Source organism: Arachis hypogaea, chromosome 5, assembly GCF_003086295.3.
Source record: "Arachis hypogaea cultivar Tifrunner chromosome 5, arahy.Tifrunner.gnm2.J5K5, whole genome shotgun sequence".
Classification (NCBI taxonomy): domain Eukaryota; kingdom Viridiplantae; phylum Streptophyta; class Magnoliopsida; order Fabales; family Fabaceae; genus Arachis; species Arachis hypogaea.
The window spans coordinates 90,273,531-90,417,709 of NC_092040.1; the positions used below are offsets into that span (position 1 = coordinate 90,273,531).

General features: G+C 32.5%; 11 protein-coding genes and 1 long non-coding RNA gene across 17 annotated transcripts; 10 read left to right on the plus strand and 2 right to left on the minus strand.

Moving 5' to 3' along the window:
• The first annotated feature begins 15,092 nt into the window (after positions 1 to 15,092).
• Positions 15,093 to 18,357, plus strand: LOC112801822 (disease resistance protein RPV1). Of its 2 annotated transcripts, none has more exons than XM_029298413.2 (4): positions 15,093 to 15,664; positions 16,121 to 16,726; positions 16,831 to 17,404; positions 17,543 to 18,357. In XM_029298413.2, exons 1-4 carry the CDS (start codon positions 15,180 to 15,182, stop codon positions 17,966 to 17,968), a joined length of 2,091 nt encoding a protein of 696 aa, XP_029154246.1. In that variant the 5' UTR covers positions 15,093 to 15,179; the 3' UTR covers positions 17,969 to 18,357. The 2 variants fall into 2 exon arrangements, with proteins under 2 accessions (XP_029154246.1, XP_029154247.1); XM_029298414.2 differs by having other exon boundaries at positions 15,128 to 15,664; positions 16,087 to 16,726.
• A 2,171-nt stretch (positions 18,358 to 20,528) lies between these two features.
• On the plus strand, positions 20,529 to 21,942 carry LOC112801824 (uncharacterized). Its single transcript, XM_029298415.2, has 2 exons — positions 20,529 to 20,603; positions 21,118 to 21,942. The coding sequence occupies exon 2, from the start codon at positions 21,131 to 21,133 to the stop codon at positions 21,803 to 21,805; it is 675 nt and encodes a 224-aa protein (XP_029154248.1). The 5' UTR covers positions 20,529 to 20,603; positions 21,118 to 21,130; the 3' UTR covers positions 21,806 to 21,942.
• A 2,891-nt stretch (positions 21,943 to 24,833) lies between these two features.
• On the plus strand, positions 24,834 to 30,423 carry LOC112803714 (disease resistance protein RPS4B). The gene is made up of 6 exons (XM_025847191.3): positions 24,834 to 25,537; positions 25,818 to 26,919; positions 27,032 to 27,304; positions 27,397 to 28,200; positions 28,289 to 29,075; positions 29,264 to 30,423. Exons 1-6 carry the CDS (start codon positions 25,050 to 25,052, stop codon positions 30,085 to 30,087), a joined length of 4,278 nt encoding a protein of 1,425 aa, XP_025702976.1. The 5' UTR covers positions 24,834 to 25,049; the 3' UTR covers positions 30,088 to 30,423.
• A 5,160-nt stretch (positions 30,424 to 35,583) lies between these two features.
• On the plus strand, positions 35,584 to 38,178 carry LOC140184717 (uncharacterized). The gene is made up of 3 exons (XM_072237427.1): positions 35,584 to 35,859; positions 36,020 to 36,097; positions 36,189 to 38,178. The coding sequence occupies exons 1-3, from the start codon at positions 35,758 to 35,760 to the stop codon at positions 37,935 to 37,937; spliced, it is 1,929 nt and encodes a 642-aa protein (XP_072093528.1). The 5' UTR covers positions 35,584 to 35,757; the 3' UTR covers positions 37,938 to 38,178.
• Positions 38,179 to 40,656: 2,478 nt separating this feature from the next.
• Positions 40,657 to 44,099, plus strand: LOC112801828 (uncharacterized). 2 transcript variants are annotated; one of them, XM_025844769.3, is made up of 4 exons: positions 40,657 to 40,920; positions 41,974 to 41,999; positions 42,115 to 42,409; positions 42,829 to 44,099. In XM_025844769.3, the coding sequence occupies exons 3-4, from the start codon at positions 42,121 to 42,123 to the stop codon at positions 43,827 to 43,829; spliced, it is 1,290 nt and encodes a 429-aa protein (XP_025700554.1). In that variant the 5' UTR covers positions 40,657 to 40,920; positions 41,974 to 41,999; positions 42,115 to 42,120; the 3' UTR covers positions 43,830 to 44,099. The 2 variants fall into 2 exon arrangements, with proteins under 2 accessions (XP_025700554.1, XP_025700555.1); XM_025844770.3 differs by lacking the exon at positions 41,974 to 41,999 and having other exon boundaries at positions 40,666 to 40,920.
• Positions 44,100 to 51,489: 7,390 nt separating this feature from the next.
• On the plus strand, positions 51,490 to 57,394 carry LOC112801829 (TMV resistance protein N). Of its 2 annotated transcripts, XM_072237426.1 has the most exons (8): positions 51,568 to 52,157; positions 52,302 to 53,400; positions 53,572 to 53,847; positions 53,941 to 54,843; positions 54,922 to 55,387; positions 55,469 to 55,726; positions 56,168 to 56,319; positions 56,404 to 57,394. In XM_072237426.1, exons 1-8 carry the CDS (start codon positions 51,694 to 51,696, stop codon positions 57,253 to 57,255), a joined length of 4,470 nt encoding a protein of 1,489 aa, XP_072093527.1. In that variant the 5' UTR covers positions 51,568 to 51,693; the 3' UTR covers positions 57,256 to 57,394. The 2 variants fall into 2 exon arrangements, with proteins under 2 accessions (XP_025700556.1, XP_072093527.1); XM_025844771.3 differs by having other exon boundaries at positions 51,490 to 52,157; positions 54,922 to 55,726.
• A 534-nt stretch (positions 57,395 to 57,928) lies between these two features.
• On the plus strand, positions 57,929 to 61,984 carry LOC112803715 (TMV resistance protein N-like). Its single transcript, XM_025847193.1, has 5 exons — positions 57,929 to 58,404; positions 59,151 to 60,246; positions 60,337 to 60,606; positions 60,726 to 61,400; positions 61,490 to 61,984. The coding sequence occupies exons 1-5, from the start codon at positions 57,929 to 57,931 to the stop codon at positions 61,982 to 61,984; spliced, it is 3,012 nt and encodes a 1,003-aa protein (XP_025702978.1).
• A 5,087-nt stretch (positions 61,985 to 67,071) lies between these two features.
• Positions 67,072 to 68,906, plus strand: LOC112801831 (uncharacterized). The gene is made up of 3 exons (XR_003202115.3): positions 67,072 to 67,208; positions 67,320 to 67,408; positions 68,588 to 68,906. It is a non-coding gene; the product is annotated as an uncharacterized lncRNA (long non-coding RNA).
• Positions 68,907 to 71,240: 2,334 nt separating this feature from the next.
• On the plus strand, positions 71,241 to 85,467 carry LOC112801830 (disease resistance protein Roq1). Of its 2 annotated transcripts, XM_072237428.1 has the most exons (7): positions 71,241 to 71,377; positions 71,489 to 71,577; positions 81,119 to 81,913; positions 82,434 to 83,529; positions 83,629 to 83,904; positions 84,010 to 84,684; positions 84,775 to 85,467. In XM_072237428.1, the coding sequence occupies exons 3-6, from the start codon at positions 81,438 to 81,440 to the stop codon at positions 84,646 to 84,648; spliced, it is 2,487 nt and encodes an 828-aa protein (XP_072093529.1). In that variant the 5' UTR covers positions 71,241 to 71,377; positions 71,489 to 71,577; positions 81,119 to 81,437; the 3' UTR covers positions 84,649 to 84,684; positions 84,775 to 85,467. The 2 variants fall into 2 exon arrangements, with proteins under 2 accessions (XP_072093529.1, XP_025700559.1); XM_025844774.3 differs by lacking the exons at positions 71,241 to 71,377; positions 71,489 to 71,577 and adding an exon at positions 80,699 to 80,867.
• Positions 85,468 to 87,411: 1,944 nt separating this feature from the next.
• LOC112801833 (kunitz-type elastase inhibitor BrEI) lies at positions 87,412 to 88,288 on the plus strand. Its single transcript, XM_025844777.3, has one exon. It carries the CDS (start codon positions 87,412 to 87,414, stop codon positions 88,042 to 88,044), a length of 633 nt encoding a protein of 210 aa, XP_025700562.1. The 3' UTR covers positions 88,045 to 88,288.
• A 1,066-nt stretch (positions 88,289 to 89,354) lies between these two features.
• On the minus strand, positions 89,355 to 93,224 carry LOC112801832 (cyanogenic beta-glucosidase). Of its 2 annotated transcripts, XM_025844775.3 has the most exons (13): positions 92,933 to 93,224; positions 92,793 to 92,862; positions 92,345 to 92,403; positions 92,168 to 92,243; positions 91,978 to 92,055; positions 91,771 to 91,858; positions 91,437 to 91,692; positions 91,209 to 91,324; positions 90,636 to 90,853; positions 90,374 to 90,405; positions 90,176 to 90,278; positions 89,959 to 90,067; positions 89,355 to 89,829 (listed from the first exon to the last, which is right to left on the minus strand). In XM_025844775.3, exons 1-13 carry the CDS (start codon positions 93,101 to 93,103, stop codon positions 89,634 to 89,636), a joined length of 1,572 nt encoding a protein of 523 aa, XP_025700560.1. In that variant the 5' UTR covers positions 93,104 to 93,224; the 3' UTR covers positions 89,355 to 89,633. The 2 variants fall into 2 exon arrangements, with proteins under 2 accessions (XP_025700560.1, XP_025700561.1); XM_025844776.3 differs by lacking the exons at positions 90,176 to 90,278; positions 90,374 to 90,405.
• Positions 93,225 to 107,819: 14,595 nt separating this feature from the next.
• On the minus strand, positions 107,820 to 110,671 carry LOC112801834 (beta-glucosidase 12-like). The gene is made up of 11 exons (XM_025844778.2): positions 110,564 to 110,671; positions 110,392 to 110,467; positions 110,198 to 110,275; positions 109,998 to 110,085; positions 109,528 to 109,783; positions 109,300 to 109,415; positions 108,755 to 108,972; positions 108,492 to 108,523; positions 108,321 to 108,423; positions 108,109 to 108,217; positions 107,820 to 108,015 (listed from the first exon to the last, which is right to left on the minus strand). Exons 1-11 carry the CDS (start codon positions 110,663 to 110,665, stop codon positions 107,820 to 107,822), a joined length of 1,374 nt encoding a protein of 457 aa, XP_025700563.2. The 5' UTR covers positions 110,666 to 110,671.
• Between the last annotated feature and the right edge of the window lie 33,508 nt (positions 110,672 to 144,179).

Genomic DNA, 144,179 nt, shown 5'->3' on the forward strand with positions numbered 1-144,179 from the left:
CAAGTGTTAGTTGAGATAATATAGGTGTCGTAGTTTGACTTCTTGTTGTTGCTAATTTTGAAAGAATATATGCTCTATCATTTTGTTCACGAAATTTGTGGGATATATTGAATTTTTGAAAACTTTTGACAAGGTTATTGACAATGGTGTAGTATTTTTCTAATAGTGGATCTTTTACCTAGAAGTTACCTGTTACCTGTTGTACAACAAGGAGGGAATCGAATTTGACGTTTTGTTGTGTTATGCCCATTGTGTGGGCCAATCGCAGTCCTGCTATTAGAGCTTCATACTCTGCTTGGTTATTGCTTACGTGAAAAGTAAGTTGTAGGGATTGCTCTAATAATGTTCCTTGTTCGTCCTCAAGTAGTATTCCCGATCCGGAACCCTTACTGTTTGAAGCTCCGTCGACGTATAGTGTCCATGTGTTGTCTCTAGGACCTTGTTCTTCTAAAGTAAGTTTTGCGATAAAGTCGGCCAGTGCTTGTGATTTGATGGCTCCTCGGGACTGGTATTGGATGTCACATTCTGACAACTTGATCGACCATTTGATTAATCTTCCTGCCAGTTCAGGTTTCATCAGTACTTGTCTTAAAGGTTGTTCGGTTCTGACCATAATGGTATGGCTTTGAAAATAGTGTCGCAAGCGTCTGGCTGTTGTGATAAGAGCCAGAGCAAGTTTTTCTAGTTTTGGGTATCGGACCTCGGCATCTTGAAGGGATTTGCTGACGAAGTATACCGGGTGTTGTTGCTTTCCTATTTCTGTTACTAAGGCAGAACTGATAGCATGATCAGTAACGGGTAAATAGAGATAAAGTGGTTTACCAACCTCTGGTGTTTGAAGTATTGGTGGTTCTGATAGTATGGTTTTGAGTTTAGTGAAGGCCTCTTCGCAGTCTTTGGTCCATTCGAACCTTTGTTGTTTTCTCAGAGTCTTGAAGAAATGGTGTGATCGGTAAGCTAAGCGAGGTAAAAATCTGGCCAATGCTGCAAGTCGGCCAGTTAGCTGTTGGACTTCTTTGACCGTCTTCAGGCTTCTCATGTTTAGGATTGCTTGACATTTCTCGGGGTTGGCTTCAATACCTCGGCAAGTTAGCATGAAGCCGAGGAATTTTCCGCTCTGAACTCTGAAAGCGCATTTTTCTGGATTGAGCTTCATGTTCTATTTTCGAAGTTGCTGGAATATTTCTTTCAAATCGTTGACGTGGTTTGTTGTATGTGCCGATTTTGCCACCATGTCGTCAACATAGACTTCTATGTTTCGGCCAATTTAGTAGCACATGCATTTTTGATAAGTAGCACATGCATTTTTTAGTCCAAACGGCATAACCTTATAGTAGAAATTGCCATTGCCAGTGATAAAAGCAGTCTTATCCTGGTCAGTTGAATGCATTAGTATTTGGTTATAACCAGAATAAGCATCCGTGAAGCTTAAACATTGAAAACCAGAGGAACTGTCAATTAATTTATCAATGCATGAGAGGGGGTATGCGTCCTTCGGACACTGCTTGTTAAGCTCTGCGTAGTCCACACACATTCTCCACTTACCGTTGTTTTTCTTTACCATCACCATGTTGGCCAGCTAAGTGGAATACCTTAGCTCTTTGATAAAACCAGCATTGAGGAGTTTTTGGGTTTCCTCCAGGGAGGCTGCCCTCTTGTCTGTACCGAGGTGTCTTTTCTTCTGAGCTATAGATCGGATTGATGGGTTGATAGCTGGCTTGTGACAGATGATGTTTGGGTCTATCCCTGGCATGTCTGCTGGGGTCCACGCGAAAAGGTCTGCGTTGTTCCTTAACAGCTCGGCTAGTTGGTCCTGCTCGTCATTTTTGAGTGCATTACCGAGGTATGTATATTTTCCTTCCTCGGTCGTCAGGTGAACCTTAGTAAGGTCGTCTGTTGGCATCGGTCTTTCTTGATAGTTAGTTCTAGGGTCGAAGTCGGCCAGGGGAGGTAGTTGTTCTAAATTATATACGGTTTGGACGTACTACTGTTCGAGCTGTTTTGATTGTTCGTTCTTCAGGCTAGCATTATAACACTGCTTGGCTTCCTTCTGACCTCCGTGGATGGTTATGACTTTGTTGTCCTGCGAGAGAAAATTAACACACAAATGCACAGTAGAAACAATGGCATTGAATGCATTTAAGGAAGGTCTGCCTAGAATGATATTGTAAGGACTTTTGCAATCGATGACGAGGTACTGTATGTCTATGGTTTTACTATCAGGATAATTTCCAAAAGTAGTTTGTAACCATATGTATCCTCAGATGGAAACTCGCTCACCTGAGAAACCTACCAGTTCTTCAGATGAGGGTTGGAGGGTCTTGTCGCTCAATTTCATCTTTTGGAACGTTGAATAAAATAATACGTCTACGCTGCTCCCTGGATCCATCAGGATCTTCTTTACTAGTGGCTTTCCGACCTGTGCTGTGATGACAACGGGGTCATCCAGGTTGCGGTCGGCTGCCTTGTAGTCTTTAGGGATGAACGAGATCTCTGGTTTGTCTCTGTTGATGGATTGGGATGAGGTTGACTCTGTCATAGTCATCAAAGCTCGGTATGACCTTTTCCTTGCCGATTTTGTAAATTCGCCACCTGCAAAACCACCGAAAATGTAATTTATTATTCTGTGAGGTGGATTGATATCATTGTCTACCTTTTTCTCTTTATCTCGGGAATTGTCAGTCGTTTTGGTCTGTTGGCCGTGGTCCTCCGTGTTCTGTTTTCGTTCACGGCTATCGATACACTACAAAAAAAAGGCCTATGGTCACAGTAAAAAACCGTGACCATAGCTAGTAAAAAGGGTGACCATAGATCTATGGTCACGATTTTGGACCTATGGTCACGGTTTTTTACCGTGGCCTATTCTCTCGTGGCCATAGGTTTATGGTCACGGTTTTTATGGTCATGGTTTCAATTTTCAAAGTCTGACACTTTAGGTCACGTTTTTTTACCGTGACCATAGGTTAATCTATGGTTACGGTAAAAAACCGTGACCATAGGCTTATCTATGGTCACGGTTTTCACCGTGACCATAGCCTCTATGGTCACTCCTCCTTAAAATCGTGACCATAGATAAGGCCATGGTCACGGTTTTCACCGTGGCCATAGCCTCTATGGTCACCCCTCCTTAAAACCGTGACCATAGCCCTATTTATGGTCACGGTTTTCACCGTGGCTATAGACTCTATGGTCACCCAACCTAAAACCGTGACCATAGCCTATCTATGGTCACGGTTTTTCACAGTGGCCATAGCCTCTATAATCACCCCTCCTTAAAACCGTGACCATAGCCCCATCTATGGTCACGGTTTTTCACCATGACCATAGACTCTGTGGTCACCCTCCTTAAAACCGTGATCATAGCCTATCTATGGTCACGGTTTTTTACTGTGGCCATAGCCTCTATGGTCACCCCCTTTAAAACCGTGACCATAGCCCTATCTATGGTCACGGTTTTTCACTGTGGCCATAGCCTCTATGGTCACCCCTCCTTAAAACCGTGACCATAGCCCTATCTATGATCACGGTTTTTCACCGTGGCCATAGCCTCTATGGTCACGATTTTTTAAAATGGTGACTATAGCCTGTTGTTGTTTATGAGATTTAATTTTTTTAAATTATAATCACATCTCAAAATGATAATAATCACAAAATAAATCTTAAAATAAGAAATTCATGAAATCTAAATCATAAAAGTTTCATTATAAGATAGATATGTTTAATCTTTAGTCTAAACAACACAAATCCAAATAGAGTGAAAATTTTCCAATTACATGTAATACCTCAAAAAGTACATAACACATCAAAATATTACATTTACATAACTAAGGTCATTGTAAAACCCATCCCATGTGATATTTGTATGGAACATATTTTCTTCATCACATCATGTTTTCCTGCACGTAAAAGAAATAAACATTTTAGATATCTTGTAAAAATGGTTTTGATGATGCAATACATATGCAGCAAAAGAAGGGAAACATTCATCCACAGCAACACTCAAGAATTATTCAAAACCATCATTCACTTCAAACAACAGCTATTGCAAGATTGCAGCAGTAGTGATAGCTTAGACTCAGTAGCCAACAAAGTTATCAAATAATTCAGAATTTGTTCATTTTAGCAGTAGCCAACACAAGAATAAGGCAGCAATAATACTATGCACCAGCATCATATAAACCAATTTAGCACAAAAGTAAAACAATGAAACAGCAACATAGGATCAATAACAGTTTAAACCTAATCAACAACACCAAGCAAACTAATTTAGCACAGGGTAGATCAATGAAGCAGTAGCAAAAAACTAAATTAGAACAGGGCAAGTCATTACCAACATAGGAAAACCAATTTTAGATAGAATAAATATTAGAGTTCAAACCTAAATCCACTACAAAATCAATTGACTACCTATCCACCTAATTCAACTAAGCTAACCTAATCAAACAGCAACCTAATTTCGTTTTAGATTTAATTTCTGTTGTGGTATCATGTTTCTTTTAATTTTGTGGCTATAAGAACAATGAATTTCCAAATTTTATCTGCATAAGTCAATCATGATGACATATTATATAGTTGAAAGTAATCAGCCAATTAAATAATATATATGACATGTGACATTCAATATAATCAAATTGACTATGAAGGTATCACAATCAAAACCAATGCAGATTAAACTAGAACTCTGCTCTTTTCACCTTTGAAATGCTCTCAAGGACTTCCAATGGAGAAATGTATCCCATCACTGTCACCCTTTTGCTCTCTACATCTATACTGAATGATGTTATTCCTGAGACAAAACATTAAAAACATGGAATCACAATTCCTTTCACCTTCACTGTAGAATAAATAAATACTATAGTCCAAGAAAAAAACTAATTCCACTCAACTTTAATAAATTTCATCACTTGCAAAATTAACTTAAAAAAGAAAAAAAACTTTTTTTTCATTCTTCATTTTTTCTCTTTTTCCAAATCAGCTCCATTTTTGGCAAGTTTCCACAGCACAAGCAGAAGCATCATCAAAGTCCAAGATCAAAAGGCAATTCAGATTACATATTACAGGAGGCAATTCAATTCAATTCAATTACAAATTACTAAACCAACACTCTTCAATCCAATTTCTGAATCCAAACTAAACGGAAAATACATCAGCAACAATAACTAAATTGGCAACAACAATTTTTTTCGTCAGCTCAAGAGAGTTCAATTAGGCAGAAAAAGTCCATCCAATCAAATCAAACCTTAAAGCAAATACCAAAATATCTACTTTTAAACAGCCAACATACAGCAGCAATAGCACTCACAGTCAGACATTCACAAAATCATTCATTTTCGAAGGAGGATAAGTTATTTTCTACAACCACAAACCATAAGAGTATATATTCCGTTTTCAAGTCATCACAAATGATTTTGATTAAGTCAAATATAAGCAAAGTACACAGAAAAAATGGAATCATTCATTTTCGAAGGAGGATAAGTTATTTTCTACTTAGAGAGAGAGATTTTACAAGAATAAATAAAAGATTTGAATTAAGATGTTAGTTAGTTTAATTAGAAAAGTGGTGCAGTATTGAAAAAGAAAAATGCAAGTCACAAGCAGCTTAAGTATTAAAAATACAATGCTACTAGTTAATCTAACAATGAAGTGATCTGGCATTGAGAGAGTGAGCAAGCTAAGACATTAAATAAGAAAAGATAAAAGAAGTAATTAAGATGAAAATGGATGTAAGTGCTAACAAGATAGGAGATCAAAATCAGTTACTGGATACTACCTTTTTACATTTTAGAAAACTTCTATTTTTTATTTTATTTTAAATCCTTAAACAAACTTACGGCAATAACCAGTTACTAATTAAAAAGGGTATTAGTGGAGGCAAACTTCCACTAATCAAGTTTAGAGGATCACATAATAATAATAATAATAAAAATGCTTTCTTTGCCTACTATTATTACAAATAATGGATATCAAATAATAATCATTCAACGAGAGATTAACACCTTCTGGTGTACTCAATCTTCCTTGGTAACTATCACAACAAGCAGTGTTTAGAAATCATTCACTTCAAACAGCAGGGCAGATCAATGAAGCAGCAGCAGGAAATTAAATTAGAACAGGGCAAGTCATTATCAGCACAGAAAAACCAATTTCAGATAGAATAAATACCAGAGTTCAAACCTAAATCCACTACAAAATCAATTGATTACCTAACCACCTAATTCAACTAAGCTAACCCATAGGAAAACAACAGCGTTTATATGGAGGGATGCTTAAAATAATAAAAAATGAATTTAGGAAAATAAACCGTGACCATAGACTACCTTAGGCCATCCCTAATAATCGTGACCATAGTATCTATGGTCACCTCCAAAAACCGTGACCATAGATATTTTTAGGTCACTTTCTAAAACCGTGACCATAGACCCTTTTAGGTTACTCTTTTGAAAAACTGTGACCATAGACTCTTTTTGGTCACTGTAAAAAATCGTAACCATAGATCCTTTTAGGTCACTTCTAAAACCGTGACCATAGACCTTTTTAGGCCACCCACCAAAACTGTGATCATAGACCACTTTAGGTCACCCCCCAAAACCGTGACCATAGACCCCTTTAGGTCACCATTTTTTTGAAAAACCGTGACCATAGACCCTTTTTGGTCATCGAAAAAAACTGTGGCCATAGACCCTTTTAGGTCACCCCTAAAACTGTGATCATAGACCCTTTTAGGCCACCCCATAAACCGTGACCATAGACCACTTTAGGTCACCCCCCAAAACTGTGACCATAAGTACCCTATGGTCACCCTTTTTGTGAAAACCGTGACCATAGACCCTTTTTGTTCACGGTAAAAAACCGTGACCATAGACCTCTTTAGATCACCCTCCAAAACCGACCTTTTTAGGCCACATTTTTTTAGAAAACCGTGACCATAGGTACCATATGGTCACCCTTTCTGTAAAAACCGTGACCATAGCTTTTTTTTGTCACGGTAAAAAACCATGACCATAGAGGGTCTATGGTCACGGTTTTTTAACGTGACAAAAAAAACCGTGGTCATAGTCCCAAAATGTTGTAGTGATATATTTGTCCAATAGTCCTTGGCGGGCTAGCTTCTTAAGGACATCCTTTGCTATTACACAGTCATCTGTAGTGTGTCCATACTTCTGGTGAAAAGCGTAGTATTTGGATTTATCTACATATCGTTGGTCCTGATATGTATCAGTCCTATTTGGAGGTTTGATGAGTTTCAAGTGTAAAATATCTTTTATGATGTCTTTCCTTTTTGTATTGAGGGGAGTGTAGCTGTCGAACTTGGGCGTCAGTCTGAATGACCTCTGGTCTGTTCTACTACTCGAATGTTTGTTCCGTCTTTCGCCCTCTCTATTTGAGGTAGGTTTTCCGCTCTTTGCAGTGCTCAAAATATTTTGATTTCGATCGGGGTTGTTGCTTTTTCTCGAAATTCAACCAGAGTCTTCGGTTTTGCTATGACCATGGACTCTTGGAACTTTTCCGGGTGAAGATCACTTTTTAGGGCGTGAAGGTGGACTTCAGGGTTGGGTATTTCATTGGTTGCTTCCGCAAACCTGGTCATGTAGTCTTTCACGATTTCATTTTGCCCTTGTTTGATAGTGCTCAGGTAGTCAGAGTTGTAGACGTATATCTTGGATGCGGCAAAATGATTGACGAACTGGTCGGCCAGCTCATCAAAATTGGAGATGGAACCTTCAGGGAGGTTGGAGAACTAAATCAAGGCGGCTCCATCGAGAAAGGTTGGGAAGGTGCAGAATAAAATTGGGTCGGATTCTTTGTTCATGAACATCATGGCGTGAAATTTAGTGACATGGACATTTGGGTCTCCTATTCCTTGGTAGGGCTTTAGGGTCAATGGCAGGGTGAAGTTCTTGGGCATTTCGAAGCTCATGACTTCCTTTGTGAAGGGGTTGGTTCTTTTGGTAGTTGTTTTCGGGGGATTAGGTATAGTGTGTTTTGTCTCCGATGTATGCTCATCGTTGTTGTCTTTGTTTTCAACATTCTTGTGTTTTCCTCCTTTGCTATGGTCGTGCTGCTTCTGGCTCAGGAATTCAGCCATTCTCTGGTTCTCGGCCTTGAGGGCCTCATTGATTGCCAGGAGTTCGGCCTGGTTAGTACTCGAGAGAGTATGATTGTGCTCGTCCGCCATGTGACGTGGCCTGCAAAGAAAAGTGGGAAAATGTACAGAATAAAGAGTTGTGGGGTTAGAAAAAAAAATCAACGACGCCACGGTGGGCGTCAAATGTTCCTGTGCGTGTTTGGACGCTCTGAGGTATAGTTCGTCTTGCTCTTAGTCAGATCAGTTTTCCCTGGAGCAGAAGAGTGGAACGTCATTTACTTGTTGAAGAGGCAGCGTTGGACACCTGCAAATAGACTCCAACACTTAAGTAATAAGAGTGTGAAGTAATTTAGAGTAAAAATAAATGTGTTGCGTACCTTTAGCTTAATGGCTTATTAGTATATATATTGAGTTGTTGTTGTGAGATTTATTATTCGTATCAAGTTTGTTATTTATATCTCTGTTGCTAGTTTGACGGAGTCTGTGTTAGTTGTTATCCGAATTGGTTGGGATAGTGATAATTTGATTGGAGAGGTTGTTGAAAAAAATGTCTCTATCAGTTATACTAAGTTATGAGATTATTGCGATTGTGGTGGGTCAAGATTTGAGTAACAGATGATATATTATATTAATTCGATGTCTTTTTCTGGATTACATTAAAAATGGGTCTAGTGGAATAGGGACAATGAATGTTGATTAAGTGAAATTTACGAATATAAAGCAAATTCTTGGATATATTTTGAAATGAGACAAATATGAGAGAAAAAAAAAAGAACACTTAATTAAAAATGGTTGTAATAATTGTGTGCTTTAATTTTGTCTTATTATTAGCTGTATTTTATTCCTTGGATTTGTCTTTGTACAGCTAGTTACCATACACCATTAATAAGTTGTCAAATTGGTAGAATGTTGTTGTTAGTGTTGAATATGCAAACTGGTCTAACATTATTGAAGACAAAAGAAGTTACACATCTTCGTTTATTTTGCCAGTCCAATATCAATTTTAGAAGATTAAAATATTATTTGTTATTTATTCGGATACTATTTTGTTAAAAATTAAAGTTTTAAAGTATTGACAATTTTTATATTATATAATTTAAAAATATTGACAAGTTTTTATATTATGTATAGTTTTAGCTCCGTTATAACATTTGTGAATCCGTAGATACTTCTCAGTTCTCATGTTTTAGTTTCAAGTATAATACTTCAATTTTGGAAAATATTAAAAAATACAGTACGTATTGCTCATTATTACCCCCCTTCAAATCTTCGATTACGTTGCTCTCAAGTCTCATTTATCTTGAGTTGACTAATTTAAGGTTGAATACTTAAACTTTGACTCTACAAGGAAAGCGTTAAACTAATTAATGATGGGCTTGAGTCAAAAGCGCCAGAGGCACAAAGATGCATCCGTATATTCTTGTTTCGTTGAAAAGCCGAGTTTAATAAAAGCGAAAGAGAAATAAAAGTATATTGTGTCGTAGTTTAGGTAACTAACTTAATTAAATTTTTTTGATAAAATAACTTAAATAATAAATAATTCTGTTAGAAGTAATTTATAAATAAATTATTTTGTATTTGAATTTTTAATTTTAAAAGTGTTTATTTTATAGAAATATAATAAAAAGTAGAAATATTATGAGAGAAGTTATTTTTTTTAACTTTTCTATAAATTTTTAAATAGTTTCTTAAAAAGTTACAATATAATTTTAAAAATTATATCAAATATTAATATTACTACTTTTCATAAGTGAAAAATTAAAAAAAATTACTTCTAAAATTTTTCAAACAGGCCCTCAATGGGACACTTTGCCACCTTATTGACTGATTTCTACTTAATCTTATGGTTGATATAATAATTTTGGAAAATTCCATTATTTCTGTGGTATATTTACCGGTGCGGCTAATTTTTTATATTAAAATATTATTAGTGATTTGAGTAATGTTATATAATTAATAAATATTATTATTTTTATTAGTAATAATTTATATTTATATTTATAAAAATTATATAAATAAAAAATATATAATTTGTATTTATATATATTTATTAAAATTTTACACATATAAATTAATACAGTTTATATTTATATTTTTCTAAGTTTGTACATATAAATTAATAAAAATTTATTTGTTAAAGATAATTTAGTGTTTATTTAAATAATAATAAAAAATACTAAAAATTACTTATACCCAAAAAATTCATTTTTATTAATATTATGATATTTTTATGTAATTCGATAATATGAAAAGTATGTAAAATAAGAATAAATCATAAGTAATGATTTTAAATAAGACAAAACATTAAATAAATAATCAGAAATGTGAATTACGATTTGAATATTTTAATTTAAAAGAATTGTAATTCATAAAATTATGAATCACAAATATTTTTGTTATACAATAAATTGGTGTTCATAATTTGTATTATATATTACACTTATAAAATACATTCATTTAAACTCATATTAGTATATTACACAATTTCATCCATCACTTGAAAAATAATTAGCGTTATTGGGACTTAGTTCATTAATTATTTCTTGTATTTTAAAATAATTATCGTTTTAATTTTTTAGTATATTAAAAAATAATATAATTATATATAGAATAAACATCATGAATACATTAAAATTTTAATATATTAAAAATAAAACGATAATTATATTAAAACGGATAGAATATATAATAGTTGACTGTGTTTCATTAAAAAAGAATAAAAAAAACTCTAAGTTTAATTTTTATGTTACTTTATTCAACCAGGTGCTGATGATGTAGTTAAAACTATTTAACTTTTACAATTATTATTTCAAAAAAATAACTACTGCTCCTATTCATTGATGTTACATAAAATAAACCTCAAGTATAAAACTTTGAACTATTTCAAAATATTTAACAATAACTTATATAGAATTTGTGGCAACTTTTTGTTGTAAAATGAGCAGTTTAAAATTTTATTATTCCCACATTACGTACTTTCTTTCAATGAGTTTTGAAAAGTTCTCTTATCTTAAATATTATTTTCCTGTTTAACCCGATAGCCAAATTTTTTTCTCTGAGGTACCAAGTTTGTATTTTATCAATTTTTACGTGAGAAAACAAATCTATTTTTCTCTCTACACATTTGGTGGGAGACAATACCCATTAACATAAAGGGAAAAAAGGTGTTTATCCCTTTAATCTAACCTTTTTACTTTGTAGTTTTCAGATCCAATAAACTAAGGTGATCTCACTCCTAAACCCTCTTTCATATTGACAAATGTTCATCTTCACCTACTATTATTATTATTACTATTAGGGTTAAATACTGAAATCGTCCCTAAAATTTGGGGTGAAAATCAAAATCGTTTCTGATCTTTTTTGTTATTAAATTATCATCAACGTTACAAAATATTATAAAATCATTTTTTCCACTTTAATTTTATTTTTTTTATCATCTTACCCTTCATTATTAATAAAAATAATTAAAAATAATATTAAAAAATTAAAACAAACTCCCCTCCCCTCCCCCCCCTTCTCAACCCTCACCCTCCCCATCCTCCCTTCCGTAACTCCCTCACCCCACTCTCTCACTCACCCTCTCGTAACCCCCTCAACCCACTCCCTCACCCCTCACTCCCCACTCCCCACTCCCGTAACTACCTCACCCCCTCACCTTCCCGTAACTCCCTCACCCCACTCCCCCTCACTCCACTCCCGTCACCCCATTCTCGTCACCTTTTGTCCATAACTTCAGCATCATCTTCATCATCCCTAGGCAACTCTCTTCCTCTCCCTCTTTTTTTTCTCATGGCCATCACCACTGCCTCCATAACTATCACATTTTTATTTTCTGTAAATCACTATCACCCACCCACAAACTAAATTCAATAACAGCAACAACAAATTAACCAATAAATTCAGCAACATTAACACATTTTTAGTAACAACAATATCAAAATGAACAACATCAACAACAACATCCACAAAATAAATCAACAAAAATTTTAAATTTAACAACAATTCAGCAATCATCAATTGCAACTTTAGATCCAAATTCAACAGCAACAGAAATTAAAAAAATTTTAAAAAAAATATATTTATCAATTTATGTTCTTCAAAAATAAAAAATATAAAAAGTGGCGAGCTCCATGGTAGCAAAACAGAGAATCAGAGAATCAGAACAGGAAGAAGAATAAATCTGAATCTGGAAGGAGACGCGATGCGGCAAGAAGGCAGAACAGGGAGGCGAAATACTGCAGGAGGCAGAACGGAGGCGTGGCGCTACGAGAGGAAGAACGCATGCCGGCGGTGCGAGAGAAAGAACGCGACGAAAAAAGAGTCGGCGCCGAAGAAGGTGGAGAAGGAGGTGGGGGCGGAGATGATACGGTGGCAGAAGGAGATAGAAGAAGAATTGGAGTTGTGGTTGGGAAGGAGGGTTTCGAAGAGGGGTAGGAAGAAGGAGATGAAAGGGAAGAGAAGGAGAAATACGGAGACAGTGTGGGGGTGGGGGGGGAGGTGTTGGGGTTTTTTTAATTTTATTTTTATTAATTTTAAGGGTAATATAATCAAGAGAGTGAAATTAAAGTAAAAAAAAAAAAACGATTTTATAACGTTTTGTAACGTTGAAGATAATTTTAATAACAAAAAAAGGTCGGAGACGATTTTAATTTTCACCCCAGATTTTAGGGATGATTTCAGTACTTAATCCTTATTATTTTTCAGATATCAAATGGCATTTTACTTTTTTAAAAAGTCAAACAGACATTAGAGAAAAATAAAAAAGATTGGAGCAGATGAAGCCATCATCATCATGAAGCATCAAGGGCCGGAAATCCATCTTGGAGAGCAAGCCAATGATGAAGCGCTCGGATTGATGAAGAGTGATGACCAAGGAAGAACTAGAGGTACTTGCATGTTGGATTTTGCATGAGTTACCTCTTCTCTCTCTGTGGCCGAACCGGTTCTGTTTTGAAGGAAAGGAAGTTAAGCTTGGTTTGTTTCAACTGTGAAGGCTTCTCTTCTCTATAAAAGGAGTGAACAGTCACGGTTTGATTCAAGGGAGAAAGTTTGAGAGTGCAAGGCACATGATTCTCATAGCTATCTAAGCTTACAGATTTTCTTCTCCTTCAATATATTCTATTTTGTAATTTTTCTGTTTAATTTTATCATGTCTTGAGTCTCATGGAAAAAGGCAAACAGTGAGGTTTGTATGAAAAAGCCATAGAGTGGAAAAAGGAAGAGAGTGCAAAATTAAAAGAAAAAGTCATAGATGTCTTAGAGTGCCTTTGTTCATCTATGTTGTATTTCATGATTCTGTGGGAATCCCCTTGTAAGTTGGGTTAGCATTTTACAGTTTGTAATCTGGATGATTATAGTAAAATTCCATCATTGTTGTGATGGAGACTGGATGTAGGCTGCATTGCACTTAGCAGCTGAACCAAGATATATCTGGGTGTAATCTTCTTTCTCTACTACTCCATTTCTGTTTCTGCTGTACAGGAGTTAAAATAAAAAATATCTCGTGCCAAGTGACGAGACAAAAACAAAAAGTCTCGTGGCTAGGGACGAGACAAAAACAGAAAAGTTTCCTCAAAGATCAGAAAGTGTATTAAAAGAAAAAAGGGGCTAAGATTCAACCTCCTTCTCTTAGCCATTGAAACCATCACAGGTTTTCACAACAAAGACACAGTTGCTAAGAGCCTAAGAGAAAAAGAGGAAGTGTTTGACAGTGTAAAAATTGAAAGGGCTAATTTGCAGAACCACGTGCAAGTCATTGGAGGGCGTTAGCATTATTCAGGTTCATGTTAACTAAAATAGGGTGGTTATTAAAGTGTATTTGTAGAAGCATATCCTGTACTATATTTACGATTATTGAGTTTCAGTGACACGTGTATTTTTCATTTCTTGTTCACTGGACTGAAACAAGCCAAGATGTTGTTTTCCCTACACTATTAGCTAAATATTTTCCCCAATGTAGTTGAGCTCTTGGAAAATCTTCATGATTTGCACGACTATGCAGAGGAGTTAGAACTAGATAGTGAAACTAACAATCAGTACATGGAAGAGGAACAACATTCAGCTTCCATCAATCACAAATAGTTACATGAATTTACCAATTGAGTGACATATTCTGGATCATTTTGTTGTCGCAATTTGTACCAAAATATCATGAATCACATAAAAATTGGCAATAAAGATAGTGACGGTAATAATCTCCAACTAAAACTTGATGTAGAGAAAGAGAAAAATCAGTGTCATAAAATATGAGTTGCAAAAGAAGTAAATCAAATAAAATATCTATTAAAAATTAAAAGAAGAATAAGTGAAGAGAGGAAAAGATAGAAGGGTAGAGCCAACTAAGAGTAAGTTATTTTTATGTAAGAATGTACTAAGTACTAACTATTACGTTAGATTATTAGAATGTATCACCTATCTAAACCGCGTGGAAGGGCCTACCTTCTATGGACAATATATTTGACCTGTAGTTTATAGGATACCTATATAAGTTTCCATGTCAAACTTGTGTTCCATGTAATTATGTTGAAACTAATTAGGAATGAAAAATGACAAGAAGATAATAGTAAGATTGACTAACTGTTACTGAATTTGCCATAAAAAAAAATCATAAAGATTTAATTGACACATTTTCCCTTTTAAAGATCACACTAAATTGCATTTGAAATTTTAGTGACTAAGTTGAACCTTTATTAAAACATTTAGTTTCTTATGCAGAGACACATGGTTGGAGTTGGAGTTAATTACATATGAGAAGAGTGCATCAAGCACCATATTTTCTGCTCTCTAGAACATGAATAAAAAATACATCATCCGTACAAGGAAAACCACCACGAAGGTGAGGAGTAGTGTGATTTGTGAAGTGTAAGAACCTCTGATTCTTTATATATATTTTCTGCCGCTAAGTTGGACTAAGCACAAATATTGTATATTAAAAGATTCCAAGTTGCATGATGACTAAACAAGAAACAAGAAGGTAGCTTCCCTAAACCAATTGTTTTACATGGTGCATTATAAAACGAACCTTATTTTAAAAATGATTCCATTGATTTGAGACCCAGACACCGAAAACCAAACTCACATTAAAACAGCTCCAATGGCTACTCTGCAAGAATCTGGCAACTCTTCTTCTACCTTGAAGGAATGGGAATTCGATGTGTTCCTCAGCTTCAGAGGCCCTGAAACTCGCTACGGTTTCACCGGCTATCTCCACAAAGCTCTCTGTGAGAAAGGAATCCGCACCTTCATGGATCTTGAGGATCTTATCAGTGGCAACAAAATCCAGCAAACATTTGCTCGGGCAATTGAAAGCTCCAGGATTGCCATCGTTGTGTTCTCAGAGCATTATGCTGACACTTCTTTCTTGTTGAGGGAACTTGTGAAGCTACTGGAGTGCTCTCAACGTTATGGCCAATTTGTTCTTCCGATTTTCTATTTGGTGGATCCCGGTGACGTGCGGCATCAGAGAGGTAGCTATGAGAAAGCAATGGCGGTGCACGAGGAGCGGTTCAAGGATAAAGCACCAATATGGAGAGCCGCTCTTCGTGACGCAGCCAACTTATCCGGCTTGCATTACAAAGGGTAACTTCATTATTATTTTCTTACTTGGCATTGTTATACAGTAAATGCTAATTTAGTTCTTGAAATTGTTTCTTGATTTAGCACTAAATAGGACAAGGATACGATTTTATATTTTTTGGTCATTGAATCTAATATCGGTGAAAATTTAGGTGCAGTTAACTTAGTTTAACTTAATGTGAAGTTGATAGTTGAGAGATGGTCGATAATAAATTAGTTATCATCGTGAGAGTAGATATAGCTCGTTAAATAATTTCACAAGTTTGACTAACTTATCATCGATTAGCTCTCAACTATCGATTTCATATGTACTTGAGTTTTCACCTCTAACATCACATCATGAAACTATTTCACTTAATAGTTAAAGTGATTAGGTAGAATAACATGGTTAGTTTCTATCTAATAATGGGCATCTTGTGCATTAGCCTGGTTGAGCACAAGTGCTCTTATATTGTGCAGGGATGAATTTGAGTATGAATTTATTGAAAAGATCACTAAACAGGTGTTATCAATTATTAAAGAGGACATGTTACCTGTTGTTGCTGATTACCCAGTCAGACCAGAGTCCCAAGTGCAAGCTTCCTTTGATTCAGCATCATCTTTTTCTGTCTCAAGGCAATACCAATACCATGTGTTTCTCAGCTTCAGAGGCTGTGATACTCGCTATCGTTTCACTGGCAGTCTCTTTAAAGCTCTCCGTGACAACAAAATTCACACCTTCATGGATGATGTAGGCCTTCACAGAGGGAATGATATATCAAGAACACTCATTGAGGCAATTAAAGGCTCCAGGATTGCCATCATTGTGTTCTCTGAGAACTATGCTGATTCTACTTACTGCTTAGATGAACTTGTCAAGATCTTGGAGTGCCATGAGTCTGATGACCAGTTTGTTTTGCCAGTTTTCTATGAGGTAGATACCAATGACGTGCGACGACAGACAGGTAGTTATGGGGAAGCAATGGCTAAACACGAGGAAAAGTTCAAGGATGACAAATCAAAAGTCGAAAAATGGAAGCGTGCTTTGCATGAAGCAGCTAACTTTACTGGCTTTTGTTTCAAAGGGTACCTCACCATATTTTCTTTCATTGTTCTTTTATTTGTCCAGTTACTAAAATTTAAAATAGAAAATATTGGCATGACATACAGTTGTCTTATATATTGGGCAGAAAAAAATATGAACATGAGTTTATTGCGAAGATTGTTGGAGTGGTGTCAAAGGAGATTAAACGTGTTGCTTTACCTGTTGCTGACTATCCAATTGGACTAGAGTCTCAAGTGTCGAAAGTAAAATCGCTTATATTCTCTGATGGCTATGATGGTGTCCACATGATAGGGATTCATGGAAATGGTGGATCAGGAAAAACAACAATAGCTCATGCAATTTATCATTTGATTGCTAATGGTTTTGAAAGTATATGTTTTCTGGAAAATGTGAGAGAAAATTCATATAAGCATGGTTTAGTACATCTTCAAGATATACTTCTTTCCAACATATTCGAAAGGAAGAATCTCAAATCAACAAGCGTTGAACAAGGAATTTCAAATATAAAGCACTGGCTCCAACAAAAGAAGATCCTTTTGATTCTAGATGATGTTGACAAGATAGAGCAGTTACAAGCTCTTGCTGGAAAACCTGATTGGTTCGGCCGTGGAACTAGAGTCATCATTACGACACGAGACAAAGATTTGCTAGTATGCCATGGCATTCAAAGAATATATCAGCTGGAGAATTCAAATCCGGTAAATGTTCTTGAATTAGTTGGAAAGCTTTTAAAACTATCCATTTTAGTCCAAGTAATTTGAATGTCTTGTATAGTAAATAGTTCTTGTGGAGTTATGTTAATCATATTACTTACCATCTCTTTTTTCTCCTTGCAGGAGTCAAATATCACTGCATCTGCAAGAAAAGACAACACAGAACAAGTGGTTGAAAAAATCATCGGTGGCCAAGTCAATGGTTCATTAGAGCCTCTATTTTCAGAAGATACTAATGTTGATAGAAGCAAACAAGTGTCGGTTATTCAAGCTCAATCAAATGCACAAGTCATATGTCAGTTTAATGAAAACCAAGCAGAGTTTTGTCATACATGTTCTCTAGAAAGAATAGAAAGTGCCAACATCACTTTGAAAGTGAAGGAGGAACTTGAAGTTAAAGACTTGTCTTTGTGTGCTAAGTTGGCATCTTTGGAGGAAAAGAAAAGAGAACTTGAAGAGCAAATTCGTGCAGTAAAAGCTGAGATTTCAGATTCTACAGCAGAGAGACAGTTGCTAAGAGAAAAAGAGTTGGCAATGGAAAAAAGCTGAAAGGTGAAAGAGATGATTTGAGGAACCAAGTGCCAAGGTTGAAAGTCGAGCAAGAATGGGAAAAGGTGAGAAGCTAGTATTGAAGCATAGTGATCATGGCTTGGAGAAAAAGTCATTGGAGATTTTTGGCAATATTAAGGTTTATGTTAATCAAAATAGGGTGGTCATCAAAGAGTTTTACAACTACTTTAATTTCACTGTAGTGTATTTTTAGGAGCATATCATGCATTATACATGTTGAGTGGCACTGTGGTGTATGTATGTTTCATTTCTCTTTCAGACAAAAAAAAAAAGAATGTTTCATTTCTTATTCTTTGGACTCTGACATTTCTTTCTTCAAATGAATGATTGGTCTAATGATCACATATGTGATATATGACCTTCTATTATGTGTACTTGCGATCAGTTTTACTTAGACTTTTTCTAATATGGGGAATTTTTAGGTGGTTGTCTCTTGTTTATTGTCTTATAAACACTACTTTGGATTGTTTGGTTAAAGAAAAACGGTATTTTTTTTCGGGGACTGCTAGGGGACAATGGTTATCTTGAACAATATGAAGAACCATCAATCACAGATAAGTACACTACACCCTAATTTAATACTATTCATTAAATTTATTTTTTTAACCCTATTAATTCACATTATTCATACATTATTCAAGAATGTTATTAGTTACCTATATTTTTCCTTTTTTTTTAATTAATCATGTGTTGATAAAAAATATTACAATATACTGTTATAGAAAAATACTGAAAATTTTAACTTATTTTCTTAATTTTTTTAATTTCTAATATACATATTTAAATTTTTACTCATTTTTAATTATTAAAAAGATAATTAAGAAGATGAATTGAGATTTTCAACTATATTCTTCACTTATGTATTTTTGTACATACCAATTTAGAGTTATATTTTAAATATGAATTGATGATATAGAGTTTAGTCTATGATGCACGGACACTGACACTGACACGGACATGGGACACGGGACACGACACACCGACACGCGAATTTTAAAATCTTATATGATACGGAAACACGTATACATATAAAATATAAAGTATTTTTTAGATAAACCGTAATAATATTTTAATATTTTATTGATATTAAAATATAAATTAATTTTTTAAATTACTTTTAATGTTTTATTTTAATTATATTAAGTATTTAAAATATTTTTTGTTTTAATAAATAATAATGTATACTATATTTAAATTTATTTTAAGAATATATATTCAGAATAAGATCGGACACGCTGACACGTGATGGTATTTAGGTGTGTCCAAGTGTGTCCGGAGAAGAATTTTTTATTTTTTATTGAGACACGGTTTTGACACAGCAGACACGCGTGTCGGATGAGTGTCAGTGAGTGTCGTGTTATCCGACACGCAGACACGGCAACTCAGCAAAGTGTCTGTGCTTCGTAGAGTTTAGTCAATCTGTATACTTTTATATTTAAAAGGATTATTTTAATAATTTTAAGTTCAAAAATGAAAGTACATATGATCTAAAGTTCAAGAAATAAAGTACAATTAATTCTGAAAATTAATAATTTTTTACTTTTTTTTTAAAGTTAGAAATGAAATTCAAACCCGAAAATTTTTAGGTAAAGATGAGAAGACTATGTCATCTGAGTTATAATTAGTTGGCTTTGGAAATTAATAGTTATAAATAAAATAACTAATCAAAATTATTTACAACAATAATTAGTTTTAAAGGAATACATATTTGTGGTTGATATTTGATATTTAAAATATTTATAGTTGTAAAAATATTGACAATATATAGAATATTGATTTTTTGTTTGAAATTTTGATATTGCTTGTTAACACCATAAAAATACTGGAATTTTTTATATTTAATGTATTTCTTTTTTTTTTTGGGTCTTGGATATTCAATTTTAATGTTTTTTTTTTTGGACACTAATTTCAATGTATTTGACTAAACATATTCTAGTCCCCAAAAACACATATTCTATCTAACTGGGCACTTAGATATTGGGCTTTCTTGTTGGTCTTGAGTCAGAAGCCCCTTGATTCTCACCTCTTTGAACTATGAGGGCTTCGTGGGCCCAATGCTTCCACAGTTATACTTTTGAGTCATAACCTTTTTTTTTTGGTATTTATATTAGTTTATATAAGGCATTTTCAAAATTTTTGACAAATTTTAAAATTTTTTGTTTAGATATTTTGTCATTTTAATTTTTAAAATTATTTTTGTTAGCATCTAACCTCTTTATTGTATATTTGTACTCTTTGGATAGACTTAAAATCAGCTTTTAAAAACATTATAAGAAAAGTTTTGCCACTTGACGGATTTTAGAATACTTTCATTTCTTTATACTTTAAAAAGTAAAATTAATTATCAAATTAATTATCTGTGTAAAATATATATTAAAAGATACATTAAAAATATGTATATATATAAATAAATTGATTTAATAATTATTTTTTAATACACATAAATTTTTTTTTTTTTTTTTTAGGAAAACACTCACAAAATTGCTGTGCTTTACAGTACAGTATAAAACCGTTCACTTTTTTTCAGTACCATACCCTTAAGATTGTGCTCTGTCAATTGGCCAGAAATTTTCTCTAACAAACAAAGCTATAATTCTTCCTTGTTAGCACCTAAGTAAGCCATCTCAGTATCTCACCATCTATTTCGATTTTTCAAAAGGAGGTTGATCTTTTGATTTTCAGGTTTCTTCCTTTCACAAGATTTTTGCATCTTACTTGCTTGATAAAATTCCCTGTTATTGGAAGTTTCTTTGTTTTATACTATAGCTTCATATTCTAATTTTATAATGAGACATTTTGCTTATTTTTGTTTCTATCTCTGAACAAAATTGTATCATGATGCCGTTGTATTTTTGTCATGAGATAATTGCCAAACAATGTTGAAGGGTATATACGATCAACCATGCTTGTTACATGTACATAAAAAATTAGCTACTTGTATAGAATGTTGAAATACAAAATACATATTGAAAAACGAGTTAAATATTACATGTGTTTATACACAATTACACGGTGGCTGATTTTTCATATGCACATAGCATTTTTAACACAATTTACCCATAATTACTCATGCATGTAGTGAATGATAAAAGCATTTTCCTAATATGTGCATTCAATTTCTTAAAAAGGATTGCTCTGAATATGGTTGAGAGTGCCAAGAATGAAGAAAACAATGCTTCCATTGAAGCAGAAAACGCTCCTTTGTTACATCTACATGAATATCTCAGAACTAGGCCAAGTGAAAAAACCCTGAAAGCTTGGAAGATTCTAAGAGACCTTGTGAGGAGAAACTTCTCTATTGTGTATCACCCTGCACGTCATGGACTGATGAGAGATGCTTTAAAACACCTCCTCAATTTGCCACCGGAAGAAGGAGTATCTTTGAGAACAATGTCAATATTACAGCAACTTTCAAAAAGTTTTGCTCAGTGGAGTTTGGACTATGACAATGTCATTCTAAAAATCAAGTCACCGGACGAGAAAGCAAAAGAGGATCTCATTAGAGAGGTCAAGGAAATAGTGACGGATGAGAAGGCTCTGTGCACTAAGTTGGCCACTTTGGAGCAAAAGAAGAGAGAGCTTGAAGAGCAAATCAATGCAGTAAAAGATGAGAGGGACACCCTTGCTAAGAGAAAGCGAGTAGTGCTTAAGAGTGGAAAAGTGCTAAGTGAAAGGGATGGTTTGAAGAATCAAGTGCCAAGGTTGAAAGCTGAGAAAGAATTGACAAAGGTAACAGAAGCTAATATTGAAGCTGAATGGTCAAAGCTTGGAAAACAAGTCCTTGAAAGCACAAGTTTTGTTGAAGATTGGATCTAGCCATACAGCCAGGAACATGGAAATATTGCACCTTTGTGTTAGCCAATGAAGCAATACTTGTCTTCTTTTTAGGGGTAAGATAACCTTAGGAGTCATTTTAGAGACACCATTGCATTGAAACTTGAAAGCAAAGAATATTTCTCCATTTGATAATATATTTTTTTAAAGAAATATATAAGAATGAAAATATCAGTACTCATGGTCAATAAAGCCTGTGAGTTTCAGCTTTCAATATTATTAGTCCATATATTATGTATCATGTATGATGTAACTGAAAATAGAATATTACTTGTGATGTAAAAAGCTAAATGCGCGACTATTAGAGTTCCTTCATACAAGAAAACAAAAAATATAAATAAAATGACCTTGAATAAATCTGCTTTTATTAGCACTATAACCATCTAGCATCATGTCAGGCTTTGCTCTTAATAAACCTGACTTGTCATGTAGTTAATTGGTTTGAGTTTGGTTTGCATTTTGCTATAGACTTTCTTTAAAGTACTAAATTTAACTTGTTATTTAATCTGATATGGCTTGAAACTTGTTAAAGATCTGATAATTTTTTTTTACAAAAATAAAAATATTTATATGTAATATATCATATTTAATATTTATAAAAAAATTTAAACTTAAAAAATATGTAAAATATACAAAAGTATTTATATATTTAATTAGTAAACTTACGTCTGACTTATTAGCATATTAAGATTTTTATAAGAGCTCATTTGTGCCTATTTTATAATAGGTCAAGTCAAATCAGACTAAACACGGCCAAACTTCAAGCCCTTGACACACGTGACATTTTTCCACCCCTAACCACAAACTCCCTGAAACCTCTAACAAAATTTTAAAGTTTAAATTAATTGCTGTGCGTTACAGTGTAGCATAAAAACCCTTCACTTTCCTTCACTAAGATATTCTAAAGATTGTACTCGATGCACTGGCCAAAAATTTTCGGAACAAACAAAGCTATTGTTCTTCTTTGTTAGCAGGTAAGGTAAGCCATCTCACCCTCTACTTCTATTTTTTAAAAGGCAGTTAATCTTTTCAGGTTTCTTCCTTTCACAAGTTTTGCATGTTAATTGCTAGATAAAATACCCTGGAAGTTTCCTTGTTTTATACTCTAGCTTGATATTCTAATTTTATGCTTCTGAATTTTGATCCTCTTGAATCGCTAGAAATATCATCAGGTAACATGCCATTTTATTATCTCGATACATGCATTACTTGCTTATTTAATCATTTGGTTTTTCAATAACAATGAAGATGCTTATAATCCTACTATGACTAGTGACATACATGTAATTGTAATTGATGTTAAAACCACTAAGGCTATGTTTGGCCATGGGAAACACTATCATCTACGTTTTTCTAGCTTGAAACACTTTTCTCTTTTGTATTTGTGTCCTGTTTCAACATAAGTATTTGAGGACAATATCTAGAGTGACAAGATGAAAGAGTTTTGCTTATTTTGTAAGTTTTAATATAGTTTCTACTTGAAATTCATGATTCTCACAAATAGAAAGAGGTAGAGTTACTAACCTTGATGGATGGGTAAGTGTTAATATGGAGAATTCAATCATGTCTTTGCATTTTTGTCCTGAGATAATTACTCATGCTTATAGTCAACGATAAAGGCATTTTCCTAATATGTGCATTCAATTTCTTGAAAAGGATTGGACTGAATATGGTTGGGACTGCCAAGAAGGAAGATATGGAAGCATTTTATGCTTCCATTGAAGCAGAAACCACTCCTTTGTCACATCTGCGTGAACCTCCTAGAACTAGGCCAAGTAAAAAAACCCTGAAAGCATGGCAGCTTCTGCGAGACCTTGTGAGTAAAAAATTCTCTCTTTTGCATCACCCTGCAACTCATGGACTGATGAGAGACACTCTCAAACACCTGCTCAATTTGCGACGGGGTGAAAGAGTTTCTTCAAGAACAATGGCAATATTACAGCAACTTTCAAAAAGTTTTGATCACTGGAGTTTGGACTATGACAATGCCAACAATAAAATCAAGTCAGTGGACAAAAGCATTTCGAAAGCAGAGAAAGCAAACCAGGGTCTCGAAGCTAATGTAAGAAAATTCAAGGAAATAGTGACGGATGAGAAGGCTTTGTGCACTAAGTTGGCCACTTTGGAGCAAAAGAAGAGAGAGCTTGAAGATCAAATCAAAACAATGAAAGCTGAGATTGCAGAATTTACTAAGAGGAGGGACAAAGTTGCTAAGAGAAAGAGAGAAGTGTTTGAGAATGGAAAAGTGCTGAGAAGTAAATGCGATGGTTTGAGGAATAAGCTGCCAAGGTTGAAAGCTGGGACAGAATGGGCATTTGTAACAGAAACTAATATTGAAGCTGAATGGTCAAAGCTTGCAAAACGAGTCCTTCAAAGCACAAGTTTTGTTGAAGATTGGATCTAGCCATCTAGGAACAAGGAAATATTACAGCTTTATGTTAGTTAATGAAGCAACACTTGTCTGCTTTTTAGGGGTAAGTTAATCTTAGGAATCATTTAGAGTCAGTCAATTTACACCATCACTGCATTGAAGGCAAAGGAAAGGATCATAGTTTTGTATATTCCTCCATTTTGGGTTTAAACTTTAAATATATTTCTCCATTTGATAGCATATTGTTTTAAAGAAATATACAAGCAGTTCTCATAGTCCATATATTATGCATTATGTAGTAATTAATTTTTTATAGTGTCTTATGTATTAATTAATTAAATTCGCACCTGAAATGGATATATAGATGGTCACCTCTTTAAAGTTTTATTCCAAACACAATGGTGGAACGATGTGATGTAACTGAAAATAGAATATTACTTGTGATGTGAAAGCTAAATAATACATGAATATTTGAGTTTCTTCATACAAGAAAACAAATAAAATAAATGGAACATTGGAATAGCCGAAGAGCTGTTCCTTTTAGGCCACAAATTCAAACAATGGCTTAGTGAGTGGTCCTACTATTTGTTTATTCGTTGACTAAAGATATATAACGCGTTAGGCATGTGACCATGCTTTAAGTCTCTATCCACAACTTTGGTTCCTCAACAAAGTCAATAGTAACTTGAGAGCTTCAACATCTGATGATAATTATCATTGTTGAAGTCTGTTCAGTTAATCAATTCATAGCCTATTGTTGCTTGTTTCTACTGTTACTTTCCGGTTGTTGATAGATAATTTATCATTTCTTTTTTCTTTTGCAATAAGCATCACTTTTGGTTCTAACTTGTGGCCATGATGCTGTATGGAGGGACTTCATCCTATGGCCGTGGATGGTCCTATGATGTATTCTTGAGTTTCAGGGGTGAAGACACAAGGAGGAGTTTCACAGGCTCACTTTACCACAGTTTACACAAAAAGGGTATCAATGTTTTCATAGATGATGATAAGCTTAGGAGAGGGGAAGAGATTTCCCCAGCTCTTCTTAGAGCTATTGAAGAGTCAAGGATTTCCATCATTGTGTTCTCTCAAAACTATGCATCTTCCAAATGGTGTCTTGATGAGCTTGTTAAGATTCTTGAGTGCATGAAAACAAGGGGGCAATTGGTTTTTCCGGTTTTCTTCAATGTCGATGCTTCCATGGTGCGGTATCAGAAAGACAGTTTCGGCAGAGCAATGTCTGCCCATGAAGTCAGATACAAGGGTAATGAGGAGAAGTTGCAGAAATGGAAGCAGGCCTTGTTTGAAGCAGCTAATTTGTCTGGTTGGAGCTTTAAAAACGGGTATGTAAACTATGTTTCTTCCCCAGTTTTTCCTTTCTCTGAATGCATTTGCTTTTTGCCATATCATGAATCAATGAATTCTGGACCAAACTCACTAATGTTTTGATTTACCAATTTTATCCAAGTGACAATTATTAGTGGATGAACAAAATAACATGTTTTGAAGGAAGTAAATTTGTCTAAAATGGTACATGCTTAGCTTTCAATTTAATATCGTGGTGAACAAAATAAAACGTGAGACATTTACTATGTAGTTATAGGGGAACTTGTGACTTGGCAGGTATGAGTATGAGCTTATTGAAAAGATTGCTGAGGAGGTCTCAAAGAAAATCAATCAAACCCCTTTGCACATAGCTGAATACCCTGTTGGACTAGAAACTCGAATATCAGAGGTGAAAACTCTGCTGCAAATTGGACCTGGTGAAGATATTCGTGTGATTGGAATCTATGGACTTGGAGGTATAGGTAAAACAACGATTGCACGAGCTTTGTACAACTTTATTGCAGATCAGTTTGAAGCTGCAAGTTTCCTTGCGGACATAAGAGAAAGTTCAAATCAACGTCAAGGTTTAGTACAACTTCAAGAATCACTTCTGTTTGATATAGTTGGGGACAAGAACATTAAGTTGGGAAATATTTATAAAGGAATTCCTATTATAAAGAAAAGATTATGCTGCAAGAAAGTTCTTTTGATTCTTGATGATGTTGACAAATTGGAGCAGCTACAAGCATTAGCTGGAGGACGAGATTGGTTCGGTTTTGGCAGTGTAATAATTATAACAACAAGAGATAAGCATTTGCTAGCTGCTCATCAGGTTGATAAAACATATGAAGTAAAGAAACTAAATCATGGAGAAGCTTTTGAGCTGTTCATTTGGAATGCTTTCAAAAGAAAAGAACCTGAGGCAGGTTATATGGAGATTTCAAACCGTGTTGTGCTCCATGCCGAGGGGCTTCCGCTGGCACTGAAAGTAATGGGCTCAAATTTGATTGGAAAATCTGTGGATGAGTGGACATCTGCACTAGAAAAATATGAAAAGATTCCTAATAAAGAGGTTCAAAATGTACTTAGAGTAACCTATGATAATCTTGAGGAGAATGAGAAAGAAATTTTTCTGGATATAGCATGTTTCTTCAAAGGGGAGACAATGGAATATGTTGAAAAGACACTAAAAGCATGTGGTTTCCATCCGAAATTCGGTATTGGTGTACTTATTGATAGATCTTTAGTAAGTATTGATGAGTACAACAGATTGAGAATGCATGATCTGATTCAAGACATGGGTAGAGAGATTGTAAGAGAAGATTCGCCTTTGGAGCCCGGTAAGCGAAGTAGAATATGGTATCATGAAGATGTTATTGAAATACTTACTGAAAGCACGGTAAGGGCCATCTATGTGATGTTATTCATATTCTTTTGTTTGAAAGAATTTACTAACATAATTCTCAGATTCATTATTCTAAAACTAGCTTACTTGTGCTTTGATACAAAAGGGGACTTACAAAATTCAAGGCATGATGGTGGACCTTCCAGATCAATACATGGTACACTTGAAGAATGATTCCTTCAAAAAAATGAAAAATCTTAAAATTCTCATAGTTCGAAATGGACAATTTTTTGGAAGCCCTCAAGATCTTCCAAACAATTTAAGGCTGCTTGATTGGATGGAGTATCCTTCATCATCTTTCCCATCTAGTTTCCTTCCAAAGAAACTTGCTGTGCTCAACTTGTCGCGCAGCCGTTTCGCAATGCAAGAGCCATTCAAGGTGAGGTTTCTTCACTCGAGTTTTCCTATGTTTCTTTCTCTCTGAGCATAGAACTTGAAGTTGCATTCTAATTTATTTATTTCGCTTTGCAGCATTTGGACACACTGACATCTTTGGATTTGAGTTACTGCGAAGTTTTAACAAAACTACCTGACTTTTCCGGAGTCCCAAATTTAACAGAACTAAATCTTGATTACTGTACAAATTTGGCAGAGGTTCATGACTCTGTTGGATTCCTTGAGAAGCTTGTTGAGTTGAGGGCCTATGGATGCACCAAGCTTAAGGTTTTTCCATCTTCGATCAAGATGACATCACTGCAAAGTCTTATCCTTAATTGGTGCTCAAGTCTCCAAAGTTTCCCATCTATTTTGGGAAAAATGGACAATCTCATGTCCATTTCTATAGAAGGAACTGGTATTGAACAATTGCCTCCTTCCATTGGAAACCTTGTTGGGCTTCAAGAATTTAGCATGACATCTTGCTTGAGTCTCAAGGAACTGCCAGAAAGCTTTGATATGTTGCAAAATCTTAGGAACCTTGATATCGAAGGATGTCCCCAATTTCGAAGCTTCTTGATGAAATTGAGAGAATCAGGAAAGTCTAGTCCTACCTTTGATAATGTGAAGTCTCTTAATCTCGAGAACTGTGGCCTTAGAGATGAAGATCTTCCCACAATTTTCTATTGTTTCCCAAAACTATCTTTATTAGTCCTTTCAGGAAACTATTTTGTAACTCTTCCAAGTTGCATTCAAGAAATTCAAAGCTTGGAACTACTTCACTTGGACAGCTGCAACCTACTCCAAGAAATCCCTAGCATTCCTCCCAATATACAATACATTAATGCAAGAAATTGCACATCATTGAGTCCAAGGTCATCAAACTTATTATTGAGCCAGGTTTGCCACTTTATTAAATCTTTTACATTTTCTTTTCTGTTGTCACCCATTTACACTTTCTTTTGTGTTTTTTCCCCCTCTGTTGTAGGAAATCTTTGAGGCATGTGAGTTACAGGTTATGGTGCCTGGAAGAAGAGTTCCAGAATGGTTTGATTACTGTGCCAAAGGAGAATATCTGACGTTTTGGGCACACCAAAAATTTCCTGTGCTTATTTTTTGCTTTGTTATTGAAGTAGAGGGTGGTGCAACAGAGGATACTTTAAATTGTGAAGTCCAGTTCTCTATAAATGGTGAAGACATTTATGAAATGGAAATGCCACAATGCTTCTCAAAAATGGTCACAGATCATGTGTGGATATATGACTTACGAACGCATCCAACCATCCAGTGGCACAGTCTTGATTCATATCTAGTAGATGACTGGAATCAGCTTGAGATTTCATGTGAGAAAATAAGTGGATCATCAAATATGAGTGTGAGCTGGCGTGGAGTTCATATATGCAAACAAGAAGTTAACATGGAGAATATACTATTCACAGACCCTGAACTTGATTTAGATTCAAACACATACTCTGAGGAGATCGAGGCTGATTCGAATGCTACCAGTGAAGAAAGCACAAAATCAGTACAAGATTTCTCCAATAATTTGAATGATAACTGCTGTGATTTTGAAAACACGGAAAGTTGTGACACGATCAGTAGACAAGAAGAGGAATGGGGGGAAAGAAGTAAAGGAAAAGAAAATAGTGAAACTGCATCCCACAATGACATTGATCAGAGTGACAAGAAGATTTTAATGCATATGCAACCATTGGAAAGTGTTACTGAAGATCCAATTGCTCCTGTGTGTCTTGAGGTCATTGATACTGTCAAAGGTAAGCCTGAATTCATCACAAATATGCAATGTGTGAATAAGTAATGATATTTTCGTATGTCTTGGGAAGCTTGCCTTTTAGAGATATGAAAACTAGTTCAGATTTGCATTAGATTTATATACCAATAATCTACCATAACTCCTATCCATTGATTGTTTTACCAATTCCTTTTTAACTTTCTCATGCAGTAGTAGATTATGGATCAAATACAATAGTTGTTGATCATTCAGAAAAAGTTCAACCGAGATCCCAAGTCAAAAGTTTGGTAGAGATACCAACTGTAGATGATGTAGAAATGGAAGCATTTTATGCATCTCTAGAAGCTGAGACTTCTGTTCTTCATCTCTCCAACAACACCATTGATGTTTCCAAATTTGCCAACAGAGTGCCAAGTGAAGCGACACAAAATGCATTAAAGACACTACAAGACTTTCTCACTAGAGACTTTTCTCTTCTTTTGGGCCCGGATGAGTACAATGCCATGAAAGCTACCTTAGAGTACCTCACAAATTTACCTCCAGGAGATGGGATTTCATTGGAATTAAGATCATTGGTTATAGAAGTTTCAAGGCACTTCAACCATTGGAGTTTGGATTACACCAATGAGAGCAAGAAAATAGAGGCTGCCACAGCTAAGCTGTTGAAAGTTGATGAACTAGAAGAGGGTCTTGAAGCTAACAAGGCGCATTTTAGAGAAGTCGTGTGCTTAGAAAATGAGTTGAGAAATGAGTTGGAATATTTGGAGGAGAGAAAGAAGGAGCTTGAAGAACAAATACATGCCATTAAAGCTAGCATATCTGCTTCTGAATCAGCAAGGAAGATGGTTACTTATAGAAAGAGAGAAATCTTTGGGGAAGCAAAGATATTAAAAAACCAAAGGGATGAATTGAAGGAGCAAGTGTCATGGTTGAAAGATGAGAAGGAATTGGCAAGGAAAATTCAGACAAATATCAGAGCTGAATGGTCAAAGCTTGGAGAAAAATTTAACAGAAAGTTAAAGTCTGAACTCTGATTTCACATACAAGTTGGATGTTTTGATAGGACACTTCACACTATTATCTGTCTATAAACTAAATATAATAAATTATTTATTGACTAGATCAAATCAAAATCAGATTTCTAATTTTTTTTATAAATCTTTTATTAAATAGAATTAATTATAATTTTTTTTTTAGTTTAGCTTAATTTTAGAGATTTTTTTATTAGAAATTTTTTCTTTTATTTTAGATTAGTATTTTTTCTTTCTTTCCTATTTTCTAGTTATTTCTATCTATCTATTTGTAATATATAAAAGTAGATGGATAAATTTATCTACATTACTTTTAAGACATATTTCTTCTCCTACTAATGCTATATTAGCAACATTGCTTACTTAGCAAAATTTGAGAATCAACTACTCAATTTTTGCCAATCAACTATTATTTCTAAATCAACAAAAAAAAATATACAAAAAAAAAACTAAAAAACATTAAATTCATATTCCTATATTTATTATATCTTACCGTTATAAACAATACAATAAATTTATAACTCTAATAATTAATTTCTATAAATAACTCATTAAGTGTAATAAACATCCATATTAAAAATGTCATAATAATATTATTAATTATAATAAATTTTACGTTACAAATATTCAAATTCCATGTTATTTGAGTCTCTTATCACTATTCCTTCAAATAACATCAAATTTAGTACAAAAAATTTATTCCCGACCTACACAACATCTCAAGCTTACTCAATGGAACATCATTTTTTGGACAATATCACCAAACAAACAGACAATTGGTTTATCAAAGTTTGCGTAGTTCGTCTATATAAAATATTAACACCAAATGAAGATGAGCCTCTTTGCTTAAAAATGATTATATTAGATGAAAATGAGACAACTACATTTGTGGCACATGTAAAACACCACAATATCTAACAATAAGGTAACTCTATATACTTTTCATAATCTCATCTATTAAATTATTAATTACTAATCCAATACTTATTTTAGATCAAAGTGCTACAACAATTTTTGTATTATTTGATGGCAAAGAAAAAAAAATTATTCTGCACAACTGCTTCAAATCTAATGACACTCCAGAAAAGTAATGATATTGAAGCACCACCCTAATTAAAAAATTTGTGCAACCTCACACTTATATTTGAAGTCAAAGTAAATGATGTTAATCTTAAAGAAGGTTGTCAACAATACACTGTTACCAAAATATTTGTTCCAATAAAAAATACTGAACCTCAACACTCATTACAACAAATAAAACAGGTAATACTAAAAAAATCACTAATTTAAGACATCATTTTTATTTATAATTTAAATTATTCATTGATTATAGGAACCAACTTTGCCAACACTAATATCATCATACGGAGATCACATACCCATTAAGAGAAGACATATATGCAAAGATGGAATAAACAACATAATAGAAAGTGCATACAACTCAATAATTCATAAAGAACATGCTTCACAAAAACCTACGACAGAAAGAAGAAAGCAACAACTCTAACAACAACCAATAAAGAAAAAGGAGGACGAGCGCCATATAAGAAGACTAAGTCCATCAATTAAAACAAATGCAAAAATCAAATCGCCAAATAAAAATGTCACTTTGTATAACTCTAACATTCAAATCTTTTGTACTACAAATTATTTTAAATAAAATACCTTTCAAGTTTAACTTTAGTTTACACATATTTAATTTAATTCTACAAAATATAGCAATTTTTAATATTTAGTATATACTATCATTAATTTACTGCCTCACACGATGCGGGTCTCATTCTAGTTTCTGTAATTCCTACAAAGAGGATGATTTTCTGTACATTTGATAGAATAATATATTCAAATACTTTAACTTGGTATCAGAGCAGGATCTCTGTACTGTGCCTCTGATTTATAGCTATGGCTGACAGCTCAGTCATTAATCCTGAACAGAAGAAGAACATCACTCCTACTCCATCAGATTTAAAATCTGAGCAACGGATACTAGTTAGTGGTGACTCCCATTTAGTTCAGATCACCTCATTTCGACTCAATGGGTCAAACTACATTAGGTGGTCTCAATCAGTTCAGATGTATATGCGAGGAAGAGGAAAGATTGGATATCTCACTGGTGAGTGAAACCAGCCTAACGTCATTGACCCACAATATAATGTGTAGGATACCGAAATTTCCATGGTGATGGCATGGCTGGTGAACTTAACGGAGGAGGATATTAGTAGTAACTACATGTACTATACCATTGCCAAAGAATTGTGGGATAGTGTCAAGAAGATGTACTCTGATCTTGGGAATAAATTCCAGATTTAGAAACTTACTCTAAAAGCTAGAGAAATTCAACAAGGGAGTGACCATGTCACCAAATATTTCCATACATTGAAGCGGGTGTGATAGGATCTTGACCACTTCAATAACTATAAGTGGAATTCAGCCGCTGATGCCAAACACCACCAACAAACGGTGGAAGAAGAGAGGATATTTTAGTTTCTTGTAGGCCTCAACGTGGAGCTAGATGAAGTTCGTGGCAGAATTATTAGAAGAGCAATCCTACCCTCAATTGGAGAAATATTTGCTGAAGTTAAAAAAGAGAAAACTCGTAGAGTTGTGATGATGGGAAAAAGTAAGACTGAACAGGCTTCTTTAGAGTCTAATGCATTCTTAGTGGTACCTGTTGCACTTAAAAGTTCATCAAATCAGAAGCACACTTCCAATCTTTGGCGTGACCACTGCAATAAACCTCGTCACACCCGAAAAATCTGCTAAAAGATTCATGGAAAACCAACACATCTTAAAGACAGCAAATCTGGTCCCAAGATACATTCTACCACAATTGCTCATAAGGCTGAAAAATTATCATTGAGTAAGGAACATGTTGAGCAGTTCATAAGGCTGTTAAATTTGAGTTTTGTGTCTAGTACTTCTAGTGGTTCTTTAACTCAAACAGGTAATTTTAGAATTCGTATGCCTCTTAACTACACCTCAAATTTGAATGCACCATGGATTGTCAATTCAAGTGCATCTGACCATATGACCAGCCTCTCTCCTTTATTTAAAACTTATTCTCCTTGCTTTGAAAATGAGAAAATTAGAGTTGCTGATGGTAGTTTTTCATCTGTTGCTAGAAAAGGTAGAATTAATTTGTCCAAAAATATTAACTTAAGAAATGTCCTACATGTACCAAAATTTTCTTGTAATCTTCTCTCTATTAGTAAAATCTGCAAGGATTCCAATTGTGCTGTGACATTTTTTGACACTCATAGTATTTTTCAAGATCGGATCTCGGGAAGATGATTGGCAGTGATAAGATGATGGATGGACTTTATCATTTTGAGGATATTTTGGAGGATAAAATAGCTCAAGGATTTAGTGGTATAAGTTCTATATTTATAAAAGATCAAATAATGCTCTGACATAAAAGATTAGGACACCCTAGTTTTTCATATCTCAAATATTTGTTTCCAAGTTTATTTAAGAATATTGGTTCTTCCTTACTTAAATGTGAAAGTTGTATTCGTTCAAGAGTCGTAGAGTTCCTTATTACTCTCAGTCTTATCATGCATCTAAACCTTTTCACTTAATTCATAGTGATGTATGGGGTCCATCAAAAATAACAACTCAATTAAAAAAAATTATTTATAATTTTTATTGATGACCATACACGACTATGTTAGATTTATATATTTTTTTATATTTAAAAATTTAAATATTTATAAATTTGAATAATTATGTTAATATAGCAGTAGGATTTTAAGCAAATATAGTACAACTTTAAAATAAGCTAAATTCTAAATTATTTAGCTTAACTTTTTTCAACGAAAATTATTTGGTTAAATTTTTAAAATATATTAGTAAGTATTATATTATTTACAAGTATTTTTACATATTTCATATAAATTCATAGTGTTACTTGTTTCATCCTCATTTTCTATCCAGATATTTACTTAAAACTGATTTCAAATATTTATGAACTTACTTAGATTTTATAGCATTTTTATTATAGTGAAATTATATATATGTTTACAAATAAAAAAGAGATTAAAAAAAAAATTTACCAATAAACTATAACTTAAATATCATAATTTTCTCATATTCACTTTTAGAGATTACGGGTTCAAATCTCACTCTTAATTTTAAGAAATTTTTTTCTTTTTTAATTAACATTCAAATTTTATTGCGATTATTAAAATTTCAATATGACATATTGCTTCAATTGGGTTGATACTTGATACTATTTCTTTTTTGTTTGGAAAAGTACTTCATGAACTATTTAGAATTGGAGAAAATTAAATTAGGTTAGAAGTGTCAGTAGAATTTTAAGCAAATATAGCACAACGTTAAAATAAGCTAAATTCTAAATTATTTAGCTTAACTTTTTTCAACGAAAATTATTTGGTTAAATTTTTAAAATACATTAGTAAGTATTATATTATTTACAAATACTTGTTTCATTTTCATTTTCTATTTAAATATTTACTTAAAACTGATTTCAAATATCTATGAACTTACTTAGATTTTATAGCATTTTTATTATAATGAAATTATATATATGTTTACAAATAAAAAGGAAATTAAAAAAATATTTACCAACAAATTATAACTCAAATGTCATAGTCTTTTCATATTTACTTTTAGAGATTGCAGATTTGCGTCTCACTCCTAATTTTAAAAAAATTTTTTAATGAACTATTTAGAATTGGAGAAAATTAAATTAGGATAGAAGTGAAATTATATATATGTTTACAAATAAAAAAGAAATTAAAAAAAATATTTACCAACAAATTATAACTCAAATGTCATAGTCTTTTCATAAGTGTCTGTAAGATTTTACCACACGCCCTCTTTTGAAGACCAGAACTTGAATTTGGCGCCTTAGACCACTAGGCCATCCTGACACATGTTTCTAAATAATAATAATAATAATAATAATAATAATAATAATAATAATAATATTATTATTATTATTATTATTATTATTATTATTATTATTATTATTATTATTATTATTGTTGTTGTTGTTGTTTGATTAAAAATCAAAGTACACAAGTAATGTTAGAGATGTTAATTAACATGAAATATTATAGTTTAGATGAATAAGCTTTGTCGAATTTCAATTTATATCTATAAAATATTATGTGCTTAGTTTTGAAGTTAGTCGAATTAAATCCTTTTTTATTATGATAATGTAAAAATAATTATTATTATAATAGTATAACACTACTTTTTATTATTATTATTATTGTTATTATTATTATTATGGGATATTGTTTTTCACTATCATAATTATCCTAAAAGATAAATAATACAATATAATTAATAGAGAATGTAAAATATTATTTATTTTTTATATAAAATATGTTTATCAATTAGTTATTTAGTTAGATATAAGATGTACTAAAAAAATAAAAAAAAATTATTCGTATGTTTTTTTTTTCTCAAACAAGCAAAGACAAAAATCAAAATATCAAATATGATTACCATCTCACATTTATAGAGAGAAGGGGATATAACTGTAATTGGTCTGTTAGAGGTTACTTCTTACTCATAACTCCTCTCATGATAACTTACTCTCAACATACCTTGTTATGCTTCTTCCTCAATTCTTATTCAATCTTCCCTCTTTCAAGTTTGGTGCTTTGATAGTTATGTGATTGTAGGAAGAATACAGAGTGATAGATGGAATTTGAGGAAGCTCATAAAAATCTTCGTGCCATAAGACTTTTGTATAGTCTTCTTCATAATAATACTATACAATTACAACATCAATTTTCAGATGATGTAAGTGCTTTTTTTTCCTCTAGTCTTTTGTATGTCATAGTTATACGGTAGCATTGCTTTTTTTTTTTTTTTTAAATTGTGGTTTCTTATTCATCACTTTCAATTGTCATAAAAGTTGATATTCTTCTGTACTAATTTCATTGTTATTTTATTTTTGCAGTTGATTGAGAGAGCTCGTGGTTTGTTAAAGAGTTTGCTAGATGTTGCTGTTGTAGGTGTTTTTCAGACACATTTAAAGGTGAAGTTAAGATAGACTGCATCACAAACTGCACCATGACAGGATGATTTTGTTAGTTTAATTTTGTTTTCTTCATGCTTATTTTTTTCAGATAATAACAACACAACCAAATGTCTCAGAAACATCACTCGATCAAGGAAAAGATGTGACACCACATAAGGAGGAAGACTTACAGAAGAAGTTGATATCTGAGATAGAAGAAAAAGGTAGCATCTCTAATAATGGAGGAGAAAATAATCCAACACAAATTAGCTTATGTGAGAAAATTGATTTGGTTAGTGTAACAACAACTATGCCTATTGAGTATAGCAAAGAGAGTACTGGTGAAGACCATCATAATAATGGTGATAAGTCCAATGAAGACAAGAATATACCACTGCTGAGTACAATTGATGAGCTTCAATACAATTCTAGTGATACCGGACATATTGAATCCTCAAATCAGAAGGACTTTTGTGATGATTTGCTTAGTGTAATGAAAAGAATTGAATCTCGTATGTTTGCTTTGCAACTTTGCTCAAATCTTGTAAGTTCCACAAAGAACAATGCAGATAAGCAAAATTTGGTCCAGGTAACAAATCTAGATAGGCCTCATGTTGATGCTGTATCTCCAAAGAGCAATGGCACACCAAAGCAAATTAGAGAAGAGGAATCAAGAAGTCAGGGTAAGATTCAACCTCCAACACAAAAATTGCCCATGACAAATAGAGTTACCTCATTGAATCAAAATGATGTTACTAAGAAGCCATCAACTGGCCACAGAAATGGGGAAAATATAGCAAGAAACAATCCAATGGCTCGGTCAGAAGCTGATCAAAATCATGAGAAAAAGAGTCTTGATCATTCTTATAGACATCTGCCAGTGAAATCCACAGCTTCCAGCATTACAAGGAAACAACCACAACCACATCAGATGGTGATAAGACCAACACTACTGGATCAAAGGTACAGTGGAATTAAGGTATTCTCCCATAAAAATAGAGAAGGGTCTGCATTACACAGAAAAGGATCCTATAAGGAAAGGGATGAACCACAAGACAAGGATGATGATGAAGTTGAAGAGTCTAGTTCAAATAACTATCAATCTTCTTCTAGCTGGACCTCACAAGAAGTAAGTGCCAATGGTAGTGGTGGTAACAGTTCTGAGGACCACTCCTTGCAAGGTGAGATAGAAGTTTCCACATCAGGAACTATGGTTGATGCATCATATGAATATAGTTCAGAGGAGTGTGATAATAATTCTTATACATCTAATGATAATTATAATTATAACTCTTTGAATAGCTCTGATAGCCTCAAGTCTGATAGATACTACAACAAAATAAAACCTGAGAAAAAAGTTGGAGGACTAAGGAGGCTGAAGAACAAGTTGGGACTAATCTTTCACCACCACCACCATCATCATCACTATCACCATGATAATGATGATAATTATGATGATGATGGAAGCATTGACTCAAAGAGGAGGCAAAGACACTCTATGTGGAGTAACTTGCAGAATGTCTTCCACCATAAGAACAAGCATCATGGGATGATAACGAATGGAAGCGATGAGAAGCCAAGGAGAGGAAGTGCTGTTGCAAGAGTGACTCACAAGGACCAGGTTGGACAGTTTCACAGGCTTGTGGAAGGGCTCATGGGACACATGCGGCATGCAAAGAAGCCGAAGAAACCTCACAAGGTTGCTGTGAAAGGTTCAAGGAATGCCCCACATGGACATAGAAAGAAGAATCCAAATTGGTGGAAAATGCTACAACAACACCGGGGAGTGAAGGTGAAGAATAGAGGTAGAGTTAGAAAAGAGTTCATAGGCCAAAAATCACCAAAGAAGCTTACTTAGTGTGAGTTTGTATGCACATTTGGATTTTATTTTAGTGTATATAGAATTTGAATATGGTGATACAAAATTTTGTTTTAGTGTATGTGTATGCACTCATGGGATGGTTGTTGAAAGCGGTTTCTGTCCCTTTTACTGGTTTCTTGAATTGAAGTTGGTCTTGTTATAATGTATGTGCAATGTAGTTCTGTATTTTGGCTACTAATGTTTTGGTAATTGAAGATTTGTAGTGGTTGGTTCTTGCTCTTGCTCTCTCACCTATGGTGCAATTTGTGTGATATGGAAAACACTATTACATGTATTATATGGTTAAGACTTGAAGACCTTGAAAATTCATTTCATTTTTATTTGTTCTAATACTAGTAATTGTAATCATTTATAAATTCATACTTAAGTACTATGAATATTATTTAAAGAGAAGTGCTAGAGCAGCAAGTTTTATAATTTGTAGCTATTAATTAGTTATTATTAATATTTTTAATGGTGTGAGATTACATCTAATAGTATAAATTTTTTTTGGTAATAAAAAGGGGCCTAAGTCTAAGGAAAGAAAAACATTAGCTAAGGTCTTGAATTACATCAAGAGTACGAGAGAATACAATCTTCTGAATATCTTTTTGTAACAGTGTTTCTAAATTTTTGGGAGCTATGCTGGCCAAATTTTAATAAAATTGATCGCCTCTTATTCAAATAATGTTTATATTGCAAATATGACTCAATTAAAAAAGAAAAAAACTTTATAAAGATATAATATTTTAACTAAAATTGACTCATTTAATAATTTAGGCCTACAAACTATTTAAACATACTATACTATTAGATTAAAAAAAAGTTTAAAATCCCGTAAAATTTGTTTTTGGCTAATATTTTTTACTACTAATATTTTGGTAATTGAAGATTTGTAGTGGTTGGTTCTTTCTCTTGCTCTCTCACCTATGGTGCAATTTGTGTGATATGGAAAACACTATTACATGTATTATATGGTCAAGACTTAAAGACCTTTGAAAATTCATTTCATTTTTGTTTGTTCTAATACTAGTAATTGTAATCATTTATAAATTTATATTTAAGTACTATGAATATTATTTAAAGAGAAGTGCTAGAGCAGCAAGTTTTATAATTTGTAGCTATTAATTAGTTATTATTAATATTTTTAATGGTATGAGATTACATCTAATAGTATAATTTTTTTTTTGGTAATAAAAAGGGGCTTAAGCCTAAGGAAAGAAAAGCATTACTTAAGGTCTTGAATTACATCAAGAGTACGAGAGAGTACAATCTTCTAAATATCTTCTTGTAACAGTATTTCTAAATTTTTGGGAGCTATGCTGGCCAAATTTTAATAAAACTGCTCGCCTCTTATTCAAATAATGTTTATATTGCAAATACGACTCAATTAAAAAAGAAAAAAACTTTATAAAGATATAATATTTTAACTAAAATTGACTCATTTAATAATTTAGGCCTACAAACTATTTAAACATACTATACTACTAGATTAAAAAAAGTTTAAAATCCCGTAAAATTTGTTTTTGGCTAATATTTTTGGCTACTAATATTTTGGTAATTGAAGATTTATAGTGGTTGGTTCTTTCTCTTGCTCTCTCACCTATGGTGCAATTTGTGTGATATGGAAAACACTATTACATGTATTATATGGTTAAGACTTAAAGACCTTGAAAATTCATTTCATTTTTGTTTGTTCTAATACTAGTAATTGTAATCATTTATAAATTCATATTTAAGTACTATGAATATTATTTAAAGAGAAGTGCTAGAGCAGCAAGTTTTATAATTTATAGCTATTTTAATAGTTATTATTAATATTTTTAATGGTGTGAGATTACATCTAATAGTATAAATTTTTTTGGTAATAAAAAGGGGCCTAAGCCCAAGGAAAGAAAAGCATTAGCTAAGGTCTTGAATTACATCAAGAGTACGAGAGAGTACAATCTTCTGAATATTTTCTTATAACAGTGTTTCTAAATTTTTGGGAGCTATGCTGGCCAAATTTTAATAAAACTGCTCGCCTTTTATTCAAATAATGTTTATATTGCAAATATGACTCAATTAAAAAAAAACTTTATAAAGATATAATATTTTAACTAAAATTGACTCATTTAATAATTTAGGCCTACAAACTATTTAAACATACTATACTACTAGATTAAAAAAAAGTTTAAAATTCCGTAAAATTTGTTTTTAGCTAATATTTTTAGTTATTAATTCAATTATTTTAATTAAACAATCTAATAATATATTTTTAACTCACACTTTTAAATATTATTAATTAATTATTGACTAAAAATAATAAATTATGTTGGTCCTTTAATATTTTTATAATTGATTATATGAAGATTAACTAATTTTAATTTATTTATTATTATGTTTGTAAAAAAAGTTAAGTGAATTGTCAATGTAATTTTTTTTACATTGACATACATATTCATTGAATTTTGTAATTTATTCTGATTTTTGTATCTCAAATTTTTAGTTTTTTTTTAACACAAATTGAATGTCCGATTTTTATATTTCTACAAATCAGTCTAATTTTTACTTTTTTATATTTCTACAAATTAGTCTAATTTTTACTTTTCTAATTAAACGATTTCACATTTAAAAATAATACCAAGCAGTTCATATTTTAAAAAAATATCATTGTCACTCCAATATAAAAAACAAAAAAATATTTTTTTGGGTAAAATCCTTTAATTTCAACCTCAGGCTTCTCAGACTAGCCCAGCCGTGATAGGCTTAACTGCTTAAGTCCTTAACTCCTTAAGGCTTATCATACATTCAGGCCCATGAGAAAGCCCAAATCATTGTATTGCAGTGCTAGGCCCGGGCTTAAGCCCGAAGGCTACATAGTCCTGCTCCCCCATCCACCTTCATCTTTGACAAATCGCTGTCTCCTTTCAGCTGCTGAGGACATCGACGCCGGCAAAAGAGCTTCAACTCACTGCGTAGGAAAAACACCAAAACCCAGGTAGCACACTTCTTTTTAATTCTCAATAACAAATTTTTTTGTCGTTTCATTAGGGTTCTGTGCATGCAAATCCGTAACCCTGTTAATTGTTATTCCTTCTCAATTTTAATACATGGTTAGGAATTTTGATATGCGTTCATTTTATTCTGTGCGGGCTTCGTATTTTATTTTATTTTTTTATGTATAATTCTGAATTTAAATTCGCACAATATGTAACATAGGTCTTGTGGTGATTTTTTTTTTTTTTTGATGGTTGAGATCTGAGTACTTGTGAAAATTGAATGTCGTGGTAATCAATTTGGTATAATGTTAGTATGCTACAATTTGGTAGGGAATTTGAGGATTGGGGAGTGGAGAGATAAAAAAGAAAATTTCGAAGTTTGAAACCTTTTCAAAGGGTATGCTAATGTTAAGGTGTGAAAAGATGGAAAAGGAATATCTATGAGAAACGATTTATATGTAACAGTATGACTTAGATGGTTGATAGACCAAAACGGTGAACTTCAAGTCAATGTTTTAGGTCATCTTTTGTAATGAAGCAGGATGTGAAGTTTTGATTGCAATGTACATTTTTATCTTAAACAGGTGAATTACAGACAAATATCTCAACTAGGTTTAATAGTAGCATGCGGATTTTTGTTGGTGTGTGTACTATATTGAGAAAATGTGTTTGGTGGTTCATGGTCTTTAGCATAAGTTTTCTACCTGAGATCTCTCTCCATCTTTTTTTTTTGTCAAATATTTTTTTGTGAAGTTTAAACTCTATTATGTATACTGATAGAACTTTTGCTGGAAGTTGAACATTCTGTAATGAGAGCACACAGCACATTATATCATGCTATCTTATTTTCAATAGTTGTGTTGTAATTGGTTTCCTGCTGTCCCTTTGGCGTTGGATTGCATATCTTACTGTTGCACTTGTAAATTGTAACTTTAGGATTCTAGCTTATGTTAGCATATGCTTTCACTCTTTGAGGATTTGTAGTGTGGGAGTTTTATGACTTTTTACCTTTGAGGATTGAGTTCGTTAACATTTGACCTTTTTGGATTCAGGAAACTGTTTTGTCTCCTATTAAAAGGTATCGTAATAGATTCTCTCTTTTCAATTGGTACAATATACAAGATCATGTGGTTTGGACATAACACATAGTGTTATTTTTGCGTTGCTAAGTGTGCTGGTTATTCATATTGCAGGATACAATGACAAATGAGAATACAAGCAGTGTTGAGATAGATTATGAATATGAAGATTATAATAGTTCAAAGCGCCCAAAAATGACATCCAAAGTATGGGAAGATATGCAGCGAATCCAAACAACTGATGGAAGTAAAGCTCTGTGCAAGCATTGTGGAAAGATGTTGCAAGCTAATTGTGGGACTTCTCATTTGAAACGTCACTTAATGATATGCCCGAAGCGTCCAAAAACTGCTGATCATACTGAAGATTCAATGCCTACAGTTTGTTTCAGAGGCAGTGGCAGTGCCAAAGGTAAGCAGTATTTTTTCTGACCAAACATTTCCTATTTGTTATAGGCTCCAAGAATTTTGAATTCCCTACAGTTGAATCTCTTATACTTGATATGATTTAAGTTGCTAATAAAAACACATTACATGTCAGTTGGGAAGTTAATGCAACACAGTAGCCATTTTAGAGTACGAGATTAGTTGTTCCCTTTGCTCGTTCCATTCATCTGAAATTTTAATATTTTGATAAAGAGAAAATCTATGCTACATCTATGGTGGTAAGTGGTAAGTTGACACAGCTCATTTACTGTGTCTGTGTTGATTACATTTACATTTCATCCAACTGAATTGTGGGGCTCTGTGACTTTGCCATTTGTACAAAGAAAACCCTGTTTGATTACATTTCATCATCATTCACGTCTAATTGTTTTTTTCCTTGGGTAGATTCTGGATTAAACACACTGCTTATGGTTCGTCCATTAAAGGTTGAACCCGAATCCCAAGTCACAATTTATTCACAGAATCCAAATATTAGGGTACCAACTGCCATTCCATCTATAGAAAACACCCCCAGTTCCATACGAGAACTACATGAGAAAAACAGTTCCAATTTGTTGCTGCCTGGCATTGAATCCCCCCAGAATGAAGAGGAACTTGTACTGAACGATGTAGAAATGAAAGCATTTTATGCTTCTCTTGATGCTGAGACCTCAGTTACATCACCTTCCCAAGATATCTCAGCCGTTACCGAATCATCGAACAGCACACCATGTGAAGAGACCAAGAATGCATTGCAAACACTGCAAGACCTTCTCTCCAAAGACTTCTCTGCACTAGTGCATCCTGGACAGTGTGGTACCTTCAAATCTACTATAGATTACCTTTCCAAGTTGTCTTCTGACGATGGAGTCTCATCAGAAATAAAGTTGTTGATATTAGAAGTTTCAAGAGAATTCACCAGGTGGAGTTGTGACTACAATGATGCTAGTAGGAAAATAGAGTCTGCCAGTGCCAACATCTTGAAAGCAGATAAACTAGAAGAGAGTCTTGAAGTGAACAAGAATCAGTTCAAGGAAGTCTTGTCGTTGGAAAATGAGTTAAGCAACCAGATCGCGAGCTTGGAGCAGAAGAAGAAAGAGCTAGAAGAGCAAATAAGTGCCATTAAGGCTAACTTATCTGTTTTTCAATCAGCAAAGAACACAGCTATTAAGAGGAAAAGGGAAGTCTTTGAAGAAGCAAAGACACTCAAAGCACAAAGAGATGAGTTGAGGGACCAAGTGCCTCACTTGAGAGATGAATGTGAAGAGGCCAAGAAAATACAAGCAAATTTAAGAGCTGAATGGACAAAGCTTGGAGAAAAATTTAGCAAAGGCTTAACTGGGGTAAATTGTGAGGACTCGGATGGTATGGCTATTCAGATATGTCAACCAGAAAATCAAATTTAAAAATCTGATTTTGATTTTATTTCATATAGATAGCTACCTTCATACCAACTCAATGATGACCTATAAATTGCTCTGATACTTGTTAGAACTCCAGGAGGAGAAAGCTAGTGACTTTAATTTCATGAGGATAATGGTTATGATCGTTCAATGTTTAGTTGTTTACACTGTCAAATTATGATAGATAACGGGTGTGAGCCACTTCACCGATTTCAGTTTTTTAAGTTCATTGCTTTTACTCTACTTTATAATACAAAGTCAACGTTTATTCAATCTTTTAGTGATAGAGAATATTAACCTGTCACTCGCATTCTTATTGGGGGAAAAACTTTTTTACTTTTTATAATTGGACATTTATTAAACCGAAGACACTAGACGACCTTATATATTTTTCCCCTTAAATCGTTATTCGTTAAATAGTTGTATTGTTAACAGTCAAAAACCCTCAAAAAACGGTGATTTATATTTAATAATTAATATAGAGTAATATTTCTATATTTTTATAAAAATTAATTTCTATTCCAAACATTCATGATTATTTTTTATTAACAATCATTTTTCAACATTATGATCTCAATAGAAGAATTGGTCAAAGTTAGTTTGGATTTTGGACTACCCAACTAAATTATATCTTATTCTTAACAAGATTGAATCCAAAACATAACGGTATTATATATATTATAAAAGTAACAGTATTTTAAATAACTAGAATTAGGCGCAAACATTAAATTAATGATAGTATATAATAAATATTAAAAATGACTATATTTTGTAGAATTAAATTAAATATGTGTAAATTTTAGAAATGATTTTGTAAGCAAAAAAATGTTAAGGACAGAAAAAAATTTCAGTCCCTACTTTAAGAACCAAAATCGTACTTAACTCTTAAATTTAAAAGGTGTTTTGTCAAAAATAATTTGTAGTATAAAAGATTTGGATTTTGGAGTTGTACAAAGTGACATTTTTATTTGATGGTTTGATTTTTGTATTTGTTTTGGTTGATGGAGTTAGTTTTCTTATGTGAGATTGGTCCTCCTTTTTCTTTATTGAGTTGTATGCACTTTCTATTGTGTTATTTGTTCTATTTTTGCATGTATGTTCTTCTTCCGAATATGTGTCTTGAATTTATATGATTTTCTTTCTCTTTAATCTTTTGATGTGCATGCAGTTTTTCAATCTACAATAAAAAAAAAACAAAAATGTGTAAATTTTTTTTAAATAAGTTATTTTTAATAAGAATAATTGAGATAGTATAAAATGAAATTACATGTTAATATTTTTTTTGATCCACTTTGTTTCAAGTGATGCAAATTCAAAATAGTATTAGAAAATGTTCAATTTAAAAATATAATAGATATGTTTGTTTTGTATCTTTTCATCTAATATAATCATTTCTAAATAAAGAAACTCTTCTTCATTTGTGGACAGTGACGGATCCAGAAAATTTTGACAATGGAGGCAAAATATATATAATATAATAAAAATATTATATATACATAAAAATTAACTATCAAAATATTCATTAATTATTATATATATATATATATATATATATATATATATATATATATATATATATATAAAGGTGAATTCTATCCAACCTCCTCTAAAATAACATGTAAGTTACCCTTTATGATGTGTCACACTTTAATTGGTTATTATCTTAACTATAGTTAGGTTATTTTGTAATTTATTATTTTAGATGGGTAATTGTATAATTTTTTAAAATATTAAAATTCTACCCCGTTAATTGAAACACGTTCTCACGTAATTTCTTTCCCCATCATTCCTTAACGGGTCATTGAATTTTCATGACTCGTAACCTTTTCGTTCTTCCCAGTATAGCCAGCGCCCACTTCATTTCTATCTCTTGTCCTCTCACTCAATCCCTTTTTTTGGCCATGACCCATGAATCACTCCTTACCAACATCAACATCATTAATGGTTAGTTTAGTTATTAAATTTTTTTATTAAAAAAATATATATTTATTTAATTACATGATAGAATATATATTCATATGTAAAATATAATATAATAAAATAATCTATTCAAAATACTTAAAAGTATATTTAAAATCATAAACATATAAATATAATAATAAAATTTGTACTCTAATAAAGTAAACATATTTTTTATCATACATAAATTATTTAAAAAATAAATATATTATTAAAATTAATAATACAAATTTAAAATAATAAAATCCAATTTTTTTACTGTATTTTTTATAATATTTTTATTTTTTTAATTTACAATTTATTAGTACTTTATTATTTAATTAATGATTAAACAAATTATTTTTATAAAAAATTATTTTTTATATTATCTTAGAGAAGAGACCAATATAATAGTTTAAAAAATAACGTAAAATTAAAATTTTAAATAAAAATATTTAATATTAAAATTTTTAAATACAAAAATAATTTGTATAAATATTTAAAAGATAAATATAAATATATTTATAAAATAAATAAAACAGATAAAATGGGAGTACTCATGAGAAATAAATAATTATTTTTGTCTTCTTTATTTATTTTAAACATATATTTTATATTTATATCTTGAATATTTATACAATTTGTTTTTGTATTTAAAAATTTTAATATTAACTATTTTTTTTTTAAAATATTATTTTTACATTAATTTTTAAACTGTTATATTAGTCTCTTCTTTAAGATTATACAAGAAATAATTTTTCATGAAAATAATTTGTTTAATCATTAATTAAATAATAAAATATTAATAAATTAAAAATTAAAAGAATAAAAATATTATAAAAAATACTTGTAAGAAAGTTGAATTTTATCATTTTAAATTTTTATTATTAATTTTAATAATTTATATTTTTTAAATAATTTATGTATGATAAAAGATATATTTACTTGTTTAGAGTACAAATTTTATTTTTATATTTGTATATTCCTGATTTTAATTATACTTTAAGTATTCTGAACAGATTTATTTTATTATATTATATTTTACATATGAATATATATTTCATATATTATTTTTAATGAAAAAAATTTAATAACCGAACTAACCATTAATTATGTTGGTAAGAAGTGATCTATGACAAAAAAAAGGATTGAGTGAGAGGACAGGAAATAGCAATGAAGTCGCCGCTGGCTATACTGGGAAGAACGGAAAAGTTACAAGCCATGGGAATTCAACGACTCATTAAAGAATGATGCACTGTAGAAAGAGATTGCGTGCAACTAGGATAGAATTTTAATATTTTAAGAAATTATACAATTACTCATCTAAAATAATAAATTACAAAATAACCTAACTATAGTTAAGATAATAACCAATTAAAGTGTGACACATCATGAAAGGTAACTTACATGTTATTTTAGAGGGGGTTGGGTAGAATTCACCATAAATAAATATATGTATTATTTAATTTATTTTTAATGTGTATTTTTTATTTTAATATATATAGATGGTTATTTTCTATATACATATAATATGATTAGTCTTTAAAATATTTAATTTACAAATTAAAATATTAAAATAATAATTTAAATAATAACACATAATTTAAAATTTTATTATCTAGGTTTTATATTTTTAAAAAATTGAGTAATCTTTTTCTTAACAATATAATCAAAATATCTCTCTTTTTATATAAAATAATACTACACATTTAAGTATTTTTTTTGTTAAATAAGTCCAACCAAATTAATCTAAGATAACAAAAATCAATTATGACTAGCATTATTCTAATCTTATTGTTTAACTTGCTTAGACTTAGTTAATAAAAAGACTTGAATGTGTAGTATTACTCTTTTATATATATATATATAGTAAATGCTTATTTAGAAATTTACTTCTCATACAATTAGAAGCCAACTCTTATTAAAATTTATAGTTAAAAAAGTTCTTTCAATTAATGCAGTTGTTACAAAAAATATTAAAACTAATATAAAAAAATTAATAATACTCTTTTAAGTTGATTTCTAAAAAAAAAAACATAAATTTCATTTAAATTGATAATTGATCATTCTAATGACATCTAATATGAAATTTTTAAATTGATTATTAAGTATAAAAAATTGAATAAAAAATTATTGTGGAGTCAAATTTAATAATTTAGTGGGGACAAATAAATATTATTATCATATACTACTAAAAAAAATTTCAAATTGTAGTGGGGGCGGTTGCCCCCACAACCAAACACATAGATCCGTCCCTATTTGTGGATATTAATGTTTTTCATAGACGAACTATGCGAACTTTGATAAACCAATTGTCTGTTTGTTTGGTGATATTATCCAAAGAAAGATGCTCCATTGAGTAAGTTTGAGATATTGTGTAGTGCGTAAATAAATTTTTTCTGCTAAATTTGATGTTATTTGAAGAAATAATGATAAGAGACTAAACTTATATAAATAGTTCAAATAGTATGAAATTTGAATATTTGTAACGTAAAATTTATTATAATTAATAGATTATTATGACATTTGTAATATGAATGTTTATTACATCTAATGAGTTATTTATAGAAATTAATAAATTATTTATTGGGGTTATAAAGTTATTGTGTTGTTTATAACGGTAAAATATAATAAATATAGAGACATGGAATTTTGTAAGTTACAAATTTGGTTAGATACTATTAATTTCTAATTATTGTCATTGGTAATTTTGGAACCTAATTTGTATATATTTATATTACTTGTATATTTTTTTGTATATATATATATTTTTTTTGTTGATTTGGAAATAATAGTTGATTTGGCAAAAATTAAGTGGTTGATTCCAAAGTTTTGCCAAATAAGCGATATTGCTAATATGATATTAGTAGAAAGAAAAAAATATCTTAAGAGTAACGTGGGTAAACTTATTCATTTACTTTTATATATTAAAAATAGATTGTTACATCTTTTCCTATTTCATTCACTTAAAACAATGTAATAAAATATTTTAATTGAATTTATATACCGAAGAATTTATTTGAAATTTTTAATATTTCATGACATTTAGTTATCCTAAAATCATGTACTATAATATTACCATAATCTTTAATTTTATTTTATATTATAACATTAATTTATTCTTCCTAGTTCAAAAAATATTTTAGTTTAAAATTTTAGTATATTAATATTATAATATATTTGGATATAAATTGTATATAGAATTTTAGATTAAATTTTAAAAATACCAAAATGAAAAATGAAAAATATTTTTTCTAATCCTTCGAAAAAATGATTTAGCCAATAGCCACAAATAAAGGAATTAAATGGAATGGAATTAAAATTTAAATTTAATACTTAAATGGAATGGAATTAATAAACATCGAGAGGTTGGTGACTTCGGTAAAAAAGAAAACGAATCATTTAGTTGTGGTTTGTTAAGATTCTATAATTGAATTTTATATACCTAAACTTTTTATTTAAAGAGGTTTCGTTAACAAAAAATATTTCATCAACCAATTCTAACTCTCTTCTAGTTTTTGTTCATCTCATCATTCTATTCCTCTCAATGCATTGTTTCACCTTTCAACACAATCTAGAAGACTAGAACCAAGTAAATAATCTCTTTATCATTTCTTTCTTTCTTTCCTTTTTATTTTTTCAACAAACATATAATATTGTATACAAATGAGTTTTGGCGTATGAAGTTTGTGAGCATGCTCGGAGATTTGGTGTATTTTTCTGCTTTTGTTAAAAGTATATAAATGTGGAATATTATAAGAAGTTGAGGAAAGGAGAAATCAAAGTTAAGGAAGTTATGTTAGGGATGCCCCTGGTATACGAAATTCATAAAATTATTATCACATTTCAGTCTCAAACCAACCGACATCAAAATATTTTGAATAATTAGCTTAGGGATGCCCCTGCTTTTGTTATGGGTTCTTCTTCTTGAAAAATATTTTTTGAATAATTGGCTCCCCTAGATTTTAACTATAGCTTGAGTTGTAATAATAAAAATAATAGAAGAGTTATAACTCCTTTTCAAAATATTTAATTTAAATCTGTAAAATTACTTTGTTGCTTTATACAATACGTATTAATATATTTGTTTTGTAACTTTATTTACAGAAGAGAGAATACACTCTGAATTGAGTAAGTGCCAAGCAAAATAGCTGAAAGATGAATCGCCCCAGAGAGTGAAAACCCGGTCTAATAGCTAGCCCAACTTCCTTGTATCTGAAAACGATGACAGGATGTTAAGGGAGACTTTTTGGATAATTGACTTCCACGAATAAACTGTTAAAGAGGTTGGGATCGTTCCCACCTTTAAAAGAGTGATTTTGTTCTGTCAATACAATACAGTTCCACAATTTGAAGACCTTGTATCTTCTCGGCCCTTGCGCTTGGATTCAGACAAAACCTATTCAACCATTACTCATACAGTACTACACACTCTCCCAGGCCATCAGAAAAACTCACTGTTATTCACTAATTCAACCTTTCTCTTCTTCTCTGTGGTTCACATTCTTGATCAATTTCTATCACCTCAATTTACACACTATAAGGTTGTCCTTCATTGCAAAATTATAATATCATCTTTGAATATTTAAATTTAAGTATTGAGGATGTTGGAAAACTATGTTCTTTTATAAACTATTCAGTGAATTATTTTTGAAATTTTCTTTTTAGTTAATGTTTAATTTGACGTTGTACTGTATTTGTAGGCAAAACATGCTGGTTCGTTGGGTTCCACCATCCGAAGGGGCCATCAAACTCAATGTGGATGGAAGTTCAAGAGGAAATCCAGGAAGAGCAGGATGTGGCGGCTTGCTTAGAGATCAAGATGGCAACTGTATCGCCGGATTTCTCAGCTATATTGGCTTTGCTGGCAGTGTCGAAGCGGAACTAATAGCCATCCGCCATGGTTTGTGGTTGGCATGGCAATCTGGGTACAGAAAGGTGGAATGTGAAAGTGATTGCATGGTGGCTCTCAAGATTATTCATGACAATGCCGAAGACTTTCCAGAATTGGCAGACATTGTTGAAGAAATTCATCAGTTGATGCTTCTTGAGTGGGACGTCACTATCTATCATATCATGAGGGAAGGAAATTCGTGTGCTGATTTTTTGGCAAAGATGGGTTCTTCTTCAAATTCTACGTTTTCTCTTATGATCAACCCTCCGCCGGAACTCACTGCCCTTCTTCTTGCCGACTCCAAGAGTGTTCTTTATTCTAGAGTTTAGTTTTATGAGGTTATAATAATTGTTGAGCTCTTTTTTATTATTCCTTAAATTATGCATGATTGATGTACTCTTTTTCCTCTATTGGATTTTTTTCCCAAGCTCCAGGGGTTTGGTCCATAGGGGTTTTTTAAGGAGGCATAACCTGCATAGGCCGAGAATCCATATAGTCTATATCAATCTCGGTGGAACAATGTATTATTCAGATGTAACATATTCAATTTCAATGAAATTACAAAATTTCTGGAGAAATTATTGAATTCTATATTAATTATTGATAATTGTTAAATTCTGTTCATATGCACTAATATAATATTTATTGACACATTGATCAAATCATACACATATAGATACATAGATCATATATTAGTTTTAAACAACACCATCCTAGATCCTCCAATTCAGAGTTATTTTAATACATAATTCTTTTGAGAAATTATTGTTATAGCGAAGTCAAACTTAGTGGGAAGAAACTATAATGTGCTCATACCAGCTGTAGCAAACTGTGGATTCTATTCTACTGCCATGGACTTTAAAATAACGCATTCACATTTGACTATCATCATTGACTTCGATGGAACCAAAAATCAGTTTATAAGGGACCAGACAAGGACTTCATCCAAACATTTTCTTGGGTTGTTCAATCTCTCTGTATTTTGTGTCCCTAAACAATCTCCAAAGCAGCCAAAGGTTTCATATGTGAGCTAAGATGACACACCAAGGATGGTTTTACCATGTTTTCTTGAGCTTCCGAGGCGAAGACACCCGAAAAACTTTCGCTGGCAACCTCTACAGCGCTCTTGATCAAAGGGGAATCAACACTTTCATAGACAATGAAGCTCTAAGAGTTGGAGAAGAGATATCACCATCTCTTCTCAAGGCAATAGAAGAGTCCAGGATCTCCATCATTATATTCTCCAAGAACTATGCTTCCTCCAGATGGTGCCTTGACGAACTTGTGAAGATCCTTGAGTGTAGGAAAGAAAAGGGACAGATGGTTTGTGCAGTTTTCTACAGTGTGAGTCCAGCAGATGTGAGGCACCAGAAAGGAAGCTACGGAGAAGCTTTTGTTAAGCATGAGGAAAGATTCAAACATGACATGGAGAGGGTGCGAAAATGGAGGTCTGCTTTGTCTGAAGCAGCAAACTTGTCTGGCTGGCATTTCACTAATGGGTATTTTCCCCTGCACTTTCTTTTTTTATTAACAAAAACCATAGATATGAAATATAACTAGTACACTTGAATATAAATTTATGATTTGTTGCCTGCAGAACTATTCATTTCATTTTGCTTATAAGATGTTCCATTATCTTCCAGGTATGAATATAAATTTATCCAAACAATAGTGGATGAAGTATCCCAAAAGTTGAATCGCATTCCACTAAATGTAGCTAGACACCCTGTTGGACTCCAAGCTCGTGTATCGGAAGTGTACTCACTGTTAGAACCTGGATCTGATGATGTTAGAATGGTTGGCATTTATGGGATTGGTGGAATTGGTAAAACAACTATTGTCAAAGCTGTTTATAACACACTATGTGATCAATTTCGATATGCGAGTTTTCTTGCGAATGTCAGAGAAAATACAAGCCATAGGTCTGGCTTAGTCAAACTACAAGAAAGGCTTCTTTATGAGATACTTGGAGAGAAAGCAACAAAGTTGGGAAATGTTGACATAGGAATCAATATCATAAAAGACAGGTTGTGCAGAAAAAGAGTTCTTCTTGTAATCGATAATGTGGATGATGTGGATCAACTACAAGCATTAGCTGGAGGATTGGATTGGTTTGGTCCTGGAAGTAGGATTATCATAACTACAAGAGATAAGCATTTGTTAACTGCTCATCAAGTTGATTTGACTTATGAGGTGAAGAAATTAAACCACCATGAAGCTCTTCAACTATTCAGTTGGAACGCCTTTAAACGAAGTGAGCCTGATGCAAGTTATTTCCACATTGCGAATCGTGCAGTAGCTTATGCAGAGGGTCTTCCACTAGCATTAACAGTATTAGGCTCTGATATGTGTGGTCGAAGCATTCGTCAATGGGAATCTGCGTTGGATAAATACAAGAGAAGTCCTAATAGGAAAGTTCAGAATATACTTAGAATAAGCTTTGATGGGTTGGATGAAAATGAAAAGGAAATTTTCCTCTATATAGCCTGTTTCTTCAAAGGACAGATAATGGAATATGTAGTAAAAGCATTGCGTGCTTGTGATCTGCACCCAGCAATTGGTATTGCAGTACTTGTTGATAAGTCCCTCATAACACTGGATGAAAAATTTGTATTGTCTATGCATGATCTTGTCCAAGACATGGGTAGGGAAATTGTTAGGCAAGAATCTCCACTAGATCCTGCAAATCGCAGCCGATTATGGTACTATGAGGATGTGCTTCAAGTACTGACTGAAGGGATGGTAAGATTTATATCTCTCTGGCTGCTAACTTCTGTTTCGTTCCTTTTTTCCCCCCTTATAATGTGACAATGAAACAGAAACCTTTCTATCATTTAAAAATATAAAATACATATTGATTTTTAACCAGATTCTTACACGCTTGACTCTTTGTTCACATGGAAATTTGTTAAGGGAAGTGAAAAGATTCAAGGTATAATGCTAGACCTACCAGAAAAGCAAGAGGTGCAGCTAAGTGATCAAGACTTCAGGAAGTTGAAAAACCTTAGAATGCTAATAATTCGTAATGCTGAATTTTCTGGAGGCCATGTACATCTACCAAGAAATCTAAGGCTGCTTGACTGGAAGGAGTACCCTTCACCATCTTTACCATCTGATTTCCTTCCTGAGAAAATTGTAATGCTGGAACTGCGGCACAGTCATCTATATACACTGGAAAAGTCATTCAAGGTACAAAGATTGTTTATATTTGTTCTTTTCCTATTCCTGTTTATATGTTTCTTTTATATTTCCTAAGCAGTGACAACTTTTTCTGTTTCGCAGAAGTATGCATATCTGACTTCTCTGAATTTCAGCTCCTGTGAGTCCCTTTCGAAAATACCTGATGTTTCTGGGATCCCAAATTTGGAGCAATTGATTCTCGAAGATTGTACAAGTTTGGTTGATATTCATGAATCTGTTGGATCACTTGATAAACTTGTTTATTTAGGTGTTGAAAGGTGCACTGAACTGAAGAACTTACCAAGTGTCCTAAAGTTGCCATCTTTAGGATGCATTGTTCTTAATGGTTGTTCTCAACTTGAGAAGTTTCCAGAATTGTTGGGAGAAATGGAAAATTTGAAATTTATTGAGGTGGAAGAGACTGCAATACAAGAATTGCCTTCTTGTATAATCAATTTCAGTAGCCTTGAGGTTTTAGTGCTGAAATGTTGCTCAAATCTAAAGGAACTTCCTATAAACATTGATATGTTGCCAAATCTTCAGTTACTTGATATTTCTGGCTGTCCACAACTTCAACTATTTACAAAGAAGCTTAGGAGGTTCAGCACACAGAATTGCTCAACTATGCCGGCAGAATCCGACAAGGGTTCGCCAAATCTAGAGCTACTACCATCACCACCATGTCTAGATCCGATCTCTCCTAGCATCCATTCGTCGTATGGCTTCCCTTTGTTGGAAAACCTTGAACTAAGTGACTGCAATCTATCAGATGAAGACCTACATATCCTTAGTTGCTTTTCCAACCTCGCATCCTTAGACATTTCTAGAAACCATTTTCTAACCCTTCCCAAATGCTTCAATAGACTTTGTAGCTTGCAGGAGCTTTACATGGCTAACTGCATGAAACTTCAACATATTTCTGGGATTCCTCCCAATTTAGAACACATAGATGCTACTAGTTGCACCCGTTTGGAATCACAATCATTGGAGTTCTTATTAAGCCAGGTAGAACTCTAGCTCTTTTAAATCCATTTCTTTCTGTTTATTTGGGAGAAATTTGAAGTCAGGGTTCATCTGTTACAGGGTTTCTCTAAGGCATTCAAATTTGAGGTTATAGCACCAAGGCCAAAGATGAAAATGCCATTCAACTACCAGAGTGAAGGAGGATCTATCTCATTTTGGATTGGCCAGAAATTCCCAAGAATTGCTCTGTGTTTAATTTTTGGACTAGGAAATAAAATTACTGGCTTTTTCTCCTGTGAAGTCCAGCTATCTATCAATGGACAGAAAGCATCCAATAGAGTAGAGAGGTTCCTTTCGGTGATTGGTGATCTCACATGGCTATATCATCAAGATGTAATGGATTTCAATACTTATTTACTGCATGAACAAAATTATGTTGAAGTTACTTGTGAAATCATAGATGCAAGCAAAGATGCAGAAGTGACTGTGTACTATTGTGGAGTTCATGAGTATAAGGATGATGAGGATGTCAAGACACAAAATTTGATGTTGCACTCAAGTTCAAATTCTAGTGATATCAGGGAAGGTAATGTTAATGATCCCTTGGATAACACAGGAAGTGATTGCTGTTCATTGGCTAGAAATTTGAGGCTTTATGAAATACCAGATAAACAGTGGAAACGACATCCAGCTTCAATAAATGCTGAAGCGCTTGAAGGTGATGGATGCATGGCAAAGGAAAATGGAAAAGCTACTGGTATAATATCAGCTGATGTAGTGCATCAAAGCAAGGAGTTGCCATTGTTGCAACTGAAGCAATATGATGATGTGGTTTGGGATCCAATGCTATTAGAATGTCAGTTGAATAGTATGAATGAGAATCCACTCCTCTCTCATCATGATTACCACACATCAAAAAGCAAAGGTAAGAGTGAAAAAAAAAGTACCCAGAATTCTGCAAACCTTGAAATCTTGATGTTAAATAACCTAATGACAAAATATTTTAACGTGAAAACAATATAAACTGCTGACAATGAATATTTCCTAGATATCACTATGAAGTATGAACGTGTGAACTTGTGCTTAACTGAGAATAATTGTATGATAGGTGGAATTTGCATCAGAAAACATCTAACCTAAATATTCATATAATTAGCTTCTTAAGTATATAGAAATATATATCCTAGGATTATGAAAACCATATTTTAGATTACAACATCAGCAATCATGGACAGGAATCAATGATAAAGAAAATAAACTAATGACCATAAGCCTTGTAAAAGAAGGATTAAAATTTTTTATTTCTTTGTAGTTTCATTTAAATTAGACTACTTGTGTAAGCAGCTTACTAATTCTTTTGTTACAGAAGTTGGACCTATGATGGTTAGGGCTCTAGATTCTCCCAAAGAAATGAAAGAAAATGCCTTTGACAATGTCAATAAGGAGGATTTGGTATCTCAAAAGAAGGTAGGATTGAAAATGGATAATGTCCTGAAGGAGCCAAAGGAAGAACCTGAGGTAAAACTTGCTTTATTTCTTCTTTAACATTCTTAATGCATCCACATTTTGGTATATTGTAAAATTGACCAGTCTACTACTCAGGTTCCCATTGTTACCAGAAAAATGGAACGAGAGCTGCGATATGAAACCAAGAGCAATAAGCTTGATGTGTTTCCAATGGCACACAATACAAGTCAATTTGACTTCAATGACAATATGGAAGAATTTTATGCTACCCTCCGTGCTGAGACCTTTGCTCTATCATCTTTAACTTCAAGAAATGGCAGAGATGATTTCAAATTAGCTTATCCTGAAATTAGTGAAGAAACTGAGAAAGCTTTGGAAACACTCAAGGAATTCCTCTCCAAACAATTTCATCAACTTTTGTCTTTGGGGTCATTTTCCTCCATGAAAGCTGCCTTAGAAAGTCTCTCCACTTTGTCTACAGATGCTGATGTCTCTTTGTGTTTAAAATCTCTTTTACTACAACTTTCAACAGATTTTGATCAGTGGAGTTGTGATTACATTGATGCAAGTATGAAACTTGAGTCATCAACTGCAGGTCTTTCAAACTTAGATACATTGGAAGATGGTTTGATAGCTAACAAGAACCAGTTCAGTGAATTTTCATCCATAGAAATTGATCTTTGCAGCCAGTTGGTTTATTTAGAACAAAGAAAGAAAGAGCTTGAACAGCAATTGGAAGCCATTAAATACAGTATCTCCATCTCTGAAGTGACTAGGGACACTGCCCTTAGTAAGAAAAGAGAAACTTTTGAGGAAGGAAAAATGTTGAAAGCTCAAAGAGATCAATTGAGGAAGCAAAGGCCACGTTTGAGATCAGAGCAAGAATCAGCAAAAGCTACCAAAGCAAACATTGAGGATGAGTGGTCAAAGATTAGAGAGAAATTTGATGGAATCTTGAACATTTTTGGGTCAAAATATTGTAACTAGATACTAAAATATACATACAGTTAAGTTTGCATTAAAGTTACTTGCTAGACCAGTTTATGTTCAACATTCTGAAACAGGTGTAATTTTAATTAGTGCAGCTCAAATATTTGGAATGAAGTGCATTTAACATGTGAGATAATTAATGTTCTAACGGCTTAGGCTGCTTGGCATGGATAATGAAAGTTCCCATCATATACCAACCTTTCTTTCTAGGCTTTGGATTTTGTAGCCCTCTCAAAAATAATTATGAGATGCATTTTGTGATTATTTTTCTAATGAGTGAAATTGCATAGAACTATCCTACATAAATGCCAAATGGATGTCATTGTAAATATATGAATATGCTTTGATATTTTCGAAACATGGCTTTGAAGATTACAATATCCCATGAAAATCCAAGTCATAACAAGCCAAAACCCATCAAAGTAGGAAAATAATTATTTGAATGAAGAAAACTACAAGATGCAGTTGTAGGAAAGCCAAAACCCAAATCCAAAGCCTTCTTTCTATCTCTGTCTATCTTATATGGCATGTATAGTGTCTTGAACCTCTTTAAAAAGGCCTGCACCATATTCACCTGTGTATCACTCTGCAGTTCATATAATATATCTCTCAAGAGACTATTTGTGCTGTGTTGAAAACAAGAAAAATTCTAAATCCTAAGACTGATGAAATGGCTTTGAGTTTTGAATCCTACAAGTGGAAGTATGATGTGTTCTTGAGCTTCAGAGGGGTTGACACACGTAGGAGTTTCACAAGCCATCTCTACCATGCTCTATGCCAAAAGGGAGTTAATACCTTCATAGACTACAAGGGGCTTGAAAAGGGAGAGCAGATTTCACATTCAATTCTCAGAGCTATTGAAGGCTCTAGGATCTCGGTCGTCATATTCTCCGAAAACTATGCATCTTCCATTTCTTGCTTGGATGAACTCGTTAAGATCCTTGAGTGCAAGGATTCCAAGGGGCAGCTGGTTTTTCCAGTCTTTTATAATGTGAATCCATTTCAACTAAGAGGTCAACATGGAAGTTTCGCAGAATATTTAGCAAAACATGAAGAGAAGTTCAGGGATGATATCAACAAAGTGAAAAGGTGGAGAGCAGCTCTATATCAAGCTTCCACTTTGTATGGGTGGCATCTAGGAGATGGGTATGTGTCCTACTAAAGAGGCCAAGAGGATCATTCCTTTGGTACTCCTTTTTTTATGTATAATTAGTCTAGGATCTTTAGAATTTCGTTAAACTTCAATTACTTTCATATAGTTAAAAAAAAATTTTAATTGCACTAAGTACAAACTTTTGTCAACTAGGTAACAGCTTAAAAATTTTGTGATTAAGCTCAATATTGTATAACAATTGTTTACACATTAAACTATAAAGAGCTAATTGAAAACTGAGTGAAGTTATAGGAGTTCAAAAGTAATTTAACCCTCCTGCTATCATCTATATTTTTTAGTTAAGTAAAACTTATTGGCCACTAGATGTAGTGGGTGAAATTAGGAATCAATTTTTATAATCACATTTTACTACATGGAAATGCATTTGAACTAGAAAAACGAACAGACACACAAAGATGTTTTCTTTGACTTTGTTAATCATACAATAGTGAAGTGATGCTAATTCTCCTTATATGTTAATAATTGCTAAAGGATTCATTCTCAAGTTTCCATCAAATTTTACAAATTCTCATACAATGACAGCATGCCTAATGAACATATATGCTTTTAAATCTTTAATCACAGAAAAGAATGATTTGGCTTATTAGGAGAACCAAGACACATCCTCTTAAGTTATTGATTAGAATACTCCAGCATGTGTTCATAAATGAGTATAGATTCCATTTTAGAGTTATCATTTTGTAGATAGTAAGAAATTTCTTTCATTAACAAATGGCAGTCAGGAATCAAAGTTTGTGCAGAGAATTGTTGAAGAGATCATGAATAAACTGAACCGCATACCTTTCAATGTTGCTAAGCATCCTGTTGGGCTGGATTCTCTGACTGAAGATATCAAATCACTCTTAGAAGTTGGATCAGGTGGTGTTCGGGCTATAGGAATTCATGGAATTGGTGGAATAGGAAAAACAACACTTGTTAAGGCTGTTTACAACCATATTTCTCATCTGTTTGAGGGTAGTGCCTTCATTGCAAATGTTAGAGAAATTTCAAGCCAAAGGCATGGCTTAGTACAACTACAAGAAGCTCTTCTCTCGGAGATTTTAAGCCGCAGAGATTTCAAAGTTGGCAATACAGATAGAGGGATTAATCTGATAAAGAACAGGCTCTGTTGCAAAAAGGTTCTCATAGTTGTTGATGATTCTGATTCATTGGAGCAGCTAGAATCATTGGTTGGAGACTGCAGTTGGTTTGGATCAGGAAGTAGGATTGTCATAACAACTAGAGATGAGCATTTGCTAATTTCTCACAATGTTGAAACTAACTACAAGGTGAAGGAATTAAGCCATGAATATGCTCTTGAACTCTTTAGTTGGTTTGCTTTCAAAAAGCCAAGTCCTCCATCAAATTATGAGGGGTTGTCCTCCCAAATATTAAACTATGCCAAGGGCTTGCCGTTGGCACTAACAGTTTTGGGGGCCTACCTGTGTGGTAGAGGGAGAGCCGAGTGGATAAGTGCGCTAGCTAAACTGAAAAAAACTCCAAATAAACAAATCTATGCAGTACTTAAAATCAGCTTTGATGGGTTAGAAGAGGATGAAAAGACCATTTTTCTGGATATTGCATGTTTCTTCAAGGGAGAGGACAAAGAATATGTGAAAATGATACTTGATGCTTGTGACCTGCACTCGGATACTGGCTTTGGAGTTCTAATGGATAAGTCTCTCATCACTATGCAACTGAACAAGCTTTGGATGCATGATCTGCTACAGGAAATGGGTAAAGAAATTGTACGCCAAGAATCTCCCCAAGAGCCTGGAAAACGTAGTAGGCTATGGTTTCATGAAGATGTACTTTATGTATTAAACCAGAACACGGTATATTTATCTTCTTTAACATTTGTGTTAAATAGCAGACTTCACTACATTAACGTCCATTGTTTGTTGTCATGTTATGTCTCCCACCAGGGAACTAACAACATTGAAGGCATAAAGCTTGACTTACCAGAACCGGATAAAATAAATGGTAAAGCCTTTGCAAAGATGAAAAGACTTAGAATTCTTGTGATCAACAATGCACTTGTTACTGATGAAATTCAGTATCTCTCTGATGAGCTACGACTAATCGATTGGCCGGGATACCCATCTTCAACTCTACCACCAAATTTCCATCCAAGGAGATTGGTTTCTTTAAACATGAGTCATAGCCACATCAAACATTTGTGGAAGGGAGCAAAGGTATAGAATTAACCGTTTCAATTGTTCTTTGAAGCATTTCAAGATTGTGTCATTTCTATGTAGCTAATCATCTATTTTTTTTCCTTTGTCACTTTACTGATGATGTTTGTTTTCCTCAGATATTCAGAGACTTGAAACTTGTGTCTTTTAGCTGCTGTGAACACCTCACTGAAATTCCAGACATGTCAATGGTCCCGAACCTTGAAAGTCTCAGCATAGACAATTGTAAAAGTCTAATTAGGGTACATGAGTCTGTAGGAACTCTTAATAAGCTTGTTACTTTAAACCTTATGTTCTGCTCCAATCTCAATACCCTTCCAAGTCGTTTCAAGTTAAAGTCTCTTCGCAATCTTCTCCTTACCGGCTGCTCAAAGCTAAGAAAGTTTCCTGAGATTGTTGAGAATATGGAACATCTTGAAGAAATCCTTCTCCAAGGAACAGCTATAAAAGAACTACCTCAATCAATTGAATACCTAGTTGGGCTAAAATCCTTATTCCTAGATTCTTGCCAGAACCTTGAGCATCTCCCCAGTAGCCTTCAGAAATTGCAATACCTTACTACTCTTAATCTTAGTTACTGCTCTAAGCTTCAGGAGCTTCCAAAACTTCCACCAAATACAAAATATTTAGACATAAGTGATTGTAGATCTTTGGAAAGTTTTACAATGTTGTCCAGCCCATCAAATGTTATTGCTGAGGATCTCTCAAGTTTTCAACAAATGAGCTTCATTAACTGCCATAAATTGATTAATGAACAGGTCCAATTCCACTTAACAAATCTCTTCTACAATGAGGTTGGTGCTTAATGCTCACTGTATTTATATCTTGTGTGTATTCTTCCTACAAAAGATCATGGCATAATCGTTTCTTGTTTCCGCTTTAGGGACCTGATAGTGATACTTATCTGGTATTTGTTAATGGTGATTTTGTGCTTCCCGGCAGCAAGATCCCGGATTGGTTTCATCATCAGAGTACTAATGGATCAATTAATCTTGAGATGGCTTCAATTTTGTATGGTAAGCCAGCGAAGTTGTTTCTTAGTGCAGTTATTGAGTTGGAGAAAGGCGCTTTCACAACCAGCATGTTTGCATGTGCTTATGAAATTTTCATCAACGATACAAAAGTATTTGAGCAAAAAAGAGCTTTTGAAGCACTGGACTCAAGTCATGTGTGGTTGAGTAGGATGAAATGCAGTCATCTGATGTGGCACCTCAACAATGTTCGTTATTGGAATCACTTACGGATTTCATTTCGGATATCTGAAGTATCATCAAAGGCAAAAGTAAGAGCAGTCTTGAAGAATTGTGGTTTCCATATATGCTGCAATCAAGAAGGGTATCTGATTGATCCCACAGCAATAAGAAATTCCATAGGATAAACCGTAGGCTACACATACCACATGACAGATTTATGTATGTTACGAATAGAAGATTAACACAATGGAAACAAAATAAGAATCAAGTCTCAGGAATACTCAAATTTGCAGAAGATCTAATTAGTTGATTATATTTACTAATACCCATAGAGTAGGGTGATGCAATTGGGTTGTCAGATGTAATGGTTAGTGACTTAGTGTTCACCGTTCAATATTCATGTCCTTGATATGTGTGCTGATTAGGGAAGTATAGAAGAGTGGGGAAGTGCATTGCCAGGCTGATAAATCTTAGTATTAGCAGTTGCTAGCACTTTGTAGTCTAGGATTTAATAATTAACTAGAGTAATAAAACCAGTGTGTTGCACGAAATAAATAAAGTTTTAAGAATAATTATTAACTACGTAAAAATAATGAGGAGTCCTTAGTTAAAACAAACACCTTTTTTTAGATAATTTTTTAACTTATTTTATAATGTCCATAATGTATTTGAAGTAACAAATAGAATAGAGACTTCTGATATCACTGAAATTAACTTCAGTCTAGGTTGCTTCTGCTTTTTTCATTCACTAAGTTATGTATATACAAGTAGTATGGATTTAGAATTAATTACAGCAACTACTTCCTACAAAACAATAGTATACTACCTGTAATAATATCCACTAATTCTAACAAACATCAAAGTTAGATAACCAGTTCAGCAAATTTTTATCCATAGATGAGTTGCACAGCCAATTGGCTTATTTGCAACAAAGAAAGAAAGAGCTACAAGAGCAAATCAAAGTTACCAAATATAGTATCTCCATATATTAAGTGGCTTAGGAGTTAGGACCCTGCCCTTAGTAAGAAAAGAGAAACTTTTGAGGAATAAAAAATACCGAAAGCTCAAAGAGACCATAGCAAGAATCGGAAAAAGCTAGTAAGCTACCAAATCAAACATTGGGGATGAGTGATCAAAGATGAGAGAGAAAGAGAGAAAGAGAGAGAGAGAGAGAGATTTGATGGAATATTGGCACACTTTTGTGTCAAAATATTGTAACTATACAGCCATATACATGTATATAGCTACAATACGTATATACAATCTATCTATTTATTTTTAATATATAAAAGTAGATGGATAATGCCACGATATTTTTAAGACATGTTTCTCCTCTTACTAATGCCATGTCAGCAATGATAGTTTCAGTGGCTAAGAGAAGGGGGGTTGAATCTTAGCTCCTTTTTGCTTGATTACACTTTCTAGTCTTGGAGGAGATTTTTCTGTTTTTGTCTCGTCCCTCGAGACTTTTTATTTTTGTCTCGTCACTTGGCACGAGATATTTTTTGTTTTAGCTCCTGTGCAGTAGAAACAGAAATGGAGTAGTAGAGAAAGAAGATTACACCCAGATATATCCTGGTTCAGCTGCTAAGTGCAATGCAGCCTACATCCAGTCTTCATCACAACTATGATGGAATTTCACTATAATCATTCTGATTACAAACTGTAAAGTGCTAACCCAACTTACAAGGGAATTCCCACAGAATCATGAAACACAACATAGATGAACAAAGGAACTCTAAGACATCTATGGCTTTTTTTTCATTTAATTTTGCACTCTCTGCCTTTTTCCGCTCTATGGCTTTTTCATACAAACCTTACTGTTTGCTTTTTTCCATGAGACTCAAGACATGACAAAATTAAACAGAAAAATTACAAAACAGAATACATTGAAGGAGAAGAAAATCTGTAAGCTTAGGTAGCTATGAGACTTATGTGCCTTGCACTCTCAAACTTTCTCCTTACTTCAAACCGTGACTGTTCACCCTTTTATAGAGAGGAGAAGCCTTCACAGTTGAAAACCAAAGCCAAGCTTAACTTCTTTTCCTTCAAGAAACAGAACTGGTTCGGCCACAGAGAGAAAAGAGGTAACTCATGCAAAATCCAACATGCAAATACCTCTAGTTCTTCCTTGGTCATCATTCTTTATCAATCCGAGCGCTCCATCCTTGGCTTGCTCTCCAAGATGGATTTCTGGCCCTTGATGCTTCATGATAATGATGGCTTCATCTGCTCCAATCTCTGCCTCTTCCATCACTTTGCCACTCTAGCTACTTCCTGTGGTGGTTGAGCAGAATCAGAGACAAACCATGCCTCCAAGAATCTCTTCCTTGCTTGGCCAAATCTCCTTCTTTCTTTTTGGGTATGAAGAGCTCGAGATTACCTCACCAAATCTTACCACTTTTGGTGAAAATCTCAGCCACAACATACTTTTATTTTGTTATGTTTTCTTGCCATCATCATGATGGTCTTGAGACATGCTTCATCCTCTTTTCGGTGAGTAGGTGTAGCTTCCATGACATCCATTGTTTTCTGGTTAATGACCGAAGAGAAGAAAGATATGAGAGAGAAGAAACAATCTTGGAAGAAAAGCAATTTAATGAAATAAACAAAATTAATTGAGAAGAGGTTGCTTTTACTTCCCTTAGGTGGAGTAGCGTGAAGCATAATGATTTTCATCAAATCAAAGTCCAATTCTCTCTCATGTTTCCAATGCTAGCAAATTAAATTTGAAATCCATTCAAAGAGTGAGATGGAATCCGTTGGAAGCATTTGAAGCCTTGTTTTCTTTGCTTCATGGTTTCGGACCATGCATGAGGACAATTTTTGGGCTTGTATCAATAATGGATAAAGCTGGCCCAATGAATAAAAATGATTTCAGCCATGAGCAAATGATAACATTTGCTTTCCTGATGAATTTTGGATCATGCATTGGGTCACTCATCATGGATCATAGTTGGGCTTTGGAGCAATGAGATTCATTCTGACCCAACATCTATTATAACCATTCAGCCATAATGTAGGAAACATTAAACAAGGCTGATTGCAAGTTTTAATTTTGGGCTTGATGCAATTCTTTTATTTCCGGCCCAATAATAAACCTGCATCACAAAATTATTAATTAACATATAATTCATAATCAAATTAATAATTTTGCTATTAATTTTGTTAATAATGTTTAGTCATCACAAATATTAATTTGGAGTTTTCCAAACTCATCAATCTCCCCTTTGATGACAAACATTATTAAAAATTGAAATGGAAAGAAATTTAAAGATTGAGTAAAGAATATTCCCTTTGAATTTGATTTCTCCCCCTTTCAAATTGTCACATGGCTCCCCCTTAATATATGCCATTTTTACCAAGGAAAGCTTTATACCTGTAACATTTAAATCAAGCTTCAAGTAACAATGTTATTTAGCATATTCATTCCATGATACTAAATGCTTGATTTATGAGCAAATTTGAATGATATACAAAACTTATTTGCTATCACAAATTTAATTTTCTGCTCAAACATACCATAATCAATCAAAATCTATTTTTGGTAGAAATCTTGCTGTTCAAAAATATTTTTCAAATAAATCAGAGCAATCTTGGTAGGAAAAATATTTTTCAATCATGATTTAATCTTTCCAAACACAGCAACTTTCATCATTAAGAACTGCCAAAAATAAATCCAACATAAATCATTTTACCAAGGTAAGTAGTAAACACATTTTACCAAGATAAACATCAAATAATGGCAGCAATCAAGATAAACGGAATGCATTCTCAATCAACATAAGCCAAATGCATTGTTTAATCATCAACAGAGGTGATCATGAATTTTCACAAAATGAAAATTTCATCCCCTGTTCCAGTTTCAAATCCCCTGTTCCAGTTTCAATTTTTTTAACCTTATTCTCCCCCTTTTGTCATCAAAGAGGCACCTGCAATCAAAATTTTGTCATAGGAAACAAGATATGCAAGATATAACCAAACTAAACAGAGTATCACAGAGTATCTCAGAGTTATAGCAGTATCTTAACACAAAACAGAGAAACAGATTGAGCCTATTTAAGCCAATATCCTAAACTTAAACAGAAATTTAATCATAAGATAAATGCAGATCAGATTCTCCGTCATCTTCTTCATCTCCCAAATCTTTCTCCAAGTGTTCCAGCATTAGACCCACTCTATCTTTGCATCTCATCTATGCTCTTTCAGATTCATATGCTAGTTTACGTGCAGCCTTATGAGATTGTATCATGACTTCTGACATATTTAAAAATTTTGTGAGAATTTCTTTGATAGACTTGGTGGTCTTGGAGGACTCAGGTCTACCCTCAAACTCACTTTCTGAAGCCATGAATTTCTTGCTTTTGGTTCCTTTAACTGCTCCACCTCCTTTGACCATTAACACTTTGTTCTCTACTGCCTCGTTCGAAAGGTTAACTTTAAAGAATTCAAAGATACTGGTTAAGAACATACCATAGGATAGATTTGCCTTTTTGGTGCTCTTGACTGAGTTCCACATATGGCGGATCATAATATAACCAAAAGAAATGGGAGTAGATGTAATAAGTGCAAATAAGATGAGGGAGTTAGAATATGTTACTCTATTGTGAGACCCGCTTTGAGGAGTCAAGATGTGGGTGATGATCCTATGAAGCAGTGAGTTGGTGGAACCTAGAGCCTTGTTGTAGCAACCCTCAATTTTAAAAATATAAATATAAATAAGTTATAATTTATTTTATAAAATTAGAATCTCCTTATTTTAAAAAAAAAATTATTCAATTATCAGAAATCGAACTAATAATTTTAATTTAATCAAATTCATATTATTATTATTATTATTATTATTATTATTATTATTATTATTATTATTATTATTATTATTATTATCTTCTGACTTTCCTATTTAGATTACCTATGCTTTCGTTTATATATATATAATATACCTTATTATTATTCACTAAAGTTCGTTCCTGTATTATTATTATTATTATTCACTATTTAACCTAATACTTCAATCATTATATATATATATATATATATATATATATATATATATATATATATATATATATATATATATATATCCACTAAAATTTATCATTATCGATATGTATACGTATACATATAATATTAAGCTTTGTAATATAATATTATGCTATTATAATTCATTCTTAGCTTCCTTCTATATAAGTATAATTTATTATTACAATTCCCTTTCATAAAGTGTGTATATAATATAAAGGAAGCTAAGGCGGCGTACTAATCATACATATATATATCATTAACGTATGCGAGAGGAAAGAACAGAAAGAAAACGGAGAGAGAAGACCAAGAGAGAACGTAAAATTCTTCTGAACCTCCGGCTTCGATTTTTTTGTAATCCGTAACTCCAATCAAAAATCTAATCCGGTAAGAGTATTCGTAACCTCTTCTTCTACACGTTGGCACCATTTTTGATTAGTGGAAGTTGACAGTGACATAGTTCATCTTTTCTTTGGGTTTGGCCAACGGGAATTTTAGGAGGCATAAACGATTCTGGACATTTTCTTCTTCAATAGCTCAGCCAAAAAGCTTCTCCGGAGCTTTGAATATTTTGATTCCGTACGAAGGTATGGTTTTGGTTTCTTGTAGTTAATGTTTAATGTCACGTGAAAACTTAGGCTAGAAGACCTTAAGATAGGAATGAAATGAATGAATAATTGATGGATTTGTGTAAATGGTATAAAATGTGAGGTTTAGCTATTGTCAATAATTTGCTGTTGAAGTTGGTCGGTTTGAAAAAAGATTTAATATTGGTATTTGTTTGATTATGAAATAATTTGTTACTGGAAATGATTTGAGTGACTGAGGGGTGTTTGGTTTGATAATTGGGACCCTTGAAGGGTGGCAGAAATTTGAGTCTTAGAGGAGATATAGCCAAAATTTCTTTAAGAATTGGAGTTTGATTTGAGGTAATATTTTAAAAGGAAAAGAGATTATTATGTGGCTTGTATATTTGACACTATTTGTTGACCCTCTGTCGCAAGATGTGACCGGGCACTTTAACTCCCCGGATTCCCCCATGGGCATGCATATAAATATGAATATTGAATATTATTGAGCTTGGAGTTTAACTCCATGGAATACTATATTATTGAGCTTGGAGTTTAACTCCATGGAATACTATACTATTGAGCTTGGAGTGTGACTCCATGGAATATTATATTTGAGCTTGGAGTTTGACTCCATGGAATATTATTGAGCTTGGGGATGCGCGCACAGAGGGACTGTCCAATGGTTAACTACCAGGACTTGTCGGGTTGGCTGTATAACCGACAGATGAGACTCATCAGCCATAGGACAGGCATACATCATATGCATTTTTTTGCTTTGTTTGGGTGTGCATTGCTTTAGTTTGTTTAACTGTTAAATTCTACTTATCTGCTACTTGTTCTACTTGCTGTAAATGCTTCTCTATCTGTGTTTTCTTTGCTTGAATTGTATGTGTATGTTTTTTGGGAAATTTCTCTTGACGAAGGTGTGAGGAGAGAGGATTGTTCCACCAATGATTTGGAGGATTAGAGGAGACAGAACGTGAATTATTAGGTTAAAGTTAGATTCAGAATTAGAATACCTTAGATAGCTTACCTAACTTTTGGTTTAGTTTATTTTCCTTAAGAATGATTCTGAGTGTCGAAGTTTTAGGAATGCCTCTGACTTTCCCGAGACCTTTTATATTAACTATGCGGGCACCTTTACCATACTGAGAACCTCCGGTTCTCATCCCATACTATGTTGTTGTTTTTCAGATGCAGGTCAAGAGACACCTCGTTGAGCATTTGGGTATCCTCCTTACGAGCGAAGAACTGTCTTTTGGACTGTCATATTTTGTTTTAGGCTATGTATATATGTTTATAGAATCTCCGCATGTATATTTTGTGTTTTGTCCCTCCTAGAGGTCGACTTGGAGATACAGGGATTTGTTTTGTGGTTTGAGTTTTATTTTGGGTTGTATATAAACATAATTATATACTCTGGTCGGCCTTAGCTTCGCAGGTCGAGTCTGGAGCTTGCTATCTGAGTTTTGGAACTCTGATATGTATATATATGTGTTCAGTTATATTTCGATTTTACCTGTCCGTTTTACGAATATCCATGCGAGTGTGTCACGATTTTCTGTTTATCAATTTGTTTAGCTTGTTCTTCAAGGCTCCTAAATATGATTTCACCCAACTATATCTATGTAGATATCATTTTCTTTTAGAGGTCGTAATACCTTGCCACCTCTGCTTTACGACTTAAGCGTAAGGCCTGTGTGGTAGGGTGTTACATTATGGTATCAGAGCAGTTCGTTCCTATAGAGCCTGAGGGATGGACTGATTATGCTTCTGGGCATACTCTGGGTGTGTGTATGTGCTATTAGGATATCTGATTGATATATGTGGCATAAATGTTCATGAGCATGCATCTGGAACTTGAAACATTAAACTTGCGATATTGAGACTGATCAACTTAATATCACTTGTTTGGTGTGAAAGGGACCAAATGTCGTCTCGTGGATCCGAACGAGGTGTTCAGAGAGAAAATCCCGTGGTTGAACCAATGCAAGGACGTCCAGGTGGAAACCCTAGTGCTAGTACAAGTAACGTAAGTCGATACTATAGGTCTATGACCCTTACTGACTTCCTCAAGAGTGGTCCACCTCGGTTTAACGGAAACGCCAATGCCCTGGAGGCTGATCAGTGGTTTCGAGAAGTGGAGAGGTTTTTGTACACTCAGCATGTTCCTGAAGTACAGTCAGTAGAGATAGTGACTCATATGTTGGAAGGAGATGCTCAGAATTGGTGGCAAGAATTGTGTCATACCTTGCAGGTGGAGTTAACGGATGTCTCTTGGCATGGATTCAAGACAGAGTTTTACGGGAGATATTTCTTGCATGCGTTTCGCATTGCAAAAGAATTGGAGTTAATGCAGCTGAAGCAAAAGGATATGTCTGTCGCTGACTATACCCGTGAATTCGACAATCTGTGCCGTTTCTCAAAAACTTGTCAAGGAAATCCAGCCGATTATGAGGAATGGAAGTGTGCTCAGTATGAGAAGGGACTAAGGAGAGATATCTTTAATTACGTATATCCACAAAAGCTGACAAATTTTACTGAGTTAGTTAAGAAGAGCCAGCTCGCTGAGGATTGCTCCATGAAGTGGACACTGCTACAGGAAGGCTTTGGTGAGACCACTCCAGAAGAGCCGCGCAGGTACGGACTGGGAATGTGTTTTCGATGTGGAGCACCGGGACATATGTCTAGGGATTGTTCGCGTGGGAGAGCCGCAGATACGGGTTGGCCACGAGAGGATCGAGGTAAGTATGATATCGAATGCGTAAGATGGATTTGTTCTGTGTAGAGCTAGGACCCCGCTTTCGTTTAGGTTACATAATCGAACTGAGAAGTTTAGGACTGGAAAGGCTGGACATAGTTTTGAACTTGGATATGGACTAGGAGTTTAGGCCGATAGAAATATCTATTTGATAACCGGTTAGGTGGCGAGAGAAAAAGTAAGTTGTGATAGATTTAGTGTTAGAGACTGAACCAGTTTCGATTATATTACGAAAGGTGAAACCATTAGAATCGGCAGAACTTAAGAGCTAGACGAAGTGAGTATTAGAAGTGATAAACCCGTCGATCTAATACCAACCTGCCTTATAACCTTTCTGTATCGAGTCTATCTTGCATCTTCCGTTTTGCGTAGACTTTTAAGCCATAAGAATATCCTGGATTTACAAACAAAGCATGTCAAATCTTTCTGTTTTTCTTTGATATGTTTAAGAAGGGAGGTTATGTTAGCGTGAATCTTTTCCATGTTATATCAATTTTCGAGGACGAAAATTTTTATAAGGTGGATAGGATGTAGCAACCCTCAATTTTAAAAATATAAATATAAATAAGTTATAATTTATTTTATAAAATTAGAATCTCCTTATTTTAAAAAAAAAAATTATTCAATTATCAGAAATCGAACTAATAATTTTAATTTAATCAAATTCATATTATTATTATTATTATTATTATTAATATTATTATTATCTTCTGACTTTCCTATTTAGATTACCTATGCTTTCGTTTATATATATATAATATACCTTATTATTATTCACTAAAGTTCGTTCCTGTATTATTATTATTATTATTCACTATTTAACCTAATACTTCAATCATTATATATATATATATATATATATATATATATATATATATATATATATATATATATATCCACTAAAATTTATCATTATCGATATGTATACGTATACATATAATAATAAGCTTTGTAATATAATATTATGCTATTATTATTCATTCTTAGCTTCCTTCTATATAAGTATAATTTATTATTACAATTCCCTTTCATAAAGTGTGTATATAATATAAAGGAAGCTAAGGCGGTGTACTAATCATACATATATATATATCATTAACGTATGCGAGAGGAAAGAACAGAAAGAAAACGGAGAGAGAAGACCAAGAGAGAACGTAAAATTCTTCTGAACCTCCGGCTTCGATTTTTTTGTAATCCGTAACTCCAATCAAAAATCTAATCCGGTAAGAGTATTCGTAACCTCTTCTTCTACACGTTGGCACCATTTTTGATTAGTGGAAGTTGACAGTGACATAGTTCATCTTTTCTTTGGGTTTGGCCAACGGGAATTTTAGGAGGCATAAACGATTCTGGACATTTTCTTCTTCAATAGCTCAGCCAAAAAGCTTCTCCGGAGCTTTGAATATTTTGATTCCGTACGAAGGTATGGTTTTGGTTTCTTGTAGTTAATGTTTAATGTCACGTGAAAACTTAGGCTAGAAGACCTTAAGATAGGAATGAAATGAATGAATAATTGATGGATTTGTGTAAATGGTATAAAATGTGAGGTTTAGCTATTGTCAATAATTTGCTGTTGAAGTTGGTCGGTTTGAAAAAAGATTTAATATTGGTATTTGTTTGATTATGAAATAATTTGTTACTGGAAATGATTTGAGTGACTGAGGGGTGTTTGGTTTGATAATTGGGACCCTTGAAGGGTGGCAGAAATTTGAGTCTTAGAGGAGATATAGCCAAAATTTCTTTAAGAATTGGAGTTTGATTTGAGGTAATATTTTAAAAGGAAAAGATATTATTATGTGGCTTGTATATTTGACACTATTTGTTGACCCTCTGTCGCAAGATGTGACCGGGCACTTTAACTCCCCGGATTCCCCCATGGGCATGCATATAAATATGAATATTGAATATTATTGAGCTTGGAGTTTAACTCCATGGAATACTATATTATTGAGCTTGGAGTTTAACTCCATGGAATACTATACTATTGAGCTTGGAGTGTGACTCCATGGAATATTATATTTGAGCTTGGAGTTTGACTCCATGGAATATTATTGAGCTTGGGGATGCGCGCACAGAGGGACTGTCCAATGGTTAACTACCAGGACTTGTCGGGTTGGCTGTATAACCGACAGATGAGACTCATCAGCCATAGGACATGCATACATCATATGCATTTTTTTGCTTTGTTTGGGTGTGCATTGCTTTAGTTTGTTTAACTGTTAAATTCTACTTATCTGCTACTTGTTCTACTTGCTGTAAATGCTTCTCTATCTGTGTTTTCTTTGCTTGAATTGTATGTGTATGTTTTTTGGGAAATTCCTCTTGACGAAGGTGTGAGGAGAGAGGATTGTTCCACCAATGATTTGGAGGATTAGAGGAGACAGAACGTGAATTATTAGGTTAAAGTTAGATTCAGAATTAGAATACCTTAGATAGCTTACCTAACTTTTGGTTTAGTTTATTTTCCTTAAGAATGATTCTGAGTGTCGAAGTTTTAGGAATGCCTCTGGCTTTCCCGAGACCTTTTATATTAACTATGCGGGCACCTTTACCATACTGAGAACCTCCGGTTCTCATCCCATACTATGTTGTTATTTTTCAGATGCAGGTCAAGAGACACCTCGTTGAGCATTTGGGTATCCTCCTTACGAGCGAAGAACTGTCTTTTGGACTGTCATATTTTGTTTTAGGCTATGTATATATGTTTATAGAATCTCCGCATGTATATTTTGTGTTTTGTCCCTCCTAGAGGTCGACTTGGAGATACAGGGATTTGTTTTGTGGTTTGAGTTTTATTTTGGGTTGTATATAAACATAATTATATACTCTGGTCGGCCTTAGCTTCGCAGGTCGAGTCTGGAGCTTGCTATCTGAGTTTTGGAACTCTGATATGTATATATATGTGTTCAGTTATATTTCGATTTTACCTGTCCGTTTTACGAATATCCATGCGAGTGTGTCACGATTTTCTGTTTATCAATTTGTTTAGCTTGTTCTTCAAGGCTCCTAAATATGATTTCACCCAACTATATCTATGTAGATATCATTTTCTTTTAGAGGTCGTAATACCTTGCCACCTCTGCTTTACGACTTAAGCGTAAGGCCTGTGTGGTAGGGTGTTACACTTGTGGGTAGGAACATTTCCATCCAAGCCTGAGAGATGCTCACATATGTGTTGAAGAACAACCTTATGGGTGACGCCGACTTGTGAGTCCCACCTTTCCGCCATGTATGCTCTCGGCCCTTCATCTTTGTATCCCAAGGCAGTTCCAATGGTGGCAGTATCAAGAGTGATGTGAACTCTTTTCACATATGAATGGATGGTGCCATCAATAAGTCTCATGTTGGCGTAGAACTCACGGACCAGACCTGGATAAACTGGCTTTTGGATGTGCAGCAGAGAAGTCCATTGAAGCAGTTCGAAGAGAGGAGAGACATTTATTCCCTTGTTGGCGAGAATCTCAAGATTGACAAGGTAAGTCAGACATAGATGACGCTTTTGCATGACTTCTTTGTGGAATTCATAAGAAGTGCAAGAGTTGAATCTGGCAGGGTCATAGTGGGAGTGTGTTTTGGCAAATTTATTCTTGAACTTCAAGGATTCTAGATTTTCCGGTTCCATGATGTTGTGTAGAATGAATTCTTTTGATTTCTGAGCACTCTTCCCAGGTGTGGCTTTCTTCGGTGATGGTGGTGGTAATGCAATAGGTGAGGTGTGAGATGATTCTTCCTCAACACTTGGCTCCTTGTTTTTGCCTCGGCCTGAGCTTTTGTGGGCAATTACTTTCTTTTTCATGGTGGCAGTATGTTTGGATGGTGGTGAGGGAGAAGATGAAGATGTAGAATGAATATGGATATGAGTGTGGGTCTATGGAGAGGGGGTCTTTTGAGAAAGGCGAATGCGTTCACTCTTCCTAGAAGCCATTTTCTTTTTCATGATGAAGAGAAGATATGGAGTTGGAAGAAGAAGAGATGGCCGAAGAGTGTGGAGAGTGGAGAGAAGTTAGAGGTGCATTAAATATTGATTGGAAAGGGAAGTTAATGATCATCAAGGTGCAGTTATTAACCAAGGGATTTTCAGGAATTTGAAAAAGTGATTTCCTAGAATCAAGGGATTAGATGGAGAGATGGAGTTGATTTGACAATAACTACTTTCAAAAAGATTTGATAAGACAACAAAAGGATTTTGATCATCATAAGATGAGGAACCAATCAAAAGGGTCAAGGTGGGGTCAAAGAGATTTTGTGGGGCCCATGAGAGATAAATTCTGCGCAGCCTCCCCCTTAATTACAGCTTCTCCAACACGCTTGGATTTTTATCTCGTCCATTCCTATGAGACAAAACTGAGCAAAGTTAGAATTTCACAAATTTTCAATAGAACTTAAATCAAACATTCCCAAGCTTTTTCTTAGTGAACAGAATATATCTTCACAGAAGGGTTTTGTAAAAATGTCAGCAAGTTGATCTTCAGATTTTACAAATTGAATATCAATAGTACCCTTTTGCACATGTTCTCTAATAAAGTGATATTTGATCTCAATGTGCTTTGTTCTTGAGTGCAAAACAGGATTTTTTGAAATATTTATTGCACTCATGTTATCACAAAATAATGGTATACTATTGATCTTTAATTTGTAATCTTCCAACTGCGTTTTTAACCAAATTAATTGTGAACAACAAGCAGATGCGGATATATATTTAGCTTCAGCTGTGGATAGAGCAACTGTGGCTTGTTTCTTGCTTGACCACATGTTGAGTGAGCTTCCAAGGAAGCAACACATGCCGGAGGTGCTTCTTCTATCCACTCTATCTCCCGCATAATCTGCATCACAAAACCCTACTGCACAAAAATCATCAGATTTTGGATACCACAAGCCATAATCACATGTTCCCTTAATGTATCTAATGATGCACATAACAGCCGAAAAATGGGATTCTTTTGGGTGAGATTGAAATCTTGAACATACACCCACACTTTGAACAATATCTGGTCTAGAGGAGGTAAGATACATTAATGAACTAATCATTCCCCTATATCGTGTTTCATCCACATCTTTGCCATCATCATCTTTTTCCAGTTTATTGTTTAGATGCATTGGTGTTCCCATTGGTTTAGAATTTTCTAGGCCAAACCTTTTGATAAGTTCTTTTGCATACTTTCCTTGGTGAATAAAAGTACCACTAGGAGTTTGTTTAATTTGGAGGCTAAGAAAGAAGGTTAGCTCTCCCATTAAACTCATTTCAAACTCACTAGTCATGAGTTTTCCAAACTCTTCACACAAGGACTCATTGGCCGATCCAAACACAATATCATCCACATAAACTTGAACTAGAAGTATATCATCATTAGATGCTTTAATGAATAAAATTGTGTCCGTGGTACCCCTTTGAAATTGATTTTCCAATAGGAAGGCACTAAGCCTTTCATACCAAGCTCTTGGAGCTTGTCTAAGACCATAAAGAGCCTTAGTTAGTTTGAAAACATGATTTGGAAAATCTTTATGTTCAAAACCGGGGGGTTGTGCCACATACACTTCTCTATCAATAAAGTCATTAAGGAAAGCACATTTAACATCCATTTGAAACATTTTGAAACCCTTATGGGCAGCATAGGCAAGAAGCAATCTAATTGCTTCCATTCTAGCTACCGGAGCAAAAGACTCATCAAAATATATTCCCTCTTCTTGATCGTAATCTTGGGCCACTAATCTAGCCTTGTTACGAACAACTTGTCCATCCTCACCAAGTTTATTTTTAAACACCCACTTAGTACCTGTTCCGAGGGTTACCTAAAACTGGAGGTCGATCTCGAACGAGATCTTCTGTACTGGTTGGTGCTAACGTGTCTGGCTGGTGGAAGACGGCCGGAGCTGTCGTGTTCGAGTTGTTGGACTGGCTGCACTGCTAATCCCTTATCACCGAAGGGTAGGGGTACCTGCAAGGGACTCCGATGCTTAAGTCAGTAAGGGTATTAAACAGGTATTTAGTAGAATCAGAGTATGAGTTATACCTGGGTGCTCCAGTGTATTTATAATGGTGTAGAGTGACCTTCTTTAGATAAGATAAGTTAGTTCTCTTTATCTTATCTTATCTTTTGGGTGGGGTCAGCTTATCTTCAAGGGAACCGCCCTTCTCTTCGTAGGCTTGGGCTGCCTTTGGATTTGGGGCGTGCTCCTCTATTTGGGCCCTTCTTTGGGCTTTTCTGTGACTTGGCCGAGCTCTTTAAGGAGAGGTCAGATTGTCCTTACCTGAATAGGTCGGTCGCTCTGTCTTGTCGAACATCCCGGGTCGGACAACTCGACCAAGGGTATGAACAGTGCCCCTGCTTGAGCTCGGTCTTTTTGTTGAGGTCGAGTCCTAGACTTCGGTCCTTCTTTGGTGAAGCCGAACTCAAGCATTTTGTCGATTCCTTTGTAGCAGCTTTTGAATATAGAACGTTTCCTCTGCAAGTGCGCGCTTTTATATCAGCGCTTTTTTCGGGAACGTGCGAGGGTTTAACTCTTAGCATTAATTATCCGTTTCTTTTTTGCTTTTAATTTTGAAAACTTAGAAACGGTTTCTCTTCTTTTGCTTTCCTTGTAACCTTTTTGCAACTTCTTTCTCTGCTCTCTTCGCTCTCTGCCTTTCGCTTGTGCTTCTGCTTCCTTGCGTTGCGGCGTCGCTTGGCGATTTTCGGGGCAACTTTCATTCTTGCACCTCCGTTTTTCTTTTCTTGAAGCTTTTTTCGTCTCCAGGTTAGTCCCATTTTGTGATTTTTCTTTGTTTTTGGCTTTGTGATGAGGTTTTGATTTTGATCCTCCCTTTTTGAGAAAGTTTGGATCTTTCTGTTTCCATTGTGCCCTAGATTTGTTGAAATGTGCTTTCTGGGACTTTCTCCATCTTCTGCATGATCCTTCTTGCTTTTGCTTGATGCTTTTTAGGGCTTTGCATGTTCTTTGTTGTTTCTGTTCTGATACTGCTATCCGCGTCTGTTCCTCGTTTTATCTTAAGGTTGCTTTTGTCTGCTCTTGAAAAAGGTTGTATCCTTGATGGTCTCTGCTTGGCGTGTTTGATGTTTGGAGATGGTTTTTTTCTGTTTTAGACTGTAAGGTAATGTTTTTGATGACTTTTTTACTTTGATGAAAATGCTTGCTATTTGAAGCCTTCTTTTCTTGTTTTGAGAGGTGCTGGAATGCGAGAAGGAGATTTTTTCTAGAAACCTTGATTTATTATTGCCTCCAAAGGATGCCCTAGGACTTTGGTTTGAGTCTTGGGGTTTTCCTTTTCTATGTGTTCGCCTGTGTCGTGTTGAGTTGTTTTCTCCCTTGTCCGAGATGTTTTTTAGCAACCCCATCTTCTTTTCTTACTTGTAGGATTAGATGGCCTCATGTCTTATCGCAATAACATTGTAGAGATGTATTCCAGAGTTCCCGAGGGGATGTCTGATTGGCTGGACTCCCTTGTTTTGTTGTGTGTCTCTGTTGTGGATGCTGAATTTTGCACAGAGCTGAGGAGGCGCCATAGGATTTGTGGTAATAGTGCCCGTGAGGAGGATTACGAGCTTGTTGCTCCTGATTCTGATGAGAGAGTTTGTTTTCCGACTTCTATTGAGAGGAAGCATCCCTTCTTCTATGCCTATGAATACTTCTTCAGTCAGTTGAACGTTACTTTTCCTTTTACTGCTTTTGAGACCGACCTGTTGTGGTCGTGTAATATTGTCCCATCCCAGCTTTACCCAAATTCCTAGGGTTTCATTAAAAATTTTCAGCTTCTCTGCCGAGAATTAGATGTAACACCCTCTCAGACTCTTTTCCTTTATTTGTTTGTTTCCGCCAAGCCTGGCGGTTCTTCAAAAAAGAAAGCTTCCTGGGTTTCTTTCAGGTCCGCCCAGGGCCATAAAGTTTTTGCTATGTATGATGAGTCCTTTAAGGACTTCAATAATTACTTCTTTAAGGTTCGTGTTGTCGAGGGGGTCCGCCCTTTTTTTCTTGATGAACATGATGAGCCTTCTTTCCCTCTAGAGTGGTAGAGGGATGTGAGAGTGTCTCGCTATACCTGGGAGATGCTTGATGATGTTGAGCGTACCTTTGTTGTTGTTCTTGAGGATCTATGGGGGGCACCACCCCATCTTGATACAAAAAGGTTTTTGAATGACCTGTCCTTGGTTCGGGCCGTTTTGGGTACTTGTCTGACTTGTTTTTACACTTGTTGCTTAATTTTTTCTTCCTCTTATTGTGACTGTAACTCTTTGCTGTGGCTGATTCTGTATTTGCAGAGATGTCAAAGAACAATGATTCCATGAAGGCCTTTAAAAGGGCAAAGAAGGCAACTGCTGCTCTGAACATCTCGGCTAAAGTGGCCGGAGAGGGATCTTCTCAGGTTCCAGTGAAGCCTCCTGTGCCGAGTTCTCCCGGGCCGAGGAAAGCAATTCCCACTCCTCGATTTCGTCAGGTCGATCATCCACAGACATCTGCCGTTGCTTTTGGTGCTCCTCCTTTAAAAAAGCAAAAAACATCCGAGCCCTTTAACCTGGATGCCCCGGATTTTGATGCTATCGAGTTTGTTGACAAGCAAATTGCCCCCTATGGTGGGCTTTCTATGGACGACGTATCTCTTCTTCAGCATCTGGATTTTATCACCAAAAGTAGTGTGAAAATGGCTCATATGGGTGCGGCTATTTTCCAAACAGTTCAGGGGATCCCGATTCATGCGACAAAATCCTTCATGGAGGAGGCCAAATCAGAATTTGATCGTATCAAGGGTCTGAAGGATGAGTTGGAGGTGAAGTTGTCGAAGGTAGAGAAGGAGCTGGAGGGTGAGAAGGCCAACTCTATTGCCTTGGCTGCTTCTTTGAAGTTGGCTAAGGACATGGCACTGAAGCACAAGAATAGCTATGTCTCAGCTTATAGGGAATTAATGCATCTCTGGGATGATTTGGAAACTACTCGGGTCAATTATGCCGAGCTTCAGGGTCACCTTGTGGGCAGCTGGTGGACGAAATTGTGATTCGTACTCTTTGTACTTGTATGAAATTTAATTCAAGATAATAGCTCTTTAATGTGTGGTCACAACTCCGTTCAACTAACTAGCAAGTGTACTGGGTCGTCCAAGTATTAAACCTTACGTGAGTAAGGGTCGATCCCACAGAGATTGTTGGTATGAAGCAAGCTATGGTCATCTTGTAAATCTCAGTCAGGCAGATTTAAATTAATTATGGAATTTGGAAAATCAAATAATAGTAAATAAACATAAAATAAAGATAAAGTTACTCATGTATTTCCATGATGGGAATTTCAGTTAGGTGTATGGAGATGCTGTGCTCCTCCTGAATCTCTGCTTTCCTACTGCTTCATCCAATCCTTCTTACTCATTTCCATGGCAAGCTGTATGTAGGGCATCACCGTTGTCAATGGCTACATCCCATCCTCTCAGTGAAAAAGATCCAAATGCTCTGTCACAGCACGACTAATCATCTGTCGGTTCTCAATCAGGTTGGAATAGAATCCCTTGATTCTTTTGCGTTTGTCACTAACGCCCAGCCTTCAGGAGTTTGAAGCTCGTCACAGTCATTCAATTCCGGAATCCTACTTGGAATACCACAGACAAGGTTAGACCTTCCGGATTCCCATGAATGCCGCCATCAATTCTAGCTTATACCACGAAGATTCTGATTAAGGAATCCAAGAGATATGCGCCCGGTCTAGGGTAGAACGGAAGTGGTTGTCAATCACGCGCGTTCATACGTGAGAATGATGATGAGTGTCACGGATCATCACATTCATCAAGTTGAAGTGCAACGAATATCTTAGAATAGCAATAATTCGAATTGGATAGAAAATAATAGTAATTGCATTGAACTTGAGGTACAGCAGAGCTCCACACCTTTAATCTATGGTGTGTAGAAACTCCACCGTTGAAAATACATAAGTGAAAGGTTCAGGCATGGCCGAATGTCCAGCCCCCCCTCCCAAAACGTGATCAATAGTCTCCTCAGATGAAGAATTAAATAAAATTGAGACCAAAGATGTCTAATACAATAGTAAATTATCCTATTTATACTAGACTAGCTACTAGGGTTTACATGAGTAAGTAATTGATGCATAAATCTACTTCCGGGGCCCACTTGGTGTGTGTTTGGGCTGAGCTTGATCTATCAACGAGCTGAGGCTTCTTTTGGAGTTGAACGCCAAGTTGTAACATGTTTTCAGTTAGCTTTGTTTTGGAGTTTTCCTTTTGTGTGTTCTGCTGATATACAACAACAACAACAACAACAAAGCCTTGTCCCACTAAGTGGGGTCGGCTGTGTGTTCTGCTGATATATTTGAACATTTTTTTTTGTACATATTGTTTATATATCGTTTCAGTCATTTTTAACTAGCTAATCAAGGATAGCATTATAGGCAGATTATTTTAGACAAATAGTCACTAAATTATGGATCAGTTAGCATTAACAAGGGCTATTTTGTAGCCTAGGATTTTCTAGACTATTATTAATACTAGAATATTCGAATAAATAGACAACAGACAAGTTAATATTTTATCAAATTTTAAACTTAACTAGTGCATGTACCACACTACCTACACCAGCAGTCAGAATTATAATTGTGCTTCTTATCAGCGCGGTGGGATATTCCTCCTCCGAATCATATTGCCAGACTGAGAAATTGTAGCCTATGACTATGATAATCTATTGTGTTATTGCCAATATTCAAACCTTAAGCGAAAAACAGAGGGTAAATTACACTAACCACTCCCATGAGGTTAAAGGATACCACATATGATATTTCCTTAATTTGTAAATTGTGACACTCACCTATCGTGAAGTTTGCGTGATTTGTTGTATTTCTATTTTGAATGGAGATGGTAGTCATTTAGTTTAGCTAGGTGGATTTCATCAGTGTTGTGAAAGTTTTTGTCAATAGAAAATTGAGCACGCGAAATATCTTGAATTGCTTTGAAGTTTCTCTAATTGTTTGCATTTCAGGAATACATCTATTGGCTCAAACAAGTGGGACTAAAATATGGTTAATCCCTTTGGTGTTTTGCCCACTGTTTTCCAGTGAAACACAAGGGATCTGTGTAACTGGGTGCATGTTTATGTTTTGATTCATTGTTTCGCAAATAGTTTATAATTTCTCAGTGGAATTTGAATATTTCAAAGCCCCATTTTATGTAAATAAATAGTGTGAAGCACAGTTTTAGTTTGAATCACAAACATTGAACCTTGAACCAATCTAAAACCCTGTTAGAGGGATTTGTGCTGTGCTGAAATCCAATTCAAGTTGGTTTCAAAAACTGAGGAAATGGATTTGAGCTCTAAATCCTACAAATGGAAGTATGATGTATTCTTGAGCTTTAGAGGGGATGATACACGTAGGAGTTTCACAAGCCATCTTTATCATTCTCTTTGCCAAAAGGGTGTCAATACTTTCATAGACTACAAGGATCTCATAAAGGGAGAGCAGATAACACCTTCACTTCTTAGGGCTATTGAAGCCTCAAGGATCTCAGTCCTTGTATTATCTGAAAACTATGCATCTTCCACTTCTTGCTTGGATGAACTCCTTAAGATCATTGAGTGCAAGGACACTAAGGGTCAGCTGGTTTTGCCGGTCTTTTATGGTGTGAATCCATCTCAAGTAAGAGAACAGAAGGGAAGTTTTGCAGAAGATTTGGCCAAACATGAAGACAAGTTCAGGGATGATGTCAACAAAGTAAAAAGGTGGAGGGCAGCACTATGTGAGGCTTCTACTTTGTCTGGGTGGCACATGGGTGACGGGTATGTATCCAATAAGAGAAGCCAAGAGGTTCATTCCTCTGGTATTCCTTTCTCTTTATTTATTTATTTTCTATAATCTATATTTTTGTGTTATCTAGGATTTACTGGTCACTATATATATTAGGTGAAATTAGGGGATTAAGAAAAAAAAAGGGGTCATCTGAAGGGAATGAGATGACCCATTTTTTCAGAGATCATTCCTGATTCCCTAATTTCACCTAATATATATAGTGAGAAGATGACCCATTTTTTCCTAAGAAAAATGAGAATAGTCATTTAGCTACGTGCAAATGCACTTGAACAAGGATTGGGGACAGTAATACCAACAAATGAACCATAGGGAAGACTTTTCTGTTTGCCTGTGTTGATTCCGGAAGGAATAGTAAATTGATGCATAACTAGGAATTTTTATTCATATTAGTTACTTGTTATAGGGTTTTTTATCAAGTATTCAAGTATCTAATAAATTGTTACAAACTCAGATTAGATAGTAAGACTTCTTTCACTTTCTGAGTGGCAGGCAAGAATCAAAATTTGTCCAGAGAATTGTTGAGGAGATATTGAGTAAGTTGAACCGCACACCTTTCAATGTTGCTAAGCATCCTGTTGGATTGGATTCACCTATTGAAGATATAAAAACACTTTTAGATACTGGATCAGATGATGTACAGGCTATAGGAATTTATGGAATTGGAGGTATAGGGAAAACAACACTTGCTAAGGCTGTTTATAACCATATTGCTAACCAGTTTGAGGGTAGTGCATTCATTGCAAATGTTAGAGAAATTTCAAGTCAAAGATCTGGGTTAGTTCAACTACAAGAAGCTCTTCTTTCTGAGATTTTGAACCATAGATATTGTAAAGTAGGAAACAAAGACAGAGGCATTAATATGATAAAGAATAGGCTTTGCAGCAAAAAAGTTCTCATAGTTGTTGATGATGCTGATTCGTTGGAGCAACTGGAATCATTGATTGGAGAATATAGTTGGTTTGGTTCTGGAAGTAGAATCATCATAACAACTAGAGATGAGCATTTGCTAGTTGCTCACAATGTGGAAACAATCTACAAGGTCAACGAATTAAATCATGGTCATGCACTTGAACTTTTTAGTTGGTTTGCGTTCAAAAATCCATGTCCTCCAACAAATTGTGAGAAGCTTTCATCCCACATATTAAACTATGCCAAGGGCCTCCCATTGGCACTAACAGTTTTGGGATCTCACCTGTGTGGTAGGGGAAAAGCTGAGTGGATAAGTGCATTAGCTAAACTGAAAAAAGTTCCAAACAAACAGATTTTTGAAATACTTAAAATCAGCTTTCATGGATTGGAAGAGAATGAAAAGGCTATTTTTCTTGATATTGCATGTTTCTTTAAGGGAGAGGACAGACAATATGTGAAAATGATATTAGATGGTTGTGACCTACATTCGGATAATGGTTTCGGAGTTCTATTGGAGAAGTCTCTAATTACAATAGAAGTTAATAAGATTTGGATGCATGATTTGCTACAGGAAATGGCTAAAGAAATTGTGCGACTTGAATCCCCTAGTGATCCTGGTAAACGTAGCAGATTATGGTTTAATGAGGATGTTCTTCATGTATTAAAACACTATAAGGTAATATTCATTTTTTGAAAATTTATGATGATATCAGTTTTTCATTATAGTGGCTAACTATTCTTGATGCTTATTGACTGTTGACAACACCTGCCACAGGGAAGTAACAACATTGAAGGCATAAAGCTAGACATACCGGAATCAGAGACAGAGTACATAGAGGCCAAGGCCTTGTCAAGGATGAATAGACTTAGAATTCTTATTATCAACAATGTGCATGTTACAGATGATATCCAGTATCTACCTGATGAGCTAAGATTGATTGATTGGCCAAGATACCCCTCTTCAACTCTACTACCAAATTTCCATCCAAGGAGGCTTGTCTATCTAAATATGAGTCATAGTCGCATCAAGCACTTGTGGAATGGAGTTAAGGTATGGAGTTGATCTTTTATTATATTTTGAATGTTCAGAAGTTGTTGTGATTTAACAGTATAGCTTCTTCTTTTTTACTGTGAAAATGATTTGTATTTTCTGCAGATATTCAGAGACTTGAAACTTGTGTCTTTTAGCAGCTGTGAACACCTTAAAGAAATTCCAGACTTCTCAATGGTTCCAAACCTAGAAAGCCTAAGCCTAGACAACTGTAGAAGTTTAATTAAGGTGCATGAGTCTGTGGGAACTCTTGATAAGCTTGTTACTTTAAACCTTCTATTTTGCTCCAATCTCAAGATGTTTCCAAGTCGTTTCATGCTAAAATCACTCCATACTCTCCTCCTCACTGGCTGCTCAAAACTAAAAAAGTTTCCGGAGATTGTGGGGAACATGGAACATCTTGAAGAAATCCTTCTCCAAGGAACAGCAATAAAAGAACTACCTCAGTCAATTGAATATCTAAGTGGGCTGAAGTCCTTATTCTTAGAGTCTTGCCAAAGTCTTGAGCATCTCCCCAGTAGCCTTCAGAAGTTGCAAAACCTTACTATTCTTGATCTAAGTGGCTGCTCTAAGCTTCAAAAGATTCCAAAGCTTCCCCTAAATACAAGATATATAGACTTGAGTAATTGTAGATCTTTGACAAGCTTTCCAACATTATCCAGCATATCAAATTTTATTGCAGAGGATTTTCCAAGGTTTTATCAAATTAGATTTGTTAACTGCCATAAACTGGTAAATAAATAAGTCCTGGAGCACATAACAAATCTCTTCTGTAGTAAGGTTGTTTCTCGATGCCCACACTCTCTTTGTTTGTTTGTGTGTTATTCCTGCAAAATATTTCAGACATAATTTTTTTTTTTTGGGCTTCAGGATATGATGCTTCCAGAATATATTTCTTGTGAAGTTGTACTTCCAGGGAGCAAGATCCCAGATTGGTTCCAATACCAGAGTACTAATAATTCCATTTATCTTGAGGTGTCTTCAGGTTTATATGGTAAGCCCATGGAGGTGTTTTTTGGCGCAGTTTTTGAGTTGGATAAAGGTGTTACTACAACTGGCCTGTTCGCAGGTAAATTTGATGTTATTGTCAATGATATAAAGATAAATATGTCTACAAGCTATTTTGAGGCACTGGACTCAAGTCATGTGTGGTTGAGTCGGTTGAAACTTGATCATTTTATGTGGCACCTTAAAAGTATGCGTCAATGGAATCACTTTCAGATTTCATTTTCAATCTTTGAAACATCATCAAAGGAGAAGATAGGAGCAACCTTAAAGAGTTGTGGTTTCCATGTTTGGTCCAATCAAGAAGGGTATGGGATTGATCATACAACAGTTAGGAAGTCTACAGGGTAAACCATAGGCAAAAGATGCATGACTATGAACAGAACATAAAACAATAAAATATAGAGGTCAACATGATCTTCTAGTCTCTAGAATTCTGAACTTTGTTTTAAAATGTACTCATACCATTAGAATAAGAAAAATAAAGCAGTTGGCTGTCAGATACAGATTCTATAGTTACTGGTTATTGTTCAATTTTCAGTGTTCTATTATTTTCTATAATGTTCATGTCCTATGTATAGCAATGTGGAGCAGTGCATGCAATAATTAATTTTCTTAGCTAGCTTTGATTTCTGTTGTATGTTCAGCTGGAAGTATTTGAACATTCTATTTTTCTTCACACTTTTTTATATCATTTCTATATTCTTAACTTGCCAACCACGGATAGGATAATAATCATGATAATTGATGAAATGGTCACTAAATCATGGATTTGTTTAGCACTAACAACGGTTATGTTTGTTGCCTAGGATTAATTTTGTAAACTATGATTTATGCATCTATGAACTTTAAGCTAAAATAATCGAATGAACACACAACACGGATATTGAAAAACTAATATTGTATCAAACTTTGAACTTATCTGGTGCTTCTATCACATCCAAAATCGGCACCTGGAATTCCAGCTCCGGTGATCGGAATTATTATTCTTCTTCTTATCAGTAATCTCGGCATTAGCATTATTAGATGCAGTTGTGGATTCTGTCACTGCCGAAGACGAAGAATTTGGGTGAGCTTTTAAGAAAAGATCTTTTTTCGAGTTATCTGTTTTTAAAAGATCTTATAGAGAAGTAAAAGTAATTTTATGTTTGGATATCTCATGTAAAAATGTCTTTTTATCTATGGGTATAACAATATAAAAGTACTTTTTTGTTTATTTATTACATGAAAAACATATTTTTTTAAGGAAAAAAGATCTTTTAAAAAAAGATGTAAATTACAGCTTCTCAAAAAAGATCTTTTTTTTATTTTACTAGTGCTTTTACTTTTATTACTAGAAATTTGCCAAACACGTTAAAAAATTAAAAAAGATCTTTTTTCATTGAAAAAAGATCTTTTTTTTAACAAAATAATGACGCCCAAACATGTACTAAGTAGGGAACGATGAGAAAATTTTAAGAATTTAGTGGTCGATTTACATATTTCATAAATAAAGGTCTACACTCTACAAATCTACAATGTATATTTCAATATTTCATAAAGCTCAAAGGTGTCAACTGAAATTTTAAGTATTATGTTTTTACTTTCGGTCTTGCTTGGGCTTTAAGCCCCCTTTTTGTTAACAAAAATAGTAATACCAAATAAAAAAATAAAAAATTCAAATGTTTAACGTAAACGAATTTAGAAGTTGAATCAATATTATAATTCTTAGTTCTTATTTCTTAAAGTTGTTTTTCTTCCTTTATCTTACTTATTTAACCTCCTAAAAAAGTCGAGTTTTTGCGTGTAAGTAGTAAAATTTTACATTAATTATCGGATATCTCCGAAGGGACAAATTTTACATTAATTAAGAACGAATAAATGCAAAAACAACTATTTGGATAATTGGATTAAGCCCAATTATTTGGTTATGGATGCACCTCGCTTTTGTTTAGCCCAAAATGCCTAAACAAAATTTTAATCGTTTTTGGTCTTTGTCTTTATCCCTAAACGATACGCAACTAAAATTTGATGATAATGGAAAAAAAAAGAGTATGAAACTGAAACCAAAACAAAAATTGTAAAATCAATATAATTCATAATTATCGGAAATAAAAAGCAAATTTAAAGCAATATATGTACAGAGAACTTCACCATTTCTCTTTAATATGGTTTCTGAATAAAATGAAACATACAATAACATGCGTTCCACGACCCCTTTAATTTTTTGTTTTAAAAAATAACAAAGCGTGCAGCTCATGGCAATTTTTTTATATAAACAAGAAACAAGTAATACAGTGTTCTTCTATTATCACCTACCTTCATCAATATCAAATAAAAACAATGCATTATGTTTAACTTTAAACTTTAAAGTAATAAACTCGTGCTACAACCACCATAATCCTCGAATAAACACGTGCACAAAAATGTTGCTTGAAGTATCTTTGATTCAACACTATAAATTGGAACACGTCATAGAGACATGAAACATACTAATATAACCCTCATCAGTTCAAGAAAACAATGAAGGTTGCAATGATTCAGTTCCTTCCACTATGCATCTTCCTCTTAATAAACACACACCCTTTGCTAGCAGCAGAGCCAGAACCAGTTGTAGACAAGCAAGGAGAGCCATTGCAGCCAGGAGTAGGTTACTATGTATGGCCACTTTGGGAAGATAATGGTGGCTTAACACTAGGTCACACAAGGAACAAGACATGCCCTCTAGATGTTATCCGTGACCCTTCATTCATAGGCTCACCGGTGACCTTCAGGGCGCCTGGACTCGACTATATCCCTACAGAAACCGATCTAACAATCGATTTTGCCGTGAAGACCACTTGCAATGAGCCTACAATATGGAGACTTTTAAAGGAAGGTTCTGGTTTCTGGTTCTTGAGCACCGGTGGCGATTCTCAGTCACTTGTTAGTAAGTTCAAGATTGAGAGGCTTGCAGGGGACCATGCATATGAGATTTACAGCTTCAAGTTCTGTCCTTCACAGCCTGGTGTTATCTGTGCTCCTGTGGGGACCTTTGTGGATTCTGATGGAACCAAAGTTATGGCCATTGGTGACAACATTGAAACATACTATGTTAGGTTCCAGAAGGTTTTTACTTATGCTCAGGAGAAGAATCCAGCTTTTAGCATTTTGTAAATTGAGGAGTGATAGATATACTCATCTTTTGGGAGAGAATGAGTATATGAATAATTTCTCAAAGTTTGGCAATTAACTCTTTTAGTGTGATGAAACATATAATAAGCCAGAAAAAGTGCTTTGTGTAGTGTGTCTTAGAAAATTTTTCTTTTCTTGGTTCACATGGCATATAAGAAGTCCTTGTGTCTTATGCTTCTGAATTTACCAACCATCTACAAGTGAAAGAAAATGAATTTTTCTTCAATGCTATTCTGTTTTTTCATTAGTGTTTTAATTATCAATTTCTAAGAGTTAAACTGAAAAAGTGAATGTAAGGAAAGTGAACAATTCACTCATTGGATTTGGAAACAGATAGGACATAAAAGAGGGAAGAATTATTGAAAATTAATATGTATAAATATGAGAGGGAAAAAAAACTTGAATGTTTTACTGGTATCTTATACCCAGTCCAGCGTAAAATTTTCCATATAAACAAGAGGAATCATCATCCACTTTTTGATGAACTACACAAACACAACTTAAATGACTTTTGGCAAGCAAGTTTCTTTAAAGTTAGAAGGATGTTGGAAAATGGGAACATACAAAGATCTTCAACCAGTCAATGAGCAATTCTCTGATTGACATGCACTGCAGAAATGGGAAGATTGGAGCGGTTGCATTAGTTTTTGAGTAGACGGGAATCAGAGATTTGTTTTCTTGGACTAATCTATGTTGATGGGAAAAGCCATCCTTATGCTGCAGATTTAATCATGGTGATCACAATAAATAAAGCTGTGATGTATATGTACCCAAAATAGACTTAGTCTGAAAGGATAATTGATGACATCCTTGAGTAGGGACCTGCTTTCATGGACAACAGTGATATCAGGGTATGCCTCCCATTGTGAAGTGAAGGACGCCATGCTTTCCTTATTTGGAGGTTTCTTCACGCAGGTTCGAGTCAGTGATACTACTGTCAGTTTTAACTACTTGTAGTTAGATAGGTACTAGGTAGTTTGTGGTTTAAAGCCAAAGATTGAGCATTATGGATGGCTTGAATCTTTTTGACAGAGCAGGTTACTTCGAGAAAGCAAAGGGAAAACCTTGATGCTGCTATATGGATCAGAGTTCATTACTGAATGCTAGCTCAGTTCAAGGAAATTTCAGTGCAGCTCGAATAGCAGGAGAGAGGTAATTGAACTTGAACCAAATGATGATGTGTTTGTGAAGAAATCAAAACTCAAGAAGAAGAAAAAGCAGTATAACATTTGGCATTACAAACCCTGGTTACATTAGTGTTTCTAGATGTTAGAAAAGGTAAGAGACAGCAGTAGAGAAAAGGTTTGTGTGTATTCAAGTTGTATAGAATGATACAATATAGAAGGGTATTTATAGATGCTAAGGGAAACGAAATAATAAAGACATAATATCTTATAGTAAATATTCAGATATGCTAAATAATGTTAATTGATCTAATTGATCCTAATTATACTCTAACACTAGATATTTAGTGAAGAGAATAAGCATGATAACCATTGAACCATATTTCTCACAGGAAACATACTTGATACTTATGTAAGACACACATTATAAATGAATTGTTCAAATTCTTAGCGCAAATCACTATATGTAGGTACTTCACGTTGTAGTAAATTCTTAAACCAAATAGCCGACTTTTTTGGATGTCTTTTCAGACCATTTTCGTAATCTACAAAGTAGATTCCAAATCTCACAGTGTAGCCATGATCCCATTCAAAGTTGTCAATCAATGACCATGCAAAATATCCTTTTACATTCACGCCACCCCTGAAATATTTAAAACCAACAAAATTAGGAATACACCAAACATGTTGACAATTTAGTTAGTAAAAACTAGTTTATTTGATCTGATGGCACTTCCAGTTCCAGATCAAAACTTGATATGACAGCACTTACTTGATTGCAGTTTGAATATATTGTAGATGAATAGAATAGTAATCAATTCTTGTTTTGTCTGCAAGGGCTTCCTCAAGTGCTAGTGTTGGATCATTGAGTTCATCTATACCTATATAAAATAAATACATTATTTCCCAGAAACATAAGGAAACAAATACTATATTAGAACTAAATGTGTGCTGATAAAGGCTCGATGTATTCAATTCACGTATATTACCATTTTCAGTGATGTAGATCAAAGGGTTATTATAATTTGATTTGAAATAGAACAAAAGGTTGCGAATTCCTTCTGGATAAACAGACAACCAATCTGAAGCACCCTGCAAGTGTAGATGTTTTCTTTTCTTCATTAAGCTAGAAAGCTAAGCTAACTGAATTTGAAGAATTGATATGCTGTTGCAAATCCATATATTACCTTTGGACCAATAGGTATTCCATTATACTCATCTGTTGCAATAAAATGCATATTGCATCAATTAACTAGTATAATAAAATATCTTGGATTCAACAAGTGGGAAGTTTTATTTTTCCTTAAAATCAAACGGATTAGAATTAATAAATGTGCTAGAGAGAGCAATAGCATATTGAATTATAGTATCATTACTCTAAGTTATTATAATCTCTTCATCGTCTATTAAAACCCATCCCATGTTTAATATCTACAAACATGTTCTTACTTGTAAGAGCAATTAGAGAATCCGTGAGAAAGCTAGGCTTCGCTTTACTTAGTTCTGGTGCATCAGCAGCATAGTACGAGGTGTAGTAGTTTAATCCAATAAAATCAAAGGACCCTCTTAAAAGCCATGATTGATATGAAGAGAACTTTGGCAACCTACTTCCCACCAGAGACCGCATGGAGCTTGGGTAGTCTCCTTTTGTCATTGGCTCCATAAACCTACAATTTCATTCTTTAAATCAGTTTTCATGAGGACACTGATTTCATATGACAAAATAGGCTACACCAGTATATAATTGAAAGTGAATTTAAATGACGAAAATTCCTGTGCTGTTGCATTTACTGTGATTCAGTAATTGTATGTCATATTAGTCTTTATTCTCTCCACCTAATTTTCTAGGTCATCTTTATTTTCTTTTATTTTGAACCAATAAGTCCATGTGACATGGAAGTGTGGAACCAACAGATTAGAGAAAGAACGACGACTTATTCTCATTGCAGATAAGAATGTGTCAGTGGCTAGATCCTCTAATTAAATTTCACCGATGAGTTTATGTTCATAAAGAATTTATACCATCCAAGCATGAAATCAAGGGCTCTCTGTGCAGCAAGTTTATCCAATTCTGTATCATGTAATGGCACCATCCAGTAACAGTTCAGCGCTATGCCTATCAAGCCCTTCTGAGATGCCTATGTACACAAAGGAAAGTAAGGTTTTGATCCTAATATTACTCTTAATTAGTTCAGGTTGATCCATTCATTTTATATATTGAAATTTTCATATAAAAATATATAACAAAACCTGATACTTAGTCTTGTAGACGTTTACAGCAACTGCATGAGCTAGTAACTGATGGTGTGTCACAATATAGGGTTCAGTGCCTGAATCTCCACCGGTGCAGCTAAGGTTCTGCCAGGCCGAACATCTTCCTGGAGCATAACTTCCTTTTGCGTAGCCATGATTGCTGTAGGACCATGGCTCATTGAATGTAATCCAGTGCTTCACTCTATCACCAAACTCCTTAAAGCAAACCTCAGCATAGTCCTGAAAATCATTCCTACAGTAAAGAGGGAGATTAATGTCAATAAATGTTGACTAATACTTTGTCTATTAGGAATTAAGGGATGTAAATTACACTATCTTAGGGCTTAAAAAGCCACCATATTCATCTTCTAAGGCCTGAGGAAGGTCCCAATGAAAAATTGTGACAAAAGGTTGAATATCTGCATCGAGTTACCAACAAAGAAGACATTAAATTAGCCCCTAAATCAGAGAAACAAAAATATATTACACTAGAAATTAAATATCTAGCTTTGCAACATATCTGATTGATGATGGTTACCTTTGGCTAGCAGCTCATTGATGAGGTTATTATAATAATTTATTCCTTCCTTGTTCACACCTCCACTAAGTCTTCCCTCTGAAATTAGCCAATGGATGATCTCACTTTTAGTAAGATTTGATAACAAATTCTATTGAAATGATCTAACAGCTTGCAAAATTGGAAGTTGTTTTAGGGTCATGTTTCTTACTTGGTAGTATTCTGGACCAAGAGATTGAGAATCTATAAGCATCCATGTTCATATCCTTCATGGCCTCAACATCTTCCTGCATAATTAATACTTTCTTCAGAAGAATCACAATTATGCTTGCTTAATATCTCTGTTCTTCAATTATTACACTCTAATAATGTTTGTGTGTTACAGCACCTTGTAATGATGATATTCATCAACGGCTACATCTCCGTTACTTCCGTCATATATCTTACCTATCATGTATTAAACATAATTTAGTAATTTATAACTTAGCAAAAGAAAAATGGAATTCATAACACGCCAGTTTTAATTGACCTTTTTATATAAATGAAAAATAAAAAAAGAACACTTTTTTAATTAAATTTGTCCGCAATTTTTGAAAAACAAGTTTCCAAGTTTTGAACTTTTAAAGCAGAAAATGGAACTCATAACCGACACCACTGTTATTGAGTGGTAAACAAGTTACCTCCCTCCCAAGTGGTTCATAATTTGGAGCCTATTCTAATAGAACAAAAGTTACAGATTTTCGGGTCAGATTAGTCAAATTACCGTTAATAAGATCCCAAAAGTCCTAAAATCAAGAAAGCTATGGCACAAAGAAATAACTTATAACTTAAAAAACCTGGATATTTATGAGTGAAAGTATCCCATATACTTGGTTCTCTGCCACCTTCATTTGCTGCACCTTCCACCTGAAAATGTGCATAAAAAACAGCTTAATTCATAGTTCATATGAAAAATTCAAGATCCGGTATAGAATACCTGGTAAGAAGATGATGCCGTCCCAAAAATGAAACCGTGTGGGAAAGCTGAACGGTTGAGACATTCAAACTGAGTAGTAATATCGGCGTTGAATATGGCTGCAGCTTGAATGGCCGTTGAAGTAAGAAGCAGTGTAACACATAGGAAATGATGAACGCAGAAGAATGCCATAGTGACTGATTGGTCTGTTTTGACACACGTAGCTTGAGGCCGTTATTATATAAAAGTGAGTGACACGCACGTGCTCTAATTCCAATCCGCTTGTCAAAAACTCAAAATGACTGACTACTCCACTACTTTTGTTACAGTGTCAGATATTTTAGTGTTGATTGAGATAAGGGTCTAATTTGGTGACGTGTCATTTTCAATTTTTTGTGAAAACTCAAGTGAAGTCGACTTTACGTGAAGTTGATATCTAATAACCGTTGAATGAAAATTTAATCAAATCAGTCAAATCATTTAACGACTCTCAAGTATCAACTTTACGTGAAGTTAATTTCACCTGAGTTTTTATTTTTTTTAATTACACAGCCACACACATTACTAAATTAGTAGGGGAAGAGCCTGGAAATGATAAAAAAATCTGGAAATCCAAAAAAATTATCTGTGATCGTAAAACTTTTAAAGGGGAGGACTCTGCCTCTATCAATAAATAGAGACGAAAGACGGAGATTAAGATACTTATTTTATAAAAATTTATAAAATTTTTATAAAAAAAAATTTACTTAAATATTTTTATATGTTGGGTAAGTAATTTTAATCTATTTTATTTTAATTTATATATTAAAAATTTTATATATATTTTATATTAAATTTATGTTTGAATTATATTTAATTTAATATATTTAATTAAATTATATAAAATTTAATAATCTCTAAGTATTCATGAATATTTAAAAGTATCAGTTAAAAAAATAAGAAACATTTTAGGAAAAGTATATGAAACCAAAAGGTTACCAACAAAAAACTAAACAAAATCACATTAATTTTAAATCTTTTAAATTTAAAATTTAAAAATTTAAAATTAATTAAGTAAACCTAATTAAAACCTATAAAAATCTTTTTTTTTTCTTTCACATTAATCTATCCACCTCCAGCAATCACACACACACACACTCCTCTCTCTCACCGTCAGGCCCTCTCCATCTCCTCACCGCAACTCACTCCTCTTCTATCACCGACATCTGACTCGTCGTATTCGCCACCGTCGACAAGAACCGTTTCTCTTTTATGAACCAAATGTGTTACCGGAATCACAATTGCAGTTGGAGTTGAACTTCTGGGCCACGACAATCTCATGTGGACGTCCTTCAACTACGGTGGGCGCACCGTGTTCCTAGAGGAGAACAAGGCCTGGATCGACCAAGTCCAGCAGAGGATTCCTGGCTTGGAGTCGTACCACGTGGCCTAGGCGGACGATCTCATCAAAATTGGAATGGAGGAGGAGTGCAAGAAGGTGAGCAATCCCAAGTTCTCCAATTGTCAGCTGGCACACAAAAGCTATACTAGGCGTACACCACTACACCAGCAACAATATTAAACATTGCCTTTATCACATTCATTAAAGGGATAACAACCACGTTTTATGTTTGTAGTTGATGATTAAAGAGACTGCAAACTACACACTTGATCTTAGTCAAAAGGAGCCCTTGAATAATTACAAAAATATAAAAAAACATTCATTTAATATGAAAAAAAAACATCCTAGTATTTAATAAAAGAAATATCCAGTTATATTTTAGAGGAGGACAAGGCCTGGATCGACCAAGTCCAGCAGAGGATTCTTGGTTTGGAGTCATACCACGTGGCCTAGGCGGACGATCTCATCAAAATTGGAATGGAGGAGGAGTGCAAGAAGGTGAGCGATCCCAGGTTCTCCAAGTGTCAGCTGGCATACAAAAGCTATACTAGGCGTACACCACTACACCAGCAACAATATTAAATATTGCCTTTATCACATTCATTAAAGGGATAACAACCACGTTTTATGTTTGTAGTTGATGATTAAAGAGACTGCAAACTACACACTTGATCTTAGTCAAAAGAAGTCCTTGAATAATTACAAAAATATAAAAAAAACATTCATTTAATATGAAAAAAACATCCTAATATTTAATAAAAGAAATATCTAGTTATATTTTAGCAAAACTAATTAAATATATATAAAATTTAAAAACAAAATTATGAAATTCTTAAAAAAATAGAGACATTCATATTTGTAATACAAAAAAATCAAAAAATATATAAAAGAATATCTATTTAGTATGAAAAAGAAACATTCTAATATTTAGCATATTAATTCGTAGAAATTTTAAATTCATCCAAAAGTATTTAGCTGATTTTTTGCTAATACCTTTTTGTTTCCTTTCTTTATTAAATAGGGATGGAAAACAAAGAAAGGGAGAAGAATCCCTATCCCTAAAAAGACCCATTACCATCTTTAGTAGAGGCTGGGAGGAGAGGAGTTCTAATTAACCAATAATCACTACCACCCTCTTGTTAGTTCGAACTCAAAGTGCACTTCCTACAAAGTAGACATCATTATCAATAGGATAAGGCCTTATGTGACATTTTGGTAAGTCTTTGTCAAATTTGTCTTTTTATCCGGTTCTTAAGGGACCACTCAATCCAATTGTTAGATTTTGTAGCGTTGGATTTATGTTTTTATTTTCTATTTTTATTTTTAATATTTTTATAAAAATATATTAAAATATGTTTGTATTAAAATGTTTTATATTTATGTATTAATATAATTTATATTATTAAAATCTATCAATACATTTTTTTATTGTATCATTTGATTTTCTTTTAATAAAAATGAATCTATCTATCTATTTATCTATTTATTTATTTTATATAAATATTGATAAAAACTTATTATAAAATGAGTTTATGTTATATTATTTGTTATAATTGTGTTATGTAAATAATTTGCATAGATGATAATTTATCATTTTTGTAATATAAAAGTAATAAATATCTACATAATAAATATATAAAACCTTAATAGTCCTAAATTAAATTTAATACCTATCATTATTTAATTAAATTAAAAAATAATACTTAAATATGATTAATATCTACATTAAAACTATAATAATAATAATAATAGTTTCTAGTTACAAATATGTTTTATCTACTTAAACATGTTTAGTAAGTACTGACATTCTTAATATTGTTATTTTATCTCGTAACCTCTCAGACTCAAACGAATTGTACAAAACATCTATAATTACGTTCAGCTTTGCATAATAACATCTGTTTATCCGATTTAAATTTTAATGTATCATGTTTTGATTCTCAATTTTCTCAAACTATTTTTTTCAATTATCTTTAAGCATAGGCAACTAAAAAAATTTAAAAATCCCTCAAAATTACACCATAAAACACTATTTTCTAAAAAGTATCAAGCAATCAAATAGTTCCTAAATATTATAACATTTTTTTAATTTATATTATATAGTATAATTAATTTAGTTCTTCACGTATTGCACAAGTTTTAATCTAATAATTAATAAAAATGATACATTTAATGCGAATAAAATAGTTGGACTCATTTAAAATATACTCTCCTGCTTTTTTTTATTAATTAAAAAAAACTAATAAATTTATCTTCACAAATATAACAAACAACTGCAAATAAGTTAGAAAAGTAAGACTTTAGTTTCCAAATACATATTATGTATTTGTATTATTTAATTTATTTTAGATGCAGGGTAGTCTATATAATATATTAGTAATTAGGATTAAAATAGTTCTCTTTTAATATATTACTAATAATTGTATATTGAATTTTATTCCTTGTAATGTTTGATAATTTTTTTTGAACATAGAAAGCTCAACACTGTAACGTGGAGCAAACAAGCCAAATAATAAGTACTAAATGGAAAAACATAACTTTTCTGCCGATGCTAGCAGTGCCATCAACAACCAAAAGGATCACTATCGGTCCATTCATTGTAGCTCAGAATTGTCCTCTTTATTACTAAGTCAACACCTGCTTCCTTGTTGTTGAAGATCCTAGCATTACGTTCCACCCAAATATTCCAAATCACTGCAAAGAACCCAGCCAGCCACCTCTTCTGCTCTCTTTTTCGCATATGCCAGCCAGTCCAACTCTCAAACAGTGTCCTTATTGTGCCAGGCATAGCCCAAACTTCACCAAATGATCGCAACCAACTGCACCACACTTGCCTTGTTAGTTCACAGAGAAAAAATAGATGGTTGACCGATTATACCTCCTTGTTGCAAAGTACATAGATGTTATCAGTTGGCATAATAACGTCTAACCTACTCAATCTCTCCTTGGTATTAACTCTACCCACAAACACAAACCATCCAAATAACTCAATTCTTGGAAGTACCACTCCTCTCTAAACCGAACTTGTAAAGCTGTAGCTCGTGATCTCAGTTGACAGACTCTCCGATTGTAGGACTTGCACTACAGAGTTGGTAGAGAATACCCCTTTACAATCAAACTTTCACACTATTTGATCCTCTTGACCATCTGCCAACTTCACCATTCTTAGCCTCTCATGGAGCTGGTTGACAAGCTCCAGCTCCCATTGGAATAACTCTTTTCTCCACTGAAAATTCCATATCCACTCAAGTCCATCGGAATAATGTTTGATAATTTTGATGGGACTTTAAAATGAAATTTACATTATTTTAGTGGAATCTTAAGAATTAAATAACTTTTTTCTTGTAATGTCACCTTAAGATTAATGCAGAATTTGGCAATTATATATTAAATTTTAGGAAAAGTTTAGGGGCCAGCAATTTTATTGCATTTTGGCCAGCATGTAACTAGCAGAGAAATGTGAGTCATTGGATAAAATCTCACACCAATCTCATACTATCAAATCATCATTGATGGCTAGTTAATGACTACCAATCACAAATATTACTGCCCCTAGTATTACTCTAAATTTTATTCTTTGTCACTTTTTTTCCTAACTAGTCTTTCCATAGCTATTTACCATATTGTATCATAGAAATAATGAAACGAAGGGAGGCCCATATTTTTTGAATAATTGGCTCCCCTAGATTTTAACTATAGCTTAAGTTGTAATAATAATAATAATAACTTCTTTTCAAAATATATAATTTAGGAAAACTTTCAAGTGTGCCATTCACTTTATTGTAACACTGGTATGTCAAGTACGATCAGGTAAAAGTTAAAAATTTTGTCATGATGTGTGCGATAAATTACCATAAACATCCCTCAAGTTTTGTTTAAAAGACCAATTTGGTAATCATGTGGTAGTCACTGCTGAACAATGAGCGCAAAGCTGAAGGCTTGAAGCCAAGTCTAGTGCAACGAGACTAAGTCTAGTGCTAATCCAATCATGCTATGAAGCTCCACTTGCCATAACTTTAATTCGTTATATATGTCTATTTTCTAACATTGATAGTAATTCATAAATATTATTAAATATTAAAATTATATATACTATTATTTTTAAAAAAATTCTCAAGTCATTATGTATACATAGTAAAATTATGCTAAGTTAATTTATTCCAAATCATATTTATGAAATAGAAAAGATTTTAAATACGAATATATTTTTAAAAAGTTATAATATGTATAGGAAAACAAACTCAATTTAATTTTAAAATCTTATATTTTTATTAAAAAATATAAATAATATTAAGTAAGAAAAAAATTAAAACTATTCAGAGTGTATTATTAATTTAATTATAAAAAAATATGTAAGTGACATTTTAGAATATGTAAAAAATGAACCTATTAAATATTACCATATAAAAAGTGCCAAAAAATATAAAACAAGAAAAGAAAATAAAATAGAAAAGTACAAAGTTTTTTTTAATAAAAAAACCCAAGAATTTTAGTTATATAAAATAAATTTATTTTAAATTGTGTAAATTTTTTGTTGAATAACAATAAAAAATACAAAAATTTAGTTTCATAACACAAAAAATTATTTTAAATAGTGCAAATACTTTTTTATATCTTTTTTCTTCTTCTCTTTTATATGTTTTATTATTGACATAAAATAATTTATGTGTCTTCATATATTTCTCCTAAAAATAGTAAATTTCATTCAAACAAATGTTTTTAAGTTAAATTATGTAAATATATAATAAAAAATAACATAATAAAATACATAAATTTATTTAAAAATTATAAAAATTATTTTAAATTGTACAAATTTTAAAAAGGAGGTAAAAACAGAGAAAGAGAGAAATACTGGAGAAAGAAGATGAAAAAAAGACACTTACGTATATGTGCATATAACTAATACGACTTGATTAAAATTTGATTATTACAAAATAGGGCTGCTAGACATCCATATAACCATATAAACAAGTTGGCCCAATCCCAAATAGATTCAGGCGCATTAAATACAGAATGAGAAACACGCGTCATACACAAAAAAACCTCTCGTTTTCCATTCGCGCTTCTTTATGAAAGAACGTTACATCTTCAACACGAAATCAATACACCAAAACACTCATTCTCTTCGAATCTCTCTGAACATCGCTCAAACTTCAATCACATTCTTTGTGGAAACCATTACTGCAAAGGAATCGAAAGAAGATTTCACAAGCAACAACCAGAAACAAACAAAAACAGCAACAAAGACTACAAAAGGTATGAGAAAATTACTGTTCATTTAAAATCTTGTAATGTCGCGTTTTGCCTAGTTTCATTTTAGTTTTACTGGTTTGATTTGCTTCGTTTAGTAGATTGAACTATTGTGAATGATTTTTATAGTATAACTAGGGCTTTAAGATATAGGTGCTTGTTCTTATTGGTGTGAATAGTTTAACTAGAGCTTTGTTACTATCTTCAGTACTTCTTTTGCATTGAAGAACACTATTCTTGTTGATTGAAAATTGATAATGATTTATTAACCACATGAACATTTTTCGGTTCGATGACCTTTGTGATTTTGGTTCTATGCATGAAGGATTTTTTGTTCGGTGGGTTGTGGCACATTAATTAACTTGATTAAAATATACATGCTTGTGGTTGTTGATGTATTGAATGAGTTTTGTTTAGAACAATTGACATTAGGGACAACTCTTTCACTTTAATAAGTCATACTACTGTAAAATTGTCTCATTATATTTGATTAAGATATGTGGTTGTTCTTATTTGTGTGAATAGTTATATACATTTTTCAGTTCGGTGGCCTTTGTGATTTTGGTTCTATGCATGAAGAATTTTCGATTCGGTGGGTTGTGGCATATTAATTGACTTGATTAAGATATACATGCTTGTAGTTGTTGATGTATTGAATGAGTTTTGATTAAGATATATATGCTTGTGATTGTTGCCTAGTCTGGACAACAAAGATGTGAGTGATTCAAAATAACTTTGGAAATTGTCCAAAAACCAACATCCTTCATTATGTATACGTATATTCTGGCCGGACAATTTAACCCAGCTGAAGGGTTTGTCTTCAAAATTGGAAATATCTTTGATTTCCACCTCCCTTCTCTAGAGCATACAATTAGTTGATTCTTAATCTTGTCTCCATCTTGAGTCGTGTTCCTGATTTTGGTAGAACAACTGGCAAGTTTAGAATAATATTTGTAGAACTTTTCAATTTCTTCTAGTGACTTAAAAATCATTCCCACCTTTGGGACAAATTTTTCATCCACAACACAGCTGATCTGCATGGTGAACCAAAATCTCTTAATTATGGTGAATCGAAATCTTAATTACGGTGAAACAATTATATAGTGCTTAGGGAAGAAAACAGAAAATATTGGTCTAATTTTTGTTAGACTCCTTTCTGTGAACCGAACCGAAATATGAACGTGATGAACCACCTCTTTAATACTTACCGAAACGAAAAATTACTCATATTTACTCAGAGTTACTCACAGTTACTGACACTCACAATTACTCACAGTTACATATTATCAATTCAATTGAATTCAATTCAGATGTAGATCATCTCAGTCCATTCAATTCACTTCAAATAAAATTAGCAATTTCATTCTATTAACTTCGATTCAGAATTCAATAATCTAAATCTCATCAAATTGATGCGTTTTAGAAGAATCATCCAAATCACACTCATTCAATTGATTTGAAGTTGATTCATTCATTGTTTCAATTCAAAAGTGCATATCGAAAAAGAAAACAAAGAAGAAGATGAACGACGAAGCTAATTCCGTTGAATCAATCCATATCTATAATGCAGAAAAGAAAAATGCGAAAGAGGAGAACAACGATTTTAATTAGGTTGAAGAAGAAGAAGAAGAAGAAGAAGAAGAAGAAGAAGAAGAAGAAGAAGAAGAAGAAGAAGAAGAAGAAAAAGAAAGAGGTTTACGTTGTATGAAAAGGTTTACGTTGAGAAACATTGATAACGCAAAATAAGGATTCGTTATATAAGTTATAAGAGACGCGTGTAAAACAAACGGGAGTATGGGACGTGAAGTGAAAGTTACTTGGATACCATCCATGTAATTTTTACATGGATGTAGTGCTTTTTCGATTATAAAAATGAATTTTTCATCTAATATTTTTGTAGGTTTTGTTTATTAATATTTTTAAATAAAAATAAAAAATAATAATGAATCCTCTATATAGTAATATGAAAGGCAATTAATAAAATAAAGCAAGAGTATTGTATGAAACTGTTATGAGAACACCTAAAAGAAAATTATGGGTTTTAATATATTTTTTAATTATCTTCTTAATATTTAATAAGTTAAGTTTCAATATATATTTAAAAAAAAAACCAAAACGATAAGAAATTTAAAATTTTTAAGTTAAAAATTAAAAGAATAATTAAAATAAGTTAAAATTTTTAATATTTTTTAATTGATAAAAGTAGTTCAAATATTATTGCAGATAAAAGATAACATTTATTATGAAATTAAGATGGATAAATAGATAATTTTTTATTAATACTGATGTATGTCCAAAAGGAATAGATGATTTTTTAATTAGTGTTTTCATACGTTATAATGACTCCAACAGAATACATATATAGGTTATATAATTAATTATTTACCTATTCTAAAGGAAACAATAATTAATTATTTACTAGTAAATTCGTTTTTAAATTTTTTTGGTCGAAAAGTTTAATTTTCAGCAAATTTTAATTATTAAATCAATTACTAAAATTATTACACAAATTAATTTTTTTTATGTTAAATTCTATAACAAATAGACAAATCAACCTCTATTATTATTTAAGAAAATGTTAGAAAGTTATCAAAATTTATTATTTTTTATTATTACTTAGCTATCAGTTTAATTTTTTTAGTTTAATCTTTTTAATCTAATAATCCAAAAACATATTTTATCTCATACTTTTAAATATTAATAACTAAGTGATGATAAAAAATAATAAATTATGATGATCTTTTAGTATTTTTTTATTATTTAATAAAAATTTGAATATTTATAGAGAACAAATAATTTAATATAAAAATTAATTTTTTAACAAAATAAAGTTTAAAGAATGATTTGATTAAAAAATAATTGAATACTATGTATAGTAAAAAATTGATATTATTAAAGGATAAAATTAAAATTTATTTCTATGTATCATTTTTGTCCCCAACGTTTTCGTCATATTTAAGTCCCTATCGTTTCAAAAATGTCTCAATTTTGTCCCGCTGTCAATTCTGTTAACGGATCCCTAACGGCAGGACAACATTGAGTCAGTTTTAAAACGTTAGGAACTTAAATAGGACGATTGAAACGTTAGGGACAAAAACGATACTTTACTCTTAAAAATTTATTTTATATTACTTGACAAATAATTAGATTGTTATATTCAAAATTTATTAACTAATTACTTTTGTTAAAAATATTATTATATAATTGTTCATACCCTAACCCAATGTCTAGGCCCAGACCGAAACACCTTAAGAAGGCCCCATCAGTAAGGTTGGCCTTCCCCCGCAACTGACATCCGCATAGGAGGTCGGTTCCAACGCTAGGAAGTCGGTAAAGAGTGTTAACTGGCAGATAACACTCATTCAAATAAGTAACTGCCTCTAAAATCTTTCAACCCACTCCCCAAGTCAAATCTCAACCTCCCTAAGATAAAGGGACGGTTATCCTCCTTAAAAGGTGGAACCATCCCAACGGTAACTATGGGTTTACCATTATAAGTACACTGACAATCCTCAGGTAATTAGAAGTCCCATACTCTTAAATTTGCTTAGACTCTTGCTAACTTAGGTATCGGAGTGTCTTTCCAGGTACCACCCCCGTTCCCTTGCACATACATAAGTCGGACGAGGACTCTTGACCGGGAGTCGGATCAAAAGCCTCCTCATTCACCCGATTGGGCCAACCTTGTGAGTCTAGCCCATCAATCTCTGGTTACCCAACGTAACAATAATATATTTTTTTTATCAAAATATTTTAAAAAATAATTTATTTAAAATATTATATATAAGTATATAACACATAGAGATATTAACTTTTTTATTTTTTTAAATTAAAAAAAGCATAATAAGTATTAAAATTATATACAAGTCGGACTATTGCAGAAATATAATCACATAAATGCAACGTGAATCACCCTAATCACATCTCTATGTAAATTAAATGAGTCAGACTAGATTTAGCTTTCTATATAAATCAAAACAGTCTGGTTCGATTTATACATATTTGCATGTTATCCTAGTAAATCTAATCTGGTTGTTTCGATTTATGCATGCGTGCATGCTATCCTAGTAAATCTAAACATAGTGATTAGATTTACACATGCATAAATCAAAACAGGGTGATTAGATTTATATAGAGAGCTAAATATAGTCTAGGTCATTCGATTTACTTAGAGAAGTGATTGGGGAGATTCATATAACATTTTTTAATAATCATATTTTTTTATTCATTTGATAATTTAAATAATTATCAATAACTTTATACTATTCACATACGGTTTCTACCTTCTTCGATTCTCCATATTTATAGTTGCACTAAATTTTCGTATCTTTTTTTTGTTTTAGTTAAGTTTAAAATTTTAAACATTATTTTAGATTAGTAACATACACGAACAAAAAATTATTAATTTCTAAAAAAATCGATGTAATTTAAAATTGTTCATTTGAAATTAACACATTATTTTTATAAAAACCAACACATTTAAATTAGTATTCAAGCAAAAAAAAATTAGTATTAAAAAAGAATAAAAAATTAAAAATTTTAATAAATTTTATTTGAACATATATAATTAAAAATTTAAACGTGTTGGTTTATATAAATATAATGAGTTGGTGGTTTTAAATGGACAATTTTAATTCACTAATTTTACGTAAATTCATATATTTTTCTAAAAATTAGTAATTTTTTATGTGTACACTAATAATTTAAAATTGATGTTTATCTCTATTGTAATTTGAAACCATTTATTTTGAATTGTTCAGTACAAATAAACATGAAAAAGTTATTAATAGGATCAAATATTATTTTCTCCAAGAGAACCTTATTTAGTTTATTTAATGGGATAAAATATTATTTTGGTTCTCAATGTTTTGGCCAAATCCTAATTTGGTCCTTAACGTTTCAAACGTCATACTTCAATAAAAAAAAATTTAAATCTCCTATTTCAATCCCAAAAAATATTTAAGCAGGTTTAATGTTGTCCTACCATTAAATTTGATACAAGCAATTCGCATATTGAATAGCCAATAACATTCGATTTCAGTATATAAATAATATCGATCCACCAACGGTCACTAATATAAAAATTTTTTCTTTTGATTTTGAAGCGTTCATAATTGATTATTAAGATTTAAAATTTTGTACCAAAAAAATGAAAAAAATGTTATAAAAAGATTTTGACTATATATATTTTTTTAATATATAGAAGAAGATATGACTTAATTAGTAATATTATTAACGTCTATATCAGTCATTTTATTAACTATTAGTGTTAAATTTAATAGTAAGACTATATTAAATCTGTTTAAAATTTTTTGGAATGAAAATAGTATTTAAAATGTTAAAGACTAAATTAAAATTTGTTCCAAATATAAAAAATAAAAAATACTACTTTATAAAGAAAAGAGAGTGTGCCACGTTTTTTTACTATACTATATTAATACTAAATAGATGTATAAGACTTAATTCCATTTGTTATCTGTGGGTCGGATTTCTCAGCCTAAATAATAAACCAAAAAAAAATAAAAAAGACTGTAAATTTAACAATTATAGTTTCAGAATTTGTAATCTCATAAAATAATGCTAGCCAAAAATCATACAAAAATGATGCACTTAAAAATTATTCATTATCCTTAAATTAATATAAAAAAAATCATGTACCAAAAAGGTCTATTAACCGTTCAATAAAGAAATCAGTCAAACTAAAATAAAAGGTCATGACAAAAAAAAAATCGAAAACATAAAGTAAGCCATCCAAAATACCAACCACTAAGCCACCAAGCCACACCACCAACAAGAGAAGCTTGTGTCAAGAGGCAGCAGGATGTAATTTCCATAAATCATACCTCGTGGAACGCAAAATTTGATACACACCTCACAATGCTTTCCATTATAAACACATGTTACATAGAAAATCACAACCCTTTGTTTAATTAATTATTAAATCCAATGGACAATTTACATGGACCATGAGAGTTCCAAAAAAGTGCTCTGGACCATTTGAAAACTTTCCTATAATTTAAATATGTAAAATTACTTTGTTGCTTTATACAATACGTATTAATATATTTGTTTTGTAACTTTATTTACAGAAGAGAGAATACACTCCGAATTGAGTAAGTGCCAAGCAATTCCTTGTATCTGAAAACGATGACAGGATGTTAAGGGAGACTTTTTGGATAATTGACTTCCACGAATAAACTGTTAAAGAGGTTGGGATCGTTCCCACCTTTAAAAGAGTGATTTTGTTCTGTCAATACAATACAGTTCCACAATTTGAAGACCTTGTATCTTCTCGGCCCTTGCGCTTGGATTCAGACAAAACCTATTCAACCATTACTCATACAGTACTACACACTCTCCCAGGCCATCAGAAAAACTCACTGTTATTCACTAATTCAACCTTTCTCTTCTTCTCTGTGGTTCACATTCTTGATCAATTTCTATCACCTCAATTTACACACTATAAGGTTGTCCTTCATTGCAAAATTATAATATCATCTTTGAATATTTAAATTTAAGTATTGAGGATGTTGGAAAACTATGTTCTTTTATAAACTATTCAGTGAATTATTTTTGAAATTTTCTTTTTAGTTAATGTTTAATTTGACGTTGTACTGTATTTGTAGGCAAAACATGCTGGTTCGTTGGGTTCCACCATCCGAAGGGGCCATTAAACTCAATGTGGATGGAAGTTCAAGAGGAAATCCAGGAAGAGCAGGATGTGGCGGCTTGCTTAGAGATCAAGATGGCAACTGTATCGCCGGATTTCTCAGCTATATTGGCTTTGCTGGCAGTGTCGAAGCGGAACTAATAGCCATCCGCCATGGTTTGTGGTTGGCATGGCAATCTGGGTACAGAAAGGTGGAATGTGAAAGTGATTGCATGGTGGCTCTCAAGATTATTCATGACAATGCCGAAGGCTTTCCAGAATTGGCAGACATTGTTGAAGAAATTCATCAGTTGATGCTTCTTGAGTGGGACGTCACTATCTATCATATCATGAGGGAAGGAAATTCGTGTGCTGATTTTTTGGCAAAGATGGGTTCTTGTTCAAATTCTACGTTTTCTCTTATGATCAACCCTCCGCCGGAACTCACTGCCCTTCTTCTTGCCGACTCCAAGGGTGTTCTTTATTCTAGAGTTTAGTTTTATGAGGTTATAAAAGTTGTTGAGCTCTTTTTTATTATTCCTTAAATTATGCATGGTTGATGTACTCTTTTTCCTCTATTGGATTTTTTCCTAAGCTCCAGGGGTTTGGTCCATAGGGGTTTTTTAAGGAGGCATAACCTGCATAAGCCGAGTATCCATATAGTCTATACCAATCTCGGTGGAACAATGTACTATTCAGATGTATCATTCTCAATTGTTCAATGAAATTACAAAATTTCTGGAGAAATTATTGAATTCTATATTAACTATTGATAATTGTTAAATTATATTATACACATCAATGTAATATTTATTGATATATTGATCAAATCATACACATAAATACATAGATCATATATTAATTTTAAACAAGACAATGCTAGATGCATAGATCTCCAATTCAGAGTTAACAAAGTTCCTAGTATTATATTACTTTGAAGAAGCAGAAGGAAAAACCTTGCTGCTGCTATATGAATCGGAAGTCATTACTAAATGCTGGCTCAGTTCCTGGAAATTTCAGCACAGTAAGGCAAAATTGAACTTGAAACAAATGATGATGTTGTGTATGTGCTTCTCAGGAATATGCATTGTGCAACAAAAGGAAAAAAGATGTGGAAGAAGGGTCAGCTATAAAAAAAAGTTGACTAGGAAAATGAGGGTCAGAAAAAGGCCTTAGTTATAGTTGGGTTGTGAATCGTGATTTGTGATTTGTGAATTGTGTTCTGACTTCTGAGTGTGAAATTTTCTGAATGGCGATATGGACAAATGCATAACAAGATTCTATAGTCTTTTTTCAACAGGTTTCTTTCTTAGAAATGCATAGAAATCAAAACACAACCAAAAGAAGCAACACAACATTTGGTATTACAAACCCTGCTTACAATATTGGCATGATAATCATTACTCACAATAATCATAGTGGATATAAAAAATGCTATTCGTACACCAAATCAACCATTAAAATCAACTATCAATGTATTTGTGTATAAATACATGTGTGGTTTAATTTATTTTTATGTGTATTTATATTCCAACATGTATTTTGTACTGTGCTTGACTTTGGTATACACGTAACATAATCGAGTTGATATTTATCTAAGACACATTATAAATGAATTGTTCATGTTCTTAGGGCGAATCACCATGTGTAGGTACTTCACGTTGTAGTAAATTCTTAAACCAAAGAGCTGACTGTTTTGGATGTCTTTTCAGGCCATTTTTGAAATCAGTAAAGTAGATTCCAAACCTCACAGTGTAGCCAGCATCCCATTCAAAGTCGTCAATAAATGACCATGCAAAATATCCTTTTACATTTACACCTTCCCTGAAATATGCAAAACCAACAAAATTAGGAGCACACTAAACATGTTTACAATTTAGTCAGCAAAAATAGTTTATCTGATATGATAGCACATACTTGATTGCAGTCTGAATATATTGTAGGTGACTATAATAGTAATCAATTCTTGTTTCGTCTGCAAGGGCTTCCTCAAGTGTAAGTGTTGGATCATTGAGTTCATCTATGCCTACATAATTAACACATTGTTTTCCATAAACATAAGGAAACAAATACTGTGTTAAAACTAAATGTGAACCAATAAAGAATCTTTTATTTTGTGTGTATATTACCATTTTCAGTGATGTAGATCAACGGATTGTCGTAATTTGATTTGAAATAGAACAAAAGGTCGCGAATTCCTTTTGGATAAACTGACAACCAGTCTGAAGCACCCTGCAAATGTAGAGGCTAAGGTAACTGAATTTCAGGAATTGATATGCTGCTGCAAATCCATATATTACCTTTGGACCAATAGGTATTCCATCACACTCATCTGTCACATTAAAATGCATCTTGCATCAATAAACTAGAAAATAATATATCTTGGATTCAGCAAGTGTAGAGTTTTATTTTTCCTTAAAATCAAACTGATTAGAATTAATATATGTGCTAGAGAGAACAACAGCATCATTCTTGGGTAGTATCATTAACCTAAGATATGATAATTCTTCATTATGTATTAAAATCTATCCCATTCGTACTATCCACACAAACATGTTCTTACTTGTAAGAGTAACTAGAGAATCTGTAAGATAGCTAGGCTTTGCTTTACTTAGTTCTGGTGCATCAGCAGCATAAAAGGAGGTGTAGTAGTTTAATCCAATAAAATCAAAGGACCCTCTTAAAATCCCTGATTGATATAAAGAGAACTTTGGCAACCTATTTCCCACCAGAAGCTGCATGGAACTTGGGTAGTCTCCTTTTGTTATTGGCTCCATAAACCTGAAATTTCATTATTTGAATCAGCTCTCATGTGACAGTGAATTCATATGACAAAATAAGCTACAGCAGCATATAATTGACAGTGAATTCAAATGACAAAAATTCTTGTGTTCTTGCTTTTATTCTAATTAACTAACTATATGTCATGTTAGTCTTCATTTTCTTCATCACCTAGTTTTATATTACATCTTTATTTTTTTTTACCATGAAGTTCATCGGACGTTTAACCAACAGATTAGAGCAAGAAACATAAGAATTTCTCAGTAGCAAGATCCTGTAGTAAAATTCACAAACGAGTCTTTTTTTTTCCTCATTAAGAATTTATACCATCCAAGCATGAAATCAAGGGCTCTCTGTGCAGCATGATGATCCAATTCTGTATCATGTAATGGCACCATCCAGAAACAAAACAGTGCTATTCCTATTAAGCCCTTCTGAGATGCCTATGTACACAAAGGAAAGTAAGGTTTTGCTTCCAATGTTACTCTAAACTAGTTCATAGAGATCCATTCATTTTGTCAATTGAAAGTTTCTTATAAAATTGTGTAACAAAACCTGATACTTAGTCTTGTAGATGTTAACAGCAGCTGCATGAGCTAGTAGCAGATGGTGTGTCACCATATAGGGCTCAGTGCCTGAATCTCCACCGGTGCAGCTAAGGTTCTGCCAGGCTGAACATCTTCCTGGTGCAAACTTTCCTGTTGCATAGGCTCGATAGCTGAAGGACCACGGCTCATTCATCGTAATCCAATGCTTCACTCTATCACCAAACTGCTTAAAGCAAACCTCAGCATAGTCCTGGAAATCATTCCTATAGGAAAGAGTGAGACTGGTGCGTTTGGTTTGTATTTTTGCTTTCTGTTTTCATTTTCGGTTTGTTTCCAAAATTTTGTAAAGAAAAAACAGAAAACATGAGATGAAACAAGCCTAAAAACAGAAAACGAAAACACAAACCAAACACACTTAATGTTCAAGACATGTTGACTAATACTTTGACTAATTAGGAATTAGGAGATGTAAATTACACTATCTCAGGGCTTAAGAAGCCTCCATATTCATCTTCTAAAGCCTGAGGAAGGTCCCAATGAAAAATTGTCACAAAGGGTTGAATATCTGCATTGAGTTACCAAGAAAGAAAGACGTTATGCTTAAATTACTCATAAGAGAAACAGAAACTAATTACTAATATCTTAGCTTTGCAACATATTTGATTAATGATGATGACCTTTGGCTAGCAGCTCATTGATGAGGTTATTATAATAATTTACTCCTTCCTTGTTAACACCTCCATTAAGTCTTCCCTCTGAAATTACTCAAATTAGCCAATGCATCACTTTTAGTTAGCTTTGATAACAAATTTTATTGAAATGATTTAAAAGAGTGCAAAATTGGAAGTTTCTCTAGTGTCATGTTTCTTACTTGGGAGTATTCTGGACCAAGAGATTGAGAATCTATAAGCATCCATGTTCATATCCTTCAAGGCCTCAACATCTTCCTGCATAATCAATACTTTCTTCAGAAGAATCACAATTATGCTGGCTTAATATCTCTGTTCAGTTATTATAGTGTAATCATGTTTGTGTTACAGCACCTTATAATGATGATATTCATCAGCAGCTACATCTCCATTACTTCCGTCTTGTATCTTACCTGTCATGAGTAAAGCATAATGTAGTAATTTATAACTTACCATATGAAAAATGGAATTCATAACACCCCAATTTTAATTGACCTTTTCATATAAAGGAAAAACAAAACACTTTTTTAATTAAATTTGTCCACAATTTTTAGAAAACAATTTTTCCTTTTGAACTTTTAAAGTAGAAAATGGAACTCAACCGACACCACTGTTATCAAGTGGTAGATAAGTTACTTCCCTCCCAAGTTGTCTCGATCTCGAGCAAATCATAACAGCAAAATTACGGATAAAAATAGATTCAATAAAATGTTACATCCAAGTCATTTAACCGACCAAGTCCAATTAAGTTTTTTAGATTCACGCATTTCTTTTTTATACCTCCTTCTTCTTTTAAATTCACGCGCACATATTTTTCTTCACCTTAATGCTAGGTCTTCTTCTTCTTCTCTTTCTTTTTTGTTACCATCATCACCAGCAGCACCTCATCCCCCTCCTCCTTTTTCTCCTTTTTTTTATTTCTTCTCTTTCTGTCTTTTCATCATTCTCCTCCATCATCATCATCATCATCATTGTCTTCTTCTAATATATATAGTCGTTATTGTTATCGTTATCATCCAATTTTTGCCAATATTGATGACATTGTCTAATCCAAAATTGATTTGGATATGTTTTTCTTCAAAATTGACTTGTGTCTGTACTTGTTTTGAAACGAGTTTGTTTGTGTATTGTCATTATTAAGGAATTTCGGTTCATTCGGAATTTAATTTTTGATTAATTCTTGATGTAATTTTGGTTCATTTCTGAGTGAGTTTATGATCATTCAATTTTGTTTGTGCACTTGTTTTTGAATGCAATTGTTAAGGAATTTCGATTCATTCTAGATTTAAATAAGGTGTATTTGGTCTGAACTTGTTTTGAAACGAGTTTGTTTGTGTATAGTCATCATTAAGTAATTTTGATTCATTTGAAATTTAATTTTCGTTCATTTTGAATGTAATTTTGGTTTATTTTTGAGTAAATTAAAGTGTATTTGGTCTCGTTGTTATACACAATTCAAAACTCTTCCTCCTCACATTCCTTTCTTAAGAGAAATAAAATCAAGAAAAAAATAATCAAACAAAAAAGAAGAAACAAAAATAAAAACTTCTCAAAATTTTTCATCATATTCTTCTCCTTCTTGTCTTGTTCATCTTCTCCTTTTGTTTTTTCTTCTCATAATTCTTCTTATTTTATCCTCTTAACAATAATAAAAACATGAAAAAATCAAACAAAAAAGAAGAAATATATACTGCTGCAAAATCACTTGATGAATTTGGATGTATTTTTGTTCATAATTCAATTTTATTTATGTGCTTATTTTCGAACGCAATGATTATGAATTTAAATAAGATACACTTGGTCTCTACTTGTTTTGAAATGAGTTTTTTGTGTATCATCATCATTAAGTAATTTCGATTCATTCGGAATTTAATTTTCAGTTCATTCTAGATGTAATTTCAGTTTATTTTTGAGTGAATTTTTGATCATTCAATTGTGTTTGTGTGCTTATTTTCGAACGCAATCATTAAGTAATTTCAGTTTATTCTGAATATAAATAAGATGCACTTGGTCTGTGCTTGTTTTGAAACAAATTTGTTTGTGTATCGTCATCATTAAGCAAGTTTGATTCATTCGAAATTTAATTTTCAGTTTATTCTAGATGTAATTTCGATTCATTTTTTAGTGAATTAAAGTGCATTTAGCTGGTCTCGTTGTTTTGCATAATTCAAAACTCTTTCTCCTCATCTTCTACTACTTCTTCATCTTCTTCTTATATCATTTTGTTATAATTATTCTTGTTATACTCTTTTGAGAAGAATAAAACTAAAAAATGAAAAAAAATAAACAAAAAAAGAAGAAACTTATAATGTTGCAAAATCACTAAGGAGAGGGGGAGGAAAAGAAAAACAAATGCAGCAACAATAGTGTTAGTGGGTCTCCAACCTCAAGTGGGACCCACAACCTTTTAAAACAAAAAAAATAGAAAAACAAATAAATAAAAGAAAGTGGCATAAGCCACGGGAGGTGAGAGAGAGAAGATTCATTCCTTTGAATGAAGAAAGAAACACGAAGTAGCGTTGAAGGGAAGAAGAAAATTGGGAAAAAGGGCAAGCCAACCTTGATCACATTGATTTGGTGAACTTGTTCCATTTCTTATGAAATTTTAGTATGTTATTCCTGGTGTAGAGATGAACATTAGGATATAACTTATTTGTTATATTGCCTTCTCTGTTGCCTGATTTGAGATACCCACTTTTGTGGAGGGTTTATGTTGATTCCACCAGTTTTGGTGATGTATTTTGTTGATTGTTGAGATGCCCTAGTGTCACTAGGAAGACTATTTGTGTACCCATTATTCTGATAGTGGAAGATTTTTCTGGACTAGGTCCCGTGGGTTTTTTTTGTTCCTCTTTTGGGGGTTTTTCCACGTTAAAATTCTGGTGTCTGATTATTTAATTTCTGCCATTATATTTGCTGTTTGGAGTATCTTTGATGTTGCCCATTTAATTGCACAGGTTGTGGAAAAATTATTTTTGGTGCTTCCGCTGTTAGACAGGTTCTTGTTTTTTGAACCTTTATTGAGTTTTCCCAACAAAGTGGTATCAGAGCTTTGGTTGTTTATCTCTGTGCTGATTAAATGGAGGAAAATACTCATGGACCGAATATGGTCAAACTGAATTTCCAAAATTATTCAATTTGGAAGACCCTCATGGAAGATATGTTGTATAGCAAGGACTTGTATGATCCTGTGGAGGGAGATAAATCCAAAGGTACTAAATCCGATGCTGAATGGAAGAAACTGAATCGGAAGGTTGTTGCTTTGATTAGGCAATGGCTTGATCTTAGTGTGTATCCACATGTTGACACCGAAACGAATGCTGAGAAGATGTGGAAGAAATTGAAGGAGTTATATGAGAGGAAGAATGTGTAAAACAAAGCATTCTTGATTAGGAAACTTGTCAATATGAAGTATGTTGAAGGTAAATCAATGCCGGAGCACTTGAGCATTTTTCAGAAAACGGTGAACCAACTGACAAATAATGAAATCACTTTGAATGATGAGTTGCAAGCCTTGTTGTTGTTGAGCTCTTTGCCTGATAGTTGGGAAGTTCTGGTTGTGACACTGACTAACTCAGCTCCAAAAGGAAAGTTGACGTTAACAATGGTTAAAGAGAGCATGTTGAATGAAGAAGCCAGAAGAAGAGAGCGAGGTTTGACTAATGCCTCCTCCCAGTCAGAAGCACTTGTTTCAGAGTCACGGGAGAGAAGTCAAAGTAGAAAACCTCACAGTTCTGACAGGTCAGAGAGTCGAAGCAAGTTAAGAGGAAAGTACAAGCCAAGAAAGGAGTTCATTTGTCACCATTGTGGCAAGCTGGGGCATATCAAGAGGTATTGTAGGTTCTTGAAAAGAGAACAATCAAGGAGAAGAAATGAAGACAAAGGTAAAGATAGTGATAAAGAAACTGCTGCTATTGTTTATGAAGATGTTCTTATCACATATGATGAAAATTATATGAATCTTGTCTATGATGATTCCACTTGGATTATGGACTCTGGTGCCTCATGTCATGTCACTCCGAAACGTGAATTTTTCACTTCCTATACTGCTGGAAATTTTGGCAAGATTAAATTGGGAGATAAAGGAGTGTGTGATATCATTGGTATGGGTGATATGTGGCTTGAAACCAACATGGCATGCAAGTTGTAGTTGAAGAATGTTAGGCATGCACCAGATATGCGGTTCAATCTCATTTCAGTGAAGGCATTGGATCAAGAAGGGTATTGCACTTCCTTTGGTAGTGAAAAATGCAAGATTACCAAAGGGGCTCTCATTGTTGCTAGAGAAGACAATAGTCTTACTATTCTCTACCGGTTGCAAGCAAAGTTGTGCAAAGAAGATGTGAATGTAGCTGATGATTCCTCTTCTGATTTGTGGCATATACGTCTTGGTCACTTGAGCGAGAAAGGACTAAGCGTCTTAGCCAAGAAGCACTCACTTCCCGTGAAAGGTACAACGTTAATTACTTGCACTCATTTTTTTGTTGGAAAGCATGCTAGAGTATCATTTCATAATTCTGGACCTCATAGAAGATCACATGTTCTAGATTTAGTTCACACTGATGTTTGCACTATGGATGCTATGACACTAGGTGGTGCATCATATGTTGTCACATTTATTGATGATTATTCTCGAAAAGTGTGGGCTTTTGTTTTGAAATCTAAAGACCAGGTGCTCGGTATCTTCAAACACTTTCATGCAAGTGTTGAAAGAGAAACAGGAAGAAAATTGAAATGTGTTCGAGCAGATAATGGTGGTGAATACAGGGGTCCGTTTGAAGAGTATTATAAAGGACATGGGATCAAGCTTGAGAAGACGGTTCCTAAGACTTCTCAACACAATGGAGTTGCTGAGAGAATGAATCGTACTATCAATGATAGAGTCAGGTGTATGCTCTCTCATGCAAAGTTGCCGAAATCCTTTTGGGGTGAAGCAATGAGGACTGCAGTAGATTTGATCAACCTTTCTCCTTCAGTTCCACTAAATGGTGATGTTCCAGAGAAAGTTTGGAGAGGGAAAGATGTCTCCTATAATCACTTGCGAGTGTTTGGCTGCATGGCTTTTGTTCACATTCCAAGAGATGAAAGGTCTAAACTTGATGGGAAGTCAAAGCAGTGTATCTTCATGGGTTATGGTCACAAAGACTTTGGTTACAGATTATGGGATCCGGTGAGTAAGAAGATAATTAGAAGCCGAGATGTGATTTTTCTTGAAGACCAAACTATTGAAGATCTTGAGAAGACAGATAAGTCAATAACTGTTAGGCGTTCTGTTGATGATGAACCTGGTCCTTCCACTAGACCTCCTATTGATGGAGGAGATGTACAAGTTGATAATGTTGGTGATGATTTGCATGATGAACCTACACCTCAACCTGAGGTGCCAGATGTTGAAGTTCCACCTGAACTACCAGTTGAGCCTGAATTGAGAAGATCTACTAGAGAGCGTCATCCTTCTCAGAAATACTCTCCTCATGAGTATGTGATGAACACTGAGACTGGGGAGCCGGAGAGCTACCAGGAAGCTATGTCTGATGAGCATAAGGAAGATTGGTTGAAGGCCATGCAAGAAGAAATAAAATCCTTGCATGAGAATCATACTTTTGAATTGGTGAAGTTGTCAAAGGGTAAGAGAGCATTCAAGAATAAATGGGTGTTCATGTTGAAAGCAGATAAAAATGTCTCACGGCCAAGGTACAAAGCTCGATTAGTTGTGAAAGGCTTTGAGCAAAAGAAAGGTATTGATTTTGATGAGGAGATTTTCTCTCCAGTTGTGAAGATGTCCTCTATTTGAGTTGTGCTTGGATTGGCGGCTAGCTTGAATTTAGAGGTTGAGAAGCTTGATGTGAAAACTGCATTCCTTCACGGTGGCATTGATAAAGAAATCTATATGGAGCAACCAGAGGGTTTCGAGGTTAAAGGAAAGCAGCACCTTGTATGCAAGTTGAAGAAGAGCTTATATGGGTTGAAGCAAGCGCCAAGGCAGTGGTACACGAAGTTTGATTCCTTCATGGAAGGTCATGGGTATAGTAAGACTTCTTCTGATCATTGTGTCTATGTTAAGAAATTCTCTGATGGTGATTTTATAATTTTTTTGCTTTATGTTGATGACATGTTGATTGTTGGTCATGACACTAAGAAGATTGAAAGTCTTAAGAAAGACTTAAACAGATCCTTTGTTATGAAGAATTTGGGTCCTGCAAAGAAAATTCTTGGCATGAGTATCACTCGTGATAGGAAGAATGGAAAACTGTGGTTGTCACAGCAGAAGTACATTGAGAAGGTTTTAGACAGGTTTAGCATGAGTAATTCCAAACCTGTTAGTACTCCACTTGCTAGTCATTTCAAGCTAAGTTCGCATCAATGTCCTACAAATGAGAAAGAGAAAGCGAAAATGAAGAAGATTCCATATGCATCTGCAGTTGGCAGTTTGATGTATGCTATAGTTTGCACCAGGCCGGATATTGCTCATGCCGTTGGAGTTGTTAGTCAGTTTCTCTCTAATCCTGGCAAGCAGTGAAGTGGATTCTCAGATACCTTAATGGTACTTCCAGAGTTTGTTTATGCTTTGGAAGTGGCCAACCTATGTTGGATGGTTACACAGATGCAGATATGGATGGAGATCTTGATTCAAGGAAGTCTACTTCTGGTTATATGCTGACTTTTGCAGGGGGAGCTGTGTCGTGGCAATCCCGACTTCAGAAATGTGTTGCTTTGTCTACTACAGAGGCAGAATACATTGCTGTTATTGAAGCTTTTAAGGAACTCTTGTGGATGAAGAAATTCCTACAAGAGTTAGGCATCAATCAAGAGAAGTTTGTGTTATTTTGTGACAGTCAGAGTGCTATCCATCTCAGCAGGAATCCGACGTTTCATTCTAGATCGAAGCATATAGAGGTGAGGTATCATTGGATACGTCAAGCGCTTGAGATGAAGTCATATGCACTTGAGAAGATCCATACTGATGATAATGATTCAGATATGATGACTAAGAGTTTACCTGCAGTGAAGTTTGATTCCTACAAAGAGAAGGCGGGCTTGATAGAGCAGCCTATCCCCACTTAAGTTGGTGAGGGAGAGATTTGTTGGTGGGTCCCCAACCTCAAATGGGACCCACAACCTTTTAAAACAAAAAAATAAAAAAAAATAAATAAAAGAAAATGGCATAAGCCACGGGAGGTGAGAGAGAAGATTCATTCCTTTGAATGAAGAAAGAAACACGAAGCAGCGCCGAAGGGAAGAAGAAAATTGGGGAAAAGAGCAAGCCAATCTTGATCACATTGATTTGGTAAACTTGCTCCATTTCTTATGAAATTTTAGTATGTTATTCCTGGTGTAGAGATGAACATTAGAATATAACTTATTTGTTGTATTGCCTTCTCTGTTGCCTGATTTGAGATACCCACTTTTGTGGAGGGTTTATGTTGATTCCACCAATTTTGTCCAATGTTGGAAGATTTTTCTGGACTAGGTCCATGGATTTTTTGTCCCTCTTTTGGAGTTTTTTCACGTTAAAATTATGGTGTCTGATTATTTAATTTCTGCTATTATATTTGCTGTTTGGAGTATCTTTGGTGTTGTCCATTTAATTGCATAGGTTGTGGAAAAATTATTTTTGGTGCTTCCGCTGTTAGACAGGTTCTTGTTTTTTGAACCTTTATTGAGTTTTCCCAACAAATAGCAACAATAAAAGAATGACAATGAGGAGAAAATACGCGAAGAAGAAGGAACCCGAAGAAGAAGGAGGAGGAGGAACGCGAAAAAAAAGAAAATGACGACAATGATAACGTAGAATTTGCACATATAATTACGCTCTTTTAATGAGTGATTTTTGTTAGTGTTAGATCTATTTGATTAAACTTAAATAACAATAATATTTAAATATGTAGCATATCTAAAATAGATAGTCTTAGCGCGTCAATAGATTCAACAACCTATTTTAAAAGTTTAAATTTGTTAATAAATCATACTTAAGTTTACAAATGTATCCAACTAGCTTTTCAAACCTGTCTAAACGCATTAAGTTACAAATAAATATAGAAGTATATTGTTCGTAATAGAAGTTTATTAAAACTTTAAATTTAGTAAATTTAATTATAAATACTTTTACATATTTTAAATAATTTAAAAATTTAAATATTGTTGTAAATATTAAATTTAGACTATTCGTATAAATAGCATTTTACCAATAAAAAAGAAAAATAATTTTTCTAATATTTCTTTTTCAAAACAAAAACTATAAAGCCTCTCCACTATAAATTAGAGTTGGAAGTGAGTCAAGTCAACTCATGAGTCAATTCGAGTTCGACTCGTATTAATAGCTCGATAAGCTGAACTCGTAAGCTAGTAAGCTGAAATCTAAAATTGAGTTTATAAATTAAATGAGCCAAATTTAAACTTAAATGAGCTCATCTCATTAGTTCATGAGTTGACTCGATTATATATATATATATATATATATATTAATTATTTAAAATTTTATATTATTTTTTATATATAATTTTGATGTAAGATATAAATAAAAAATTTATAACTTATTGATAGATAGACAATAAATAAAATTGATCTTTTTAAATATATAAGTTATAATTTATTGATATAAAATTATAGATTATGTTCCTATTATTTGAGCCACATTGTAAGCTTTCGGTGAGCCGAGTTTAAACTTAAAAAATAGATTCGATTGTTAATGAATCGAGTCCTGAGCCAATCTTAATTTTCGTGAGCTGAGTTTAAGTTTGGTCTAACTTGTTGGTTCACTTCCCGTCCTACTCTAAACAAAACAATCATTTTTGTCCCTTAGCATTACCGTATCCAAAAAAATAGACCTGAAGTTAGAAGACTGAACTCAGGCACACTAGCAATGGCACAAAGAAATAAATTAAAACTTAGAAACCTGGATATTTACGAGTGAAAGTATCCCATATACTTGGTTCTCTGCCACCTTCATCTGCTGCACCTTCTACCTGAAAATTTGCATAAAAAGACAGCTTAATTCATAGTTCATGGCAACATGATACAATTATTTATGGGAAAAGAGAATACCTGGTAAGAAGAAGATGCTGCCCCAAAAATGAAACCATGTGGAAAAGCTGAACGGTTGAGATATGCATTAGTAATATCGCTGTTGAATATGGCTGCAACTTCAATGAGTGTAAAAGTAAGAAACAATGTAACACTGAACAAATGATGAACACTGAAGAATGCCATAGTGATCGATCGGTTTTGACTTTTGACACACGTAGCTTGAGGCCGTTAAATAAAGTAAGTGAGACGCACGTGCTTTAATTCCAATTGCACTTTGTAAAGTATCTACTTATCCCAACCACTTAGATCTTTTTATTAGTGTGTCGGATATTTTTTTCTGATATTTGATATTAGATAGATGATACGGTAAGGCGGTAAGTCTTTGTCAAATTTGCCTTTTTTGTCAACTTCAAGTACTTAAAGGATTCGCTTAAAGCCGGTGGATGTTACAACTTACAATCCTCCGTTAATGTTTGGAATTTGGAGATTCCTTTACATTATTAATATGGTGGATTATGGTGTAGAAGTGTTTGTCTTTTTATATGTGTAGAAATGTAGTGTTTATTTTTTTATTATGCTAAGTGTATAGGAGAGAAAACTAGAAGTGACACTTTACAGTAAATATTTAGATACAATAGTAAAATTTATTGTTCTCATCATTTGAAGAATTAGTCACATTTTTAAATTTAATTAAATTTAGGTGGGTTAATTAAAGTGAAAGAATCAGAGCACAATAAACTTACATAAATTGGACTTTTTTTTAGATTGATTATTGACATAGAAATAAACAAAAAAAGTCTTATTCTTATAGTTCTCTCTTATTTCAATCTTTAATCATTATATTATTGTATGAATAATTAATATGAATCCAAATATTTTCTTTTTCGATTTTTTTGCAATAATAATTATTTAAATTTTAAATTCATAATTCAACTGTATGCTATCATATTTTTTTATAGCACTAATAGTTATGAAAAAAGAATGGATAACAAATGAAGTCATGAAAAATAGCATCTTACCTGCATTCACTTCATAAAGCTTCAAATGTGGATAGGAAGTCATATACTCTATTGCAAGTAGACTAAGGTTTACAATACATATATCACATGGTATAATAAGAAGCATTTACATGCATGTACTATGTTTTTTGTGTTTCTTTATTTTTAATTATTGATTTTAATTAAAAATATATTATAATTAAAATTAACAATTATTAAAATTAATTTTATGATTCAAATTAATGATTAAAAATACTAAAATATTTAATATCATAATACATGCAATATATTTTTGTAGTATATTATTTTTATATGTACCAATTTTATTAACGTGACACAATGACATCCATTAATAATAATAATAATAATAATAATAATAATAATAATAATAATAATAATAATATGACCGTAATATTTTTTCTTTTTAAAAAGTTATAAAAGAAGTTGAATGAATTTCAATTATTGATTGAGCATATATAAAAAAAGTGCTTCATTAAATATTTATATACCTCATTAAAATATAATGATATCAAATTTTCAATATATTAATTATTTGACAATCATAACATGTAATTTGAATGGAATATATCAAATAGTTTCATTATAAAAATATAATTAATGGTATAAATATTTTTTCACATGAAAATACATAAAAATAATTAGACTTTTTCAAAGTATTACTTTTAGAGTCACAATTCGATTTTAACTACAGATCTTTCGTATTTTACACAAAACTCTGCTGTTAAACGACTCAAATCTCAGCAATATAATAAATAATAAAAAAACAAAATAAAGAACCATAATCTGAAATTACTTGGAGTCATTTTTATTGATCTAAATCTTATTCACCACAATAATCAATCTAAAAAAAACCCAACTCATATAAGTCTATTGTCCTTTGATTCTCTCACTTTAATTAACCCACCTAAATTTAATTAGATTTAAAAATGTTATTAATCCTTCAAGTGATGAGAATAGTAAATGCCACTGTTGCATCTGGACATTTATTGTAAGGTGTCACTTCTAGTTCTCTCTTATATACACTTGGCATAATAAAAAAATAGACATTACATTTCTACACATATAAAAAAACAATCTCTTCTGCATCATAGAATTCACCGTTTACAATACATATCACATGGTATAATAAGAAGCATTTACATGCATGTACTATGTTTTTTGTGTTTCTTTATTTTTAATTATTGATTTTAATTAAAAATGTATTATAATTAAAATTAACAATTATTAAAATTAATTTTATGATTTAAATTAATGATTAAAAATACTAAAATATTTAATATCATAATACATGCGATATATTTTTGTAGTATATTATTTTTATATGTACCAATTTTATTAACGTGACACAATGACATTCATTAATAATAATAATAATAATAATAATAATAATAATAATAATAATAATAATAATAATAATGTTGAGTTAAGAAGTTAATTAAATTAATTAGTGATGACAAACATTATTTTTGGGCAAAATAAATAATTAGTATTAAGTGTCAATAATTATATGTTGCTAATTATTTAGTATATGTTGCAGGCCAAAATGTTAATAGCCTAAAAGCAATCAGCAAGCTTATTGGGTTGAAAGCAAAAATAAAAAGCCCAAGCAAAAGCAAAGAAGGAAGCCAAAGAAATCAAATCGGGCCAAGCACACCAACACCCGATCCAAGCCCGATCTGGCTTCTTAATTTCAATTCTCTCCATGTTGCTCCAACCAAAGCAACGTTACCCTCCTCTCAGATCAAGTCAAATCAGCTTCAGAAAAAGTAAGAAAGAGAAAGAGAGAAAGAGCTTCTTCACCAAGCGAAACACCAAAGAAGCAAGAGAGAGAAAGGTTAAACTTGATACACAGAAATCTAATCACAAAATTCAAACCAAATCAAGCTTAGGTTAAAGGTATTCCATCTCATCTTACTTACATCAAATCTTCTTCTCTTCTTCTCAACTCTCTGCAATATCCGAAAATGGCATTCAAGGGAAAGTGGTTCTCTGCCCTATTCTGTTTCACATCTACGGTCACAAGTGATACTTGGGGACCAAGTAGCTTTTCTATGGCTAAGATCAAGCTGACCATGAGAAGATGTCTATGGTTACTGCTTTGTGACTTTCGGTCAAGATGAGGAAGTCAGAGAAAAAGTTTCTACTCTGAGGATTAAGGAGAAAAAGTGAATCTGTGGTTGGTGAAGCTCAAGGCTCAAGAAGTTGACCTTGGAAGAAGGACCCAGCAACATGCAAGGAGTTAAAAGAAGCTTTTCTGTTCATTCAGAGCCAAGGAGAGAAAGCCAGTGAATTGAGGTTTTGTTCTGAGAAGAGCTCTTTGAAGGAGTTCAACTAACTGGACAGTGTAACCTAATCAAAGGTGCATTCCGCCAGTATGAAGAACTGAATCAGAGGCTTGCTAATCTGGCTTTTCGCATAGCACAGAGGCTGTTGATGAAGTCAATCTCCTTCATGTTTTTACTAATTGTAATGTACTTTTCAAAGCTTATCTTTCTGTAATTTTTTGAGAGAAAAGGCAGTGTGAGAAAGCTTGAGAAAAAGCCATAAGTGAAAAAGGCTGAGAGATACACTTGAGAGAAAAGCCTAGAGTTGTTTTCTGATTTCTTTAGGTGTGATTGTGTCTTGTATCTTGTACCTGTAAGGTGTCCCTTTCTTAGTTGGGTTAGCATTAAGAGGTATAGTTAGGTATTAGCATAGCCAATGTCAAGTTAGGTTAGAACTTGAGTGTGATAGGATTGGGTTAATCCTGTGTTATTGGTGTATGTAATACTGTTAACTATAGTGAAATTCTTCCATAGTTGTGGAGGAGACTGGATGTAGGTTGCATAGCACAAGGCAACCGAACCAGGATACTTGCTGGTGTTAGCTTTTCTCTTCTCTGCTGTGTTCTGTTTTCTGACATTCATGAGACAAAAATAAATTGTCTCATAAATTTCTGCTACTGAGTTCAAACAGAATCAAAACTGCAAAGTTATTTAAAAGGGTAATAACAGCAACTTAAAAGGAAAACATAGATTCAACCCCCCTTCTCTAAGCCTACCACAACCTTCAATTGGTATCAAGAGCTAAGGTCTCAAGAATCAAGCTTCACCGCTTGGAGAAAAGATCCAATGGCGAACAACTTGGGCACAACCACAGTTGCTTACACCCTCACTGAAGGCCAGTCAAACAACCGGCCACCTTTCTTCAACGGGAAGAACTATTCCTACTGGAAAGAAAGGATAAGGATCTTCATCCAATCCATTGACTACAACTTATGGAAGATCGTTGTGAGCGGTCCAAAGATCCCAACAAAAACAAGTGCTGATGGAGTGGTGACTCCAAAAGAAGAAGCTGAATGGAATGAAGATGATAAGAAGAAGATAGAGCTGAACGCTAAAGCAATCAACCTTCTTCACTGTGCTATCAGCTTTGAAGAGTACCGGAAGGTGTCTAGATGCAAGACAGCTAAAGAAATCTGGGAAAAACTCCAGGTTACACATGAAGGCACCAAACAAGTCAAAGAAACGAGGATTGATATGCTGCGAAAAGAGTACGAGATGTTTAGTATGAAGGATGTAGAAAGCATTGATGAAGCCTTTGAGAGATTCTCAATCATAATCAACAACCTTGATGCTATGGGTACAAACTATGCAGAACAAACCTTGGTGAGAAAACTCCTTAGAAGCCTCACAAAAGAGTGGGAAAACACTGCCACTGTCCTAACCGAGAGTAACAACATAAGTCCCATAACCTATGATGAGCTGAGAGGAAAACTCCTTGCCTATGAAGCCACACACACAAACACAGACTCAAAGAAAAAGGGAACAGCCCTCAAGTCACAAATAGAACCAAAAGAGAGTGAGTCTAGTGATGGTATTTCAGATGACGAGCTTTTGTTTTTTGCTAGGAGATTTAGAAGAATGATAAAGAGCAAGGGCAAATACAAAGGTTCAAGTTCAAAGGAGCACAAAATAGACTTGAGCAAAGTGACGTGTCATCATTGCAAGGAGGCTGGACACTACAAATCAAACTGTCCAAAGCTCAAAAAGGAAGACAAAGGAAAGAAGGAAAGGAAGAGAGTACTCATGACAGCTTGGGAAGATCTTGAGAATGACTCAAATGAAGAAGAAGAATCTGAAGGAGATGACAAAGACTGTTTCATGGCTAGAAACAACAATCTTGATGAGGTAAATTATTATGATTTGACCATTGAGGACTTGCATGCTATTATTGATGATCTTACTTTAAACACATCAAAACTGCTTGATAAATACAATGAATGTAAATCTGAAAGAGATGTGTTAAGAGCTGAAAATGATTTTTTAAAAGAAAAAGTAAAGGAAACTGAATGTGCTTTGGACATCATTGAAGAAAACAGATTTCTAAAATCTGAACTTGAAAAATTAAAAGGAAAGCACATTGTGGATTCTTCTCATGAGTTAATTGCTGAAAATGAAAGATTAAATGATATAATTGAAAGGCTGAATGGTGACTTGGCAAAATTTGCTCAAGGCTCTAATAACTTGGACAAATTACTTGCAAGTCAAAGACCATTGTTTGAAAAATCTGGTTTAGGCTACATAGCCAAGGAAGATGCTGTTTCCAACCCTTCCTCTATGAAATTTGTGGCCTCTTCATCACATACCAAATCCATACCAAATAAATCAGGTATCGGATATGTTTCAACTTGTGAAGAAAAATTTGATGAAGAATACTCTAATGAAGCTGAAATTTCACCAAGAACTGGTCCGAGTTTAAATCGGCCAGGTCTGGGTTATATTTCGAAAAATGAGGCTGCTTTTAAGAAACCAATTTTCTATAACAAAACCTCATTTTCGAAAAATCCAAAGAGCTCTAAAAATTCTGGTGAAAACAGTTTTGTAAAGAGGAACAATTATAACAAAAATCGATTTGTTAAAGGAAATGTGTCTTCCCAAAAAACCAGAAAATTTTAACCATTTAATCACTTCAAGCAATTTAACTCACCCAAATTTCAGCGACACACACCAGAAAATCATTGTGTTAATTGCAAAAAATTTGGTCACTCATACACACAATGCTTTATTGAAAAGAGAGTTGTAGGAAACAAGGTCTACAATGTTGTTTGTGATTTCAATGCACTTGGGCAACCAAGATGGATTAACTTCAAAGGATCCAAATTAATTTGGATACCTAAGGCTACTTGAAACTCATCATGCAGATTTGCCTAGCATCCAAGAACAAAAAAGACATGTGGTACATGGATAGTAGATGTTCAAGGCACATGACTGGAAGGTCAACCTACTTCATCAAACTAAATAAGTATGACAGAGGTTTTGTGACCTTTGGAGATGATGGCAAAGGTAAAATCATTGCAATTGGAAAAGTAGGTAATGAGCAATCTACTTTCATTGATGATGTGCTTTTAGTTTGTGGTTTAAAGCACAATCTTTTGAGTATTAGCCAGCTGTGTGATTTAGGATATTTAGTTGTTTTCAAAAGACTTGAATGCTGTGTTGTTAATGAAAAAACAAATGAAGTGATGTTTGTTGCCAAGCGTTTCAATAATATGTATGGACTTACTCTTGATGAACTAAAAGATCAAAATGTAGCTTGTCTTCACTCTAAAGAATCTGAAAAGTGGTTGTGGCACAAGAGATTGGGCCATGCAAGTATGTTTCAAATAAACAAACTTGTAAAGAAAGAATTAGTAAGAGGTATTCCTTTGATAAAGTTTGACAAAGACATCACTTGTGATGCTTGCCAAATGGGAAAACAAACAAAAAGTTCTTTTAAACCAAAGGAAGACATCTCTACTAAAAGACCACTTGAGTTGCTACACATTGATTTATTTGGTCCAACAAGAACTCAAAGCCTAGGTGGTAAACATTATGGTTTAGTAATTGTGGATGACTACACTAGGTTTGGTTGGGTTTTATGTCTTGCACATAAAAATGAAGCCTTTTCGGCCTTTGAACCTTTTTGCAGGAAAATTCAAAATGAAAAGGATTTGAAAATCTCTTTTATAAGAAGTGATCATGGAACTGAATTTGAAAATAATTTATTTGAATCCTTTTGTGAGGAATTTGGGATATCTCACAACTTCTCTTGTCCAAGAACACCACAACAAAATGGTGTTGTGGAAAGAAGGAATAGAAGCATTCAAGAGATGACAAGAGCTATGCTTTGTGAGAGTAATGTTCCAAAATTCCTTTGGGCTGAAGCGGTTAACACAGCTTGCCACATTTTAAATAGAACAATCATAAGGAAATTTTTTAAGAAAACCCCTTATGAGCTTTGGAAAGGCTATCCACCAAACTTAGATTACTTGCACATCTTTGGATGCAAATGTTTTGTTTTAAATAACAAAGAAAATTTGAAAAAATTTGATCCAAAGGCTTATGAGTGTTTGTTTGTAGGATATTCCACAACTAGTAAAGCATATAGAGTTTATCATCAAGATGCTAGAATTATTGAGGAGTCCATACACGTTACATTTTGTGACACTAACTTGGTGCAAAGCATTTTGGAAGATTGTGATGCAGGAAATCAAGCTCAAAAGGAGGATGAAACTGCTCAAGATCATGGAAAAGAGAATTCTGAACAAGCTGAACCAGAAACAGCAAATGCTGAAATTTCAAGAGACAATTCAATTTTGTCTCATGAATCTGAAGGAAATTCTGCAGACAGCAGCACACGGAATCCCTTGGTGACTGAATCTGCCTCCAAGTCTACCAGACCTCGTGAATGGAGATTCTTGAAGAATTATCCTGAGGAATTTGTCATTGGGGACGTCTCTCATGGAGTGCAAACAAGGTCTTCCACTAGAAAGGCAAATGAAGGTTCAAACATTGCGCTCCTTTCTCAAATGGAGCCTCAAAACGTCAAGGAAGCCCTTAGTGACCCCTCTTGGATTAAGGCTATGGAGGATGAGCTTCTTGAGATCGAAAAGAACCATGTGTGGACGTTGGTTCCAAGGCCAAGTGGAAAGAAAGTGACCGGCACCAAGTGGATATTCCGGAACAAGTTGGGAGAAGATGGTTGCATTGCAAGAAACAAGGCAAGGCTAGTGGCGCAAGCATATGACCAAGAAGAAGGAATAGACTTTGATGAATCTTTTGCCCCTGTTGCCCGAATGGAAGCCATAAGACTTCTCTTAGCCTATGCTGCATTTTGTGGTTTTAAATTATACCAAATGGATGTGAAATGTGCATTCTTGAATGGTGTGATAGATAGAGAGGTATATGTGGAGCAGCCCCCTAGTTTTGAAAATAAAGAGCATTCTAATCATGTTTTTAAATTGTCTAAAGCTCTCTATGGTTTAAGACAAGCTCCTAGAGCTTGGTATGAGAGACTTAGCTCTTTTCTTTTGAAAAATGGTTTTCAAAGAGGCACCACTGATACAACTCTATTTATCAAGAATTCTAATGATTCTTTTATTTTAGTCCAAATATATGTTGATGACATTATTTTTGGATCAGCAAATGAATCTCTTTGTACTGAATTTGGAAAGCTCATGACAAGTGAATTTGACATGAGTATGATGGGTGAACTTAATTTTTTCCTTGGGCTATAGATTAAACAAACTGAAAATGGTATTTTTATTCATCAAGAGAAGTATGCCAAGGAATTAGTTAAGAAATTTGGTATGGAAAATGCCAAATCCATGGGAACTCCCATGCACCCTAACTCGAAATTAGATAAGGGAGAAACTGAGAAAGATGTTGATGAGACTAAGTATAGAGGAATGATTGGTTCTCTTATGTACTTAACCTCCTCTAGACCCGATATTGTGCAAAGTGTTGGATTGTGTTCTAGGTTCCAATCCAAACCTAAGGAGTCACATCTTTCTGCGGTTAAAAGAATCATTAGATATGTTCATGGCACATCCAATTTTGGTCTTTGGTATCCTAAGGTTGATGATTTTTCTATAGTTGGTTATTGTGATGCAGATTTTGCTGGTGACAGAGTTGATAGAAGGAGCACTTCTGGTTTATGTTGCTTCCTTGGAAAGTCCTTAAATGTTTGGTCAAGTAAGAAGCAACCAACAGTGGCCCTATCCACTGCAGAGGCTGAGTACATAGCTGCTTCTTCTTGTTGTTCTCAGCTTTTATGGTTAAAAACACAGCTAGCTGATTACAAATTAGATGCTGAAAATATTCCCTTGTTGTGTGATAATATGAGTGCCATTAATATTTCTAAAAATCCAGTTTTGCACTCTAGGACTAAACATATTGAAGTGAAATTTCACTCAATAAGAGAACATGTCCAAAAGGGGGATATTTGCATTCAATTTGTTAAATCAGAGGAGCAATTAGCAGATATTTTTACAAAACCATTAGCTGAGGACAGATTCTGCATGCTTAGGACTTATCTAGGAATTTTGAGTTATGACTCTTTATTTAAAAATTGCTGATGTATTTGCTGGAGCTTTTTGTCTCATAAACAGGCATGAGACAATTCTGGGCAGGCTATGAAAGCTTTCTTTAAGACAGCGTGATCTGGGCTAGTTTCAAGTAAAACTCAATCTGGGCCAACTGCAAATTTCAGATCAAGAGTGGTCCAAATGTGTTTCATTAAATCCAAATCACTTCAAGGCCCATATATGAATGTTACAAATTTTTGTTAAAATTTTGGTGGCCTGTGTGCTTATTTTTTGTCCAAAAAGAATTTTCAGTGTGATTTGATTTTTAAGGATTTTGAAAATTTAAAATTAATTTTTAAATCAAATCAAATCTTTCTTTTATGAGGTTATGTCTTTTCAAGTCTTTTCAAATGGTGATGCAGTTGCATGGTTTTGGAAATTTGCTTTTGGGTACGGTTACCAACACTCCCTCTCTTCCCTCCATAACTTCTCCTCAACCTTTCGGTTTCTTCCCTCTCACACCGCTATCTCTCTTCCATCAAAAGCATCAATTTAACCAAAATGAGGAAGAAAGTCATTGCCAAAAGAGCACCTCGTGAGAAAATCCATAAACTTCCAGGTTTTCCTAGACCATCAACCCGTTCTCAAGACACCACCTTCACTCCCTCACCTTCTCCTCCTACCTCTCCTCCTCGCTGTGACCCCATGGTCAGACCAAGAACACTCCAAGATATCCTGCTCCTGCCAAACCGACGGCACCATCGAAGGCAACGCCATCCAAACCAAGTACCACAAAACCGAGTTCATCCAAGGGTAAGCGTCCTGCTGTTGAAGAACCTGTTCCTGAGCCTGCAAAACCTAAGTCAAGGTCTGTTCCTGTGCGTTCACAAAGAGGTAACCCTCATCACACTCTCAAATCTGTTAGCGAACCAGACATTGATCCCTTTGCTCACAAATCACACTTCATGACATCTCACTCAGACTATAACCCCCATCATTTCAAATCTGCCATGAACCATGACTTTTATGAGGGAGTTATTCAGTATCGTCATCTATGTCCCTCCTTTCTTGCTGATTTACCTGATTTGAAAAAGAAAGGATTTCCTTTTGTTGAAAATCTGGAATTTTTAGACTGGAATCACCTTTTCAAAATCAAAAAACCAGTTTACCCTAAGTTAGTCAAAGAATTTTATGTAAACATGACTTACCATGAAGGAACCGTGCATTCTTATGTTAAGGGTAGAGACATTATCTTGAATAATGAGACAATCAGTGACTCCTTGAAGTACACTGATGTAGGGCCGTGTGCTTATACATCTGTGAAGTGGGATGAAGGTGTTGGTATCTCGTACCATGATGCTCTCGCTCACATTTATGAACATGTTTCTTTAATTGATGGCATCACACCCACTCACAAAGCCCTAAGATATGAACGTGCTCAGTTGCATCGTATTATCAACCACATTTTAATTCCTCAAAGTGGTTCATATCAAAGGATTTTTTACACGGACACACTTGTTTTGTATGCCCTAATCACTAAAACAGAAATCTCCTTTGCCTATTTGATGGCTAGATACATGTTTGATTCTGTTAGAAGTGTGAAGGATAAAGCACTACCTTATGGCATGTTTTTGACTTGCATATTTGAGACTTTTGGTGTTGATTTGTCAAATGAGGATTATGAAAATAAACATTCATACCTAAAAGGGGGTGGTTCAGTGAAACAGCAAAAAGGACCAACTCGATCTGAGAGAGTGGTTCTAGATGATGATGATGAAGAATACATCCCAGATGACTCTCCTCCTCCCTCCACTGAGGGTACTTCCATTTCCACTGGGAAGAAATCTGCTCTGCTGAATGTAGTCAAGGATGTGGCTCAAGAGTTTGTTTCACAATCAAATCACTTAATTGCCATGAGCAAGGAACAAAGGAAGCTAGCTAGCAAGCATGAGAACTTCCTGAAGAAATCAAGAGACAGGGTGGCTGTGCTTATGAAATTCATTGATAACATGAATGAGGATGAAGATCAGGCCACTGAGGATGAAGAGGAAGCTGGATCAGAAGGGGATAATTCTGATGCCTAAGATTTGTCTCACGAAAACTGCTGCTGCTGCTTTCTCTTTGTCTCATGAATTCTGTTTATTTTATATTTGTTGAACTGTTTTTATTTTGGATGACTGTAATAACTCTAAATACTGCTGCACTTTTGTTGGTTTAGTTAGTCTTTTGGACTGTGCTCTAACCTTTTCTTGCAGGATTTGTATTAATGTTGTTGTTGATCTTGCTTATTTCCACCCTTGATGACAAAAGGGGGAGTAATAGCACTAGAATACTAGATAATAGCACTAGAATACTAGAATGATGGCAATTTTTTGATGTTGATGCAGCTACTAGTAAATTTTTCGGATTTTTGTCTAATTGATGCACTAAAATTTGATTTCACATGCTGAATCCTTTTGCTAATAATATTAGTTTGATGTTGGGCTGATTATGTGATGTTGCTCATTTGATATTCCTTATACAAGATATAGTGTGCATAGCTCTTTATTGTGCTTTCTTTAAGAACAATGTGAAACAGGGACAAAAAGGAAAGCATAAATCCAGGGGGAGCAAATATTGAAAAGGAAAGGGGGAGCAACATAAAAGCAAATGAAAAATATCAAAGGGAGTTTCTAAACCTTACTCAAATTCACTTCCTTATTGCTTAAATCATGTTTGTCATCAAGGGGGAAATTGTTGAGTTAAGAAGTTAACTAAATTAATTAGTGATGACAAACATTATTTTTGGATAAAATAAATAATTAGTGTTAAGTGTCAATAATTATATGTTGCTAATTATTTAGTATATGTTGCAGGCCAAAATGTTAATAGCCTAAAAGCAATCAGCAAGCTTATTGGGCTGAAAGCAAAAATAAAAAGCCCAAGTAAAAGCAAAGAAGGAAGCCAAAGAAATCAAATCGGGCCAAGCACACCAACACCCGATCCAAGCCCGATCTGGCTTCTTAATTTCAATTCCCTCCATGTTGCTCCAACCAAAGCAACGTTACCCTCCTCTCAGATCAAGTCAAATCAGCTTTAGAAAAAGTAAGAAAGAGAAAGAGAGAAAGAGCTTCTTCACCAAGCAAAACACCAAAGAAGCAAGAGAGAGAAAGGTTAAGCTTGATACACAGAAATCTAATCACAAAATTCAAACCAAATCAAGCTTAGGTTAAAGGTATTCCATCTCATCTTACTTACATCAAATCTTCTTCTCTTCTTCTCAACTCTCTGCAATATCCGAAAATGGCATTCAAGGGAAAGTGGTTCTCTGCCCTATTCTGTTTCACATCTACGGTCACAAGTGATACTTGGGGACCAAGTAGCTTTTCTATGGCTAAGATCAAGCTGACCATGAGAAGATGTCTATGGTTACTACTTTGTGGCTTTCGGTCAAGATGAGGAAGTTAGAGGAAAAGTTTCTACTCTGAGGATTAAGGAGAAAAAGTGAATATGTGGTTGGTGAAGCTCAAGGCTCAAGAAGTTGACCTTGGAAGAAGGACCCAGCAACATGCAAGGAGTTAAAAGAAGCTTTTCTGTTCATTCAGAGCCAAGGAGAGAAAACCAGTAAATTGAGGTTTTGTTCTGAGAAGAGCTCTTTGAAGAAGTTCAACTAACTGGACAGTGTAACCTAATCAAAAGTGCATTCCGCCAGTATGAAGAACTGAATCAGAGGCTTGCTAATCTGGTTTTTTGCATAGCACATAGGCTGTTGATGAAGTCAATCTCCTTCATGTTTTTACTAATTGTAATGTACTTTTCAAAGCTTATCTTTCTGTAATTTTTTGAGAGAAAAGGCAGTGTGAGAAAGCTTGAGAAAAAGCCATAAGTGAAAAAGGCTGAGAGATACACTTGAGAGAAAAGCCTAGAGTTGTTTTCTGATTTCTTTAGGTGTGATTGTGTCTTGTATCTTGTACCTGTAAGGTGTCCCTTTCTTAGTTGGGTTAGCACTAAGAGGTATAGTTAGGTATTAGCATAGCCAATGTCAAGTTAGGTTAGAACTTGAGTGTGATAGGATTGGGTTAATCCTGTGTTATTGGTGTATGTAATACTGTTAACTATAGTGAAATTCTTCCATAGTTGTGGAGGAGACTGGATGTAGGTTGCATAGCACAAGGCAACCGAACCAGGATACTTGCTGGTGTTAGCTTTTCTCTTCTCTGCTGTGTTCTGTTTTCTGACATTCATGAGACAAAAATAAATTGTCTCATAAAATTCCGCTACTGAGTTCAAACAGAATCAAAACTGCAAAGTTATTTAAAAGGGTAATAACAGCAACTTAAAAGGAAGGCATAGATTCAACCCCGCTTCTCTAAGCCTACCACAACCTTCAAATAATAATAATAATAATAATATGACTGTAATATTTTTTCTTTTTAAAAAGTTATAAAAGAAGTTGAATGAATTTTAACTATTGATTGAGCATATATAAAAAAGTGCTTCATTAAATATTTATATACCTCATTAAAATATAATGATATCAAATTTTTAATATATTAATTATTTGACAATCATAACATGTAATTTGAATGAAATATATCAAATAGTTTCATTATAAAAATACAATTAATGGTGTAAACTTTTTTTCACATGAAAATACATAAAAATAATTAGACTTTTTCAAAGTATTGCTTTTAGAGTCACAATTCGATTTTAACTACTACACGTCTTTCGTATTTTACACAAAATTCTGCTGTTAAATGACTCAGATCTCAGCAATATAATAGATAATAAAAAAAACGAAATAAAGAACCATAATCTGAAATTATTTGAAGTCATTTTTATTGATCTAAATGTTATTCACCACAATAATCAATCTAAAAAAAAAGCCCAACTCACATAAGTCTATTGTCCTTTGATTCTCTCACTTTAATTAACCCACCTAAATTTAATTAAATTTAAAAATGTTACTAATCCTTCAAGTAATGAGAATAGTAAATGTCACTGTTGCATCTCGACATTTATTGTAAGGTGTCACTTCTAGTTCTCTTTCATATACACTTGGCATAATAAGAAAGTAGACACTATATTTCTACACATATAGAAAGACAATCTTTTCTATATCATAGAATTCACCAATATGATATCAATCCAAAATAGAATATAATTTTTAAATAAATAAAAAAGAAAAAATTTTCTGCAACGAAGAAAAATATAAATAAAAAAGGTGAATAATAATTAAAGTGAGATTAGAGTTAGATAAAAATTATATAATTTGTTATTGGATTGGTTGTTTGAACTTGTAAGTCGGTGTTAATTTTTATAAGGACATTTTTGTTTTTATAAAATTATCTATAAGAGTATTTGATAAATTAAAATTTAAAATTATGTTTTCTAATTCATTTAAATAAATTTAATCCTAAAATAATTTTTATTGTTTAAATTTCTAGTTTTTTGATACATGTAAACAACGTCAATACCAAAAAGATATTTTTGCTTTTTTATTAATATTTAAATAAATATTTTATAATTTTTAAATTAATCTTTTAAAAAGATAATTTTATCTTTTTAAATTTAAATATAATTTTTTATTTAGATTAAATTTCTAATTCAAATTAAATAACTTTAATTTTAAAAAATATTTTAGTCTTTTAAAAATTAATACCAAAATATATGTTTAACTTTTCAGTTTTTTAAACCTTTTATAATAATAATGTTATAATAATTTTTTTAAATGTTATAATAATTTAATATGAGTAATATTAATCCAAAAATATAATGGGCTTAAAATGGCCAAATTGAAATAATAATCTAAGTCTAAACAAATTTTAAATAAAAAAACAAAATATATATATGTTAACTTTTATTTAACTCTTTAAAAAGAATTTTAATACTCCAAAGTCTCAAGAAGCATTGAATCAGGCGCCTTCAAATTCTCCATCAGTTAGACTTTGTAAGTGCATGTGTTTTTCACTTTTTTTTGTTAATTATTCCGTCAAATCTTTATAATTTTATTAAATTTTTAATTAAGTTTTTATTTTTTTTTTAATTGAGTTTCTATACTATATCAAATTTTGTAACTAAGTTCTTATCATAATAAAAATATTAAAATTAATCGAATATTTTGTTAAACTATACAGAATATTTAATCAAGTGTTAGGCATACTTATTTTGTTGAATGAAATATTCTGTTAATTTCAGTATTTTTGTCACTGTAAAGACTTAATTATAAAATCTTATATATTATAGGGATCTAATTAAAAAAAATTATAAGGATTTAATTAAAAATTTAATGAAACTTTATAAATCAACAGAATAATTAAACCTTTTTTTTATTTTAAGTGTGGTCTTTTAGAAAGAAAAATGTTAGAGAATATGAGAATCTATTATTTTTAGTTATCAGATTGAAAATATATTATTGAATTACTATATTTAAGGAATTAAGTTATGAATAAAAATAATGATAAAAAATAATCAATTCTAATGGTTGTTGAGCATTTCTTTTTTAGAAATAAGTAGAATGAGACTTGCACGATGTGCGAAATGGTAAATTAATAATAATATTAATAAATATTAAAAATGGCTATATTTTGTATAATCTATTATATTATATAAAAATCAAATTTCTGTATTTAATGATGAAGTTGACATGGCATGCTTCTGAGAGTGTTTTTTGATTTATTTCTTTTTATTCTGTTAAACAAATCAATTATAACTAATTAATGATATTAATTAATTAATTAGATTAGACATTCAAATCTCAAATTTATTATAATTTATATAAATTGATTAATTATAATTAATTATATCAATTAATTAATTTAATTAATTATATTAATTATTTGATTTGATTGGGGTAAATATCAAATTATTTTAGTAAATAATAAATATGATAACAAAATACATAAATTAATTTAATTAGTTTATTTTTTTTTCAGTGTCATCTATTTATCAAAATCATAATGTATTTTTTACTCATTTGTTCTCTTTTCTTTCTTTTCTCTCTTTCTCTCTCTCTTTTGTATTTAGGGTGTAATTTTTGTAATTTATTTAATTTTTATTTCTTTTATCTCTACTTATACATTTCATTTCTTAAAAGTTTTTTTTTGTCTATTTTAGTTGCTCATTATTAGGTGACATATTTTTTTCTTTTAACTTTTGATTAACAAAAGAGATGTATCTTTTTGACTGTGTTTTTAAATAATCTTACTATAATTTTATTTTGTAATATTCTTTTTTGTCATGTGTACTTTATGTGTTTAGGAGTTGACTTAAAATTATAATATGATATGTAAAGTTATAGTATGATTTACAGTATATGCTGAAATATTAGGATATTATCGTATAGATATTTTTGGATTTATCCATTAAATTCAATTATATAGGATCTTAAAAATTATGCAATTATGTAATTATTTATTTTTTTCATATAATTATTGTATTAATCATTTACATTAGTGAGACTATTTTCATTATTAATATTTATAAATATACTATTATCTGTATAATTAATTGAATCATCTTATTCGTTTAAGTTTAATACTATTGAATTAATTATTCGAAATGTCATCGCTATTTCTATTTTTAAAATTTTTTTTCAATATTATTTAACAATTATAATAACATAATAATAGTTAAAACTAAAAAAGATAGATAAAAAAATTTAATATGAAAATAGGATAAAAAGAATAAATTTATTTAATAACTTTTTCAGAATATATATGTTTTTTCTTTGTAGATAATTATTGTAAGGTATAAAAAATTCTAAAAAATATTAAGAAAAAATGATCGTTATAAAAACAATGCCAATTTAAATGATATACAAAAAAATCATGCAAACATAATGTACAACTTAAAAGAGTTACTTACGAAAGAATATAGTTTATAACATTTATTTGTTTGCTATTTATTTAAAAAAGTCATAATTACTTAATGATATTTATTTTTTAAATATATATATGCAATTTTATTTTTTTTTTTGATAAAATTTTACCTGTGATGCTAATTCTTTTAATGATGTATATGTCGATAATTATATTTTTATTTTTTGATAAACCTCTCATATTTTTAATCAAAGCATTTTGACGATAGTTTTTATTTATTGATGTTAATGGTTAATTGTTTCTTTAAAATAAAATGCATTATAATTTTAGCTTATTTCATAATTAACAATAATGCTTCATTATTTTTTGAAAAATAAATTATATTATGATTTTAGGTTATTTCACAATACATAATTAATGTTCATAATACTAAATTACTCTAAATGTTCTATTTTCTATAGTTAGTAGTTAATCCAAATTGAAAAGATTATTTAAATTGTTGAATAGTCCAAGTATAATTGAGGTAATTAATTTAGTTTGTTTGTTTATAAATATATTTGATAGCAAGCATGAATGATAAATAAGACAAGAAAATAATTAGAAAAATAAAATGTTAATAATTACTTAAAATAAGTAAAAAAAGTTATAGGATATTATTTTATTTAAATTATTAATAATTAGAAGAATAGAAGTCGATAATTATTTAAATAGACATTAAATTTAGTTTTATGGTACTAATTTATTTAAATTATTAATAAAATTTTGTAATTTTTAGATTTATATCTATTCAATTTATATATTTTATTTTATTTTATTTTAATAGAAAATTAAAACGTGTCTTTTTAATTATATTTTTAGAAAGTATAGTAAAATAAGTTATATCAATTATAATTAATTATCTATAATTAAACTAATTGATTGTTTTAATTTGTAAGATGAATAACACATAATAAATATTGTGAAATTAATTATAATAAGTTAATAATTAATATAAAAAATTTATTAAAATTTTTTTATTTTCTTTTGATAGTTACACATTTTTATTCATTCACTTTTTTTTTATCTCTTTCTTTAACATTTGTTTCTTTTAATTTATTGAACCAAATCAAGTATATTAATTATTTGTATTAACTAATTAAATATTTTTTAATGGGTCTGCTAACTGTGCTCTTAGGTAACGTTTGTTTTGAGGTACTGAGACAGAGACTGAGAGACTGAGACTCAATATCGTGTTTGTTAGTTCAGAGACTGGTATTAAAATTTCTGTCTCTATCTCTAAAATTTCAGTATTTCAATACCTCCAAAAAGTAGGGACACAGGGGACTGAAATTTTTAGAGATGGATATTGAAACTTTAATAACATTTTATACCTAAAATAATTTTATTTCAATTAATTAATTCCAATTTTACCCTTTGTGCAAATTAAATTAGAGTTTCATTCTTGTTTCAATTCCTGTCTCCCATTTTGCACCAAACAGAATACTGAGATTTTTTTCAATCCCTGTCTCTTAGTCTCTATCTCTCAGTCTCAATCTTTTCGTCTCTGTCTCTCCACCAAACGCTACCTTAGAACATAGGCTAAAAACATTATAAAAAGAAATATTTTATAAAAATTATTGAAAGATAAATATTTTTAAAATGTGTCTTTAAAAGACAAGTTAACTAAATTATTTTTTTAATTTAATGTGTTTGATTCATTCAACTATATTAATTATATTTAATTTGATTTTATTAGAATAAATAATATTCCATCATTTAATATTTTATTTGATTCATTAAATTGCATCAATCATAACTAATCAATATTTAATTTAATTAGAATAGATATTAAATTATTTAAAATTTTGTTTGATTCATTAAACCACATAAATATTAAATAATTTAATAAATAATATAAAAGGTAATGAAATAAATAAATTTATTTAATTTAATTTATTATCTTATTATATATATAAATATATATATATATATATATATATATATATATATATATATATATATATATAATAAAACGAGTATTAATTAATTGATACTTAAATAAATTATTTAAACTGATCACATATATTTTTTAATTATTCTCTTATTAGTGCGATCCAGTAAATAAAATGAATATTAGTCATTGTAATGAATGAATATTTATTATTTTTAAATGAATTCATTTAATTCATTTAAAAATATTGAAGGATTCATATTCTATACACTACGATTTTATTTTGTTATTAATATATATATATATATACTCCTACATTATATATTCTATGATTTCTATATTCTCAGATAATATTTTCAATTTTTTTAGTTTAATTTATTATTTTTAATCATCAGAATTTATTATTTTTAGTCATTAATTTAATTTCTTTAATTTAATAATTTAATAACATATTTCAATTATATATAATTAGAACGTGCTTTCTATCCCTTTTTTCTCTTTATTTTGTGCTTTAAATATAATGTTTGTAATTTCTTTATTTTTGGTTTTTTATCTTAATTTTGCTAAATTTTTTTATAATTTTGTTTTATATCAATTATTTTTTATGTATTTTGATTAATAGAATTATTTTATTTAAAGACATTTTAAAATTTTTATATTTTTTTTATAAAAGTTGATTAATAGGTTCTTCTTCAAAAAAAATTTCTTAAAATTTGTTTAATAAGATCGTATTTTAATTTTTTACTTTTATCTTTTACATTCATTGATTATATTAATCTTCTATTACAATACATTTTTTATTTATTCCACACATTATTTATTTTACCTTCTTTTACTTCTTTTAATTGTTCTCTTTGTTTTATTTTTAATTTTTTATTTTATTTTTACTCCTCATATATAAATTTATTATAATTCATTACATGCTTGTTCTTTTTGAATTTAAGTGATTTTTTAGGTTATATTTTATCATTGATGCTCTATGTTATTCAGTGTGTTTATTTTTAATTTTTTAGTTATCTGTAAATATATTTATAAAAAATATGATTTTATTTTGTCCAGTATTTACTACCGCATTTAGTAGATAAATAACAAATTTTCATTTATTATTATATTGATTGAGTTTGAAGATTTTACTTCTACTTTTATACATTTGTTTATATTGTATGATTTGTATTTGTGTTAGCGACATTACGCTTCATACATTTTAATATTTGTGTAACAAATCTTATAAATTGCTTTTACAAGTTATAATTTATTTTGTTTTATCTAGATATTCAATTTTTAATAATCATTTTTATTTATTTATAAATATTTTATTTCCTATTTTTATTTAAAAAAATTATAAGATAGTAAATATAAATTTTTTAATTTTATCCTTAATATTTAGTTTTAGTTTTATTCTTGATATTTTAATATGTTTTAGTTATATTAGATAAATAACATTAAGTATATATAATTAATTATACTAATTATTTGATTTGACCAAAATAAATATTAAATTATTTAATAAATAATGAATAAGGAATAAAATAAATAAATTTAATTTAAATTTTTTATTTATTATTATATATATATATATATATTTTTTTTGTACTTCCGTTATAATCTTTGTAATTTCTTTATTTTGCCAAAATTTACTATGATTTTGTTTTATATATTTTTTTATGTATTTTGATTAATAGTTTTTAAGAATGTTACTATCTTATTTATTAATATTTCAAATTTTCTGTAATATTTTTTTAGAACTTTCTTCTTCATAATATTTGTTTTTTAATTTTTTAATAGAAACATATTTTGATTTTTGTCTTTGATATTTTATATTTATTGATTTATACTAAATTTTTTTTGCAGTGTATTTTTTATCGACTATATGTATAGTACTTTCTACTTATTTCTACTTCTTTTAATTGTTTCTTTTAATCTTATTTTTAATTGTTTATTTAACTTTTACTTCCAATGTGTTTATATATTTCACTTCATCTTAAATTCAATTTCATGGTCTTCTTTCAATTGCGTAAAATTGAACCGTTTTTTTCAAAAGTACTTAAATATATTATCTATTACAAGTCATTATTATAATAAGCAAATAAATATAAATTAAATATATAATTTAATTTTAATTTAAATAAAAAATTAAATAAATTATCAAAAAATATCAACAAATTTTGTTTTTAATTTTCCTATAGTTTTATTTAATGGTAAGAATCCCTCTATAGTCACTAACATCGTAGATATATACCAAAAAAAATATAAGTTTCTATTAAGTAAAATAAAATACATATAAAATAAATAGCATATATGTAATTCCATTATTAATAATAAACTATAGACAAATTTTTAAAAATAAAATCTTATGAATGAACCAATAATTTTTTAATATTTTTTATTTTTTTAAAGTTATCTAAACTTGTCAATATTTTATAATATGATTTCACAAGTTATAATATGTGATATTAGTCATTGTTATATATATGAAAAATGTGACTCATTTAACGTTTAACCATTTATTTTTTATTAATATTATTATAATAAAGATACATGTGACTTTATGAAAATGATATAGCTTTAACTTTGGTTATTTAGGAATTTACTAAGTGGCTAGAATAGTTTCACGTCACAAACCAACAAATGCTAGTAATTAGAATGATAAAAAAGACCAATCAAATGGATATTTGTCGGATTACTTGTAATTTAGGACTAAACGGGGATATGTGAATTTTTTATGAGTGGAGACTTGTTCACGTGAAATAGACTAGGATGGGGACATAGGTACCATCTTCAATGGAACCCGTTAAATCTACGTGAATATAAAATTATTGATTTATCCTTTTATATATAATATATATTTATTTCTTAAATTTAGTAATCCTAATTCCTGTTTCCAATTTAAATTCTTTTTTTTTCATTCTAGACTTATTCTTAGCCTTGATTTTATATCTGTATTTTTTCTCTAATTCATTTTCTCTACCTCTTAAGTTCGTTATTATATCACTCAGTCTCGTCCTAAAATATTATATTATGTTAGTTATTATGTTGGAAGATGTTTTTATTTTTTTTGAAATATTATTTTTTATAATGAATATATTATGAGTTGTGTTGAATTATATTGAATTGATTATTTTATGATTATTATATTATATTTTTTTTGTTATTTTTTTCAACAATTTTCAAAGAATATTCATAGAAAATTGTGGGTATCTGCATTATTCGCTAAGGAAATAATTAAATAAGGGGACTTACGACGAAGATAGAGAGCGGACGAGGGATTTTTTTTTAAATGGGAGTGAAGGACGGAAAAGGGATCCGCCGTGTCCACATAAGTATCTATTACTATATCTAACTAACAACAGAAATTCGATTTGAGCCGATTTGACATAAGACATGTGAACTTTATTTACATTGGGTTTTAAGACAGTGAATCTAATTCGAATTTAAGATCCTAACAATAAACCTACGTTGATCTTACTCACTTGAGTTAATATTTTGAGTCATTGCTGTAATAAATACTATACTATTAAATATAATTATATTTAGTATATATAAAAGTTAGGTATAGTTACAATAGATTTTATAATCAAACTAAAAAAATTCTAATTATCTTTTTTTCTTTTTTAATTTTAAATATTATTTACTATCTTGATGAAAAAGTGAATAATAATAGTCACTCACATAATTAAAATAGATCATCCTAATATATATATGACACTACATATATCAAGGATTATTATATAAGATAAATTATTTCTTTATTTTTTAAAAAGAATTTATTTGTAAATCAACTCATCTTTATAACATACTATCTATTGCATAATTTTCTTCTCTTAATATAGATAAGTTAATGAATTTAATATACAAAATATAATTTATATTATTTAACATACGAAATAAGTAACTTAGCCCCACCATCTAAGATAATAAATATAATAGTACAAATACCTATATATTTATTAGTATTAAAAAATATACAAATAATATAAACATAATTTTTTTGGTAGAAATAAAAAATAAATGTTATTAATTAAGTTAATTACATAATAAAAAATTATGAATAATTTTTTAAATAATAATAAAAAATAAAAACACTATTTTCACATATTACAAAATGTATGAAAAAATTTAGACAATAAATCAATACTCAATAAATTATACATTAACTCTGTTAAAAAAAAAATTATATGTTAGATATTATTATTTGTGTACTAATGTGTGTGTATTATGGATTGTTAAGTTATAATTAATTTCTAACTCAATTTTTGGTAATTAAAATTTAAATGGTTGAAATTATTAAATACTAAATATTTTGCACCTAACTAATTTTGTTTTTGTTATTAAAATTTTAAAAAATTATTGAGTTGTTAATCAATTCTGAAGTCAAATTTAAATTTAAATTTGTGTAAGAAAATATTTTAAAAATTTTTCACTAATCAGAATTAATTTTAAAATAAAAAATTATTTTGTACATCATATTATAAGATAGTGTAGTCATTCGTTTTTTCTTTAATGGCAATTATTGTCAAATAAAATGATATAAAAATAAAAAAATATATTTACCAATCTAGAAAAAATAATTTATTTTTTAGTAGAATAAATTATATATTGAATAACAAAAGTTATTATAGTTTCTTTTTACCCAAATTAATACTCAATGATGGTATTTTGATAATATTACCAGAAAATATTAATCAATCTAATAGCTTTTGTAATGACATAAGTTTATAAGTTTAGAAGCTTGAAAATCATGTCAAAAAATATAAAATTTTAATCGGTAACAACGTTAATCATATTGTTTGACTTCTTGAATGAATATGATACCAATAAATAAAACGGTCAAAGGTCGAGAACTAATTCTCCATGGATTGAAGTTCTATTTATTAAGAGTTTGTCGCTAGCCAATGAGTTGTTACATACACAAAGCGAAATTTGAAACTCTAATGCTTACTTAAATAGACGAGTGAGATGACCACTCAACTAATCCAAATCAGTTAAGACAAATACTAATTATTTTTAATATTTTTAACATTAAAAATAATTGAACTTTGATTTTAATTATAACTTTATAAAATACGTATAATAATAATTATTATATGTATTTTTTGTTTAATCTCTTTTAATAAAAAATTTATATATTTTTATTAATTATTCTGTACAGTGTACGGGAACATACACTAGTTAAATTAAATATGTGTAAACTAAAGTTAAATTTAAAAAGTATTTTATTTAAAATAATTTTTAGTATACAAAATTTGGATGTTAAAGTCGTATAAAGTGATATTTTTATTTGGTGATTTGATTTTTGCATTTGTTTTAGTTTATTTAGCGTCCGTCCTCCTTTTTTTTATTAGTTGTTATTAGAGTTGTTACTTTGTAAGTTCTTGTGAAGGCATATTCTTTATGAATTGTTAAATTGTATGCACCTTTGATTGTTTGTTTGTTCCATCTTTGCATATATGCTTTTCTTTCGAAGATGTGTCTTAAATTTGTATGATTTTCTTTCTCCTTAATCTCTTTATGGACATTGATCTTCGTTTGATGATATTAGTGTTGGTGAAGTTGGTTCTTATAATTAATGAATAATTTAAATTAGAAATAAAAATGATGTCTTGAATAAGTGATTTTTTTAGTATTACATGTTTTATTTGTTGTAATAGGTGTCGAGGTTCAGTGTTTTTTGGAGTTGCATATTTTTTTACTCTTTAAGTATTAATTCCATTTTTCGTATTTTGTAGGTTTCCTTTAACATTTACTTGTTCTTCTCTTAGTGCATGCAGTTTTCCAATGACATCTATAATAAAAAGAACAAAAATGCGTAAAAATTTTTTTTGAATAAGTTATTTTTAATAAGAATAATTGAAATAGTATAAAGTGAAAT

Coding starts and splice junctions, on each gene's coding strand:
- LOC112803714 (XM_025847191.3), top strand. CDS start 25,050: ATGATGCTGTATGGAGGGACTTCATCCTATGGCCGTGGATGGTCCTAT. Junction 25,538..25,817: donor GGTTGGAGCTTTAAAAACGG/GTATGTAAACTA, acceptor GTGACTTGGCAG/GTATGAGTATGAGCTTATTG. Junction 29,076..29,263: donor GGTCATTGATACTGTCAAAG/GTAAGCCTGAAT, acceptor TTTCTCATGCAG/TAGTAGATTATGGATCAAAT.
- LOC112801824 (XM_029298415.2), top strand. CDS start 21,131: ATGGTTGAGAGTGCCAAGAATGAAGAAAACAATGCTTCCATTGAAGCA.
- LOC112801832 (XM_025844775.3), bottom strand. CDS start 93,103: ATGGCATTCTTCTGCGTTCATCATTTCCTATGTGTTACACTGCTTCTT. Junction 92,863..92,932: donor CGGCATCATCTTCTTACCAG/GTATTCTATACC, acceptor GCACATTTTCAG/GTGGAAGGTGCAGCAAATGA. Junction 90,279..90,373: donor GAATACCTATTGGTCCAAAG/GTAATATATGGA, acceptor CTACACTTGCAG/GGTGCTTCAGATTGGTTGTC.
- LOC112801822 (XM_029298413.2), top strand. CDS start 15,180: ATGGCTACTCTGCAAGAATCTGGCAACTCTTCTTCTACCTTGAAGGAA. Junction 15,665..16,120: donor TCCGGCTTGCATTACAAAGG/GTAACTTCATTA, acceptor TATATTGTGCAG/GGATGAATTTGAGTATGAAT. Junction 17,405..17,542: donor AGCTGGAGAATTCAAATCCG/GTAAATGTTCTT, acceptor TTCTCCTTGCAG/GAGTCAAATATCACTGCATC.
- LOC112801829 (XM_025844771.3), top strand. CDS start 51,694: ATGACACACCAAGGATGGTTTTACCATGTTTTCTTGAGCTTCCGAGGC. Junction 53,401..53,571: donor AAGTACTGACTGAAGGGATG/GTAAGATTTATA, acceptor AAATTTGTTAAG/GGAAGTGAAAAGATTCAAGG. Junction 54,844..54,921: donor TGGAGTTCTTATTAAGCCAG/GTAGAACTCTAG, acceptor CATCTGTTACAG/GGTTTCTCTAAGGCATTCAA.
- LOC112801830 (XM_072237428.1), top strand. CDS start 81,438: ATGGATTTGAGCTCTAAATCCTACAAATGGAAGTATGATGTATTCTTG. Junction 81,914..82,433: donor GGGTGGCACATGGGTGACGG/GTATGTATCCAA, acceptor TCTGAGTGGCAG/GCAAGAATCAAAATTTGTCC. Junction 83,905..84,009: donor ACTTGTGGAATGGAGTTAAG/GTATGGAGTTGA, acceptor TATTTTCTGCAG/ATATTCAGAGACTTGAAACT.
- LOC112801828 (XM_025844769.3), top strand. CDS start 42,121: ATGACAAATGAGAATACAAGCAGTGTTGAGATAGATTATGAATATGAA. Junction 42,410..42,828: donor AGGCAGTGGCAGTGCCAAAG/GTAAGCAGTATT, acceptor TTCCTTGGGTAG/ATTCTGGATTAAACACACTG.
- LOC140184717 (XM_072237427.1), top strand. CDS start 35,758: ATGGAATTTGAGGAAGCTCATAAAAATCTTCGTGCCATAAGACTTTTG. Junction 35,860..36,019: donor AACATCAATTTTCAGATGAT/GTAAGTGCTTTT, acceptor TTATTTTTGCAG/TTGATTGAGAGAGCTCGTGG. Junction 36,098..36,188: donor TTTTTCAGACACATTTAAAG/GTGAAGTTAAGA, acceptor TATTTTTTTCAG/ATAATAACAACACAACCAAA.
- LOC112801833 (XM_025844777.3), top strand. CDS start 87,412: ATGAAGGTTGCAATGATTCAGTTCCTTCCACTATGCATCTTCCTCTTA.
- LOC112801834 (XM_025844778.2), bottom strand. CDS start 110,665: ATGGTAAGTTATAAATTACTACATTATGCTTTACTCATGACAGGTAAG. Junction 108,973..109,299: donor CTTGATTTCATGCTTGGATG/GTATAAATTCTT, acceptor ATGAAATTTCAG/GTTTATGGAGCCAATAACAA. Junction 108,524..108,754: donor TTCTCTAGTTACTCTTACAA/GTAAGAACATGT, acceptor TTAATGTGACAG/ATGAGTGTGATGGAATACCT.
- LOC112803715 (XM_025847193.1), top strand. CDS start 57,929: ATGGCTTTGAGTTTTGAATCCTACAAGTGGAAGTATGATGTGTTCTTG. Junction 58,405..59,150: donor GGGTGGCATCTAGGAGATGG/GTATGTGTCCTA, acceptor AACAAATGGCAG/TCAGGAATCAAAGTTTGTGC. Junction 60,247..60,336: donor ATGTATTAAACCAGAACACG/GTATATTTATCT, acceptor GTCTCCCACCAG/GGAACTAACAACATTGAAGG.